The sequence below is a fragment of the Condylostylus longicornis genome, unplaced genomic scaffold (genome assembly GCF_029603195.1).
Source record: "Condylostylus longicornis isolate FDR11 unplaced genomic scaffold, ASM2960319v2 ptg000135l, whole genome shotgun sequence".
NCBI classification, from domain to species: Eukaryota; Metazoa; Arthropoda; class Insecta; order Diptera; family Dolichopodidae; genus Condylostylus; species Condylostylus longicornis.
In genome coordinates this window covers 15,477,544-15,603,844 of record NW_026578103.1, presented here as the reverse complement: position 1 = coordinate 15,603,844, position 126,301 = coordinate 15,477,544, and the positions used below count along the sequence as shown (strand labels likewise).

At 24.8% G+C, this 126,301-nt stretch overlaps 2 protein-coding genes across 2 annotated transcripts; one reads left to right on the top strand and one right to left on the bottom strand.

The window, feature by feature from the left end:
- Nucleotides 1–46,299: 46,299 nt before the first annotated feature.
- LOC129615216 (uncharacterized) lies at nucleotides 46,300–125,835 on the top strand. The gene is made up of 14 exons (XM_055530317.1): nucleotides 46,300–46,962; nucleotides 71,386–71,650; nucleotides 72,138–72,991; nucleotides 73,256–73,542; nucleotides 77,738–77,881; nucleotides 85,314–85,589; nucleotides 107,568–108,077; nucleotides 108,918–109,157; nucleotides 109,235–109,536; nucleotides 109,640–109,778; nucleotides 118,225–118,503; nucleotides 121,824–122,142; nucleotides 123,696–123,928; nucleotides 124,342–125,835. Exons 3-14 carry the CDS (start codon nucleotides 72,235–72,237, stop codon nucleotides 125,464–125,466), a joined length of 4,611 nt encoding a protein of 1,536 aa, XP_055386292.1. The 5' UTR covers nucleotides 46,300–46,962; nucleotides 71,386–71,650; nucleotides 72,138–72,234; the 3' UTR covers nucleotides 125,467–125,835.
- LOC129615079 (sodium-independent sulfate anion transporter-like) lies at nucleotides 86,835–99,160 on the bottom strand. Its single transcript, XM_055530141.1, has 8 exons — nucleotides 98,321–99,160; nucleotides 93,562–93,627; nucleotides 93,172–93,276; nucleotides 88,564–88,784; nucleotides 88,169–88,508; nucleotides 87,861–88,022; nucleotides 87,492–87,778; nucleotides 86,835–87,411 (listed from the first exon to the last, which is right to left on the bottom strand). The coding sequence occupies exons 1-8, from the start codon at nucleotides 98,625–98,627 to the stop codon at nucleotides 86,986–86,988; spliced, it is 1,914 nt and encodes a 637-aa protein (XP_055386116.1). The 5' UTR covers nucleotides 98,628–99,160; the 3' UTR covers nucleotides 86,835–86,985.
- Nucleotides 125,836–126,301: the final 466 nt, after the last annotated feature.

The window sequence follows — 126,301 nt, the reverse complement described above, 5'->3', positions numbered from 1 at the left end:
CAATAAAAAATATAATTATTTTTTTTAACTTGCTCAATTAATCCTCAAATTGGAGCATTGTGTGAATGCCTTTATAAATTTCTTGTTTTATTTCAAAAATTACATGTATGCAATTCTTGAAATACTTTCGTATGTGAATTAAAGTAATTTTAATAGTTTAGTAACATAAATTGTTTTTAATAGCAGTATTTTCATTTGTTGAGAGGAAAAGTGCTACATTAAAAATCATTGATTTGATCCAACTTTATATACATATATATTTAAAATTAAAAAATTAAAAAAAAAAAAACAAATTAAGTAATATTAAATTAAAAAAAAATAATATAACAAAATAACTAGATATGCATATATTTTGCACAGTGTAGTAGCATTTATCATTTTACTGTTTTTCTTCTTTATTGCACACTTTTAAGAAGTGTACTACTTCCACAAAGTCTAGCACTCCTCCGATATTTTCTATTACGATCAAAGCTTTTGAATTGCGTCTGTTTTTCCTTTACTAAATATTACATTTATTATAACTCAGATTTTACTGTCAGAACTGGGCTTCCCTAATCTAATGAAAGATATTTGTATTTTATTTTTTTTCTATTTTTAGTTCTATCAATTGTTGGCTGGCCAAAATCACATATGGTTTTTTGTAAAATTGGTTTGGTTTAAATATTCTTCTTATGATCGGAGATATTTGTTGGTGAATCCTTGCACCTCAGGTATACGTACGAAACTTAATTGCTGTATTTAGGATCATAGGTTCTCAGGTTATTAATAATTTTTGTTTTTCAGAAAGTATTGTTCTTAATAACTTCTATGGATATATATATTGGAATTTTTGACCACAATTAAATTTGGGATATGATGGATAATTTGGATAAATATTACAAAAATTAAATATTTTAATCGTAATTACGTAAGTAAGCGAAACTTTCCACTTATTTTATTTAACTGAAACGCATGAATTAAATTCTTTTAAATTTTATTTCATTTATTCATATTATATTTGTATACCTATAGAATATTTAATTAATAAATTCATTAAAAAATAAATCTAGAACATATGATCATATGTTTATGTCAATTTTATTATTCATTGATAATAATATGTACATATATATGTATATGGAATAGGTATAACCGGTATTTTAAATGATTGTTAAATTAAAGTAAATATTTATATTACTTTTCTTTGAAAATTTTATCTGCATACATATATCTATTATATACGTATATTAATTTTTAATGAGGGGGATTTCTTAATTTCAACTTGCATTAATAATGAGCTAAAATTTGTTGATAGATGACCTTCAAAAAATTATTTATATACACATATATATATTTATGCATATAGTATGTACATATACATATTTATATATTTATTTTGTTTTAACAAAAATTTAACTATAAAATTCTAATTAGTAAGAAAAGTTAAACAAGTTTTATGAATAGTTGAAAATTGAATGTGCGCTAATTATAAAACATGCTTTTTAGACATATTTGTTCTTTTACAATTTTAAATGCAAAACTGAAATTATAACAAAATTAAATTGTGATAATTGTAATATAAGAGTTTATAAATTCATTTATAAATTTATTAAATTCTTATTTATTTTAATACGCCATTAATTTAGATTTATTTTCATCTCATTTAGTCTTATTCTTTACTTCTATGTCTAAGTATATGTACATATTCTTTGCTTATCAAATAATTATTAGATTTTTATCGAGATTTTCGACTCAATCTAATTGGCAAAATCAATTAATTTTATACATCAATCGTATTGTTGGTTAACTGCTTATTCTTAATCATTTGTAAAACAAAGCCCTTTGAAAGCGACAAGAAATTGGTATCAGAATTCCTTACATAATAATATTTTTCTTCTTTGTATTCAATTTATTGTAATGATTTCAAATAATTTTCATATCATTCATGTTAAGCTATTAAATTTTTTGTAGGTATAAAAGTTATTTTTAAAATTGAATTTATTGTTTAATGTTTTATAAAACTTTTGTATTAATTTTATAAGTAGATTTCTTAACAATTCTTTTATTAAAATTGGAAATCATTAGTTTTAAATTTTGTACACAAATTTTGTACAAAGAAATATATTGAATTTTATAGATTAATTTTTTCGGAACGTATTGTTTTAGTGACGTGCTAAAAAAACATTCAATAAATTTAATATAAATTATCTGAATTAAGTACCTGGTAATTGGCAATAATAACTGTCAAGCAAAAAAGAATTATTTTTTTTTAAATAATTATTTGTTTTTAAGAATGCAAAGGTACTTTTACTAATTGTTGTGCAAACATGCATGACGAAATTTTTGGTATAATAATTTAAATGCATATGAGTATTACCAAACAGTAGAAAATATGCAAATAATATTTATTGTTATACAAGTAATTACAAAAAATTCAAAAATATTAAATACATATATGCATAAATATGTGTGTATATAAATATTGTTACAGGTTTTTTTTTCCCCAAAATTGACAACTTATTAAAAATATTGTGAACTTTGCACATACTCGTATTATGTACCTAAAAGAGAAAAAATCTACAGATAAAAAATAAATGTAGGAAATTACACGACATTTTAATTTTTAACCTTCATGTTATGTAATAGGCTTAATTTATTGTATACAAGGAAACTATAAGTTTTTAATTATTATTTTTATTATTTTTACTGTAATTGTTTTTAAGAAATTTCGCATTTACCTTGCAACCTCTTAAAATAATTGTATAAGTATTGACATTGTATCAATAATAATTATAATAATTTATTTATAGTATATTTTTACATAATTTTCTTTCTAAAAATATAAAATGATTTTATATTTTTGTTTTAATTTTTATTTTTCATATATTTCATTTCTATGATATTAACCATACATTTTGTGTTATTTGTAATGCTGCAATTAAATTTAACGTATAAAATGATTTTTTTAAAAAAAAATTGTTAAGTAATATAAAAAATTAGCAATAATGGAAATTTTAAGGCTAATTTCTAATGTTTTCAATAAAATAATTAAATTAAATAAAACACTTATTATTGAAACACGAAAAATTATTCAAAATAGTGGTTAGAAAATGACATTATACCAGTAATATTGTTAATCGTAAAACAATTTATTACTATCGGTAACTCTCATTTTTGTTTTATTTTCATTTATACTTTTCATTTGTAAAATTTTAAAAATAGTCAATTTTAATTTATATGTGCAATTTTTACTTTTTATTGGCATGTATTTTGAATTTTTTGAAATAATTGTGATCACATTTTAGCAACTTTACATTAATAATCGACATGATAATGAATCGATATAATAATAAATTACAACTGCACTTGGACCAATTCGAATGTGCAAAAGAGCCGATTCTCTTTGTTGTTTAACTTGTTGTTAACTGACATTAAATTTTTTTTAATGTCATTTAGGTGATATGTTGTCAAATGTAAATTCTTTGATTAATTATTTAGAGATTGTATTATTTATATGTAGGTAAAATACTTGGTTTTCTAATTATACAATTTTTTTTTGGTTTTGGTGAATTAGTTAAATTAATTACTATAAAAATTAAATATTTAATTTAAATAATTGTAGTATAAGTTCAAATAATATCAGCTATGAAATTTCAATATTATATAAAATTATTTTGCTCGTTTTCAATAAATAATCAAAGAAATATTCAAGAAGCGCCGATCTGATCAATATTTGCATTTATTTTAAGTATTCATTGTGATTTCATATATAAATATTTTACTGTAGTTGTATAAAGATGTATATATATATCACTACAGTATACAGTATTTATCAAAATTATTGTTATTGACAAAATAAAAAAAATTGAAACTACATCATTGTTAATCACTTACTGGAATTTTCGAAATCACAGTCACTTTTCATTTTCAAACAACAAGACCACAATTTCTTCAACATTTTGAACGCGTTAAATAAGAATAATTGATTTTTTTATATATTACATGAAAATTCAAAAAAATATTTTTAAAATTCTACGGTTTTCATTTATAAAAATAAAAAAAAACAGCAAGAAAAAAATTTTTTCGCGAAATAATGAATGACTTAAGGAACTTTTCGATGTATAATTGTAAAAAATTGACATATGGTTTTTATTGTGTAGTTCGAAAACTTTCATTTTGTGATTTAATAAAATTTATGTTTTTATTTCCAAGTTGACATTTTAATAAAACAACACGCAATAGAAAACATTTACATTATTTTTTAAAACGAAACAAATTTTTTTCTAAATGTCATTACAAAATTTTGCTATGATACATTAATAAATTGATACACGACTTTTTGCAATAACCAGTAGTGAAGATCCATACTTTATTGAAATTCACTGACAAATTTTCCTATTTAAAAACTCACTAAATCGAATCGATTTATTAATTACAGATTTAATCGTCTAAATAAACAACTATTTTCAATATTATATTATCATTAAAAAATAAAACAAAATTCTTTTTTTTTTTTGGCTCACTCATAAAACTCACTTAATATACTTCAAACAATTTTGGAATTTGGCTTGTTATATTGCTGTTTATTTTAGATTTTAAAACCATAATGTTAAAAATTTGACAATAATTTGCTAAAACAAAAAACAAAATTCAAATTACCGAAATTGTCGGCATATTATGTAACATGACTACATACACATTTATACATACATATATACATTATTTTGTTTTATTTATGGGATATATTAGAATGACGTGCATTTTATATATGTACATAATGACATTCTTATTTTATATATTTATAATTATAAATATTTTGTGTATGTACACATATGTATGTGATATTGTTTTAAATTGCAGTGAAGAGTTAATTAAAATGAAATTAATTTTTATTAGCAAATTATAAATTAAATGAAAAAATAAAATATAATTAATAAATAAATTTAAAGTATATAAATTTTTTTTCAATTTAAATTTCAACTATAATTAAAATGATTGTAGATAATTTAAAATTTTTTTTTTAATTATATAAAAAATATAAACAATTATACGTACTTTTATATTGTGATATTTCAAAAGAGTTTCATATCATCAGTAAAAGCAAATCACCAATAAAAGTAGTCAAATCACCAATAAAAGTAATCAAATTGCAACTTTAATTAAAAATTGATTTAATTCAAAAAATATATGCACTTGTTGTAAAAAAGGCACTTTGGATTCACCAATTTAATTTTATAAATTATTTTTAATTAATAATAAAACAAAATATATTTTTTCTTGACTTATGAAATTAATTAAGACGCCCGGCTTTTTCACAAATTAATTATTGAGAATATTACAATTTTTATTATTAATTTTTAAAATTTTTTTGCTGTTGTTTTAACACTTTTGACAAAAAATAAATCACTTATTATTATTTCTAATCGATTTTCTTTTTACAATTTTAAAATTTATTTCGCATTTAATATTTTTAATTTATAATTAATTTTATTTAAAAAATATTTAATTTTCTTTCTATTTTATTAATATGAGAACAGGCAAAAAAAAAAAAAAAATTTTTTTTTTTTTTTTTTACAAAAATACAAAAAAACAAAAAGAAACACAAGCAAAAAAAATTCTTCCAAATCGTAAAGCAATCCGTTCACTTAGCTTTCACATTTAACATTAAAGCTTCATTATTATTGTTTTTTTGGTTTTTCTATACTTTTTGGCGTGAATTGCTACATGTTGTTCTTAATATAACATTTGGATTTTATGTACGTATGTACATATATAAATAGGTAGGTAGGTATGTATAAGTATATTATTATAATTATTATATTATTTTATTTTTATTCTCATTTTTACTCTTTAATTTTTACTTTTTGCTGTTTTTTGTCTTTATATTTATTTAAAAACATATATAATATACAAGTTCATATAACATATACACAATAATAAATTGTATGTGAACGTTTACATTTTATATTTTATATGCAGAGGTGTATAAAGGGGATTTACCTTTACTTAATAAATAAAAATGTAAATTACTTGCAGTATGCTATTAAGAGATAAGAATAAAATATTTGTTTAGACTTGCCATAATAAAATTAAAAGCTCAACATGTGTTTTGTAATAAAAAGTTTAAAAAATAAATTTAATATGAATTAAATTCGATAAAAAGGGCTCAGTTATTAAAATTGTCTAATTGCATATTTTCGGGAGAAAAATTAATAAAATTACATATTAAGTTCTACATATTATAGCAATTGTTAATTTAGATGATTAATTAATTAAATTAAAATACGGCTTTTATAGAAAACACTAATCACTTCCCTATTGATTTTAAATAAAAATTTCATAATAGGTAAATTTTTTGGGAAAATAAATGGGCAGCCAATTATATTTTGTAATATTCAGCCATAACGTAGAATATAAAATAATTACATAAATAATGATTTGACCTCAGATTTTCGTTTCATAGACATTTTATTGCTGAGGTTTTCGTCACATAATGTTGTACCGAAATGAAAGTGAAAATAAACGTAAAAATATACAGGTAAACATAAGAATTTACGTAAGAAACCTTGTAGGTGCTGGCAATTGTGAGTAAATAATACTTAAATGAAAAGTTGTCGAATTTTTTCTTTAAGTTTAGTTTTGCACTTTTAATAAAAAGTCCTTGACAATAGTAGTAATTCACTGATAAAAGGGGAATTTTATGAGCTTTGAAATAAGTACTTCAAGTTGGTTTGCTTGTCATATTTCTCGAGTTATTTCAGCTTCCTCAATCAATTTTGAGACCTCACAACTTATGAAGAAAACGAAAAAGGTAAAATATTTCTATTTTTTGCTTAATTGTATTAATTCTATCACCCTGTTTCGGGAGAACCATCGAGTGTAGCTCATCTTGTTTGTAAATGTTTCCGTTATTTATTTATTTAATGTTGAACTTATAAATTACTGTTTAATCATTATTTTGTTTTATTTCGGAATTACCTCAATAAATTTCAATTTGAATTAAATATAGTTACAATATAATTTGTATTGAAAAATCGATATGCACGCAAACAAGGCCGGTGCTAGTTACTGTATTTCAGAATTAGCACGTACAAAATAATTTTTATGTACTAGAAATATCCAAACAAATTTGCAATTATAAATATTTTCTCTTTATGGATTATTGCTATTTTGTTACGACTAATTAATTATTTATTTAAATAAATTGTTTTTAAGGACACAAATTATTTACAAGTAGCTACAAAAGAGAATCAGAAATGATTTGCAAAAAACCTGCTTGAATTTTTTTTTTAATTCTATATTTATTCAATCTGAATTCAATTAAGCTTCAAGATTAATAATTAAAGTACGTAAAGTACACACTACTTGTAAATTAATAATTTAATAAAATTCAATTGTATTAAAATTAAAGTAACCAAACAAAATAAGCAAATTAAAAAGGCCTTACTTATTTATTATTGTTAATAAATTTTTTTTTATTATTTTAGTATAATTAAAATATTACTGTTTTAATATTTAATAATAATTAAAGTAAAATAAACGAAATTTTTACAATTAAATAAAAAGAAATGACAATGATTAATAAAATTTTAAAAGCAAACAAACTGGTTTTTTAAAATAATTTATTCAAATAAAAACTTTATTATTTTATGCCTAATTAAATTTCAGTGGTGTTATAACAATAAATGTATTGGTTACGGCTAAAACAAGTGCTATTTTAATATTGGATTTATAGTAATTAATGTAGACAAGTTTGTGAATAATTTTTCATATAAATTAATAGTTTCAATGCTTTTATAATGAAAAAATTAATTAATCACAGTTCATAAAATAAATAGACCTATTATTAATCGAATTAACGACTCTTCGTTTTAATATTATCTCTATGTTTTTTTCATATTTGTGTTACCTTTGATCTACGCATTTATTTACATTTGGACTTCATTTTATATTTTGTACAATCTCTTTTACTCGTAAATAAGCAATTTCCACACTCTTTTAATTTTCGAAAATGTTCAGCATCAAAATTTCTCTAGATTTTAGATTTCGAAATTTTGGCATATCATTCAACATTTTATTGTAAATCAAAGTATTACGTAAGGTTTATGAACCAATTAAATAAAAATATTTGCAAACTGATTTCTAAACAATGAATAATCTTAAAACTGCAATTAAGGTGTAAAATTTAATAAGTTACAACTTATATTTGATGTATTTTTTTATTATGATTATATTTAATTTGGCTTGTTATTATATTATTTGATTTGAGCAAACTGAATATCTACCTCGGAAGTGAATACTGTTTGTGAGTACAAGTTATATCAGCAGATGTGTTTTTAATTTATCTCATTGCTCTTTTTGATTTGAAATTTGTTCATTTTGATTGATGAGTTTTATGAGTAAAACAGAATTGTCAAATTAAATATATTCAAATTAAATAAAGTCATATGAAATAAAAATTAATTTTGTTAGAAGTTGTCATACGAAGAACGAACACAAAATAATATATTGAGCTTATTCAAGAATATCGATATTGTTAATACATACACACATTCAATAATATTTACAATATTCCGATCTTCTTATTAGTTTAACAATTATACAATATGCAAATTATATTTTTTTTCGCATAAAATCACCTAACCTAAGTATATTATACAAAAAGAAATATATAGATTATTAATATATACATATATAGTTGATTAACTGTCTTTTTAATTATTTTTTTTTTTAAATTAATTTTACTTATATTCATTTTGATTTTGAGATGACGATCCTGTTTCCAACATGGTCAAATCAACAAATTGAAATACTCAATAAAAGAAGACGCAAGAATATTATAATAAGAGAAATGAAACACAATTTTTTTTTGGCATATGAGCCTATATTGTGTGAATATTTTGTAATATTTTTTAAAAAAGAAAATTGAAGAGAGGAACGTAATGTAACATTTTTATATACATATGTGTTATGTATATAAAAATATATTTTTAATGTAGGAATATAGAGATTTTAAAATACCTATAATGTGCATATAATACTTATACACTTATGTATTATATGAATATACGTATGTGTGTAGTAGAGAAATGTGAATATTTTTGTTACAAAATATTTTCTATAACATAGTATATTATAGAATATAAACATTTGATGCATTCATTTAGATACTATTAAAAGTATGTACTAAGTGCATATAATGTACAGAATTTTTAATACACTTTATTGCAAATATTTGAAAATTCATACAAATATGTACATAATATATGTATATGTATAATTTAGAATTATTTCAACATTGACATATTCATACGGTGTTATAAAGTCTATCCACCCAGAATAATAGTAAAAGTAAAACAAAAAAAAAAAAATTGTATATTGAGGAATTATTAAAATTGTAAGTCTTCTATTTTTCGCATTTTATTTTCATTTTTTAACTTTTACAATTTTGTAGTGAAAAGAATAAGAAGGGAAAAGATAGTTAAGAAAATTGCTGTGAATACTTATATACCACATACGAGTACATTATGTATAATATAAATAAAAGGATTTCATTATAAATAAAATAAAGAATATTAAAAAAATTAAAAATAAAAATAAAAACAAAAAGATTATTTTATTGCGTCACTATTTTATTTTTTAATTGTGATATTTCAAATACATACATACGCAGTTATTAAATATTTTATTAGTAATTGAACATTTTTTTTTGTGATTAAAATGTATAAAATTTATTTACAACCCTTTAATATGTTATATACTTAATCCTAGTACATATACATATAATCAATAACAACAATATTTAAATAATTATTGATAATTTACATACATATATATTTTACAATATTCATAAGTATGTATATACTTATGTACATGTGCATGAAAATGTCTTCCATGTTCGGAATCACGGCATAAATCAAAAAAACGAAATTTTTGAATTAAATACGTCAATCGAATGGGAAATTTTTAATTCAACTACTCGCAAAATTATGCGATTCATTCAGTAAAAATGATGGTGCAAGAGACTTGTTAAGTTATGGTCTTATTCTAATATTTAGAATAATATTTAGAATTGTGCCCCAGGTTAAGTATTCGGTAGTAATAAGCTCATAGATATTGAAAATTTTTGTTAGAATTTCTCAAATAAAAGGGTTTTTGATATTATTTACGATGATCAAGCTTATTAAAAAATTTCTCGTATGATTTCGATGTAACATTGTATAATCTTCAAACATTGGAATAGGACTGCAATATTCTATAATCACATATTTTTTGGAGTAAATAAGTAAAATTTTTTCTTTAAAGTTACAAATTTAAAATTTCTGTTGTACATTTCCTTTACTCGTTACTTTTATACGTACAGTCTTTTTCAAACTAAATCGTGAGGCAAGATTGATAAAACTTGAAGCGAAATTATTTCAAAATCTAGTAATTCCGATTCTTGCAAATAAAATCAAGGTTTCTCTTTATTTACGTCGTTATTCTTCAATAAATAAATAATAATTTAAAAAAAAATTTCACTGTCAGCTACATGTGAAAAAAAACATTTGACGACTTCTTAAATTTAAGAATAAAAATAGTATCGTTTCACAAATTATATGTGAATGAATCCATAATTTTGATTGTATAATAAAATTCGATAATTTTGTTTTTAGAAATTAAAATCTTACGATTTAAACATTTTAAGGGCTTCAAATAATTTCATACTAATAATAATTCTTAATAATAATATTGTCAACTTATGCAATTTGTTTTTTCAATATTGCACAAATTTTTTTTCTTCAGTAAATTATATTTTTTTTAAATCTTAAATATAATGTTCACAAACGTGAATAATATTGTTTATATCACGTTTATTTAATTTAGAAGAACTTGTTATAAGTCAAGATATTTCACACTCTGTGAATCTATATGAATCTATCAATTTTAGAAATTCTTCTGGAGTCCAGTTCATATCGAATTTTTGATCAATAAAAATGTTTTGTCACTGCTTGTATGTTGGAAGGCTTTGTAAACCACGTGAAAAAATATCTTTAAATTTTAATTTTCATTGATATTTGAGAAATTCAGTAAAATCTAATATGTATTTCATGAAAGCCCTATTCAGTATGAAATATATAATTATAAAAATTAATGTAATTTTCAAAATTTGTCGAAACTTATAATATGTTATTAAGAAAATATTGAAATAAAAACTGACGATTCACACAAATTTTAATGATAGATTAACCCTTTCAGAATTTTTTAAGAAAAATTTTGAATATTTATTTATACATTGATTTTTCTTCCCTCAAATATGAAGCAGTCGAATAACTTTTTCAATAAAAAATTTGACATTTTCTTTTTTTATTTTATGCTTTTTTTTATCGTCCGCCAACATATATTGTTCATGTATGGTGTTGAAAAATTTACTAGGGGATTTCATTTTATACAATCTAATTGTAGAATGAATTTTGTAAGAAATAGAATGTAAAATCAACATTATACTCGTTCTGCTGAATGTTCGAACGCATTACTCTTCCACCCCTGCGTACGGTATTAAATGGCTGTATGAGATTTTAATAATCAATTACAACTTCTTTTATAGAATCCTTATGGTATTTTGAATGGAAAATAAAATTGACATTATGTTATTAATGAAAACTTGATTTAAACTATTTACGATCTCTACTTTGAAAATGTGCTAAACATTTTTAAAAAAAAATTTAAAACATTGCTTATTGGTTTCATTTTTCCCGTACGTCTGTCGTGGACCCTTTTATAAAACATCTATAACCTTTAAGAAAGATAGATAAAATCTCCTCCGTACCCCATCAAAGTTATTCTTCCTTCAAATTTCTGGAAATTCCATTTTTCGATTATTAAATTGAAGAAAAGCAGAAGCATTTTTGAAATTCTGCAAACGCAAAAACCTACTGTTGGGCTTATTAATTCAATATCAAAAATATACAATGGCTGCTCGAATTAACCGTTTCTAAAATCTGTCTTTTGCAAATTTTTAATATAGTTTTTTTTCTTTTAATATCGTTTATTTCGTTAGAAGAAAATTTTTCCCACCTCCACTCATGATATTGACTCACGAAATTTCTAAAATTTTAATTTTTCGCACCTTAAATATTTAAAACTGAAAATTAAAATTCTATAAATGCAGAAAGTCAAGGGTAAATTCCATGCCATCAAAAAATATAATTATTTTCTTTAGCTTACTCAGTTAACCCTTCAATTCAAGTATGTATTACGTTAAAGCCTCTTCAGATTTTTTTTTTGCCTCATCCTAAATTTAGCTGTTTCAACTGAATCAACTGTTTATTATTATAATTAATTGACTGTCAATGAGCATTTTTAATTAAATATATTTATAAACCAAATATTGCTAGGTATTGAAATTTTATATTATTGTTTTTATACAAAAATTTTTACAAAACAGAATGCTATAATCAACAAAAACCAAGATTTTAGTCTGTATTGCAGTTTTTATGTAAAAATGCAATATGGACTAAAAAAAAATTAATTATTGTCATACAAAAAGAAAAAATATATAGATTATGCATAAAAATATGCAAATAGCAAATAAAAAGAGAAGTATGTTTTTTATTACTTAATTAATAAAAAAAACTTAATTATCACGAGTAACACATAAACATGAAGAAGTTATTTTTATTCACCTCTTAGAGGGTTAACAAATTTATATATCAATTTTTTTTTTTTAAATACTATGTGTTAATTTTTTCTTAAAATAAATCGTTTTGAAATAGATAATAATAAAATATAGCGTGTCACCACAATTAAATTAGTAATTTTCTATTTTTACAAGAAAGCATAACCTATAATAAATATATATGTACGTACATACGTAAGAATAATTTGAACTTTAATATTTGACCATAAAGTAATTTATTCTAAAGGTTTGTATTTTTTGTATAGGTATTAAACTTTTTGATTTCAATTTATGTAATTTAAAATTTTCAAATAAATTTTTTTATTAGAATTAAGTGAGCTGTTTGTGGTACACTTTTGAATCTCAAAGAACACAACAATAAATTACAATTTTTACTTCTAACAGTCAATGTATGTGTGTATTTATAATATATTTATGTATTCATATATTACTCGTAAATTAAGAAACGGTAAGAGATGATTCATCAAATAGATAGGAAAAAAATTAAAATTTTCCATTCTTAAATTGTAAATTAGAACTTTAATGTTTTATTGAAAAAATGTTGCTTTCGTATAACAAGGGCTTAAGCCTATAAATATGCTTTAGTACTATATTTTAAGACCATATTCAAGCTATTTTCAAAGAAGGTATTCTTGCTTTATATATGCTTGCTTGTGTGCGTTCTATTATTATGGACAGAGGGGAGTGTTTTGTTGACTGGGAAAAATATTTTTATCAATAAAATTATTAATTATGCACATTTTCAAACCGTATATGCCACTCACATAATTTGCAAATATTTATCCTAATTGTTATTTTCTATAATATATTCACCTTATAATATTTTTTAAAATTTATGCGAATTTTAACTTTTTTACGTAAAAAATACAAAATTTTTATAAAAAGAAAAAGTAAAAATACTCATTTGTTTCAAATTTTCGAAAAGCTTAGGTAAAGAAGAAAATATTTTGTTTTTATTTTTTATTGTTGATTTATAGCATCGCAACATAATGTGAAAAAATGCTTGAAAAAAAATAAAAAAAACTTTTTGTATTTTATAAAGAGACAATCGAAAATTTCACACGAAAATTTTTTGTTCTGATTTCCACATTTTTCTATTTTTAAATAATTTATTTTGTTGTATTTTTTAATTAATTTTTTTTCTTTATTTCTTGAGTTTACGTCTACAAATTGAATGCTCAAAATTTCCATTTTAAATATGTTATAACTCAATATACTATCATATTGGAATTCAGATGGATTTTCCATGATAAGTGCGAGAAATATCGTCTTGAACATCTCAGATAGCTTCACAATGATTGCGTTTACTAAAGTTATTAAATGAGACTTCTTTTAGTTTATACGCTCGATTTTCTGTTCATTCGAGCCTGATTGCGAACTAGTATTTGTTAAACGACTTAAAATTGAGCCAAAATATGAAAAAAATTAGTAATAATTTTTTAAATGTTTTCCTAATAAGTGGCATTTTTGACATACAACAGCATAGCAGATGATGCTTCTAATATGTATTTTCTTTAAGTTTAATATATGCGTACATAAAATACACTAAGTGAATAAATCTATTTTCTCTTAAAAAGATATCAAATGAATTCAACAACGACAAATTTCCTCTGAATTTCATAAATACAAATTGAAAGTGTAAGTATTTAAAAATTATAGCACTCCTTTCTAATTATTTTGATCGAGTTATATACGCACACAATTATACACACGCGTAATAATATTTGATTACGTATATTTGGAATATAAAATGCACGTGTAAAAATTTAAATTTTTAAGGTCACCTTATAATTAAGCACAAAAAAAAATTTTTAATTTCAGCTTATAATTAATGGAATTCACGTCTACGTTGAAATATCTGTATTTACCTATGCATATATGAAGAAAAGGATCAAGAATATTTAGAAATAAAATAAAAGTAAAATGAAAATATTAAAATAAAAATCGATGTCATTAACATTAAAATGAAAATCTTTATATATGGTCTTTTTTAAAAAACTATATATGAAAATATTTAAGTAGACTGAGGCTATCTATATCACATATTACGGCCCCTTTTAATGAATCAAACATGAAAAATTTTTCTCATAAAAAACTGTATTATAGTTCCGGTATAATGAATGAATTAAATTTGTCAAGTAGGTACATAAATATAATATGTATGTATGTATATGCATATTATGTGAATAAAAAATTTATTCTGGGGTAATTTGCAATTATTATTATAAGTATGTGTGTAATGAGTATATTAAATATATGTAGGGGGAGATTTGTTTAGAATAATGTATTCATACAATATGAAAGTGATATTATTATTACAGTTATAATACAATATATTGGCAATGAAAAATAAAAGTAAAAACGAAAAAAAAAATCTGCCTAACGCACCAAACATATATGCTATATACATATACATATGTACATATATGATATACATAGTATTCACCCTCATTTAAAATAAATAAACGTAAATTGGGTGTTTGTTTTCATTTTCATTTGAACGGGATTTTAATTCGAAATTTAAAAATTTAAAGATTTTTTATTCTATTTTTCTTTTCTCTCATTTTTGTTTTTGTTTTTTTAAAGAATGGGGAATCAAATTGCACTGATTATTTTGTTGATATTTTTTTTCCCACTATATAGGCTATGTACTTTTTATAATTTTAATTTTATTTTTACATATACGAGACGAAAATAATCGTATAACATGCTTTATATACCTACTATCTAAATGTATATGTATACATAAGTTACAATTGTATGTACATATAATAATATATGAGTTCATAATAAAAAAGTTTGTATGAATATGTTGTAAATAGTAGCAATAATATAAGTAGCAGTGAAATTGTCCAATTTTGAATGTTTTCGTTTTGTTTGTTACTGTAGGTATATGTACATATATGCAAATTATTGTTTTATATACTAAAAATTCAATGCGAATCATTTAAACTATTAAAATCAAATAAATCACTAAAAATATTTTTGTTATTTTCTTTTTAAAATCATCAAAATCATCAAGATTTGTTTCATATGTTGGTATACATTTTGGTGTACATTTCTGTTCACAAGGGTTTACATAGGCAGTCTATTGTCTAAGAATAATGTATGCTCGCTTGTTATAACTTAAAAAATTTTATGAGGCAAGGTAAGATTTTAACAAGGTCTTATTATTAAGGTCTAGTTTTTTATATTTACTATAATTATTTTTTTATATTTTAAAATTATATTGTACTTCCCTTAAATTTAAATATATAAAATAATTTAAGCAAATAAATCATAACATTTTTATCTTGAATAAGATATTTAAATAGTTTTATTAAGTGTTTTATTAAACAATTTAAGGACAAATATTTTTAGTTTTTACACGTGCATAATATTTAAATTAACATAATTTTTATGAATTTTTCAAAATTTCCTACAATTATGTAATATAAAAAATGATATAAATTTTATGATATCTTACGCCTTGTCACCTTACGTTTGTAATACATATAGAATATTCGGTAATGCTACTTAATCGAAACGTTGAATAACGAAAATTAAACCGTAAGAATATTACTTAGTTCAAATAATGAGCAAAATCTTTATATGTATTTCCTGTTTGAATACAAATTAAAGTTGTTGCTGTTACAAATTTATGGGTAGGGAATTATCAGAGATTTCTGTGGCTTGTTAAATTAAGAGAATCTGTATAATCATTTATGATTGATTTGAAATTTAAATGTTTGATTTTTCATTTTTTTCCTACAATATTTTCACATATGAAAATCACGCGTGAGAAAAAAATTGCAATTAAATTAATTTAAAATTTAGGCATCCATTAACAAATTACTTGAAAAATTTTTTAAAATCAAAGAAATAAAGAAATTTTTATGATATATTCCTTACATGTGTACCTGTATTAGATGTCTAATAATTAAAATCAGTGCTCAAAAACTGTTTGACAAGCAAATATTTAAAGCCATTCTAATTAAACTATATATGACGTATTGTAAGAATTTGAATTTTATACTTTAAATACTAGAATACTACAATTTGATTTTATGCTTCGATTGATTGATATAATTCATAAAAAATACATACATATGTAAACACATTCACATATAACATGATGCATGTATCATGTTCAGGAAATATTGAATACCTAAATCAATTTTATAATACCTTACCAGTAAATTTCTTACAATGCAATATGTAAAATTTTCACATTTTTACTCTTAACAGCACAAAATATTGTATAATTTAGTACAATAATTTAAATTTTATAATTATTGTAAAAAATTTACTTGCTTCTCTACTCATACGGTTAATGATATAGAAAGAGTGTAAATATGACACAATTTAAGCTTTCTATGTTCATATGTGTTTGTATATATAGATTATGTAGAGGATGGCATTAACCTAAATTATTTAACTGAAAAATCACACTACAAATTCAAAAAAAATTTTGCATTCTAGACATGCGTTCAGTTTTTATTTAATGATTAAGGTTTGAATTGCAATTTTATACTATATTTTTTCGTAAATTTATAAAGTAAATAAAAAAGCCTAATAATCTAAACAAAAAATTTTTTCAAATAGTAAAAAAATAATCAGCAAATATAAAACTTTGCACCTGCCTATCTACATACACATAATATATGTATAATTTTAACATCAAAAAAAAAATTCCCCAACTGTCCTAATTTAATATTGTGCTTTTTTTTTTATTTTTTTTCAGATTTTCATAAATATAGCAAAACTCTACACAAAATCTACGTCTCCTCTGTTCGATTTTAAATTGCATATGCATATTATATATGTCATGTAAAAATAAACTCTCAGCTGAAATCCATGTGACTTTTTGCTTTTGTTTTCGATCTATCTCATTTTAAAAATCATTTGTTAAACTGAGATGGCAATATTATAAAAAAATAAAAAGTACCTAAAAAAATATAATTAAAAATACATGATAATTAAAAAAAAATAGCATTATGACGTCGTCGTAATCAATGAGTGAGAGAGCAACTTTTTTTTATTTTTATTATAATAGAATTTCATTAACTCTCCACTGGCTAGTTTTTTTCTCTTCTCTCTTCAACTTCTTTATTGTAATTATTAAATTTTATGTTGGTAATTAATTCTGTCCCTTTTTCTTTTGCGTTTATTATCGATTACATTTCATAATTATAATAGCAACAACTATCAGCTGTTGCTCTTTTTCATTAATCTGATTTGTTTGTTTATTTTTTATTATGTTTATATTTTATATTGTATTTCAAGTACTCATTTGTTAAATACATATTTCTTATCACACTCCTACACATTATGTTGTAAAATAAAAGTAAACATTGTATTGAAAGCTTTTTGATTTTTTGAAAGCTTTAATTGTTTACATTGTAAAGCTTTAAAATTTTTTTGGAGAAAAAATTGTGTTCTTACTTAAAAGAGAAAAAAAATAGCTTTGAAGTTTAAAAACTTTTGAATTTCGAAAAAAAAAATTTTTCGAATTTCGAAAACTTTTTTTTTTAAATTTTAAAATTAACTGAATTTTTCGATATTATAATTTGAAATTGTAATTTTTCGATATTATAATTTGAAATTAAGTAATTTCCATTTTGAAAACTATTGCATTATATATTTTTGAAGAGCAGCAAACATTGCTCAGAAGAATAATTTAATTTTTTTAATAAAACAAATAAAAATAACAATGAAATAACACCATTGAAATATTATTATTAAACTATTTTCAGCCCATAGATATGCAATTAAAAATATATTAAATATTATTTTAATTTTTTATAAGTTAATCTTCTTAATTTTAATAAATTAGTCAATATTCTTTCAATAACATATAACGAAGATTAATTAATTTTTAAAACTTAAATTTTCTATTATAAATTTTAAAAAATTTAATTACAGATGTCGTTGCGTCTTAAAGAATTTATCAGGTTGACATAGTGTTGATATTTTTGCCTCCTTTTAAGCTCAGGTTTTTAAAGAGAAATCGGACTCCTTATGATCACAAAATGTTACAACTTAAAAATTGGTATCGAAAATTAGTAATAATGACAATTAGTAATAATTAACAAGAAAATGCATCAGATGAATGAATCACCAAAATGTTGATCACTATAACGCATAATGGCTAAAATCTTTTGTATGTTGGTTTTAGAAACAAAGTATAATTGGTACAGCCAGTGTAATTAGGGATATCATAACTGAGTAAGTTTTTTTTATAAATAATTAATTTTACTAATAGATTTTCTAATAAAATATTTATTTTCAGTAAAAATCTGTTGAAAAAATCTGCGTTTGAATCACAATTGATTAATTAATCGCATGGAATTTGAAATCGTTAACTCATCCAATTAAGAGCAGCAAAAATTTTAAATAGGTGCCACTAAAAATTAAAATTAGATTAAGGACATTAAAAATTTAAAGCAAAAATAAAATTAATTTTTAATTACAAAATGTAAATTAAATTGATAATTAAATGTTATATACCTTATATAACAAATAACATAGTTAATTTTACAATTTCTAAAATGCTAACCATTTATTTTTACCCATACAGAAATTAAATTAGTTTCTTTGTTAATTTCCTGATCACATTACAAATTTTTTTGATTTAATTTTTTATTTGCATAAATTAATTTTTTTTTTTTTGGTTTCACCCTTCTATATAACTTTTGTTTTGTATTTGTTATACGCAATATAAAACCGTCATCTTATTTACGATTAGGTAAATAAAATAAAAAATTGCAACAACATTAATGAAAATCTATTATGTACGGGTTAGTTTCTGTGTTTTCATTATACTTTTAATATAAGCTTTGGTAAACCTTATTTAATATAAAAATGAAATTATTTTCACACCATTCAGGATATTTGTTTTTTTGTTTTTCTTAAATTGTCATAAAGTATCGTGAAATTTATTTTTCTATGGTTAAAATTAACAATTTGTATTCGAATCACGTTTTAACTCAAGAGAAATGAAGAACATATTTTCTTTTATGTTATACATATGTATGAAAATATATAAAAATATAATATATGTACACTCTTTTATAGTTCAAACCAAAATAATTGAGAGAAAAAAATAACAAAAACAAATCACAATTTTTAATAGGCAATTTATCCTTAGCTCAAGCTTAGGTCATTTATCTCTTATTTTTTCTATTTTATTACATATATATCTATATCTTATGCTCATATATACGTATTCATATATGTACATATTTAAATACTTGAAGTATATGTGTATATATACAAGAAGAAATTGTACCCCTTTTATATTATAAGAAATAATTAAATGTGAGAATTTTTTATTTCTACTTTTATTCTCTTTCTTCAATTTCATTAAAATTCCTTATTAGTAATGATTCTTCTCATCATCTAAAGTGTATATTTTGCCTTTATTATCCTTTTTACAATCAGATAAGATCAATATGTATAAAAGTAAGTAAGGTGTTTTAATTCTTAAAGAAGGAAATGAAATCATAAAAAAATTTTTCATATTTTCCTTAAAATAATTAAATTTAGTTTTGAAAAAATCTTTTCGTTTTTTTGGATGTTTCCCAAAAACAAAAAAAAAAATAGAAATTGAAGGAAAATGGTCTTACTATTTTCGTTCAATCCGTTTGCCCATCATTCTACTCTTTCGTTAGAAAACATTTGCGATACGAAGCTACAATTTTATAAATACAAAACAAAGCTAGTTTTTGATAGGTTATTGTGCTGTAAAGTTATTTAAGAAATTACGACAAGGTGGGAAGGCACAAAAATTTTGTTGAAACACAGAAATAATTTTTCATGTTTTTAAGTTATTTTTATTAACACATGAAATTTTATTTGAGAGAATTTTCATTGTAGAGATTTTAAGTTCTACATCTACGAAATTTGTTTCATCCACTTCTATCCAACAAAAACCATTCAGGTTGTCGCATGATTTTTTTTTCAAATAATCAATTTCTTAACATTTGTTCACAAATTTGATTTAATTGTCATTCTAGAATTATATGGACAACTTTATTAAAAATTTTTCTTTAATATTCCTCCCCAAATGAGGGGAAATATGATGCGTTTAAAGTTTTGCAAAAGACTTTTTTAAATATCTCCAAAAATATTTTCGCTACAGCGAATATATTTTTGGAGTTAATATATTGGCAGAATCTGTGGATTCCCAGTGATCACAAAAAACACTTAGAATCGCTCTATCTCTTCTAGTTTAGCCAGAAAACGCGTTTAAAATTTTGCAAACGATTTTCTTAAATATCTCCAAAAATATTTTTGCTACAGCCTATTATCATATATTGGCATATGGATTCCCAGTGATCACACAAAACACTTAGCATCGCTCCAGAAAACGCGTTTAAAGTTTTGCAAAGATTTTTTTAAATATCTCCAAAAATATTTTTGCTACAGCCTTTTATCACATATTGCCAGAATCTGTGGACTCCCAGTGATCACAAAAACACTTAGCATTGCTCTATCTCTTCTAGTTTAGCCAGAAAACGCGTTTAAAGTTTTGCAAAAGATTTTATTAAATATCTTTAAAAATAGTTTTGCTACAGCCTATTATCACATATTGCCAGAATCTGTGGACTCCGAGTGATCACAAAAAACACTTGTAATCGCTCTATCTCTTCTAGTTTAGCCAGAAATCGCGTTTAAAGTTTTGCAAAAGATTTTTTTAAAAATCTCCAAAAGTATTTTGGCTACAGCCTACTCTCATATATTGGCAGAATCTGTGGATTCCCATTGATCACAAAAAACACTTAGAATCGCTCTATCTCTTCTAGTTTAGCCAGAAAACGCGTTTAAAATTTTGCAAAAGATTTTTTTAAATATCTCCAAAAATATTTTTGCTACAGCCTATTATCACATATTGCCAGAATCTGTGGATTCCCAGTGATCACAAAAAACACTAAGAATCGTTCTATCTCTTCTAGTTTAGCCAGAAAACGCGTTTAAAGTTTTGCAAAAGATTTTTTTAAATATCTCCAAAAATATTTTTGCTACAGCCTATTATCACATATTGCCAGAATCTGTGGATTCCCAGTGATCACAAAAGACACTTATAATCGCTCTATATCTTCTAGTTTAGCCAGAAAACGCGCTTAAAGTTTTGCAAAAGATTTTTTTAAATATCTCCAAAAATATTTTTGCTACAGCCTATTATCACATATTGGCAGAATCCGTCGATTTCCAGTGATCACAAAAAAACACTTAGAATCGCTCTAGCTCTTCTAGTTTAGCCAGAAAACGCGTTTAAAATTTTGCAAAAGATTTTTTTAAATATCTCCAAAAATATTTTTGCTACAGCCTATTATCACATATTGCCAGAATCTGTGGATTCCCAGTGATCACAAAAAACACTTATAATCGTTCTATCTCTTCTAGTTTAGCCAGAAAACGCGTTTAAAGTTTTGCAAAAGATTTTTTTAAATATCTCCAAAAATATTTTTGCTATAGCCTATTATCACATATTGCCAGAATCTGTGGATTCCCAGTGATCACAAAAGACACTTATAATCGCTCCATCTCTTCTAGTTTAGCCAGAAAACGCGTTTAAAGTTTTGCAAAAGATTTTTTTAAATATCTCCAAAAATATTTTTGCTACAGCCTATTATCACATATTGCCAGAATCTGTCGATTCCCAGTGATCACAAAAAACACTTAGCATCGCTCCAGAAAGCGCGTTTAAAGTTTTGCAAAGATTTTTTTAAATATCTCCAAAAATATTTTTGCTACAGCCTTTTATCACATATTGCCAGAATCTGTGGACTCCCAGTGATCACAAAAAACACTTAGAATCGCTCTATCTCTTCTTGTTTAGCCAGAAAACGCGTTTAAAATTTTGCTAAAGATTTTTTTAAATATCTCCAAAAATATTTTTGCTACAGCCTATTATCACATATTGCCAGAATCTGTGGATTCTCAGTGATCACAAAAAACACTTAGAATCGTTCTATCTCTTCTAGTTAAGCCAGAAAACGCGTTTAAAGTTTTGCAAAAGATTTTTTTAAATATCTCCAAAAATATTTTTGCTACAGCCTATTATCACATATTGCCAGAATCTGTGGATTCCCAGTGATCACAAAAAACACTTATAATCGTTCTATCTCTTCTAGTTTAGCCAGAAAACGCGTTTAAAGTTTTGCAAAAGATTTTTTTAAATATCTCCAAAAATATTTTTGCTACAGCCTATTATCACATATTGCCAGAATCTGTGGATTCCCAGTGATCACGAAAGACACTTATAATCGCTCTATCTCTTCTAGTTTAGCCAGAAAACGCGTTTAAAGTTTTGCAAAAGATTTTTTTAAATATCTCCAAAAATATTTTTGCTACAGCCTATTATCACATATTGCCAGAATCTGTGGATTCCCAGTGATCACAAAAAACACTTATAATCGCTCTATCTCTTCTAGTTTAGCCAGAAATGCGTTTAAAGTTTTGCAATCGATTTTTTTAAATATCTTTAAAAATAGTTTTGCTACAGCCTATTATCACATATTGCCAGAATCTGTGGACTCCCAGTGATCACAAAAAACACTTAGAATCGCTCTATCTCTTCTAGTTTAGGCAGAAAACGCGTTTAAAATTTTGCAAAAGATTTTTTTAAATATCTTCAAAAATATTTTTGCTACAGCCTATTATCACATATTGCCAGAATCTGTGGATTCCCAGTGATCACAAAAAACACTTAGAATCGCTCTATCTCTTCTAGTTTAGCCAGAAAACGCGTTTAAAATTTTGCAAAAATTTTTTTTAAATATCTCCAAAAATATTTTTGCTACAGCCTATTATCACATATTGCCAGAATCTGTGGATTCCCAGTGATCACAAAAAACACTTATAATCGTTCTATCTCTTCTAGTTTAGCCAGAAAACGCGTTTAAAGTTTTGCAAAAGATTTTATTAAATATCTCCAAAAATATTTTTGCTACAGCCTATTATCACATATTGCCAGAATCTGTGGATTCCCAGTGATCACGAAAGACACTTATAATCGCTCTATCTCTTCTAGTTTAGCCAGAAAACGCGTTTAAAGTTTTGCAAAAGATTTTTTTAAATATCTCCAAAAATATTTTTGCTACAGCCTATTATCACATATTGCCAGAATCTGTGGATTTCCAGTGATCACAAAAAAACACTTAGAATCGCTCTATCTCTTCTAGTTTAGCCAGAAAACGCGTTTAAAATTTTGCAAAAGATTTTTTTAAATATCTCCAAAAATATTTTTGCTACAGCCTATTATCACATATTGCCAGAATCTGTGGATTCCCAGTGATCACAAAAAACACTTATAATCGTTCTATCTCTTCTAGTTTAGCCAGAAATGCGTTTAAAGTTTTGCAAACGATTTTTTTAAATATCTTTAAAAATAGTTTTGCTACAGCCTATTATCACATATTGCCAGAATCTGTGGACTCCCAGTGATCACAAAAAACACTTAGAATCGCTCTATCTCTTCTAGTTTAGGCAGAAAACGCGTTTAAAATTTTGCAAAAGATTTTTTTAAATATCTCCAAAAATATTTTTGCTACAGCCTATTATCACATATTGCCAGAATCTGTGGATTCCCAGTGATCACAAAAAACACTTAGAATCGCTCTATCTCTTCTAGTTTAGCCAGAAAACGCGTTTAAAATTTTGCAAAAATTTTTTTTAAATATCTCCAAAAATATTTTTGCTACAGCCTATTATCACATATTGCCAGAATCTGTGGACTCCCATTGATCACAAAAAACACTTAGAATCGCTCTATCTCTTCTGGTTTAGCCAGAAAACGCGTTTAAAATTTTGCAAAATATTTTTTTAAATATCTCCAAAAATATTTTTGCTACAGCCTACTCTCATATATTGCCAGAATTTGTGGATTCCCAGTGATCACAAAAAACACTTATAATCGCTCTATCGCTTCTAGTTTAGCCAGAAAACGCGTTTAAAATTTTGCAAAAGATTTTTTTTAATATCTCCAAAAATATTTTTGCTACAGCCTACTCTCATATATTGGCAGAATCTGTGGATTCCCAGTGATCACAAAAAACACTTAGAATCGCTCTATCTCTTCTAGTTTAGCCAGAAAACGCGTTTAAAGTTTTGCAAAAATTTTTTTATTATCTCCAAAAATATTTTTGTTATAGCCTATTACCATATAATGCCAGAATCTGTGGATTCCCAGTGATCACAAAAAACACTTATAATCGTTCTATCTCTTCTAGTTTAGCCAGAAAACGCGTTTAAAGTTTTGCAAAAGATTTTTTTAAATATCTCCAAAAATATTTTTGCTACAGCCTATTATCACATATTGCCAGAATCTGTGGATTCCCAGTGATCACAAAAAACACTTATAATCGTTCTATCTCTTCTAGTTTAGCCAGAAATGCGTTTAAAGTTTTGCAAACGATTTTTTTAAATATCTTTAAAAATAGTTTTGCTACAGCCTATTATCACATATTGCCAGAATCTGTGGATTCCCAGTGATCACAAAAAACACTTATAATCGTTCTATCTCTTCTAGTTTAGCCAGAAATGCGTTTAAAGTTTTGCAAACGATTTTTTTAAATATCTTTAAAAATAGTTTTGCTACAGCCTATTATCACATATTGCCAGAATCTGTGGACTCCCAGTGATCACAAAAAACACTTAGAATCGCTCTATCTCTTCTAGTTTAGGCAGAAAACGCGTTTAAAATTTTGCAAAAGATTTTTTTAAATATCTCCAAAAATATTTTTGCTACAGCCTATTATCACATATTGCCAGAATCTGTGGATTCCCAGTGATCACAAAAAACACTTAGAATCGCTCTATCTCTTCTAGTTTAGCCAGAAAACGCGTTTAAAATTTTGCAAAAATTTTTTTTAAATATCTCCAAAAATATTTTTGCTACAGCCTATTATCACATATTGCCAGAATCTGTGGACTCCCATTGATCACAAAAAACACTTAGAATCGCTCTATCTCTTCTGGTTTAGCCAGAAAACGCGTTTAAAATTTTGCAAAATATTTTTTTAAATATCTCCAAAAATATTTTCGCTACAGCCTACTCTCATATATTGCCAGAATTTGTGGATTCCCAGTGATCACAAAAAACACTTATAATCGCTCTATCGCTTCTAGTTTAGCCAGAAAACGCGTTTAAAATTTTGCAAAAGATTTTTTTTAATATCTCCAAAAATATTTTTGCTACAGCCTACTCTCATATATTGGCAGAATCTGTGGATTCCCAGTGATCACAAAAAACACTTAGAATCGCTCTATCTCTTCTAGTTTAGCCAGAAAACGCGTTTAAAGTTTTGCAAAAGATTTTTTTAAATATCTCCAAAAATATTTTTGCTACAGCCTATTATCACATATTGCCAGAATCTGTGGATTCCCAGTGATCACAAAAAACACTTATAATCGCTCTATCTCTTCTAGTTTAGCCAGAAATGCGTTTAAAGTTTTGCAATCGATTTTTTTAAATATCTTTAAAAATAGTTTTGCTACAGCCTATTATCACATATTGCCAGAATCTGTGGACTCCCAGTGATCACAAAAAACACTTAGAATCGCTCTATCTCTTCTAGTTTAGGCAGAAAACGCGTTTAAAATTTTGCAAAAGATTTTTTTAAATATCTTCAAAAATATTTTTGCTACAGCCTATTATCACATATTGCCAGAATCTGTGGATTCCCAGTGATCACAAAAAACACTTAGAATCGCTTTATCTCTTCTAGTTTAGCCAGAAAACGCGTTTAAAATTTTGCAAAAATTTTTTTTAAATATCTCCAAAAATATTTTTGCTACAGCCTATTATCACATATTGCCAGAATCTGTGGATTCCCAGTGATCACAAAAAACACTTATAATCGTTCTATCTCTTCTAGTTTAGCCAGAAAACGCGTTTAAAGTTTTGCAAAAGATTTTTTTAAATATCTCCAAAAATATTTTTGCTACAGCCTATTATCACATATTGCCAGAATCTGTGGATTCCCAGTGATCACGAAAGACACTTATAATCGCTCTATCTCTTCTAGTTTAGCCAGAAAACGCGTTTAAAGTTTTGCAAAAGATTTTTTTAAATATCTCCAAAAATATTTTTGCTACAGCCTATTATCACATATTGCCAGAATCTGTCGATTTCCAGTGATCACAAAAAAACACTTAGAATCGCTCTATCTCTTCTAGTTTAGCCAGAAAACGCGTTTAAAATTTTGCAAAAGATTTTTTTAAATATCTCCAAAAATATTTTTGCTACAGCCTATTATCACATATTGCCAGAATCTGTGGATTCCCAGTGATCACAAAAAAAACTTATAATCGTTCTATCTCTTCTAGTTTAGCCAGAAATGCGTTTAAAGTTTTGCAAACGATTTTTTTAAATATCTTTAAAAATAGTTTTGCTACAGCCTATTATCACATATTGCCAGAATCTGTGGACTCCCAGTGATCACAAAAAACACTTAGAATCGCTCTATCTCTTCTAGTTTAGGCAGAAAACGCGTTTAAAATTTTGCAAAAGATTTTTTTAAATATCTCCAAAAATATTTTTGCTACAGCCTATTATCACATATTGCCAGAATCTGTGGATTCCCAGTGATCACAAAAAACACTTAGAATCGCTCTATCTCTTCTAGTTTAGCCAGAAAACGCGTTTAAAATTTTGCAAAAATTTTTTTTAAATATCTCCAAAAATATTTTTGCTACAGCCTATTATCACATATTGCCAGAATCTGTGGACTCCCATTGATCACAAAAAACACTTAGAATCGCTCTATCTCTTCTGGTTTAGCCAGAAAACGCGTTTAAAATTTTGCAAAATATTTTTTTAAATATCTCCAAAAATATTTTTGCTACAGCCTACTCTCATATATTGCCAGAATTTGTGGATTCCCAGTGATCACAAAAAACACTTATAATCGCTCTATCGCTTCTAGTTTAGCCAGAAAACGCGTTTAAAATTTTGCAAAAGATTTTTTTTAATATCTCCAAAAATATTTTTGCTACAGCCTACTCTCATATATTGGCAGAAACTGTGGATTCCCAGTGATCACAAAAAACACTTAGAATCGCTCTATCTCTTCTAGTTTAGCCAGAAAACGCGTTTAAAGTTTTGCAAAAATTTTTTTATTATCTCCAAAAATATTTTTGTTATAGCCTATTACCATATAATGCCAGAATCTGTGGATTCCCAGTGATCACAAAAAACACTTATAATCGTTCTATCTCTTCTAGTTTAGCCAGAAAACGCGTTTAAAGTTTTGCAAAAGATTTTTTTAAATATCTCCAAAAATATTTTTGCTACAGCCTATTATCACATATTGCCAGAATCTGTGGATTCCCAGTGATCACAAAAAACACTTATAATCGTTCTATCTCTTCTAGTTTAGCCAGAAATGCGTTTAAAGTTTTGCAAACGATTTTTTTAAATATCTTTAAAAATAGTTTTGCTACAGCCTATTATCACATATTGCCAGAATCTGTGGATTCCCAGTGATCACAAAAAACACTTATAATCGTTCTATCTCTTCTAGTTTAGCCAGAAATGCGTTTAAAGTTTTGCAAACGATTTTTTTAAATATCTTTAAAAATAGTTTTGCTACAGCCTATTATCACATATTGCCAGAATCTGTGGACTCCCAGTGATCACAAAAAACACTTAGAATCGCTCTATCTCTTCTAGTTTAGGCAGAAAACGCGTTTAAAATTTTGCAAAAGATTTTTTTAAATATCTCCAAAAATATTTTTGCTACAGCCTATTATCACATATTGCCAGAATCTGTGGATTCCCAGTGATCACAAAAAACACTTAGAATCGCTCTATCTCTTCTAGTTTAGCCAGAAAACGCGTTTAAAATTTTGCAAAAATTTTTTTTAAATATCTCCAAAAATATTTTTGCTACAGCCTATTATCACATATTGCCAGAATCTGTGGACTCCCATTGATCACAAAAAACACTTAGAATCGCTCTATCTCTTCTGGTTTAGCCAGAAAACGCGTTTAAAATTTTGCAAAATATTTTTTTAAATATCTCCAAAAATATTTTTGCTACAGCCTACTCTCATATATTGCCAGAATTTGTGGATTCCCAGTGATCACAAAAAACACTTATAATCGCTCTATCGCTTCTAGTTTAGCCAGAAAACGCGTTTAAAATTTTGCAAAAGATTTTTTTTAATATCTCCAAAAATATTTTTGCTACAGCCTACTCTCATATATTGGCAGAATCTGTGGATTCCCAGTGATCACAAAAAACACTTAGAATCGCTCTATCTCTTCTAGTTTAGCCAGAAAACGCGTTTAAAGTTTTGCAAAAATTTTTTTATTATCTCCAAAAATATTTTTGTTATAGCCTATTACCATATAATGCCAGAATCTGTGGATTCCCAGTGATCACAAAAAACACTTATAATCGTTCTATCTCTTCTAGTTTAGCCAGAAAACGCGTTTAAAGTTTTGCAAAAGATTTTTTTAAATATCTCCAAAAATATTTTTGCTACAGCCTATTATCACATATTGCCAGAATCTGTGGATTCCCATTGATCACAAAAAACACTTAGAATCGCTCTATCTCTTCTGGTTTAGCCAGAAAACGCGTTTAAAATTTTGCAAAATATTTTTTTTAATATCTCCAAAAATATTTTTGCTACAGCCTACTCTCATATATTGGCAGAATCTGTGGATTCCCAGTGATCACAAAAAACACTTAGAATCGCTCTATCTCTTCTAGTTTAGCCAGAAAACGCGTTTAAAGTTTTGCAAAAATTTTTTTATTATCTCCAAAAATATTTTTGTTATAGCCTATTACCATATAATGCCAGAATCTGTGGATTCCCAGTGATCACAAAAAACACTTAGAATCGCTCTATCTCTTCTAGTTTAGCCAGAAAACGCGTTTAAAATTTTGCAAAAATTTTTTTTAAATATCTCCAAAAATATTTTTGCTACAGCCTATTATCACATATTGCCAGAATCTGTGGACTCCCATTGATCACAAAAAACTCTTAGAATCGCTCTATCTCTTCTGGTTTAGCCAGAAAACGCGTTTAAAATTTTGCAAAATATTTTTTTAAATATCTCCAAAAATATTTTATGCTACAGCCTACTCTCATATATTGCCAGAATTTGTGGATTCCCAGTGATCACAAAAAACACTTATAATCGCTCTATCGCTTCTAGTTTAGCCAGAAAACGCGTTTAAAATTTTGCAAAAGATTTTTTTTAATATCTCCAAAAATATTTTTGCTACAGCCTACTCTCATATATTGGCAGAATCTGTGGATTCCCAGTGATCACAAAAAACACTTAGAATCGCTCTATCTCTTCTAGTTTAGCCAGAAAACGCGTTTAAAGTTTTGCAAAAATTTTTTTATTATCTCTAAAAATATTTTTGTTATAGCCTATTATCATATAATGCCAGAATCTGTGGACTCCCAGTGATCACAAAAAACACTAAGAATCGCTCTATCTCTTCTAGTTTAGCCAGAAAACACGTTTAAAGTTTTGCAAAAGATTTTTTTAAATATATCCAAAAATATTTTTGCTACAGCCTATTATCACATATTGCCAGAATCTGTGGATTCCCAGTGATCACAAAAAACACTTATAATCGCTCTATCTCTTCTAGTTTAGCCAGAAATGCGTTTAAAGTTTTGCAAACGATTTTTTTAAATATCTTTAAAAATAGTTTTGCTACAGCCTATTATCACATATTGCCAGAATCTGTGGACTCCCAGTGATCACAAAAAACACTTAAAATCGCTCTATCTCTTCTAGTTTAGGCAGAAAACGCGTTTAAAATTTTGCAAAAGATTTTTTTAAATATCTTCAAAAATATTTTTGCTACAGCCTATTATCACATATTGCCAGAATCTGTGGATTCCCAGTAATCACAAAAAACACTTAGAATCGTTCTATCTCTTCTAGTTTAGCCAGAAAACGCGTTTAAAATTTTGCAAAAATTTTTTTTAAATATCTCCAAAAATATTTTTGCTACAGCCTATTATCACATATTGCCAGAATCTGTGGATTCCCAGTGATCACAAAAAACACTTATAATCGTTCTATCTCTTCTAGTTTAGCCAGAAAACGCGTTTAAAGTTTTGCAAAAGATTTTTTTAAATATCTCCAAAAATATTTTTGCTACAGCCTATTATCACATATTGCCAGAATCTGTGGATTCCCAGTGATCACGAAAGACACTTATAATCGCTCTATCTCTTCTAGTTTAGCCAGAAAACGCGTTTAAAGTTTTGCAAAAGATTTTTTTAAATATCTCCAAAAATATTTTTGCTACAGCCTATTATCACATATTGCCAGAATCTGTCGATTTCCAGTGATCACAAAAAAACACTTAGAATCGCTCTATCTCTTCTAGTTTAGCCAGAAAACGCGTTTAAAATTTTGCAAAAGATTTTTTTAAATATCTCCAAAAATATTTTTGCTACAGCCTATTATCACATATTGCCAGAATCTGTGGATTCCCAGTGATCACAAAAAACACTTAGAATCGTTCTATCTCTTCTAGTTTAGCCAGAAAACGCGTTTAAAGTTTTGCAAAAGATTTTTTTAAATATCTCCAAAAATATTTTTGCTACAGCCTATTATCACATATTGCCAGAATCTGTGGATTCCCAGTGATCACGAAAGACACTTATAATCGCTCTATCTCTTCTAGTTTAGCCAGAAATCGCGTTTAAAGTTTTGCAAAAGATTTTTTTAAATATCTCCAAAAATATTTTTGCTACAGCCTATTATCACATATTGCCAGAATCTGTGGACTCCCAGTGATCACAAAAAACACTTAGAATCGCTCTATCTCTTCTAGTTTAGGCAGAAAACGCGTTTAAAATTTTGCAAAAGATTTTTTTAAATATCTCCAAAAATATTTTTGCTACAGCCTATTATCACATATTGCCAGAATCTGTGGATTCCCAGTGATCACAAAAAACACTTAGAATCGCTCTATCTCTTCTAGTTTAGCCAGAAAACGCGTTTAAAATTTTGCAAAATTTTTTTTTAAATATCTCCAAAAATATTTTTGCTACAGCCTATTATCACATATTGCCAGAATCTGTGGACTCCCATTGATCACAAAAAACACTTAGAATCGCTCCATCTCTTCTAGTTTAGCCAGAAAACGCGTTTAAAATTTTGCAAAATATTTTTTTAAATATCTCCAAAAATATTTTTGCTACAGCCTATTATCACATATTGCCAGAATCTGTGGACTCCCAGTGATCACAAAAAACACTTAGAATCGCTCTATCTCTTCTAGTTTAGGCAGAAAACGCGTTTAAAATTTTGCAAAAGATTTTTTTAAATATCTCCAAAAATATTTTTGCTACAGCCTATTATCACATATTGCCAGAATCTGTGGATTCCCAGTGATCACAAAAAACACTTAGAATCGCTCTATCTCTTCTAGTTTAGCCAGAAAACGCGTTTAAAATTTTGCAAAATTTTTTTTTAAATATCTCCAAAAATATTTTTGCTACAGCCTATTATCACATATTGCCAGAATCTGTGGACTCCCATTGATCACAAAAAACACTTAGAATCGCTCCATCTCTTCTAGTTTAGCCAGAAAACGCGTTTAAAATTTTGCAAAATATTTTTTTAAATATCTCCAAAAATATTTTTGCTACAGCCTACTCTCATATATTGCCAGAATTTGTGGATTCCCAGTGATCACAAAAAACACTTATAATCGCTCTATCGCTTCTAGTTTAGCCAGAAAACGCGTTTAAAATTTTGCAAAAGATTTTTTTTAATATCTCCAAAAATATTTTTGCTACAGCCTACTCTCATATATTGGCAGAATCTGTGGATTCCCAGTGATCACAAAAAACACTTAGAATCGCTCTATCTCTTCTAGTTTAGCCAGAAAACGCGTTTAAAGTTTTGCAAAAATTTTTTTATTATCTCCAAAAATATTTTTGTTATAGCCTATTATCATATAATGCCAGAATCTGTGGACTCCCAGTGATCACAAAAAACACTAAGAATCGCTCTATCTCTTCTAGTTTAGCCAGAAAACGCGTTTAAAGTTTTGCAAAAGATTTTCTTAAATATCTCCAAAAATATTTTTGCTACAGCCTATTATCACATATTGCCAGAATCTGTGGACTCCCATTGATCACAAAAAAACACTTAGAATCGCTCTATCTCTTCTAGTTTAGCCAGAAAACGCGTTTACAATTTTGCAAAAGATTTTTTTAAATATATCCAAAAATATTTTTGCTACAGCCTATTATCACATATTGCCAGAATCTGTGGATTCCCAGTGATCACAAAAAACACTTAGAATCGTTCTATCTCTTCTAGTTTGGCCAGAAAACGCGTTTAAAGTTTTGCAAAAGATTTTCTTAAATATCTCCAAAAATATTTTTGCTACAGCCTATTATCACATATTGCCAGAATCTGTGGATTCCCAGTGATCACAAAAAACACTTAAAATCGCTCTATCTCTTCTAGTTTAGCCAGAAATCGCGTTTAAAGTTTTGCAAAGATTTTTTTAAATATCTCCAAAAATATTTTTGCTACAGCCTATTATCACATATTGCCAGAATATGTGGACTCCCAGTGATCACAAAAAACACTTAGAATCGTTCTATCTCTTCTAGTTTAGCCAGAAAACGCGTTTAAAGTTTTGCAAAAGATTTTTTTAAATATCTCCAAAAATATTTTTGCTACAGCCTACTCTCATATATTGGCAGAATCTGTGGATTCCCAGTGATCACAAAAAACACTTAGAATCGCTCTATCTCTTCTAGTTTAGCCAGAAAACGCGTTTAAAGTTTTGCAAAATATTTTTTTAAATATCTCCAAAAATATTTTTGCTACAGCCTACTCTCATATATTGCCAGAATTTGTGGATTCCCAGTGATCACAAAAAACACTTATAATTGCTCTATCGCTTCTAGTTTAGCCAGAAAACGCGTTTAAAATTTTGCAAAATATTTTTTTAAATATCTCCAAAAATATTTTTGCTACAGCCTACTCTCATATATTGCCAGAATTTGTGGATTCCCAGTGATCACAAAAAACACTTATAATTGCTCTATCGCTTCTAGTTTAGCCAGAAAACGCGTTTAAAATTTTGCAAAAGATTTTTTTTAATATCTCCAAAAATATTTTTGCTACAGCCTACTCTCATATATTGGCAGAATCTGTGGATTCCCAGTGATCACAAAAAACACTTAGAATCGTTCTATCTCTTCTAGTTTAGCCAGAAAACGCGTTTAAAGTTTTGCAAAAGATTTTTTTAAATATCTCCAAAAATATTTTTGCTACAGCCTACTCTCATATATTGGCAGAATCTGTGGATTCCCAGTGATCACAAAAAACACTTAGAATCGCTCTATCTCTTCTAGTTTAGCCAGAAAACGCGTTTAAAGTTTTGCAAAATATTTTTTTAAATATCTCCAAAAATATTTTTGCTACAGCCTACTCTCACATATTGCCAGAATCTGTGGACTCCCATTGATCACAAAAAACACTTAGAATCGCTCTATCTCTTCTGGTTTAGCCAGAAAACGCGTTTAAAATTTTGCAAAATATTTTTTTAAATATCTCCAAAAATATTTTTGCTACAGCCTACTCTCATATATTGCCAGAATTTGTGGATTCCCAGTGATCACAAAAAACACTTATAATTGCTCTATCGCTTCTAGTTTAGCCAGAAAACGCGTTTAAAATTTTGCAAAAGATTTTTTTTAATATCTCCAAAAATATTTTTGCTACAGCCTACTCTCATATATTGGCAGAATCTGTGGATTCCCAGTGATCACAAAAAACACTTAGAATCGCTCTATCTCTTCTAGTTTAGCCAGAAAACGCGTTTAAAGTTTTGCAAAAATTTTTTTATTATCTCCAAAAATATTTTTGTTATAGCCTATTATCATATAATGCCAGAATCTGTGGACTCCCAGTGATCACAAAAAACACTAAGAATCGCTCTATCTCTTCTAGTTTAGCCAGAAAACGCGTTTAAAGTTTTGCAAAAGATTTTTTTAAATATATCCAAAAATATTTTTGCTACAGCCTATTATCACATATTGCCAGAATCTGTGGATTCCCAGTGATCACAAAAAACACTTATAATCGCTCTATCTCTTCTAGTTTAGCCAGAAATGCGTTTAAAGTTTTGCAAACGATTTTTTTAAATATCTTTAAAAATAGTTTTGCTACAGCCTATTATCACATATTGCCAGAATCTGTGGACTCCCAGTGATCACAAAAAACACTTAGAATCGTTCTATCTCTTCTAGTTTAGCCAGAAAACGCGTTTAAAGTTTTGCAAAAGATTTTTTTAAATATCTCCAAAAATATTTTTGCTACAGCCTATTATCACATATTGCCAGAATCTGTGGATTCCCAGTGATCACAAAAAACACTTAAAATCGCTCTATCTCTTCTAGTTTAGCCAGAAAACGCGTTTAAAATTTTGCAAAAATTTTTTTTAAATATCTCCAAAAATATTTTTGCTACAGCCTATTATCACATATTGCCAGAATCTGTGGATTCCCAGTGATCACAAAAAACACTTATAATCGTTCTATCTCTTCTAGTTTAGCCAGAAAACGCGTTTAAAGTTTTGCAAAAGATTTTTTTAAATATCTCCAAAAATATTTTTGCTACAGCCTATTATCACATATTGCCAGAATCTGTGGATTCCCAGTGATCACGAAAGACACTTATAATCGCTCTATCTCTTCTAGTTTAGCCAGAAAACGCGTTTAAAGTTTTGCAAAAGATTTTTTTAAATATCTCCAAAAATATTTTTGCTACAGCCTATTATCACATATTGCCAGAATCTGTGGACTCCCAGTGATCACAAAAAACACTTAGAATCGCTCTATCTCTTCTAGTTTAGGCAGAAAACGCGTTTAAAATTTTGCAAAAGATTTTTTTAAATATCTTCAAAAATATTTTTGCTACAGCCTATTATCACATATTGCCAGAATCTGTGGATTCCCAGTGATCACAAAAAACACTTAGAATCGCTCTATCTCTTCTAGTTTAGCCAGAAAACGCGTTTAAAGTTTTGCAAACGATTTTTTTAAATATCTTTAAAAATAGTTTTGCTACAGCCTATTATCACATATTGCCAGAATCTGTGGACTCCCAGTGATCACAAAAAACACTTAGAATCGCTCTATCTCTTCTAGTTTAGGCAGAAAACGCGTTTAAAATTTTGCAAAAGATTTTTTTAAATATCTCCAAAAATATTTTTGCTACAGCCTATTATCACATATTGCCAGAATCTGTGGATTCCCAGTGATCACAAAAAACACTTAGAATCGCTCTATCTCTTCTAGTTTAGCCAGAAAACGCGTTTAAAATTTTGCAAAAATTTTTTTTAAATATCTCCAAAAATATTTTTGCTACAGCCTATTATCACATATTGCCAGAATCTGTGGACTCCCATTGATCACAAAAAACACTTAGAATCGCTCTATCTCTTCTGGTTTAGCCAGAAAACGCGTTTAAAATTTTGCAAAATATTTTTTTAAATATCTCCAAAAATATTTTTGCTACAGTCTACTCTCATATATTGGCAGAATCTGTGGATTCCCAGTGATCACAAAAAACACTTAGAATCGCTCTATCTCTTCTAGTTTAGCCAGAAAACGCGTTTAAAGTTTTGCAAAAATTTTTTTATTATCTCCAAAAATATTTTTGTTATAGCCTATTATCATATAATGCCAGAATCTGTGGACTCCCAGTGATCACAAAAAACACTAAGAATCGCTCTATCTCTTCTAGTTTAGCCAGAAAACGCGTTTAAAGTTTTGCAAAAGATTTTCTTAAATATCTCCAAAAATATTTTTGCTACAGCCTATTATCACATATTGCCAGAATCTGTGGACTCCCATTGATCACAAAAAAACACTTAGAATCGCTCTATCTCTTCTAGTTTAGCCAGAAAACGCGTTTACAATTTTGCAAAAGATTTTTTTAAATATATCCAAAAATATTTTTGCTACAGCCTATTATCACATATTGCCAGAATCTGTGGATTCCCAGTGATCACAAAAAACACTTAGAATCGTTCTATCTCTTCTAGTTTAGCCAGAAAACGCGTTTAAAGTTTTGCAAAAGATTTTTTTAAATATCTCCAAAAATATTTTTGCTACAGCCTATTATCACATATTGCCAGAATCTGTGGATTCCCAGTGATCACAAAAAACACTTAAAATCGCTCTATCTCTTCTAGTTTAGCCAGAAATCGCGTTTAAAGTTTTGCAAAGATTTTTTTAAATATCTCCAAAAATATTTTTGCTACAGCCTATTATCACATATTGCCAGAATATGTGGACTCCCAGTGATCACAAAAAAACACTTAGAATCGTTCTATCTCTTCTAGTTTAGCCAGAAAATGCGTTTAAAGTTTTGCAAAAGATTTTTTTAAATATCTCCAAAAATATTTTTGCTACAGCCTATTATCATATATTGCCAGAATCTGTGGATTCCCAGTGATCACAAAAAACACTTATAATCGCTCTATCTCTTCTAGTTTAGCCAGAAAACGCGTTTACAGTTTTGCAAACGATTTTTTTAAATATCTCCAAAAATATTTTTGCTACAGCCTATTATCACATATTGCCAGAATCTGTGATCACAAAAAACTCTATCTCTTCTAGTTTAGGCAGAAAACGCTCTATCTCGTCTAGTTTAGCCAGAAAACGCGTTTAAAGTTTTGCAAAAGATTTTTTTAAATATCTCCAAAAATATTTTTGCTACAGCCTATTATCACATATTGCCAGAATCTGTGGATTCCCAGTGATCACAAAAAACACTTAAAATCGCTCTATCTCTTCTAGTTTAGCCAGAAATCGCGTTTAAAGTTTTGCAAAGGTTTTTTTAAATATCTCCAAAAATATTTTTGCTACAGCCTATTATCACATATTGCCAGAATCTGTGGACTCCCAGTGATCACAAAAAAACACTTAGAATCGTTCTATCTCTTCTAGTTTAGCCAGAAAATGCGTTTAAAGTTTTGCAAAAGATTTTTTTAAATATCTCCAAAAATATTTTTGCTACAGCCTATTATCACATATTGCCAGAATCTGTGGATTCCCAGTGATCACAAAAAACACTTATAATCGCTCTATCTCTTCTAGTTTAGCCAGAAAACGCGTTTAAAGTTTTGCAAACGATTTTTTTAAATATCTTTAAAAATAGTTTTGCTACAGCCTATTATCACATAATGACAGAATCTGTGGACTCCCAGTGATCACTTAGAATCGCTCTATCTCTTCTAGTTTAGGCAGAAAACGCGTTTAAAGTTTTGCAAAAGATTTTTTTAAATATCTCCAAAAATATTTTTGCTACAACCTATTATCACATATTGCCAGAATCTGTGGATTCCCGGTGATCACAAAAAACACTTAGAACCGCTCTATCTCTTCTAGTTTAGCCAGAAAACGCGTTTAAAATTTTGCAAAAGATTTTTTTAAATATCTCCAAAAATATTTTTGCTACAGCCTATTATCACATATTGCCAGAATCTGTGGACTCCCAGTGATCACAAAAAACACTTAGAATCGCTCTATCTCTTCTAGTTTAGCCAGAAAACGCGTTTAAAGTTTTGCAAAAGATTTTTTTAAATATCTCCAAAAATATTTTTGCTACAGCCTATTATCACATATTGCCAGAATCTGTGATCACAAAAAACTCTATCTCTTCTAGTTTAGGCAGAAAACGCTCTATCTCTTCTAGTTTAGGCAGAAAACGCGTTTAAAGTTTTGCAAAAGATTTTTTTAAATATCTCCAAAAATATTTTTGCTACAGCCTATTTTCACATATTGCCAGAATCTGTGGATTCCCGGTGATCACAAAAAACACTTAGAATCGCTCTATCTCTTCTAGTTTAGCCAGAAAACGCGTTTAAAGTTTTGCAAAAGATTTTTTTAAATATTTCCAAAAATATTTTTGCTACAGCCTATTATCATATATTGGCAGAATCTGTGGATTCCCAGTGATCACAAAAAACACTTAGAATCGTTCTATCTCTTCTAGTTTAGCCAGAAAACGCGTTTAAAGTTTTGCAAAAGATTTTTTTAAATATCTCCAAAAATATTTTTGCTACAGCCTATTATCACATATTGCCAGAATCTGTGGATTCCCAGTGATCACAAAAAACACTTAAAATCGCTCTATCTCTTCTAGTTTAGCCAGAAATCGCGTTTAAAGTTTTGCAAAGGTTTTTTTAAATATCTCCAAAAATATTTTTGCTACAGCCTATTATCACATATTGCCAGAATCTGTGGACTCCCAGTGATCACAAAAAAACACTTAGAATCGTTCTATCTCTTCTAGTTTAGCCAGAAAATGCGTTTAAAGTTTTGCAAAAGATTTTTTTAAATATCTCCAAAAATATTTTTGCTACAGCCTATTATCACATATTGCCAGAATCTGTGGATTCCCAGTGATCACAAAAAACACTTATAATCGCTCTATCTCTTCTAGTTTAGCCAGAAAACGCGTTTAAAGTTTTGCAAACGATTTTTTTAAATATCTTTAAAAATAGTTTTGCTACAGCCTATTATCACATAATGCCAGAATCTGTGGACTCCCAGTGATCACAAAAAACACTTAGAACCGCTCTATCTCTTCTAGTTTAGCCAGAAATCGCGTTTAAAATTTTGCAAAAGATTTTTTTAAATATCTCCAAAAATATTTTTGCTACAGCCTATTATCACATATTGCCAGAATCTGTGGACTCCCATTGATCACAAAAAACACTTAGAATCGCTCTATCTCTTCTAGTTTAGCCAGAAAACGCGTTTAAAATTTTGCAAAAGATTCTTTTAAATATCTCCAAAAATATTTTTGCTACAGCCTATTATCATATATTGCCAGAATCTGTGGACTCCCAGTGATCACAAAAAACACTTTAAATCGCTCTATCTCTTCTAGTTTAGCCAGAAAACGCGTTTAAAGTTTTGCAAAAGATTTTTTTAAATATCTCCAAAAATATTTTTGCTACAGCTTATTATCATATATTGGCAGAATCTGTGGATTCCCAGTGATCACAAAAAACACTTAGAATCGCTCTATCTCTTCTAGTTTAGCCAGAAAATGCGTTTAAAGTTTTGCAAAAGATTTTTTTAAATATCTCCAAAAATATTTTTGCTACAGCCTATTATCACATATTGCCAGAATCTGTGGATTCCCAGTGATCACAAAAAACACTTATAATCGCTCTATCTCTTCTAGTTTAGCCAGAAAACGCGTTTAAAGTTTTGTAAACGATTTTTTTAAATATCTCCAAAAATATTTTTGCTACAGCCTATTATCACTTATTGCCAAAATCTGTGGATTCCCAGTGATCACAAAAAACACTTATAATCGCTCTATCTCTTCTAGTTTAGCCAGAAAACGCGTTTAAAGTTTTGCAAACGATTTTTTTAAATATCTTTAAAAATAGTTTTGCTACAGCCTATTATCACATAATGACAGAATCTGTTTACTCCCAGTGATCACAAAAAACACTTAGAATCGCTCTATCTCTTCTAGTTTAGGCAGAAAACGCGTTTAAAGTTTTGCAAAAGATTTTTTTAAATATCTCCAAAAATATTTTTGCTACAGCCTATTATCACATATTGCCAGAATCTGTCGATTTCCAGTGATCACAAAAAAACACTTAGAATCGCTCTATCTCTTCTAGTTTAGCCAGAAAACGCGTTTAAAATTTTGCAAAAGATTTTTTTAAATATCTCCAAAAATATTTTTGCTACAGCCTATTATCACATATTGCCAGAATCTGTGGACTCCCAGTGATCACAAAAAACACTTAGAATCGCTCTATCTCTTCTAGTTTAGCCAGAAAACGCGTTTAAAATTTTGCAAAAGATTCTTTTAAATATCTCCAAAAATATTTTTGCTACAGCCTATTATCATATATTGCCAGAATCTGTGGATTCCCAGTGATCACAAAAAACACTTAGAATCGCTCTATCTCTTCTAGTTTAGCCAGAAAACGCGTTTAAAATTTTGCAAAAGATTTTTTTAAATATCTCCAAAAATATTTTTGCTACAGCCTATTATCACATATTGGCAGAATCTGTCGATTTCCAGTGATCACAAAAAAACACTTAGAATCGCTCTAGCTCTTCTAGTTTAGCCAGAAAACGCGTTTAAAATTTTGCAAAAGATTTTTTTAATATCTCCAAAAATATTTATGTTATAGCCTATTATCATATAATGCCAGAATCTGTGGACTCCCAGTGATCACAAAAAACACTAAGAATCGCTCTATATCTTCTAGTTTAGCCAGAAAACGCGTTTAAAGTTTTGCAAAAGATTTTTTAATATCTCCAAAAATATTTTTGCTACAGCCTATTATCACATATTGCCAGAATCTGTGGATTCCCAGTGATCACGAAAGACACTTATAATCGCTCTATCTCTTCTAGTTTAGCCAGAAAACGCGTTTAAAGTTTTGCAAAAGATTTTTTTAAATATCTCCAAAAATATTTTTGCTACAGCCTATTATCACATATTGCCAGAATCTGTGGATTCCCAGTGATCACGAAAGACACTTATAATCGCTCTATCTCTTCTAGTTTAGCCAGAAAACGCGTTTAAAGTTTTGCAAAAGATTTTTTTAAATATCTCCAAAAATATTTTTGCTACAGCCTATTATCACATATTGCCAGAATCTGTCGATTTCCAGTGATCACAAAAAAACACTTAGAATCGCTCTATCTCTTCTAGTTTAGCCAGAAAACGCGTTTAAAATTTTGCAAAAGATTTTTTTAAATATCTCCAAAAATATTTTTGCTACAGCCTATTATCACATATTGCCAGAATCTGTGGATTCCCAGTGATCACAAAAAACACTTGTAATCGTTCTATCTCTTCTAGTTTAGCCAGAAATGCGTTTAAAGTTTTGCAAACGATTTTTTTAAATATCTTTAAAAATAGTTTTGCTACAGCCTATTATCACATATTGCCAGAATCTGTGGACTTCCAGTGATCACAAAAAACACTTAGAATCGCTCTATCTCTTCTAGTTTAGGCACAAAACGCGTTTAAAATTTTGCAAAAGATTTTTTTAAATATCTCCAAAAATATTTTTGCTACAGCCTATTATCACATATTGCCAGAATCTGTGGATTCCCAGTGATCACAAAAAACACTTAGAATCGCTCTATCTCTTCTAGTTTAGCCAGAAAACGCGTTTAAAATTTTGCAAAAATTTTTTTTAAATATCTCCAAAAATATTTTTGCTACAGCCTATTATCACATATTGCCAGAATCTGTGGACTCCCATTGATCACAAAAAACACTTAAAATCGCTCTATCTCTTCTGGTTTAGCCAGAAAACGCGTTTAAAATTTTGCAAAATATTTTTTTAAATATCTCCAAAAATATTTTTGCTACAGCCTACTCTCATATATTGCCAGAATCTGTGGACTCCCAGTGATCACTTAGAATCGCTCTATCTCTTCTAGTTTAGGCAGAAAACGCGTTTAAAGTTTTGCAAAAGATTTTTTTAAATATCTCCAAAAATATTTTTGCTACAACCTATTATCACATATTGCCAGAATCTGTGGATTCCCGGTGATCACAAAAAACACTTAGAATCGCTCTATCTCTTCTAGTTTAGCCAGAAAACGCGTTTAAAGGTTTGCAAAAGATTTTCTTAAATATCTCCAAAAATATTTTTGCTACAGCCTATTATCACATATTGCCAGAATCTGTGGATTCCCAGTGATCACAAAAAACACTTATAATCGCTCTATCTCTTCTAGTTTAGCCAGAAAACGCGTTTAAAGTTTTGCAAACGATTTTTTTAAATATCTTTAAAAATAGTTTTGCTACAGCCTACTATCATATATTGACAGAATCTGTGTATTCCCATTGATCACAAAAAACACTTAGAATCGCTCTATCTCTTCTAGTTTAGCCAGAAAACGCGTTTAAAGTTTTGCAAAAGATTTTTTTAAATATCTTTAAAAATATTTTTGCTACAGCCTATTATCATATATTGCCAGAATCTGTGGATTCCCAGTGATCACAAAAAACACTTAGAATCGCTCTATCTCTTCTAGTTTAGCCAGAAAACGCGTTTAAAGTTTTGCAAAAGATTTTCTTAAATATCTCCAAAAATATTTTTGCTACAGGCTACCCTTATATATTGGCAGAATCTGTGGATTCCCAGTGATCACAAAAACACTTAGAATCGTTCTATCTCTTATAGTTTAGCTAGAAAACGCGTCTAAAATTTTTCAAAAGATTCTCTTAAATATCTCCAAAAATATTTTTGCTACAGGCTACTCTTATATATTGGCAGAATCTGTGGATTCCCAGTGATCACAAAAAACACTCAGAATCGCTCTATTTCTTCTAGTTTAGCTAGAAAACGCGTTTAAAGTTTTTCAAAAGATTCTCTTAAAAATCTCCAAAAATATTTTTGCTACAGCCTATTATCATATATTGGTAGAATCTGTGGACTCCCAGTGATCACAAAAACACTTAGAATCGCTCTATCTCTTCTATTTTAGCTAGAAAACGCGTAAAAATTACCAAAAATATATTTGCTACAGCTATGCAATAATATTTGGTTCTAAATATGTGAAATTTTTATGTGAAAAGTATTATGAGAAACACCCAAAACATGCAGCGTCACTTATATTTTCTTCAAAACTTAAAATTGTATTGTGGGGGGATCAATCAAGTTTTAAATTAAACTTATTAAAATGAAAAGTGCTACTCTGCAATCTATTGCTTTTACAAATTATGTTTTTAAATATGAAATTAATTTACCGTAATAGGTGCTAAATGATTTCGATAACAAAATATGGTTTTGATTGTATATATATATGTATGTGTAACAGAAAAAGGATTCTTTTATATAATATTAAAAAATTATTTAAATTAACTTAAATAACTGTATACTTTTGTATTTATTATAGAATTTCGGAAATTTCTTTGATTTATTTTTTATTAATAATTTTTTATTAAAAATAAGATTCACATAAAATTTATTACCCATCATTACAAAAATTGTCATATCCTTTCCATTTTAATGTATATATGTATAGACTTGAAGATCCTTTAAAAGATTTTTATTTTATTTTCCAATACTATTATCTATTCGTATATATAAAGGGAAAAATATAAAGGGACTTATTTGCCTTAAGCCACATAATTAAAAGGATTTTTTTTATGATGACCTTAATTGAATTTTTACTTCTTATTCTATATTGTTATGATGTCTTTTTTTTTTGGGAAGAAATTTCGCTTAACTTTTAAGACCGGAAACAATAAAATGCTTTAGGAATATTATTAATATAAAACACTTTCAAAATATTTCTTTTTTATTATATAAATTAAATTATTTATTGGGAGAAAAAATATTATATAATAAAATAGGCAGAAATTTGGTTAAATATAAAATATTCCGTAGGTGAAATTTTAATGACAACCCTTTAAAAAATTTTATTAATAAAATTAAATTATATATGAATTGATTTATTGAAAAGGCGTCATTCTTAACCCTATACTGAAAACAGTACACAATACATTCTTTAATTTATAATAGGAGAAATGCTTTAATTTTTCGAAATTTTTCTATAATTTAATTCTTGTTTTAAATAGCATCTTTCTGTGGTATAATTAATAGCAAATAGATACACACAAGCATGCTTTTTATTTTTAAAAAATTAAAATTTATGAAAACTAAAGAAGATATCAGTGAATAAACCTAGTATGAAATTATACCAGTAAATAATTATTCAAATTATTTGCAAATTTTTTAAATTTTTACTTTGCTGTTTTTACTTTTACTTTGCTACAATTTTTTAGTATAAAAATTTTTTGTCATAAATATAATGTTTATTGATAGACATAACTCAGAATAAAAAAGCATTTACGATATTAGACCAAAATTCAATTTTTTTTCAGAGAAATTGAAAATCACTATAATTTTTATTTCCACTATATACAAAATGAATTTGTTATTTATCCGAACGACATAACTACCTCGAAATCATGATTTGGTTAAAAAGAAAGTTTTACAATAAAGGGTTAATAAATTTTATCATAAAATATTAAAAAAATAAAAATACATAAGATATTTAATTAAAACTTTTACTATATAATTTATCTCACTTATATTATGGAAATTGAATTATTGATATAATTTCATCCAATACATTGTTGACTATTTTAGAAAATTTTATGGGGGGAAAGTTTCTTCCAAACTATATTATAGAAATTATTATTTTACATAATTTTTTTGAATTAACAAAAAAAATCCCATGTTAAGATTTAAAAGTATTTGTCAAAATTTTTATTTATATTATAATGAGCCTCAATATATGCAATAATTAAACAAACGAAAATTGAAACTTTTAGTTACAGAGTATGTACTACAAAGTGCTTTTTCTTATAGTTCTAAAAGAAATTGAGAATGATTGCAAAAAAAATCTGATTTTTAATTATCTTAATTAGTTACACAATTTTAATTGGAAGTGGATCATAATATAACACTATGTCTCTTTTAGGACATTTCTCATTCTTTCAAAATTTATGCTAATGCATAAAAATCCATAATATCAAATTAAAAGTTTTTTTGATGTTTTTCTCATGGATTTTTGTTAGAAATTAAAAGGTCATTTACACAAGATTCGTTATGCAACTATACAATTAATTCTGTACTCTTCTTAATTGTTTCTTTAATACTCGTATATACTACTTAATTATTTCAGCCTCTTATACTTAAAAAAAGAAAACCATTTTTCTTTTATATTACAAAAATTCTCCAATTATTCAATAATTCTCTAATATTTATTTCTATCTCAATGTCATCATGTTTCAATTATTTTTGGTTCGATCATTAGTTTTATCTTGGATTAAAAAAACAAATATGAAAATTTTCCTTTCTTTTTTTTGTTTTTCATCCTTGACCATATATACTTAATTTTTTTTTTATTAAAAATGAAAATTTCTCTTTCATCTACAATTCACACAACAATATTTATCTAGTTTCAAAGTAGCATAGAAATATCTTATTATCAATATTAAGTGGTACTAAACAAAAAAAGAAGAAAATATAAAATAATAATAAAAAAATATTAATAAAAACAAAAAAAAAAATATTAAGGACTAAAACAATTTTTTCTATACCACGTGCTTTTCATATGTTTTTATTATAAATTGCGAACCATACCAAAACGGAGATGATAATGATGACGATGATGATGAAAAGATATTATGATGCTTTATTTTTTGAATTGAGATGAAAATTTAACAAAATATGGCGCATGACGCATAAATCTCTCTATGTATATATAGAACAGATTTCTCTTGCAATATTATATAAAGAAAATTATACATGTTCATCTTAATATTTAATGGTATTTTCCCTATGTATGTATGTATGTTAATATAATTTTGATAAAAAAAGAGTATAAAACAATTTGTACTAAAATATTTTAATTCAGTCTAATAGTCGCCGCCGTCAGTTTATTTTGGAATATTCCGATTTCGGATAACCCGACAAAGAAATTATAAATTTTTAATAAAAAAAAAAATTTGATTTTTACTTTTTCTTGTTTATTGTTTTAATATGCATACATTTAATAATTGTGTATATATGAGTATATGTATGGAATATATATATATATATATATATATATATATATATATATATATATATATATGAAAATAGCATCTAAATAAATTGAAATTATAAATTTAACAAAGAAGAAGAAAAAAGCAAATTCTTGTACATACAAAAAAAAAAATTGTGATTTTCTGGTAAATTAAAATTCCAATAAAGAGGATAAAGAGATAAAAGATTAAATAATGAATAATATGCTTAATATAATATAGAAAAGCAATTGTTAAACATAAAAAAATAAATGCAAAAAAGCGAAGAAAAAATATAAAAATGAAAATGAAGTAATTTGAAAAATTAAGCTGTTAAAAAATAAGGATATTGTCTTATGTACTCTCTCCGGTCCTGTGAATTTTTAAGTGATTTCATTTGCTTTAATAACCAAATTTTAATTTAATCTTTTACATTATTAAATGCAAAATGAATAAAAGTGCACTGTGAATTTTAATAAGTAAAACAAAATTATTTTATTTCGACGGAAAAAAAAAATCAGTAGAAAAAGTAGAAAATTAAAATTGAAAAAAAAAAATTATTTTTATTTTACTGCATTAATTTTAAAAGAAAAGTTATAAAATATAAAAATTTTAATTAAATTAATTTTTTAATATTAAAAATTTCTATTTGAAATTGCAATTTTAAAATGAATTTTAAATATGAGGAAAAAAACAAGAATTTCAACAATGTGTAAAGGTTTTGTTTAATTTTTCAATAATTGATAAATTATTGAAAAAAATTTCAGAAGTAGAAATTAGATAAAATTTTATTGTAATTATAAATGCAGAATAAAAAATTCCTATAAATTTTAACCCTTAAGTGTTGCAACTATTTTTTGAACATCAAAATGAATAAATTCAAATTTTTTAAGTCTATTTTACTATTTCTGTTTTCTCTTTATAATTTTATTCAATTTCAAATATAGTTGGACCTCTATAACTCAAAGTCGCACGGGAACGCTGAAATTTCTCAAATTATGGAGATTTCGAGTTGAAGAGAAATAATATACGTGTGCTATATTATAAGCATATGTACACATGTATGTATGCACATAATATAATATATGTACATGTATGTTTGTATGAAATATAATATATGTACATATGTACGTACTATTAACGAAAGTAAACTTTAACTGCATTAGTGCTTTCAGTTTGGATTAAAAATATGATATGTTTTGTGCAAAATTATTTGAAATTTTTCAAGTTCAAGAGAACTGAATTTTATTTCGAGTTAAGGAGAAATTCGAATTGAGAAAATACGTGTTATAGAATAATTTTTATAAATAAAGTTATGCCAATGTTCAAACTCATATGATTCAAGTTGCAGAGGTTTGAGTTGTGGAGGCTTCACTGTATTTAAATAAAAAAATTTTTAATTGAAAATTTTTAATATTTCTTTAATTTTTAATAGGAATCACATCCCGTACCCATAACTTTTTCAAAAAACACTTCATTTAAAGAAATACCCAATACACCTTACATTATTTGATTTTATTATTTTTGGAATATTAGATTGACTGGGATTTTTTAAGACTATATTGTATAATACATAAATAATTTAGCATTATTGTATACTCGTATAATGCATATACTCGTAACATACTCGCAATTATAATTAATTTATGAATAGAGAACAAATTTTCTTATAATCAAATATTTTACTTAAAATTTTAGTGAAAAATAACACTCTCGATTAAAATATTAATGTACAATAAATTGACATATTTCACATATTTAAATGTCATTAAATGATGAAAGGACAATGTATAATGCCAAAATTACTTTTAAATAAATATTAGAATAGCACCAAGTTATAGGATTATATTTAATATAAACGCCATTTCTATAAATGAACTAAAGAAGGGACTAGTTTAGCTATTACCATTACCGTTAATCAGCTGCATTCTAAATTAAGCTGCTCTTGAAACCAGAACTCGAACAATTTACCTTATTAAACTTTATGCACAAGACTTTGCCCTTAAATTATTTTGATGCAATTTTATTCTTGTTGTGTGGTTAAAAATTCGTTAAATTTGTTTTGGCAAAAATTTTGAGAGCAATACTTAGGTCATTTGCCTTTTGAAACCTTCAATTATTCTCCTATTTTCCGTTAATCAACAAACTTTTCGAAATATTATAAGAAATACCACAAATTTGTTATAAAAATAATTTTTAAAATTTAATTTAATTGAATTTTTTCCTGATTGTAATTTAAGTATTTTAATTGCAGTGGGATGCATTAAGAAATCCATGAGTGATTTTCAAAAATTAAAATTTTCCATGAATTGGTTAAATAAAAATTTTAATAAAAATTGCAAAAAAAAAAATCATCACCCTTTCATTTCTAAAAAACAAACAAAAATTTTATCAAATCAATTAGAAAACTTTTCTCTTTCATTAAAGTGTCAATTCCATCTAAAAAAAAAATCTCCAATTAAAATTTTATTAAATTATTTTTTGATGTTTTTTCTCTTTTTAATTCTCTGTTACTGCTTTATTCGAGAACAATTAAGTAGAAAAATTTTAAAAATTACAAAAAATAAAAAAATTTTTTAATTTTACAAATAGAATTTTCATGTTCCCACTTAATTATTTCTAAACCCACCATCAAAAATAATTTTTTCTTTCCTTATACATAAATCGTAAACAATTGTACACTTTTAATTTTTAACAATTTTTCATGTTTTTTTTCATATTTTCTTTTGTTTGTTACCACTTAGAGCATCGAAAGGATCTATGCTCTGTAATGTGTTTAACAACTCAGAGGTATACTAAATTTACTTGTATGCATATGTGTAGGTGTGTGTATACATGGTTAGTTGCCAACTACGAGTTCTATACATCTGTGCAGTTTTAATAAATATCGAGATAATATTAATACTTCAGTAGTTCGAATATTAGTTCTATAGAAACTGGAAAAAGAATAATTTCATTTTATTATAAGATACGTGAATTTAAAAATATGTGGGCGCAAATGATTGTTACACGTGTTCATATTAATATTTTCAGAAAATAAAGAGTTATACTTCAAAAATAAGAGAAAGAATATGAAAAGGACATATTAAGGATATTTGAAGAGCTTTTTTAAATATGAAACCGAAAAACTTTTTAATCAAATTCTAAAAATTTTAATTTAAAAAAATGTGGTGCAAATTTCATAAATAATAAAATAAATGAAAAACAATTCTTTTTCATCTGGTTATTCAGAATAATGGTGATTGAGGATTTTGTAATGTGTAAATTTTTATGCATTGTCACTTCAAATATATATTTTGCTTTTCTAAGCTCACAATGATTCCTAGTGCCATGTGATAACCAAAGCCCAGCACTAATACGCCTTGTATACATTAATGAGTACCCGCTTATATAATTACAAAGAAGGTACAGTAGAAGCTACATCAGGAATGGATTCACCATACCTAACTTTCTCATGAAGAGTTTAAAATAAATAAATGCTTCTGTGTTGCTTTACAACATTGTAACAAAATAAAATTATTAATTTAACAAAAAACCTCTAAGCTATTCTTGTTTTTAAAATAATATATTTACTTTTCAACCTTAGGTTTTGCTTTAATTACTAAATTAACATATTAAAATTTTTTCGGAACACCCAGCCAAATATAATTTAAGAAAATTTAAGAATTTTTGGCAAAACTGTTCAAAATTTTTTTATCATTTTTGCACGTGCCTTTAAAATAATTTATTCTTCAATATTTTTTAAGGAAAATAATAATAAAATTTGTTGATAAGCTTGATATTATGTTGGGAATTAATGATTTTATTAAAATTTTTTTCCGTGGGAAGTCATAAAGTTCAATAAAAATACTTTCTTGCAATTTAAAAGTTATTTTAAAAATTTAGTGCAAAATATTGCTTGTTTTATTCAGAATAATTTTAATTTAAAATTAAATTTTATGGTTTTCTAAGAAAAAATGTACTAAATTTGAGTTTAATTTACGCTTTTCTGTCATTTAATTCCAGGGAGGATTATGAGATTTATTTTCTAAGGAAATAAAATTCATTTTATTTGCACATCTTTTCTCATTATTTGTAATTATTATTTTCACCGCAAGGATCGTTGAATTAAAAAAATAAATTAAATTTTTTTGTGTAATAAATATTATTAATTTTGTTTAATACTAATAAGTTTAGATCAAAACAAAGATTTTTAAAATAGAACTTTTTTCTTGAACAAGTGAAAAAATTTTTGTTAAAAATATTGACTACGTATCCTAGCTACGTTGATTAGTTACAATGGTGAAGCCCAAAATCATAAAATTATTGCATATATTTAGGATGAGGAAAAAAATTGAAATTCCTCAGTTAACCGAATGAGCTAAGATATATAACAACATTGTTTGATGAGTATGACATTTGCAATAGCTTTAAGCTGTTAAAGCAATTAGGAAAAACTTATAGCTTCGAAAATAGAAGGCGCTGAAAACAAATTGCTTTTGGAAAAGTGTTAAAAATATAAAAAATTTTATTAACTTTTTTGATTCAGAATTACGCATTGTCGTAAAACTAAATAAATTAAATTTAATTTACAGGGAAAATAGTTATTTTAGTGAAATTGGAGCAAATTTATTATGTTATCTCAAATATGTATTTATGTATGCAAAAATTTTTATTTTTATCATATATATATGTATGTATTTAAAAATCTTTATTTTTAGTTCTTGTATTTAAAGAACAGTTCAGTGAAATAGATTTGAGAAATAATTTTTTTTGGATATTAAATTTTGATTCGAAAAAACATGAAGCTAAAAAGCTTTTGCAAACGAAAGCACAAATTAATGAAGGAACAGAGCAAACACAGTGTTTTTAAATTTGATTGGAAATGTGCTAATTGTAATATACATTCTTTTAGTATATAAATTTTTTGAATTTAATAAAATATTCTTTAATCGACAAAAATACTTAAAACTTTCCCGAAAAAGCAATTTCTGATTTTCAATTCTATTTAGTTATTATCCTGCATAAAGGGAATATTGAATTTGTGACCACTTGAAGGAGCCGCCTGCGGTAATCTGTCTTATCGCTGTCTCTTCTTGGTCAGTATAAACTTCTACGTTGATTTATGCAAGCCATAACACAAAAATGAATAAAACAAACATTACCAAACGGTTTCTATCAACAAATTGTTTGTTTTCTGCCAAGAACAGAACCTATTGTAATTGGACCAATTTGGATAATGATTTCGGGTACTTGTCATACAACTCAAAGAGATTATTTCAAATGTTTAAAAAATTAATAAAAATATTAATATGAAATTTTGTAAACTAGTGTCCGATTACATTTTATAAATGTTCGTAAAATTTTAATGGGATTGTTGCACTGGTTCAGATGTCTGTCATTCAACACGAAAACAACTTTAGATCTTTCAAAAACATAGTCAGATTTTAGAGTATAATTCAGTCGGTTAAGACCAATTGTATTTAAGCCTTACTTGCTTTGCTTTTTGAATTTTAATAAAATATATGTACCATACTGTAATGTGAAATCCAAAACACGTTGTGCACGTTGTTATGTATTTAATTTAACATGAAAATTAAAATTCTTATTGCAAGTATCACGGAACTATGGAAAAACCTTATAAAATTTCTCTCTAAATCAACGTTTTCTTTATTTAAAGAAAGTATTAAAAAAACAAAATTATTTTTCATTTAAATAATACCAATATTTATACAAGTAAATTCATAATCAAGAAATGAAAGGAAGTTACAAAAAATATTAAGAAAAAACTTCAACTATAACAACTTCCGGCTTTTAAGAAAAAAGTAAATTTTAAAAAAATTTTTAAAATTCAAAAACAATTTTGGACCATAATATTTTGTACTTAATAAAATCTATGGATTTAAATAAACACATGCATAGTTATAATGAATTTTTTGTTGTTTTCTTGAATTTTATATTAAGTTAAACAAGAATATATAATTTTCTAAGGAAATTTAATATTCTCTATGCAAAATAAATGCATAAATTAACACAATGATATATGCACATATTTCATATTTTAAAACAGTATGCTACACATATAATGTAATATTTTTTGAATACAAAATATGTAAATACCCTCATTTGTTATTATTACATGCATATAAGCATACAGAGTATACGTGCGTGTATTCTTAAGTGTGCATTTAGAAAAATATGATCAAGAATAAACACCATACAACACACAATATTCAAATTTCCTTACATACATATAAGCAGGAATATTAAATGTAAAAATACTTATGGCATGTAAATCTAAATAAATGTTTATTTTATATAAAAAAATTGCAATAATTTTCAATTTTCTTAAATTTTCTTACAATTGCATACTCACTTGACAAACAAAATATTTACGAGTATAATAAACTTGAATCAAATTAATGGTTTGCAAAGTAGCACATTTCTCTTAAAATATTGTTTTTGTGATATTTTATTAATAATATTTCTTCCAAATTTTAATAATATTAAAATAAAATGGCATAAATTGGGGAATGAATTTCAAATAAAATTGCATAAGTTGGGGGATGAATTTGGATAAATTTTTGGAAGCTATCACTTGAAAATTGAAGGTGATAGGAAAAAATTATGCTCAAAAAAATTTCTGAACCTTTAATTTCAAAAAACTGTTCTATTTTTTGATTTCTACAACCTACAATCCAAAACATTAAAATTTGGAAAAAATTAATTCAAAATATTATTTTCCCGCGAAAAAGCATTTTCCCGCGGCCAGGGCATGCCATTTTTTATTTATGTTTGTATACAACGATGAAGATAAAATTCAATTATGTATAAAATTTCATTTTACTTGTCTTCTAAAAGTTTTGTAAACAAACGTAAGGGCCGATGAATGGTTTCACGGCGAAATTATTACGTGAATTCTTTTCCAATTTTATTTGAAATTTCCTATAATAAAGCGCGCACATTCTATTCATATACATTTTTGCTTTATATAAAAGTGAGGTACATACAATTAGCAAAAAAAATTTGTGAGCATAAAAGTAATTAGGCAACAAAAAAAATTTATTAAGTATTTTTATTTATATGCCCCTTTATTTACATTTACACATGCATACAGTTATTTATATACATCTATTTAGTTATATTATTTATAATATACGTATATAGAAAACAGTTTACACACAACATTTTAATACGGTCCAAATCCAAACACATTAAGGAAAAAAAAATTCCTGTACTTGTACACAATGCACAATTATATGCTTTTTTTCTCAAGTTTATTATTGCATATGTGCATTATTTGCATATGCTTAAAGTGTTATATACTTTACATAAATACATAGATAGGTACATACATTTCTACATAATGCATATCCTATAGTAGAGAGTGTGCTATTAACATAAAAACAACATTTTTCTTGACTTCATTTTTTATCTAAGTTTTGGGTATCTAGTTCTAGTGAATAAAAAATAAACAGATTGTTGAATTTTAATTGCATTCTTTTGTTTTTTAATATTATGGTGTGAAAAATTTTTTTTTATACATAAAATGTTATGTATATAACATTTTACAAATTCACACTGTACTCTTTTGGTGGTATATATAAAAAATTAATTCTAAACAATTAAACGAGAGAGTGCAAAGCTACTTTAAAACTATTTAAATAAAGAAGAATTTTTTAAATACACAAACAATTATAATAATAGTTTTGTCCTTTAGAATTAAATGATTTGTACGATGATAATTATTAAAAAAAAAAGAGACAAAATTTATAAATAGAGAATTTTCGATAAGTTGAATGAAATTTTTTGTGTAACTTGTTGTGAAGTAATTTTGTGAATTTATTAAAATATTTTCATTCTAAATCATTTACTCTTACACAATTTTCATTTATAAATCAATGATTTATTTGTTGATTTCGAACATTAGTCGAAAAAATTGATATTAAATGCAGAATCACAAATATCGCAAAAAATTATAAAAAATTAGGGAAATTATTATTGTGATCATTCTACATTATTATTTCTAAAGCAAGCAGTTGAAAAGTTGCACCGTACGTTTTCTTTGAGCAAAACATTTGTTAATAATTTAATACCCATTATGGATAAATATTCAATTACAATAATTCACATCGTCAGTTAGCTATTGAGGTATTAAAAATTCAATGCGACATTGTCGACACCACTTATGTTTTAAGAAATTTTTAAGCTCCTGAGGTTCGTTTATCATACCAAGTTTTAAGTTCATTTTCATATAGAAATATATTAAATTTATTTAGTTGTGTACTTGACAATAATTTTAAGTAAAAATTTATCACAAAGAATATTACAGTTAAGTTTTAAAAACCAATTCATTAAAAAAATATTCCAGAGCAATTTCTTGCAAGTAAATCTATAAGCTATTTGAAATCAAACAAATTTTAGTAGGTATTATAGAATATATGATATAAAATTTCTTTCAGGAATTATTGAAGTTGTGTATGGAATTATTAAATAAAAATAATTTTAAAACTACAGAGTAACATTTATGTGTCATTTTTTGTGTATGTGTCAGAATAGAAACAAGTATTACAGTTTTCATTCCACCAGAAAGAAAATCTATACAATTACTTCAAAACTAGCTGGTTTTAATTTTTAAATTATAATATTTTAATATATCAAATCGCAAATTACAAGTTTTTCGCCAAAATTTATGCAATTTTTTTCTAATTTATTAAGTTGACAATAAATTTCATATGAAAGTGAAACCATTAGAAATTTTTAAAATTTAAAAAAAAAAATTCTTTCAATTTCAAAATTTCCCCCAATTTTATTAATTAAAAGAAACCTCTTAATTAAAGATGTTGTATAGATTAGAAAATTTTTATTTAGTTTAACAATATTTCAGCTTTACATAAAAGAATAAATTTTTTTCTTATTTTGATATTATTTAAAAAATCTTATATATTATAAAGAAAAGATAAAAGAAAGCCGCAATAAAGAATATAAAAAAATAAATTAATACTACGCTTATATAATTTATATGAGAAGAAAAAATAAAGCAACTTAACCATCATTATTTTATAAATTGAAGCCTCATTTCACTAGAAAGGATTTCCGAATTTCCTATATATAATGAATTTCTTTTATTCTCTCTATTTTTAGTACTTTTCCATAAAAAAAAATTGGAATAAAAGTGCTTATTAATTTCATTTCGACCATCCATCCGCCTGTTTGTTCATAAAATTCTACACCCCCTAAGGTAAAAATATAAAATTCTGTAGAAATTCAAATAGATCAATTACAAGACCATCAATTTTGTAGAAGAAAATTTTTACGTATTCCTCCAGTCCCTCCTTCAATTCCCTAAAAAATATAATCTATTAAAAATTTACAAATACTTCTTTTTAACTATTTTTTTCCACCTCCCTCCCCTCCCAAGTTATTTGAAATCTCGGAATTAATTAAGTTTAAATTTTCGATATCTTGTATTTGTTGTAACTTTTCCAAATTTCTATAATTACAAAAGGCTAATCCTTAGTCGCCAAGAAATTTTATTTTTTATCCTAACTAACTTGATGAACCGTCATTGCTCGACCATTATGATAACGCTGCTTAGTTTTTTTTTCGATCCGAAATATATGCAAACATTTTATATATTTTGGTTTGTTATTGAAAGCAATTTGAACAGCTAAATAATAAATATTTTAACAAAACATTTGTTTAAAAAAAAATCGCTACTTTACAAACCATTGGTTTGATCCAAATTTTTTTTTTCTTTTAAACTACACAAAATATGGCCTTTTATTCTAATTACAAAATTTTTCTCATTTCTTTTTTTCCTCCTTTTTTTTGTTATTTTCTTGTACTAAAAAAATTCAAGCTACCTCTGAATTCTGAGAAATAAAGTGTACTATTATATCCTAAATTATTTAATATAATGAATACCTAAAGGGACACTAAAAGACCCTAATACAATATTAAACTTTTAATACGTTAGAAACAAGTAGAAAAATATATTTACATATACATTTACGAAATTCAAGCTCTATATGTAAAAATTAAGGAATTGTGTTAAAAAAAAAATATTTTATTTCTTCAAAAGAACTAAAAAGGAATTAGAAAAGGAAAGAAACAGAATTGCAAAATAATTATTGAGAACTCTGAAGATTCAATGTTCATTCAAGTGATATTGGATAATGTTAATTTTACATACGTATATATTTTAAATGCACATATAAAATTACACATGTATGTATGTATGTCACCATGTTATAATAAACAATTAATTATATATTCCGAATTCTTGGAGTTGTTTTTTAAGAATTGAGTCCTTCTTCTTAGCATTATTCATATTAAAATTAATAAATTCTGCATAAAGATCAGTGTTGTCATCATTATGAAAATATTCTCTAAATTGTAAGATAAAATATACGCAAAAAAAAAAAATTGACATTTTAATTGACGGCTTTTTGACAGTGACGAATTTAACGATTTATACTCCAGTATTGAATTGGCGATTGGTTTGTTTCTACGAAATTTTCGAAGAACTTTAAACGGAAATCTATGTGAGTGACTATAGTACATAATTCTCTATTGAAAATTTATTTAAAAACAAAATAATTAATTTTTATTTGTTTTGACATTTATTTTCTATTGTAGTTTGCTTTTTTGCTGTCATTTATCTGAATTATTAAATTTTAATAATAAAATTTAATATTTTTTAATAGTGACATTTGGCTAATATACATAAGAAAAAAATATTAAAACTTTTGACAGAAAACGTTCGTGTACTTATTTTTCTTTAAATGAGAGAGTTACTTCAACATTATTTTTTTCTCTCCAACTATCAAATTTTGTATACATTTTCGTACAAAATTTTAATGAAACGGCCTACATACATGGTTACTATAATATAATGGTTAATATGTATAATTATCACATAAAATTAATATTAAACAGCTTTTAGTTAATATTTATTAATTTGTCACATCTGTCACATATGTCACATCTGTTACATATGTGACATCTGTCACATTTGTTAATATATTTTATATTCACTGCTTACGTGATATTAATTTTGCTAATGAAACATAGAACTGGCAACGTCACATGATCCAGGTTGTAAACCAAAAACTTTCGACAATATCATAAGGTCCAAATTATAAGATTTACGATTTGTATATGTAAAAAAATGTTCATACTCAAATAAATTTTGGTGTTTGCTCAATTCTTCTCTTAAATAGCTATTCTATGTATTAAAATAGATGTTACCATAATTAAATATAAATTATTTAAAAATTTTAAAGAATAGAACTGTGAAAAACAAATAATGTGACAATCGTTTATCATGTCTAATAAAAGCTGAAAATTATGATCCCAAATGCAAATTGTAGGCAATGCAATATTTTTACAAAGCAACAAGACTGTTTTACAAGCACTACTTATAGATTCTTTATTTGTGCAAACTTAGCATTTACCACTGCAAAATGGATGCCAGGGTTCATGTACATTTCTAACAATCACTAAAGCCTAACTAATTATCGGTGTTTTAAAATTGGATTAACAAATTTTCATCTCTTTCACTTTGATTGAATATTTTTTGAGTAAGATCTCAAATTTTTCTTATTTACTGAAGCAATTATAAATACATAATGTATATCTTATGTATATGTACGTCAAATATTTTATTCGAATAAAATATGTTTCAAATACCGTAATAAAATTTTGTTTTATTATTTATACAGACATAAAGGAAAAATTGTAATACTTGTAAAAAATTTAAAATGAACATAAAATTTACTTTTGCTTTAGGTGAAATAGAACATCCCTATTTTTAAATTAAAAATTTTATACCGTTATTTACTTGTAAAGCTTAATTTTTCCTATTTATCATTGAAAATCGCTCTGTTGTTTTTCATTTCGTTTTTTCTTTATAATTCATCAAATATTGGAGCAGCAGCCACAAATAATGATATTGAAGTCTATGAATGTTTGTACCACATACATGTACATATACAAATATATATGTATAAATTTTTCTCTTTAATAATAATTTCTTCTTTTCCTTTTTAAGATAATTACGTTTTGCTCAAAGTAAAAACGGTTTTTCTAATAATATACTTCTACATTTACCGTTATTTTATACATATACTGGCATAACATACTCGTATAAAATTTATAATAAAAATCGTTCAAGTACAAAGGTGAAAATAAAATTTTCCGATACTTGAACGCATCTAAAATACACATACAAATAATTACATGCATATGTACATACATATTATGCTAAATTAATACACATACATACATATAGCCTACTATGACATGAAGTTATTCGGATGCTTCACAGCAATTCCAGATGTACAAATAAAATGCATATGTATTAAGGAATATGTGCCACATAAAAGAAATCTCTTTGTAAAATTTACTTTATCTTATAAAAAGAATGTGACGTGAATACTTTGTGAAGAAAGAAGTGTGATTTAAAAACATAAAAATAAAATAAAATTGCGTGAATGGCTTTTCAATGCACGGTTTTCTATTGACTTAACAATTTCAAAATTTTTAATTTAAATGTCGATTTCATGCATATTTTGAGTTTTAATTGAAAATCTTAATATATTTTTTTCGTAAAAATGGTTTCCTTGTGACACAGAAAGAGTTCTAGTTGCATGAATTGAATATTTTTCTTCAATTTGAGCACGTTCCTATTTTACTCAATTAAGCGAAATGGTTTTGAAAAATTGAATTTTCTTATTTAATCTGCATTTGGTTAGTTCATATAGTTCTATATATAAATATCTAGTTATAGTGTTTTCGGAATGGAGTGCAAATCTCTATGTACTAAAAATTCATTCAATTTGGCTTGTATGTATTTGCGAATCGTAGGAGTGCATTTCTTATGTTTGTTATTTCTTTTTTTAAATAGCATTGATTTTCTTTAGAATCCAATTTATTTTTTGGTATATTTGTAGTTGTTTTCCTTGAAGTTTAATGTATTTAAGTGTAATGAAAAATTTTTTATTTAGTTAACCGGTTGGAAAAAATTTTTTTAAAATCTTATCAATGCTTTAATATAATTTTACTTTAATTTTAAAAAATTTCATTAAGTCTTAATTTTTCGAATTGAAATTTGAGAACTTCTTGTGACCGATGATAAATACAAATTAGTTTTGCGTAACATTTATTCTATAACAACCGATTATCAGATAATAAACTTGCAGTTGGGCAGCGTCTACTTATTAAAAAGAAATTTTAAGGAAGTAGTCCTTAAAATGTACCAAAATATTAAAATAATATTAAAAATATTTATATATTGCAATCCTTGCATATTACAATGAAATGTAGGAATTAAAGTTAACTTTAACCTCTTTAAAGGCACAAGAAATTTAGTATTCAATTGTATTAATTTATACATGTTGGGCGTAAATATTTTTTGAAACTACTTACTTGTATTTTCTGTAATGTTATTAATAGCAATTAACATGCTTCCAAACCTTTGTAATGATTTTCCATACCATTTGAATCTCCTCGCTTATTTTGTTAAGCCAACGATTTGAACGTTGTGCCATAAAAGGTCAAATAGCAACAAAATTCCTGAGTAGAAATTGTAGAATTCAGCAAGGTCAATATATTGATATGCAATAGGAATCCTCTTGCAAAATAAATAGATAGAAAAATGATTTGGAAATTTGCGTCTCATACATAATCATTAGTTTTAAATTCCTAAGATAAATGTATGTACAGCCACGTTGGATTTTCGACATTAGATTTTTGTGGAATTACCATCATAAACACACATTTCAACTCATCCATTTTAATTTCATTAAATTTGCATTCTTAATTTTTTAAGGCAAATAATAAGTATTACTATTGCTATATTGAAATTCTTGAGATCTTCGTACAAATACAACGTATTACATCACTAAAGCGAATTGAATAAACTTTTAAAAATAAAAAATAAAATTCTGATGGATTCAATAATTATAAATTTTAATTTTAAATTGAAATCAAAAACAAAAATTGGTTATAATCGGAGTTCTTTGATTAAAAAAAAAAAATTAAAAATTTGCTTAATAAAAAATATTTTCCAATTTCATAAATGTTTTCCTTTTAAATCCATAAAATTTTAGTTCAATTTAAATTTTTGGCATATTCACAACAAATGTAGAAATAAAATTGTGTTAAAAAGGTTTATACTTCCCTTGGGTTTGTTCACATATTCCTATACATTTACCCATGAATGGAAACCTAAAATTATACAGGAAACGAAATCCTAATAGAAAAAACTATATTTGTAAAACCAAAAATAGGCCCAACCTTCTCTTCTTCAAGCAAGCTCCTTATAGTTGTTAAAAAAAACCTACTGCGTTAAGAGAACTCGTTTAGGGGACCATAGTCCAATTTTTATAGTCTATAAATTTTAAAATTAATTACAATAATCTTTTTCCAGTTTCTTTCAAATTTTTTTGGTATTTCTTTTCTTATACACAACAACCCCCTTTAACTCTACTTTACGCAGAAGTGAATTAACTTTTCTATCATTAGTTTTATTCATTTCTTCAAGACTGCATTCCTAATTCCGGTTAACGTAAAAAAGTATTAATAAATGCGTTCTAATCAAAAGGATACCTTTACAATTGGACTCATTTAATTGGTAATTTAATTTAACCATTATAAAACTAATACAAAAACTCCTAAATATATGCAAGTGAATGTAGTATTATAATTTTATTTTTTATAGAATTGCGATTGAAATTTTAATTTTGTTTTTATTTTTATTCCTCAAACAAAATATAACAAATTTTTATATTTTGGCCTCTTATATCGTAAAAATTGACATAGCTTAAAATTTTAAATTGAAAAACGCTCCTAACCAAAATTTTGTGGTCTATTTATAGAACATACATTTTTTGTTTTGCTAATTAAACATTTTTTTCTTCCAAACATAGCTATCCTTTTCTATTTTCCATATTTTTCGAGAACTGAATTTTCAGCAACTTAATCAATATTATAACAAATTATAATCAACTAAATCAAGTATAATAATATTGTTCTAGAATTGTACACACTCATACAGATCTTCGAATTTTAATTCGAAATTTTCCAATACAAATTTATGAAAAAATTTTAATAATTAAGCTTTTTTATTTCTACTTGACTATTAAGGTTATTATCTGAAATTTCGATTATAAAACCATTTTGATATAGAATCGATTAAAAAATTTGATTTAATTCTTAAAATAGAAAAATAATGGGTTCCCTGTTTCTCAATTTTTCCTGCAATATTCTTTATTTCTCTCCCATTTTTTTCCTTATTAATTTTATAATTCATATATTTATGTATTTGTCTCATTTTTATAATCCTTAAACTATAATAATAATTTCAACAAAAAAAAAAAAATAGAGAAAAAATAAAAAAAATGATCCTATTTAATAGATTTGATGTGCATTTTAGATTTCAAAATCAATAATAATATTAACGAGATTCTTTTTCTATTTTTATTTTTCTCTTATTCAATTTTATTTAGCTACACATACGTTCATATGGCATACCATAAGTTTTTCAGACTTCATATATAAATACAGTGTTATAAAAAATGAAAATGATTTATTATTCCCTTAAGAGGATCTCTTTAAAATATACAACCGTTTGCAAAATGATTTTCAATTGGGTTTTTTTCTTCTTCTTCAACAAAAATGAAGAAGAAAAAGCAAAAAATAGAGAACAAAACTCCCCAATTTTTATATTATTTTTTCTTTAAGTATTAAAGATACGATACCAATCTGAATTCACATACATACATACATGTTTATATATGCAAAAGAAATTGTATAAATACCAATGATGGCTCTTTGATTTACCTTTAAGATAAAATAATGTGCTATATTTCATTTTGATTTACTTATATACACTTACGAGCATATACAATGTATATGGGCGCCCATAAGTATGTAATTTAAATAAAAAATATTATTTAACTGTGTATATGCATTCTATGTATACATATATAACCATCTCCCGTATAGACAGTATATATAAGAGCATAAAAGTATTAGATCCTTTCTGCTGATAATATGTGTGTATATTTACACATACATTTATACATATATTATATGATACGATTAGGATTATGGTTTATATCCTTGGAAATAAAATAAAAATAAAAATGAAAAAAAAAACATGTTCTTTTTCGGGTTTTTTTTTTTGTTTTTATTAAGATGCTATAATTTTAATGGTAGGTTAAATTTAACATTGGAAATGGTATATAAGAGCTTTGACATAAAAGATCCTTGTTAATCGGTTTTAATTTAATGAGAATGTGAGATATGTGTGCAAATAATAAATATGTGCGTATATATGTGAGTATATATATAATTTTATTAAATATAGTATAGAGAACAAAATATTCATTTATTATGTACGAAGTACATTGTTTTATATATGCTATTCTACTTTTTTAATATATGGAAATAAAATATGAATATCTAGGTATGTGTTAATGTATCTAGGTAATTAAATGTATATGTATGTAAGAAAAATTTTCACCCGTGTCACGTGTTCATTATAATTTTAACGAAATTTTATTTTCTTTTCGTTTTTATTTCGCTCATAAATTAAAGTTTATTACAAAAAATTTGAAAGATGTTTGGTAACAATTTTTTAAAGAAGAATCCTACATTTCTCTCAAATTTAATGTTATCTTAAAAGTTGTATTTTAATTTAAATATCTTTTGTGTTTTATGTTAATTAAGTATTAATAAAATTTTCTAGCGGCATGATACAATTATTATTATAATTTTTTTTTTCTTTTTGGATTCTTAAGCTTCATAAGAATTAAATATTAATTTAAGTAATGTTTAATTATATATGAAAATATTTAAGAAACAATTTAAGAGCAGTTAAACATTTAAGCACAATTAAAATGGGTTTTCTATTGAATTTATGCTAGTGCAATGCACATAGGAATTTCAATCCCTTTTAGCACTTTTCCAAAATTTTTTGAATAAAAGTGCTTGTTAGTTTCACTCTGTCCGTCCGTTCGTCTAGCCGACCGCCCGTCCATTGACATGTTTACAAAACTTTTACACCCTTGAATATAGAAAGCCGAAATTTTATAGGTGCATATATCTGTACTAGAAACTTGTTTTTGTAGAACAAAATTTTTACCTATCTCCCTCCTCTAGTTATAGCCCCCTAAAACCCTAACAATGACATTTTTTAACTATTTATTGCAGTGAAACCATAAGCACTTTTTAAATTATGTAAATGCAGAAAGGCAATGGCATTCTTCTATCGCGGAATACTCTACCTAAACTGTAAAAAAACAAAATAGATTTGATGTCGTTTTTCTTCTAGACCCCAGGTTGTAGGTACCTGACATTTTACAAGCTTTTAAACACAAGCAAATAGTTCATTTCGTTGGAAAAAATTTTTTCTCCATCTCCACCCCCTCTCAACTTATTGCCTCTTGAAAGTTGTAAAATTTGAATTTTTAACGCCTTATATTTCCGGAACCGCAAGCTTTTTCAAATTTCTATAAACGCAGAAAACTAATGGTGAATTCCATGACATTAAAAATATATTTTTTTTAACTTACGCAATTAACCCTTAAAATTATGTGAACCCTTCTTTAAATTTACTTTTTCTTTATTCCAAAGACTGTATAAATCACTCATCCTTAATATATGCAATGTTCTATAAACTATTATAGATTATTCATATAGAATCAGAATATTGATAAAAATATTTTTGTTGGTGCATTACTTTAAAATTATGGTTAATTTATTTAATAAAACAGAATAAATAATCTAATTTCGAAGTTAATGAAAAAAATGTGACACGACAGTTTGTAAACATTTCAAAATATTCCAAAAGATTTTTTGCATTTTTATCTATAAAGGAGCACTATGAACACAGACGACTTTCATGTTAAGCGCGTAAAAAATTCAATTTCCAAGTTCTTTTTCTAAATTTTTAGTGTTTCCATTGGATTTGACTATATATATGTATATGTATGTATAAAATATTTTAAATTTCTTTTTAACATTTATTGAAATAGAAACAAATCCTTTGAGATTGAATTACAATCTGAAATACATACAAAGAAATAAAATAAAAGAAAACCTGGAATTTTCATTTTAAATTTCATTTTAGTTGCATTTATATACAATTTCTTTATTTTTTTTTTTCGGGAATTTCATTGTATTTACGTTTGTGCACCGAATACAAGAAAAAACACCAGAATGAATATTAAATTAAAAATGAATTCAAAATCTCACTTTATTCCTTATTTCCTACCATTAAAGTGACATGATTTTGCATATTTTTTTTATACTTCAGTTGAAATACAAATTATTTTCAATTCATATGTGTGTGTATTGTAAATTTTAAAATTCGTTCAAAATTTTAAAATATTATGTAGAAGCAAGCGAAAATATTTGGAGAAATAAATTTAGAATATGACAGATTAACTATGCCGCCAATAGGGAATTATTGAAAGATGGTCCAAGAATAAATGGAACAATGGAATGGTATAGTGATAAATTATGGATCATGTACTACCCTTAATTTAGTATCACCAATTTCATCATGAGTACTTTTTACATCAGAATTTAAATTTAAATTCTATTTAAATAATTAAGTAATAAATTAGAAATTAATTGTAGTAATTTTGTGCTAGGAAATTTGTTAAATTTCTTCATATTTCAATATTCCGAGTCACATATGTAACACATAGGGCAGGAATAAATCACCTTCATTTTATCCTCGTTTTTTAATGCAATTGTAGAACGAATCTTTTATTTTTTAATTTTTATCTTCATCTTTTCCTGTTCTATTTCGTTAAGCCTTTAAGATATTTTAAAATTTTTTAAATTAATTTTTTTTTTTTCAAAAATAGAATGAAAATGTAGTAGGATACACTTTTTGACTTTAAAGAAAAATATGGGAACGTTAAAAATAAAACAAAAAAAAAATTTCCATTGTTAATGGGGAAAAAAAGATTTTTGTTGTCACATTTCTGAAATATTATTTGTGAATCATAATGACACAAAAAACGAAACTGCACTGATTTTAAAGACAACAATTTTTATTTCGCCTACAGACGACAATATGTGATTTTTTGTATATGAAAGCATAATGATCACATAAAATTATATGAAATGTTTCAGCACTCATTTACTTTTAATTATTTGTGATACTTAAATGTTGAATTGTGTTTGTTACCTAAAAGTGAAGTAATTAAAAATTTTCATCTGAATCAGTGATTTGACATAATTAATTCATTTCAATCACAAGCAAGTTGTTCCGTTGAAAACTATAATATTGTTGAATTTACAAAACTATTTTGAAAAATTGTCATGTATACGCTAGGAAATTCTTTTCCTGCTTTGTATATAAAATAGCAGATCACATTGCCCTCAAAAATAGGGGACATTAACTTATTTTTTAAAAAATTTGCTGAATTGCTTTTATGCCGAAAAATGTCTTAATGCCGAATTGTATATTTCAAAATTTTTTAAATTAAGGTATCACATCCCATAAACATAGTGGCAAATTGACAAATCTAAAAAGTAAAAGTAATTAGAAGAATTTCAAGGTGCTGTTCCAATGTCAGTTTCTTCATGGTGAATTAAGATTTTTGTTGAAGAAATTATATTATTGGTGAATTTTTATTATATGTGATTAAAGTTAAAATTTTATACAGTTTTGCTTTTCTAACTGCTTCTTTGAGCAAGCAGGAAACATATCTTAAATTTAATGTTTAGCCCAATTGATGGGCTTCATTTAATACCATAATTTTTAATAATTGGAACATATAAAAAAAAAAATAGTTTAATTCTTATATTCTAATTTACCATATAAGAAATTTTAAAATACCAATTAAAACTGCCATCTCCAAACACAAGTGACCAAATTTTGAATACATTCATTAATATTTTCAGAAAAACAAAATAAATAACACATAATATTTTTTCTAACTTAGACCATAAGGCCACGACATTTTTTCCTATTTGATTAAAATGCTATAGAAACTTAAGGTCCCATTTGCATCAAGAGAATATTTTGTTTGTACACTAATATCAAAATATAATTTGCTCATTCATTTTCTCTCGCCCATTAAAAAGGCAAGATTTAGAATGACATACGAAATTTTTATGTTTTACAAACAATTCGGTGGTACTCGATTAAACTATGTTGAATAGTGAAAAAATATTTCATTGTTGAATATTCTAAAATGTGTGACAGTACATAAAAGAGATTAAATTTAAAGTAGTGTTCCTGCATCCCGTAAAGTTTATTGCAATTCTTTATACCTTATCATTTAAATAAAAAATTCACTTTTTCTATGTGGTATTTTTTATTTTCAAAAACACCCTCAACTTTTATGTTATATTCAGCGTGCGATTTAAGTATAATGTAAATACCAAATAAAAACAATGCTCTATATAGCTCTTCCCTTAACTTCTTCTTAAAATAAGAAGAAGAAAAAAAATTAAAACAAAAACCAAATTGTATTTTGTATTTTTTCTCAAGGATGTTGAGGGTGGTTTGAAGTTTTTCAAGTTCTTAGATTTTTTTTTATTATTACTGTTTTTTTGTTTACAAAACTCTTTTTATATAACACTTATGCAAAACCTGAACGATTTGGTTTTGAGGCTAAATTTTTTTTCCAATTTTTTACTTGTTTTTTATAGTTTTTTTTTTTGTTATTTCTGCAAAATCTAATTGCAAAAAAGTTTAAATAAGTAGAAAACATTTTCACGTGAAATTTTTTTTACTTAATTATTTGAAGATTAAATAATTCATAAAATTTTATATGAAACAGTTAAAAGTTTCTTAAGGGTCTTTTTTTTTAAATTCAGTTTTGTTTTCTTGCTCCATAGCGATCCTACGCCTTCTTTTTATCTCTACTTTTTTTATGTTTTTCATTCTGCATGTAATTTTTTAATGAAATATTTTAAACCGATGTGTGTTTAATTAAAACAGAGCAGATTAAAGAGAAGTTTTTCTAATTGCAAAAATTATGATAAAACAAAACCAAAAATCTTGAAGAGTTTGTTTTATGTAAAATTATGAAATATAATGTTAAAGTGATATTCTAAAATCTAGATTAGATTAAAATATAAATGATTTAATATAGATATATCGTAATACCTATCATTATAGTAAATATGCGTGCCCTCAGGCGGCATTATAATGATAATTAAAATAATAATTATTATTAAATTTAATTGTGTAATTTATTAGAATTTAATAAAAGAAATTATTTTTGAGTTATTGGCAAATATTAAGCAACATAATTAAAGAAATTTGAATAAAAGACTCTAGGTGATTTTTTATAAAAAATTCAAAATTTTTCTTTATTTAGGTCTCAAAATAATATTCCACATTTTGGAATTGAGTTTTGCAAGAAAATATACTGAAATACGCCATTTACAATTATTTTAAATCCCAAATGCAATGAGTAATTATGCTAAGAAAATCTTAAAATAATTATTTACAATAACTGTGTTATAACTGTTAAAATAAAATAATAATCTTTTGTGGCATAAAATAATTTTAAATAAAATTTATGACTTCCTCCTCCCTAAAAGTAGGCTATTAACAAAAAATTACTAAATTATATCCTCTAAAGGAACCCGAAATCACTTTATTTAGAGAAAGAATAATAATAAAAAAAAAAATAAAAGAAAACCATTTTTTTTTTTATTCAACCGAAAAAAATTAAAATTATTTTGAGAAAATCCTTGTCAACAACTCTTTTTTTTTTCATTTTGTTTTGCTCTAAACATAATTGAGCCCATTTTTTTTTTTCATTTTGCATATACTTTATTCCCATTTGCGTTTCTCCTTTCTCTTTTTTTGTTCTCTTTTTTTGTTTTATAAAAGTAAAGAAAACAAAATGGTTATATTATATTTTTAAAAGGATACTTGACAAAAAAAAAAATTAAAGAAGAAAAAAATTTAACAGGTGCAAACACTTTAGAGAATAACAATAGACGCGCGCTACCTTCAAAATTTTCCTTTATTATGAATAAATTTCATTCAACTGTAAAATATAAAGTCTACCCATATATACATTTTTTTTTCTTAAACACAACAAAATAAAAAGTTGTGTTTAGGGACTAAGGATGTGAAATGTGTTTATTCGATTATTAACTAAATTAATATAAAATTTTAGAAAAGAAATAACCCTTTTCAAATTTTGTTAATCAATTCTAGAAAACACTTGTTATATTCTATTGTTGTATAATCTCAGATACCTAACCAGTTTGGGTAATGAATATTTGATTAATAATTAAAATATTAAATTCCCTATTGAATTTTTTTTGTTGGTCATTAAAATATTGATCATAGAATAGATTATTTTTAAAATTTAAAAAAATTACATTAAGTGCTACACAAAAATGGGACATTGAATGAAAAATTCCATACAGCTGATGTGAGAACTAAAAAATTATTGTATAATTCATTGTTATACAAATCCCAGTGATAAATTTAATACAAGAGGGGCAGAATTGAATTTATAAATATATTTCTGACAGTTTTAATAATTGAATGTAGATTTATTAAAATTTTTATCAGGTGCATGAAACGTCAAAAGTAAGTTCGAAAATTTAAGAATTCTGTTGCTGTTTTATTAAAAATAACAGCTAAAAACTGCAATTATTAAGAAATAAACCCAACTTCTTTTTCAAAGCTTTTCAATTGTTTGAAGGTGCATTTTTGCTGTTAAAATAATTTAAATTAGAAATTCAATAGTAGAAAATGTATCAAATTTGATAGCAAATTTCAATTGTATACTAAATTTATGATTTTATACAATTAGATTGACGAAAACTTTTTTAGAGCTCTTCAAACAATGTAGGCTATTATTATTCATAGTAATTAGAGCATGCAAATTATTTTCTTGTTTCTGTAACTGTTTAGATAGTGTTCAAAGAAAAAGGGATAACTAATATAAAATAATATATTTTTAACTACTAAAATGCTATAAATAAGTATGTGTGTATATATTATATATAAAAAGAACTATATATACGGATATTACACACTTATATTTTATATACAAAGAAAAACCAAAATGGAAATGCAAATTAGAGATATTTTTTTTCTCTCTCTCTCTCTCTCTCTCTTTTTCACTTTTATTCATCTTGAATTTATGAAAATTTTTTGGTGATAAAAATTTTTAAATATTTTTTTTTCACAATGTTTCAGAAAAAAATATAGATAGATAACATGGTAGAAGAACATTGAAAAAAAAAAATAAGATTCAATAAAATTTAAATTTTTATTTTTCCGATAGCTTCAATAAAATTTTATTGCAATCAAAATTAATTTTTTGTCAGGATATTGGAATTTTTCCTTAATATTTTTTTTTTATATTATTAAACAAACAATTTTTTATTAATTATTCTCAAATCTCTTTATTGTTTATTTTTCAAACACAAATAGATTTTCTTGTTGATTGAAAAAAAATTGAGATTAACATCGGTTTTAATGAAAATTTGATAAGGATTAAAATTTGTCTCAAAAACAGAATAAATAAATTTAAATTAAATTATTAAAAAGAACTTTCCAGAAATGCAATTCAATTAAAATTTAAGACTAAGTTTTTTCAATATTATTTTGAAACCATATTGAATTGGAACAATTTAAATTTTTTATTAAAATCAGTTTTGAGGTAACAGTCCTTCTGTTTGTTAGTCTTCTTTACATACACAGAAAGAACTTTTATCTGAAACGTATTTTTTTGAATACAAACTTTCCCTGTATTCCTCCTGTATTAAAAAAACTCTTTCCTATCTCCTTCCATGCTTCAATTATCATGACATTTCTTTATTAAACCGTTGAATTTTATGAAAGTTTCCTAGCCTATTTACTTCTCTTAATTAAATTATTGAATTAATACAGTGTGTTTTTGATGTACCCCTATGGATATGCAATTTTTGTACTACATTCAAAATCAATTACAAAGACGTAAGGAATTTTTACCAAAAAGTTAAATTTAATCAAATCTTTAACAGGAAATGTTCTACTTTACAAAACCTTATAGTATTTTCCAAATTTAATATTTTTCAATCAATTTCCAGTTTATTAAAATGGCATATCATAAATATTTAAAAACGTTTTACAAACATTAAAAATAATATAAAAAAAAAATTATTGTTCCTATAAAATTTATCTCAATTTTTTTGTTAACTAGAACCTATCGATTCACAATCAAAAAAAAAAACGTTAGAACAACGAAAGAAAAAAAAAGAAAGAGTTTTTATTATTATTTTCAAAGCTGGAACATTATTTAACAAGGTAATAAAACTTCAATACTCTCTCTATACCTAAGTATCCTTTTTCTATATTTTTCTATTAAAATAAAAAATAAAAGAACGACCCGAAACTCTAGATCTCGAAATTATCTTAAATTTCCTTATTTTTTCTTATATGTAAAATTTCAATTGTCCCCCGCCCCCTTCATTTACTTTACTAACTATTTGTATGTGTACATATAGTTTGCGACTACAGCAAAAAAACCAAAATCAAAATAAACAACAAAAAAAAAATATTATCAAAAGCAACAAGCAAAAACGGAAAATATATTTTTTTTCTTCTTCCAACAATGAACTCATGAACCCATCAACCTTTACAAAAGGACGTAAATTGAACTGCAAAAATTTCAAAGTTCAATTTACTGTAAAAAAAAAAAAAACGGAAAAAAAATAAAATAAAACAACAAACAATAATAAGAAACAAAACAAAAAAAATAAAAATAAACTGAAGTGACTTTCATTTATGTATTTTTACTTTAGAATCCTTGAAAAATCCTTAAAAAACATCAGTATTATTATTGTATACACAATACTTACATATAAAATAACGCAATACAACATACTTTTACATAATATATTTTATGTATTTAGAGATCTTGTGTAAATTTCTCACTAAAAAAAATTTTTTTGTTTTGATTTTTTTACTTTATTTTTTTTTTACCTACATTATACCTTTCGCAATGAACCTATCCATACCTTTTTGCCTATAATATATTATATAACATTTCCTTTTTTAATTTAAAGCAATCCGCATGTAATAATAATAAAGGAGAAAAATCAAATTCTAGTATATATATATATGCATATATATACCAGAATTTCTACATATATATGTTTTGTTTTCTAGGCTAGAACGAACAGAAATGAAATATATGTATATATAAAAATGAAATTCATATAAATTTTAGAGAAATTAAAAAAAAAAGAAATTCAACACAATATGGAAACACGAAATGGCATCAAAACAAGACAATCAAATTTAGATTTTTCCCACCAACACCATAAAAAGGTCAACTCTGTTAAAATATACCATCAACCAGAAAATGTAATCGAAACAAAAATAACTATTCTATTATACTAACATAAAAATGGCCAATTAAAGGATATATAGAGTATATATATATGTTATATATATATATATATATATATATATATATATATACATAAATATATTGAGACATTTTAGAAAATATTTTAACTGCATATATTTTCTATTTTTTGTATTGAGTTTAATATTTTTTTTCTAATTTTGGTGTTTTACTTTTCATTATTTGTTTGTATTCATGTATGGTGTAAAAGGAACCACACACATATATTATATTGTTGTGAATCTGTCATTAAAAATTTCTGAAGCATAAAAATAAAAATAAAAAAAATTTTTTTGTACTTCCTTGGAATGTGTTATAAATTTTGTGGTTAAAATCAAAAATCGAAAATGACAAATTTCAAAATAAATTTCAAACATCAGAAATCAAACAAAATCTTTTATTTTCAAGGATCACATCAAATCAAATATTATTTTATTTTAGATTTATTTTATACTTTAAATTCGTCTTTAATATTTTATTATGTTATAAAATCATTAGAAAAATTCTATAGAATAGCAATAATAGCAACAACAACAGTAATACGAAATTATATAATAAATTTTTTATTATTAACATCAACAAATAATATAAAATATCGATTTGGACGAATGTCATCATCATCATCTGGGAATTTTTCAATATTTTCAATATCATTGATTAAATTATTTTTAATTAAATTAATCATGACTATTGCCACTGGATCGTGTTCATCAATATTAGAAAGCTCTATTTTAAATAATAATAATACAATTATTGAAACAAATAAGACTTTAATATCATCACAAAAAGCAATATACAATAATAATGGTAATAATAATAAGAGACCTGATAACAACAGTAACAGTAATAATATATTATTTTTAACTGTAACATCTACAATATCAACAAGAATAGTAGCAGTAACAGCAACAACAACAACAACAACAACACCATCTTCAATAATACCAAATTTAAATAATGAAAATAATTATTATAATAAAAATTTTACAATAGTTAATGATAAAATTATTAATAAAAATAATACAATTATTAAAAAACCAATTGATATATTAAAATATAATATTAGTATTTATGATGATGATAATGATAATGATGATGAAAATGATGAAATTTTAAATGAATTACAATCAAATTATAGTGTTAATGAAATTTTCCGTCCTCTACTAAATATTAATGATATGATCAATTTTCGATACTCTTCAGAAAATTACAGTGAATATTTTTATGAAACATCCAAAGAAATAATAAGCTCCTCTTCTAATTATAATTTAAATTTTAATAGTAATAATATTAATAACGATAATAGAGCTGATGAAAATTCTCTAAATAACAAATCAATTAGTGAAAATCAAATTAATAATGAAAGTAAAATATATTTAAAAAAAAATAATGATGAATTTAGTTTAGAAATTTCAATGTTAGAAAATAATAATAAAAGTAAAAGTTCAATATACAAATTAAAAGAAAATGTAAAATTAAATTTTACATTAAATGGAAATATTTTAAGTGAAAATAATAGCAATATTAATATTAGTAATAATAATTATAATAATAATGATAACAAAACTTATGATAATGATTTTAATTTAAATTTAAATTCTAGTAATAAAATAATTATTGTAAAAAATAATTCTATTAAATCAATAATTAGTGATCATTATAAAGTGAATGAAGTTTTTGAAAATGAAAAAAAATTAAATTTTAAATCAAAAAATAATTTTAATGATAATAATAGTAATAATAAAAGAAGAAATGGTAAAATAGTGATTTTAGGACTTTTTGAATTAAGTACAAAATATGGTAAAAGACCAGAAGGTTTAAGTGAATTGGGTGCTGCAAAAATGGCTGTTGAACATATTAATAAAAAAAATTTATTACCAGGTTATACAATAGAATTATTAACAAATGATACACAGGTATATTTATTATTATTATATTAGAAATTAAATACTATGACCTCATATTACAATATAAGAAAGGGAGTGCCAACTCCCATATAAATAATTTAGCCGAAAATTTTGGACTGCATTTGAAAAACTAAAATAAATAAATTGTTTCAAAAAAAAAATTTATTAAACCCACTAGATTTTTAATCTTAAATTTGACTAGTTTACTGAAAACATTTTATATGGTTACACACTTACATTGTATTTGTTAAAAGGTCGTATCAAATTAAATTGGCAATTGAAAAAACAGAAAAACGTTAATGTTACTTAAATAAAGTGTAATTATTTTAAAAATTTCGGAATGTTCTAACAAAATATACCCAAAATATACTCAAAAGTAGAGAGAATAAGTAAAACTTTTATTATACAAAATCAGTAATCCAAAAACGTGTTAGAATATTCTTATTTATTGCATTCAAGACCGTGTCCATTACTTTATATTATACAATTTGAGATTCATGTGTACTTTGTTATGCTTTGATAACAATACACTCACAATTATATCTTAGTTATCACTTAAAGTTCATGTCCATATATACATACACACATACATGAATATAAATTAAAGATAATAAATTATAATGAAGTTTTTTCAAGTAAGACAAATGATTTCATTTTTTTTTTTTGGAATGAAATATTTTGGGTTAGAAATGAATTTACTAACGAAAATCACTCAATATAATATTTAATGAGCCCACGATATCAAAGATAAATAGTTTCTTTTTCCTTATTTTTAATTTTCATTATTTAAAATTTAACTCGCATAATATCAAATCAGTCATACAAAATCTTGTTGTTCGAAAATTTTCAAAAATTTAGTTGTTAAAAGGTAAAGGTAAATCTTGTTTATATTATTTATTCCTGGTTTATTTACTGCCATGTGATTCAAAAATTCATATATTATATAGATTTTGCAGATTGTAGATTTGTAAAACGAGGACAACAGTGCACCGTGACCACGTACGAGTATATGAATTAATTGCGCGCTTCATCCGAATGCGGGGCATGTCCTGAAACACACGCTCGAGACCCATCTTCCTGATGAGCTCAAGCTACAGGAAGACCACAACTCCCCCGCCGTGAGAGAAAAGCCCCCCAGCACTTTCCTCCTCTTATAAGCAAGAACATCACACTCCCCCAGAATCTGCAAGTGTTCTCACTTTCCAGAAATGTCCCCTAAGTCTGCAGTGACCCAACGAGACCCCAGTGAGAATTTTCACCTGATTCTTGCCCATCTCCATAATTTTCTTAAATCGCTTGTGGTCATAATCTCCCAGGAGCTCCTCCAGCGCTCTGACCGCTTATTACTTTATCTACTTTACGATATGTATGAATTTATAAATTTTCTCAATTAACTAATAGATCACTTTCTTTCTTCTTCTTTTAATAGATTTCAAATCGGTTTTGGTATATAATAATCACATTTAGTGCGAATAAAATCTTAATCAATAATTCTTAAAGTTTATTTATTAATAAATTAATCCAAATTTAGGGAATTAATTAAGTCAAATTAAATAATTTTAAAACTAATACACTTTAATGTTTAATCAATCTTTTAATATATTTTGGGCATAATTTAAAAAATTGTTAAAATTTTCATCATAATTTATTGCTAGTCTATATATAATTTTATTCCATTTATTAATATACAGAGGACTATTAATTTATTTCATACTTACGCTCGCTCATTTAATACATAACATATTTAAAAGGTTCGCGACATCTGTACTTTACGGAAAATTAAAGAAAAGCAGAGTAAAACTAAGAGAGCGACAAACAAAATAAATAATATTAAATATTTAAATATAAAACATAATATACAAATATATACTTATATTAAATTTATTTATGTATACATATTACATACATTACCATAATATACTTCAACGCCGCCGTCTTTTGCCAAATAAATTAAACGAACAACATTAAAATTTAATATCTTGTTTGTATACGATGCTACACACATTTCCTTTTTTGCTTTAGTAAAATGGACTTACCATAATTACAAAATGTTTATATAGCGTACTGTTAAGTTCAGAAATTTGAACTTAGATAAAATATATACTTTTATACTGTTGTATTACAATCACGGCTATGTTAATTTCCCTGTTGTTTATTAACTATTTTAACCAATTTCTATTAAGTTTGCCATATAGATATTCGATATTTTTAAATTTATTTGTGTGTAACTAATTGAAAATTCTTAATAACTACTAGCTACTTGACTTTTTTATTAGTAATATGAGCATTAAATTATTGAATTACTTTTACATTATTCCTCAAAAATTCAAATTTCACAAATTTGTAGTGGCGATTACTTGAGAGGAGGGACTTGTAATTATTTTCGAAAATTCCCAAAAATTTTACTAGTTACTAAATATGTAAGTTTTAAAATGCATTATTTTAAATATAGTCAGACCTTTCCAAATTTCAAAATAAAAAAAGTCAACTTCAGATTCCTTAAAATTTTGACCACAAGCGAATTTATTTTGTCATAAATATTCTAATATTTTTGCTTTCATCTGCGCACCTTCATTCATTTTTACAAGCCTGTTACAAAAATTTAGTAAAATTTTAAAAATAGATTAACTTCAACTTAATAGACATTCATGGTGCAAACCAGTAAATAATTTTTCCTAATATAAAAAAGTTGACTATAATCATGGTTGTCTCCTCGTCTTTTTTTCATAATACATAAATCTTGCAAAATAATTGATCAAGTATCAAACTTTAATAAGAAAAATAACTAATTTAATGAAATTGTTCTTCTAGAATATTGCTTTTTTTCTGCATCTTGATTTCGATTTGAAGTCGTAATAAAATTATCAAAATTATATTTAAAATTTATCAATTTTTTATACACTCATAAAATACTTCTAAGAAACTATAAAAATTCATGTGAAAATTTTATTTCATTCTTTGAATGTTTCTTATTTCATTTGAATTAGAACGAAATTAAGACTTTAATGTTTCTATAGAAGAAAGCAAAAACTATTTACGTAATTACTACATATTTCATTTTGTTTTTAATTTAAAATCGTTATTACATTCACGTCTATATGTAGGGTAAGTTACCCTACTCGGGGATAAAAACAAAATTAAATTTAACGTCTACTAACTCTATTGAGTGATTCTGACTCAAACTAATTTGGAGTTTTTAGTATTATGCTCTATTAGATAATTTAACTTCCTTCACAATATGGTTCAGAAATACAAAATTATAAAATCAAAAACTTATTGAGTAACTAAGTAAAAGAGTGTGAAAGTCTAATTTTTGCACATAGGTTTCACTACATCTATGTCTAAGGATGCAATATATTGTATTTAATGACATGCCTTTTCCTATTAATTATATTCTCGCAAGTAATATTTAATTATAATTTATGTTTAATCTTATATTGATAAAGCAAAGGTAACGCAAGTAACATGTATGTAGGAAAGAATCACATGATTTACCAACATGATTAGTAACCATGATGATCACATGATTATGTGTTGCTAATTAATTATTAGTAATATGTATTATATAATATAATGTAATACATACGCCCTTAGGCGCGAAACACATTGTGCCCATTTAAGGTAAAACTTGTGGCAATAATATATTCTTGATTAAAAATTAAGAAAATTAGTTAAACTTCAAAATGTTATTGGTCTAGTCACGGAAAACTTCAAAATATATTAAAAAAAAATTAATTTTTTAACATGGAAAACATTTTTAAAGAAACAAGTAATGCATTAGAGCAGATTAGCGTATTCGGAAATGAAAAATACTTTCTGTAACTGTTTAACTTTTAATGATAATTTACATTATTTCTGAGATATTCCTCCTGTCCAGAGATGCAAAGTCATCCATAACAATAGGAAATCACCCTACGATATATATACTACTCGAAATATACGTAAATATGTGCGTGTATACATGATTGTAGTAAATTAACTACAATTTTTAAAAGGAAAATAACTCACTTTATCAATCACAATTTTTCATATTTTTTTTTAATATAATTTTGATTTTTCTTTATTTTTATTATGATTAAAACAATAAAAGCAAAATAACGAAAAAAAATAAAATAATAAAAAGAACAAAATTATATAAGATAAAAAACAAAAATGAAAAAAAAAAAAAGGAAAATGGTTATTTTATTTTCTTTTCTGTTTATAGTGTGATCCAGGTGTTGGAGTCGATCGATTCTTTCATGCTTTATACACTCAACATTCGACAAGGATGGTTATGCTATTGGGATCTGCGTGTTCTGAGGTAACAGAAAGTTTAGCTAAAGTTGTACCATATTGGAATATTGTACAGGTAAAATATATAAGATTATTATTATTATTTTTTCTTTCATTCCTTCTTTAAGCACATATCCACATATATTTGCATGTTTTTTATTTTATACAAAAAGCGACATCTGTATAAAAATATATAAAAAAGATTACTGTATTGTATATAAATAATTCATAAAAACATACTACCAAACTCGTATACTGTCTATACATTTATGAATTCTATATATTGTTATACTAATAATATCTAAAGTATAATCAAAAAACATAATCGTTGTTATCATTACTGTCATTGAAATGATGTTACAATTTAATATTAAGGATTCACACAGAAGTGTAAGTATAATGTATAATTGTGTATATACTTACATATAGGCAAAATTTCAAATGCTCTCTCATAAAATGTTTTCTTTTCATTTTTTTAGTTTTCATGAATAAGCGAGTAGTTTTCTATAAAATTTTCTATGTTTATGGAAAATATATAATTATGGAAAAAAAGGGAAAATTAAATAAATATTATAACATTATATACTTGTTATATATTCATATTTACACATACAGATGGTATATACATTTTGTACATGTATATGAGTTTGTCGTGGTTATAACATTAGTATAACATTATATTGAATGTTTTATGAATATATTTCACGGTGTTGCGGTTTCTATTTTGTAGGTTTTAATTTAAAATTATTTATTTTTGGAATTTTATTTTTATTTTATTAAATTGTAATTAATGCTAATGATGTTATAAGTAATGAGACGTGTATATATTAAATAAGTTCATTTTCATATACATATATTTTTTTTTGTTTTTACGTATATCAATTTCTGTAATACACAATAAATTGAATTTTACTATTCAATTTAATAGAATAATTTATAACTTTTATCTGCAGTTGAAGGTTTCAATTTTCTTTTATATGGAAATATAAGTGTCTATTTAATATATATGTGAATGTAATATAAAAGTTGATAATAATTTAATTTTTTTCTTTATATAGACATACAAGTAGTTTTGCCTAAAGAAAGTATATCATTTGAGAATTCATAAATTTAATAATAGTTACTGATTGAAATAAAAGTAAAATTAATATTAATTTAATTATACCATGTCAATTAGATGGGAGAAGGAGGAAGGGGCTTTTCACACGAATTTATTTTCATAAAGCAGAGTGTTATATACTTTGCAAATCTGGATTTTTAATTGAGTAATCTGGAGTAATTGTATTGCCATTTATATTTAAAGTATGTCAATAGGTTAATTAAAAATTTATACTTTATACTTTGTCAGCAATTGAACTTATTTACAAGCTTTTATTTATAAAGTCAATCCTATTTTAAAATAATATAGGGAATTTAGTAAACATTTATACAAAATTAACAAATATGGAGGGAGAAATATTTTTAATAAAATTCTATAAACATATATTTTAAATTTTAATTTAAGAATTCCACAATTGTTATACCTACAATTAATTAAAGTATTCATAAGATTTTATTGTTTAAATTTAAAAAAAAAGTGGAAAATGAATATTTACGAGTATACTTATTTTGAACTTTTTAAAAAACCACAATTACTATTTACATACGTTACATTAAAAATATCAAAAGTTTGTTTTTAAAAATTTACATACATATATACTTCCTAAACAAAAGCGTTGATATATAACGTATAACAGTTAATATAGTAGTAATATAAATTTGGCTTTAAATTCGCAGTAAAGTGAATATTCTAATTTAACAGCAACACTATAGAGAAGTAGCACATTAAACAGCTCAAGATGTGTAAAAATATTTTTTACAAAAATAAAGTTTTTTTATTTGAAGCACTTTCTGTTGCATACTTTTAGGATAAGGAAAAGAGAAATTACTAGAATAATTAATTTATCAATAGAATTATGCGGCTACTCAAGGCTACTCTCGTACATTTTATAGAAATTTGTAAGAGCTATATAAGATTTAAATAATGAATTGGAAATTTTGCTAGTTTTTTAAGACTCTGGCGACGAAACTGATAAATTTCATATTTTTACAACTTTCGGAAATTTTAAATTTTAAAAAAAGGGAAAAATAACAATTATAACTTAGTACAAATGGTTTATGTTACGGTAAAATAGGCATCGTTTGAAGAACAATTGCCGAATTTAAAAAATTTTTGTGGTTTCAGTAGAATTACTATTCAAAAAATATCACCCCAGAACTTTAAAGAGACTACAAATTACAATTAAAGGAAAGAAGAAAACGCAACTACATTTTTTCATTAATGTAGATACTTTTCTTTATAAAATATCACCTTATTAATTTGAAGCATGTAGAAGTGTGATAAACAGATGTACCGAAGTACAGGTGAACGGGCAGAGAGAAACTAATAAAATTATATTTCGTAAAAATTATGCTAAAAATTATTCAATTTGTATTTTTAAGGAAAATTAATATCAAATTGATCAAATACCGTAACGTATGACAATGTAAATAATTTTCTTAATCATTGATTTGTCAATGATAAATGACCAAAATTTAAATAGTAATTATTATTAAATGAATTAATTATTAATTACCATGCCTCACCAAATAAATGTAAATAACATTGCCAGTGAATATACAATTAATAAGCTTAAAGAAAATTTCACGACCTTTTCTTTATAAATTTAATAAAATTCATAGAAAAGTAATTTAATGTTTAAATTGTTTTAGATTAACTAGGCATTGTTGCTCTTAAAAGTAGAACGAAAAAAAAAAACGAGTGGAAAATATGGAAAAAATATGTTTTTTTAAGATTATTCGTTCAATTTAGTTTCTCCAAGTTATTTATATTCGCTTTTCTTGATTTCTATGCGAATCTTGATAGTTTTGTTTATAAAAACGCAATTACTTTTTTATTATTTCCAGATTTCGATTACTATTAATCTTGATTTATTTGCGAAATTAAATTTTGCTATATACCAAAAATTCGTAATAACAAAACGTTCCTCGGTATTACCCCCTATATCGGAAAATCAATTTAAATTTTATGAAAATTTAGCTAGTAATGCACCACAATTAAATTTGATTCGAAAATTTTGGATTTTAAAGAAATGTAATGTTCAAAAGCCTTAATCTCTTAAAATGTTAAAATTTTTAATGTCCACCATAATTGTCAAATAAAGGATGTGTGTCGTCCTTGTCTGTAGCGTCATCATCAACATCGTGCTTTAGATGTTCTTCAAATACATTAAAATTTAATTTATTTTAATTTTTTGTTCCAATTTTCATTCTGCACCCTACTGTAATTTCGATTATGTTGATAGTATGAAATTCTTATGAAAATTATTTTATTGTTAACCTAATTCTCTTTTAATAAGAAATCTGTGCGTTCTGGTAGTTTTTGATTTTTTTCATCTAATTTAATCGGATAATCAAAATAATAATTTTTCCTTCAATACACAATTTTTTATTAAGCATTTGAAATTTGATAGCAACTTTTACCAAATAAGATTTCTTCTCTTATATTTCAAAACTCATAAGATTGTTGAGGTCAATATATTGGTATATAGCCCGTCGCCAAAAAACTTTTAAACAAACCATTTGTGTAAAAACTTTTTTTTTATACTTATATAAAAAATTTTTAGTAGAAATTTTAATGACATTCATTTTATAAAAAAAAAAAGTTTTCATATTATTTTGTCAATTGAATAGACAAGGAATTTTCCAATATAATCGATTAAAGTTCATCCACATAAACTTAAAATTTTCTCTAAAAATTTTCAAAATTTTCTCATCTCAGAATTTTCTCAAGATCTAATAACATAAATAATCCTTTTCTGCCTACAACTAAAAAATATTAATGTTGTGTACCACAAAATATTGTGTCACTCTTATGACAAGTATGCATTCCCTTGACAGTAGAAAAACAGAGAAAAAAGAAAAATTTAATATTTAAAATCAATTTTCTTGCAAATTCCAAAAATGAAAATCCGACGCGGCAGTTAATACTCAAATTTACTAAACTTACCCATTTTTTTTGAACATTTGGTTTTTTCTTTTAGAAATTTTTCATTTATGTTTGTTTTCCTCTTTAAAAATTTATTCCTTAAATTATGAACTTTTTTTTTATTTTGTTGTACATTCCATATAAAATGAATAAAATATTTTAGGAGGTTTTTGTTTTGTCACAAAAAAGTTCTTCCACAAGCGCCTCAAAAGTCATGAATCATAATAAAATTTCAACTTTTCTATTTGCGAAAATTCTCACATCAATTTTTGCGATCCCAAAGAACAATAAAACAAACAAAAAGAAGAAGAAACTGTTTTTTTCATTTCATTTTCTATTTTCATTTTGTGACATAAACAAAAGTAGAGAAAAAAGAGAAAAAATAATTTTTGAAATTTTGTAAAAATTAAAATTATATTATTAAATTCCTTGTTAAGTTTATAATGTCTATTTTCTTTTATAAGAAGGTTTAATGGTGTACAATAAAAGATAATTTATTATATGATCTGGCCATCATATATTCTTGGTAAGATTCGAGCGACCACCTTCATGCAATCTTTCAAAAAGGTTACAGCAAAAGTCGCAAGAAAATTAACAAAATGCAGTATTATTGCATTTTAGTCTTACGAGGTTGAAAACCGATACTCAGAAGAACTTTAAAAAATTTCTAGCTGAATTTATAGTCATGATGAGTGTGAAAAATGCAATAAAAAAAAATATTTATCAATCAAAACCAACATTAGTAGGCAAGTTCACTATTTTAACCAACAAGCAATAAAAAAATATTTGTGACAAGGACTTTGACAGCAGATCGAAAATGTTATTTGCAGTTAATATATGAAGTTTACAGTTCATTAAAAGCTCACATTGGAACAAAACTGGCAAACTATTAACAACTTATTTTATGATTTCTTCAGTCATGTATTACTTATACATTAGCATTTTGAAACTGGGGAATAAGTTAAATATGGCGATTACGACTAACAAAATAATTTCTTTAGGACAGTACATGTGAAATCAAAAATTTACTAGGCTCGATATAAATATCAACAAATGCTTTTACGAACGCTAACTCTTGAGCCTGATCATATTTTTAATTACTACATAATTTAGAATTTTCTCTCTTAATTTCGTTAACCGAGCAAATGTTATAATCAAAGATGTTCGAAAATAATATTTGTATAACAAATTATTTAATACAGAAATGTTATGCTACTCTATATGCTCGTTTGAATTGTAAAGCTGAAATTAAATCTAATTGTTATGTACATGGTTACACTTTTAATTCAAACATAATAATTTTCAACCATATTTGAATCTTAAAGCTTATAGTGTTACTTTTGTTCTATGACCAAATATTGTAATATAACTAGAACTAATTTTAACCCTGAATAAAATTTAAAAGAAATTTTTACCCATTAATACTTACAAACACAATAATATATGTATGTGTATGTGCATATATATACATCAAATATAATTCTATTCGGTTATACAAATCTTAAATTTTTTTTTTAGAAAACTGAAAAACAAAACAACAACGACAGTAAATAAAATAAATAAATTGATTAATAAAGACATTTAAAAGGCGAATTTGTTGTTGCGCTTCATGAAATTCTACAGTCACATAAAAAAAAGAAAAAAAAAACTAAATTTGATTAAGATGATGGAACCTCCCGCTAAATTAATTTAGATCAGTTTCTATCTTTGTATATAAAATTTAAAAAAAAAATTTTTTGCCTATTTTGATTTTCTTACGCTAGTAATGAACATTAAATTAAATTTTATCGCTTTATTAGATTTATAAATGAAGTTAATTTGAATAATATGAAAGTTAAAATTGGTTTGAAGGAAAAAAAAAATAGAAAGCAAGAAATAGAAAGTGAATCATCAATCAAACTTTGGCCTCCTCGTATACATAAATACATAGATAGTGTTAGTTAACTATATACTCGTATATGTAAGGCTTTTGTTTTTTATGATGTTTTTCGAAATTAAATTAAATCTTATACGAGTGTATAATTTCGAATAGAATTTTTAGTTTATGCATTAGTAGCTAGTTTTGTAATAAATTCAAATTGATTTTTTAATTTGCTAGAAAATGTTGATTTTATATATTAGTTTATAAATAGTTTAGTGCCTATCTTAATTCGAAGGAGCTACTTTTTAGCACTTTTCCAAAAAAATTTTTGAAAAAAGTGCTTATTAGTTTCACTCTGTCCGTCCCGTCCGTCCGTGGACACTTTTTTTGTTTACAAAACTTCTACACCCTTGAAGATAGATAGCTGAAATTTTATATGTACATAGATCTTTACTAGAAACTTACTTCCGTAGAACAAAATTTTTACCTATCTCCCCCCCTCTAGAAGTTATACCCCCCCAAAACCTTAAAAATGGCCTTTTTTAACTATTTGTTGCAATGAAACCATAAGCATTTTTGAAATTTTGCAAACGCAGAAAGGCAACGGCTTGCTTTCCCTAGCGCGGTATACTACAGTTAAACTTTAGAAAAACAAAATGGCCGTTCAAATTTACCGTTATCTAAAGTCCTTTTTTTCCAAATTTTTGATGTCGTTTTTCTTCTAGACCCCAGCTTGTAGAAGTTTGAAATTTTAGGGACTTTTAGACATTAGCAAATAGTTCATTTCGTTAGAAGAAAATTTTTTTCCATCTCCACCCCCTCTCAAGTAATCGCCCCTTGAAATTTGTAAAATTTGAATTTTTGACACCTTATATTTCCGAAATCGCACGTTTTTTCAAATTTCTATAAACGCAAAAAGCTAACGGTAAATTCCATGACATTAAAAAATATAATTATTTTCCTTAACTCACACAATTAACCCTTAAAATCGAGCATTATGTTAACCCCTTTTTATATTAATTTTTGCTTTATTTCAAAGACTGCATGTATGCATCATCTTAAAAATATGCAATCCTAGAAAGAGTTTTGTATATGAATGAAAACAATTTTAATAATGTGATAGGTACGAGTATACATAGACTGTATTTAAAAGCAGAATTTTCACTTGTTGAAGGGAAAAGTGCTACAATACAAACCATTGGTTTGACCCAACTTTATTATTTTCACAATCATTGCCTTAGTTATATAAATTTTGATAGAATCATCTATTGAAAACAACAATAGCTTTTAATTTTCAACTTAATTTTTCGGAATTATGGCAAATTTATTTAAATGTGTTAGAGAAAAAACGCTCTCAAGCGCTCTCTCATGAATATTTCAAAAAGTAGGACCAAAATTTAATTACAAAATTTATTGGGAAATTATGGGTTTCGTAATACCATTATCATCACTGCAATACACAACTTTACCCTTTCACTTTTTATATACTCTAAATTGTGGTTTAATGTCAATTGATTTCATTTTTCCTTATAAATTTCATATTATAAAGATTATCTTATTCTTTTCCCACTTTAATAATAAATCACACAAAATTTTTTAATTATTTTACAATAATTTTAGGTATCATTTGGATCAACATCACCAGCATTAAGTGATCGTCATGAATTTCCATTTTTCTATAGAACTGTAGCACCAGATTCATCACATAATCCTGCTCGTATTGCTTTTATACGAAAATTTGGTTGGGATACAGTTACGACATTTTCACAAAATGAAGAAGTACATTCATTGGCAGTAAATGATTTGGTCACCGAACTGGAATCATCGAATATATCATGTGCTGCAACAATAACATTTGCTGAAACAGATTTTAAAGAACAACTTTTATTACTAAGGGTGAGAATTATTTCCATAATAAGGTTTTGAAATGTTTTTTTCATTCTTTTCGAATATAAAATTTAATTTAAAAAAGATTATTAAATTTTGTAACTTTTTTTTTTTGTTTTTGGGTTTTTTTTATGATTCTTCTTTTTAAAGTGAATGCTTCAATACTTTTGAATAATAATATCCTTTGATCTAACACGTTTTTTTGTTATATTTTATTTTAAAATGTCCTCGGGAAAAGTATCAGAGAAATAAATAAAGTGATTTTTAAATAAAAAAAAAATAAAAAATTTAAATAAAATTTTAGTTGAGTACTCGTAAAACATGCCATAACCGATTCATTTAAAAAATAATTTTTAAATATTAGCCGCTAAATTTTTCCTGGTATCCTTTATGAACATTGGAAATTTGATTAAGTTAAATAATGTATGGAAAAAATTAGTCAATGAAACTCTTGGTTTGAAAAATGGTAATAGCAGCCACACTAGTAATTTCCTGTTACATATCAAGTCTAGAATTGGAACTTTAATTTTTAGAATGGTTGGAAATCTTATATAATTTCTGTTGAATTTGCTTATTACCTTTAAAATTTTTAATATATTTATAGGATAAACCTCAAAGTGATGATTTCACAACAGCTACTGGCCTGAAGAAAAATTTTTGGTTGATGATTAATTAAGTTTGAAGTTTGACGGCATACTTTTTAGATAGATTTGTTTTTAGAATTTAATTGAAGTTCTTAGTATCGAAGGAATAGGGAACGAAATGTTAAGATTTTGAAAATTTTAAAAAATTTTAAACTCGGAAGGGAAAGGAGGCAATTATAAAAAAATTTTGATGTAATAAATTTTTTTTAAAATGGTAACATTTAAAACCAATTCAAATGGTAGACGTGTTTAACAAACAAATTATAGAAAATTAACAAGAAAACAAATTTAATTACAGTTAATTTGAAAGTTCAATTCTGTAAACTGACATTTGCTTATAGTTTTCTGTGATAGAAGAAATAAGTTTTCCTTTTTCCCCGACTAAAAATTTTATTTGAACTCAGATTTTCGAAAGCTATAACTTAGAGGAAAATAGGGATTTGTTGTTGTCTTTTGTTGTTGAGAAATAATATATTCCCTAAGATTATTTTTTCTATCTTCTTCTATTTCCACATAATATGTTGGAGTTTTTTTTAAAAAGCCAGAGTGAAACTAACATGCGTGTATTTCTAAAAGTTTTTAAGAAATTTCTTAATATAAAATCAGTTACTTAAATACAAGCAAAATTTTGTTTATTTAACAAAATTTTCAATAAATAAAAATTATAATTATAACAAATTTTTTGGATAGGTATAATGTGTTAATGTATAAACAATTAAAAATATAACAATAATAATACTACACATATATATATATATAAATTATTCATCTGTGATCTCTTCTAATGTATTTAGTTTATAACCTAAATCAATAGATGCTCTAACATGATCCTTTAGTGATATAAAACCATTTCGAAGACTTTCTTGTGTTAAAATTTCCTTTAATTTTTCTTCAGTCTCACAGAATACTAAATTATTGAGATTATCAATTAATTTTTGAAATTTTACATTTAATTTGAATAAAACTAATGCTTGTGATCGATTTTCATCTTCTAATTCAACAGCTAATTTTGATATACCCTGAGCTGCTGTATAATCTAAACCTGTTATATTATGACAATCTATAACAACTGGAATACGAAATTTCGCTTCTATACAAGCTTTCAATGTTCTTTCCCTTAAATGATCAATTCCTGGGAAATACATTCCATGATTTGGAGTTACATGAACATATTGCATGCCATTAATCTGAAATATGTATAAAAGTACGAAATATTTGTATATAAGGCACATAGAAAATAAGTGTAAAATTTTTTAATACGCAATACCTCTCCAATTTTAACTCTTATTTTAGGTCTAGCCCATAAATATAAAAGATATGCTGCTGTAACTGCAATTCCAAAAAATAGACCAACTTCAACTCCAAATACTACACATGCTGAAAAACATAATAGCCATGTAAAAAAATCTCGTTTACTTTCACGCCATAATCTTATCGGTATTTTAAAATCAATTAATGTAACAATAGCAACCATTAAAATAGCAGCTAATGTACTCTCTGGGATATATGTAAAATATGGTGTTAAAAGACTCATGGCAAAAATTACAACGAAACCTAAAATTTAAAATAGGAGAGCAAATTATTTGCACTTTTATATTTCCAAAAATTTTTATTTATAAAATAAAAATTCTCTTACTTGAATAAATTCCAGCTATTGAAGTTTTAATACCACTCGTTTGACTTATGGCTGCTCTTGAAAATGCACCACATGTTGGCATCGACTGAACTCCTGATCCCATTATATTGCATAATCCCAATGTAAATAATTCTTGACTAGCGTTAACTAAACCCTTTGGTGCTTTTGAAAAAAAAAATAAAGAATTGATAAGATTATTTCATTATTAATATTATGGAATCATTCATAATATTATTAAATTAATTAATTATTACAATTTTTATAAATATAAATAACTTTTCAAATAATAACAAGAATTATATACTTACTTAGAGCTTTTGCAATTGAAATGTTTGTTAATAATGAAACAAATGGTATCACAAATATTCCCATTCCAAGTTCACTACAAATATCCAAAAATGTATAAGTTCTATTATTGGCTTCTACAGTAAATGATGGAAATGAGAAATTTGGCATTCCTGGAACAACATCTGTACTCAATCTAAATGGCGGTTCTTCATTTTCAGGTGAATTTGAAACCCATATATATGAGGCAACAGCACAAATAATAACAAGAAAACCATTTTTCGATAAACTTATATAATTAACAATTACATTTAAATAACGACCAGATGGTTTCATTTCATCAAAATGTATTCGATCAAGTTGCTATAAAATTTAAATTTTAGATTAACTGAACAGTGAATTTGTATAAATTTTAAACCTTTAACAATATTAAAAAAACTAGAGAACATGTTCCCATTACAGCATCACCAGCTCTTGCTTCTTCAAGTTTATAAATTAAATTTTGTATAGAATTTACAAATCCTGGAACTAAATATTTGATTCCGAGAATAACCTTAATTTGCGATTCAATAACTAAAACTGCTGTTGCTGTTGAAAATGCTTTAATAACTGGCATTGAAATGAACTCAAAAATGAAACCTAAATATGAAAAATTATTGAAAATATATTTATAAAAATTAAAATTCAGACATTTTGCAAATTTGATTGAAGTTCATTTAAATAAATAATGGAATTATGTTTTAATTGTTGGAAAAGTTGATGTAAAAATGTAAAAATTCAATAAATTTTGCATTTCAGAGCCTTGACAAACTGATTGATTTCAAATGTAAAATTAGTTAAAAACAAATTAAGAAATTTTGATGATTAAGCTTCGGACTCTTCTAAAGTTATAAAAACGTCTGAAAATAATCCGTTGGGAAATTAATATACAATAAAATTCGGTATTTTCGATTCTTAAGGATAACTTTGATTACATTTCATTTTGAATTTGAAGTTCCAGAACTTTGCAATTACTCAGTAATAAAACTAATTGACTACTATCCCGACTTTTTCCGAATAAGTAAGAAACAATATACTTAAGTTATCCATATACCATTAAGTATTAATAAGATTTTTATAGATTTTCCTACAATGGAAAGAACTAATTTTTTCCAAATTTATGGCATAGAATTCTAAAATTTTGAAAAGCATTTGTATCAATTACAACAAAATGTTATTTGTATCAATTACAACAAAATGTTTGTATCGAAATTTTATGATGTTAGATTAAGTCTCATGTTAGAAATAATTTGGCCACCTGTCATCTAATTTTTCAGTTCAATATTTAAAAGCATATTTTCATGACACTACTTTTAATAATATAAGTCAATTCCATTTGAGCATCATTTAAACAAAATTAAGTGTTAGATGCAATAGCACAACGCTTTTTAAAAGAATTTTAATAAGCGTTAAAAAAGTTGCTATACAACTAGTCCGTCATGCATTAATTGACTAGTTTTTTTGTTTTTTGCTACTTTAAATTCGCACAAATTCACAAAGCTTGTGCGAATGACGAAAATACTCGTATAAATTACACGATCAATTATAATTGTTTTGTTTTTAATTTTTATTTAATTTCGTTTTAAACTCTTATTTTAACAAACACTGATTACTAATTAATTAATTAAGAGTATAAAGAGAATATTAAAGCGTAGGTTGAAAACAATATTGCCAGATTAAAAATTTTTCGTTTTATTTTATGGAAAAATATTTTATGAAATGAATATGTGCATGTACGATGAATGTATAATAAATATCAATATATATACATATATATAAAATATTTTAATATAATATTCATTATACATCAAATTACGTCATTACCAACCAGAAATTTTAGACATTTTAATTTGAATAAAAAAAACTTTCCTATTATGTTACTGATAAATGAATGGAAATGATGAAAATCTAAAAAAAAATTAATGCGGTTTTGTGGTTATGAAAATTTAAGTGACTTAAAAATAATATAAATTTTTGGTTTTCGTTTCAATTTCCAAATTACTTAGAAGGTATTTTATGTTTAAAAATGCAATAATTATTTTAAATTAATGTCTAAGAAAATTTCGGAACACAGGTTTTATTTTATTTTTTAATAAAACTGTAATTAAAAATAATTAAGTGCATTACAGTCTTCAATCTTACAAATACAGCAATTAATCATAACTTATTTTGTGAAATTGGTTCATGCTTAAATTATATATTTAGGATTAACAAAACCAAAAAACTGAAAGAAGCGTTCTTCTAACAAAATAAACTATTTGTTAGTATCTGTAAGTTGAGAAAATTTCAGCTTTCCACAAGTTGTAGTCTAGAAGAAAAACGATATAGAAAATTAAAAAAAAAATGTTTTAGATAACAGTTAATTTTAACGGCCATTTTGTCTCTTCAAAGCTAGAGTCACGCACGGTAGAAGAAGCAATAACCTTTCTTCGTCTCCGGAATACAAAAAATTAAAATGAATTCGTTTCAACAAATAATTAAAATACGCCATTTTCAGAACTTTAGGGGCTATAACTTCTAGAGCCGAGAATATAGGTAAAAATTTTCTTCCTCAAAAATAAGTTGTAACTCAAGAGACGTTTCTGTATAAAATTCAGCTTTCTAGCTCAAAGTACTTCTACACACTTGTGTCCGTGCTTGTGCCTTGTAAACAGACAAAAGAACGGGCGAAAGGAGAAGTGAAAAAAAAAGAATTTTCTCTTTGATTGCAAACTTTGTTTAAATTGTGTTTTATACATATTATGAAGAAAAATTGCCTATTAGCTCTACATATCACAACACATACTCTTAAATTAGAGAATCAATGAGTTTGCAATAAAAACTACTAGAACTTAAAATATATTTCTTCTTAAACTAATTTAAGAAATCAAAAAATAATAATTTCGCATCAGAATCGCATTATAGTATGTAAATTAAAATGTCTGGCAACATCATTGTTATAGCGTTTTTTCTTTTTACTAAAAAATTTCTGCAACAATTTCACTTATTTTTCTCCATTCATTCATTTATTTCGTAGAATCATTTTAATTTCATTCATCGCGTTTCTCTGTTTGTTGCTTTTTTTTCTTGTTTTTTTTTTCTTTTATATTGAGTAATAAAAATATTATCAGCGATTATTATTATTATTATGTTATTATTGTTGTTATCGTTAGTTATACAATTTACTACAATGCTGATATTGAAATCACATATTTTTAAACGTCGTTAAATGATAGGTGCGGAACGCGGCACGCGTAAGGTAAATTAAAAAAAGAATTTTAATGATAAAAATTTCCATTTTTTTTTTAAATTATTCAATTTGTAATAATAATATAATAAAAGAAGAACAACATGAAAACAAAACAAGAAAAAACCAAGCTACTTCAGATTTTTTTTACAATTTTTTTTTAATAAATGACTTCTGGTTTCCGTTCTTCAGCAAAATGAAATGAAAAAAAAAATAAGATAAATTTTATGAGGAAAACGACATAAAAATTTGTTATCATTTTTGAAAACAAACAAGAAAATTACATATCTTTTAACGTTTTCAATTCAAATATTGTCAATTTTTTTGATTTTTGATTATCAAATTCCGGGTAGGTCTATATACAAAGTCGTTGTGTATAACGATATTTTAAAATATCTGAAAATGATTAGACAATGAATAGAAAATTAATTTGTAATTTGCCTTTAAATTTATTGTAAATCGAAATATTAAGAGAAAATTTTTATAGCATTTTTGAATTTATAATATTGCTGAGAAGCATGTTTTCTTGTAAGAAGTTGGAACCCTGTTGTTATAATATTAAAATGTAGAATCCGAATCAAGCAAATTGTCGAAAATTGTAATACCAGAGCTTGTGTAAATAAACTGCAGTTGATTTACGTACTACAAAGGCCTGTATAGAAGTATTATAGCAAACTTTAAATGAAAATTGTTTAAAACTTTTCAAGCACTACATTTTCTAAATAGTTGATTAATTTGTTTGGTACAATATGGGTTTGTAAAACAATACCGAAAATGGTCAATTATAAAGTATGAGGTAAATAGAAGTCATATGATTTAAATTTAAATTTAATAAATGATCCCATTCGAATTTTTTGTTTTAAGTAAAAAACAAAGGATGTAAACAAAATAATTTTTAAAATTCATAAATTGTAACAATAAAATGTAACCATTTCAAAATTATTTTGCAATTCAGAGACAGAAAATTTTTCACATTAATTTTGAATAATTTATAAATTTTAGGAATTTTAAATTAGAAGGAAAATTATATTATAATTAAATAGAAATAAATTCACGTGATATTAAAATTAATTAATTTCTACAAATATTTTTTTTTTAATTTCAAAACTATTTTTACATTTATATTTCAATAGTAAAAATAATTACAGTTTTTTAAAACCTGATTGTAAATTGTAAATTTCAAATTCATTTAAAGATACTGTCAAATAAATGGTAATAAGGGAACTCTTTTTAATAATTTTTCCAAAACAAAATGACATGGAAATTAGAAATTCAATATTTGATTGACGTTGAAATTAAAAATACCATTAAATTACTTTTATGGTAAAAAATCGATTGTTTATAATTTGTTCTTAACAGAACACCATTTCATATAAGTATATGGTCGTTTGTTTAAGAGTAAATTGCCTAATAAGAGCACGTTTCTTCTACATATTAAAATTTTTATCTATTTTAACATTAAAAGAAAAAAACATCTTTATTTTCTGGTGAGGTTTTCCTCAAAGAGTTTTTCCTTCTTTTTTTTTTTTTCATTTTCACGAAAATTAATTTTTATTTCTTGAAAGCATAAATTTCATTTCTTAAAAGTAAATTTTTTTTTTTTCTCCCTCATAATATTTTATACGTACGTATTTTTTTTTTTCTCAGAAAGGAAAAAAATATCTTTATATTTTGTTGGTTTTTTTTCAGCAATTTTTATATTTTATTTTTATTTTTTTTTTTTATAACAAAAAATTTCCTTTAAAAATTTCTTTAACTCACCTAGTCGTAATAAGCCCATAAGCAATTCAACAACACCAGCCAAAAATGTTAAAATAAAAGCAAATTGTATTGGTTTTCCCATAGTGAATTGTACGGTTACGAGTGCTATATAAAATTACACAGAAAAAAAAAAGAAAAAATAAAATATCACACAGAAAATAAAATTAGAGTAAAATAAGCTCAAAATATTTCATAAGAGTTGAAAGTCATAATAAAAATTATATACATACATGCATGTAAATACCATATATATACTGAAAATATATGCGTATATATATGTATATGTACGTCATAATTATACAAAATTATTATGATATATTTTTATACAAATAAATATTTAAACTCTAAATATACTTGTATATATACGACATAATATAAGAATTTACTTACCAACAAGACTAGTAGGACCAATTAGGACTTTAGCTACTGTTCCAAATATTAAATATACAAAAGAACCTGTAAACAAAATTAATATACAAATAAATAAAAGGGAGATTTACTAAAAAAAAAATCAAAATAAAACGTAAAAAAAAATCATATAAATAAAAACATTATTAAAATTTATTATTCAATTAATATTAAATTAAAAAGCATTTCATTTGAAATTCAAAAGAAAAAGTAAGTGTATATATATATATATATATATAAACAATTAATTAACAATGACGAAATAAAGGTGAAATAGGTATATAGGTGGTAGTATAGGTGTATAAATTATCATAAAGAATAAAACCAAAAACAAAAAACACAATTTTTCCCTTTCGTTATTCAACTTTATTATTACTTTATATTTTACAAAAGTATATATATATATATATATATATATACTCTCGCACGTTTCCATATAACAAAAAAAAATTTCAATTAAATATTTTTTAAATAATATACAAAATACCTGAAATACCTTTAAAAACCAGTTCTCAGCTATTTGAAATATTAAAATAAAAAAAAAAATTTTAAAAGAACAAAATAGAAAATATTTTCTTTGTTTTTTGGTAATTAAACATTTTGGGAAATTGTCATGGTTCATGCACATACGATTTACACAAATAAAATAAAATAAATAAAAATTTATATACATAAAAATGTGCACATAAATATTTTATTTTGGGGTACTCCTTAAATATATGAAAGGAACACAATTTAAAATCTCTTTTTATACTATAAATTGAATAACATTCATAAAATTTTTTTAATTAAAAAACTCTATAGAAATTCAAAATTTTTCTAAACAAAAACGAAACATACTCTTTTTCTAAACATACTCTCTATTCTGTATCTAAATTGTTTTAGAAACCGACTGAGTCGGGAAAGATAAAATATTGAATTAGAGGAATTTTTATTTTTCTTTGTACTTTCTCAATTAGATTTTTCATTTACTCAATTAGATTTCTCATTTTTAAACCTTTTCCAAACATTCCAATTTGCAAAAAAAGTGTTCATTAGTCTTACTCTGTCCGTCCATAGTCAGAGCTGAAATTTTATGTATGCATAAGCCTGCACTGGAAACTTATTTCCGCAGAAATAAGTTCTAGTTCCGTAGAATTACCCTCTAAAAGTTGTACCCGCTCAAAATCTCAAAAATGCCATTTTTTGATTATTCATTGAAACGAAACCACAAAAATTTTCAAATTCTCCAAAGTTCTTCTAAACTGTAAGTTGTAAGGGCTTAAAATTTTAACAGCCTTTAGATATTTAGAAATAGTTTATTTTATTAGAAGAAGATTTATTTCTACCTCCATTCTTTCTCAAGTTATCGCCGCTCGAAATTCGTGCAGTTTGAATTTTCTGGACTTTGTATTTGCGAAACTGCAAACTTTTCCAAATATCTATAAATTTAGAAAGCTGATGGTAAATGACGTGTCATGAAAAGATACATATAATTGTTTTTCATAATTTATGCTTAATTTAATTCAAACCCTTCAACTCCACCCTTATGCCAATAACTTTTTCAATTTTTTTTTCTCATCCCTAAATATATGCAATAAATAAATATATTTTGTTATATGAACAAAAGTAATTGGAATAATATAATAGACTGTCATTAGAAGGAATATTCTCACTTGTTGAAAGGAAAAGTGATACTTTATATTTCATTGGTTTTTACCTTACTTTATTTAAATAAGATATCTGATTTTGTCAATTAAGTTTCTCTCATTCTTTTTCAATATAATGAAATCATACAAATATTACTGTTCATGTAAATACATGACAAAATCTAAGATATAATCTGAATCTTATTAAAGTCGTATATTGTAACCCTTGTTTGAAATCAAATTTTATCAGATGTTATAAAAGCAAAATGGCGACAATTATTATATTTCAAATTATTTTGAGTAGTCATCAACTGATTTTTATTTTACTTATAATTTTCGTATCAAATTATTAAATTTTATCGTAGATTTAATACTAAATTTTAAAGATTTAATCCTAAACAGTACCTAAAATATTTTAAGATTTATAAGGAAAAAATGTTGTTAAGGTGGAGCCATTGGTTCGTTGCTTTTAAACTAAGAATATTTTTTTATTACACTTTCAAAATCAAAATATTAAATACCAATAGAATCAAAATAAACAATAGAAAGAAAAAATAAATTTTGGGAATTACATACAAGAACTATATCACATAAGACAGCATACAATGATTTTAATAATGGTCAAAAATTTTATATTTTAACAAGAACCGATTAGAGTGATAAGAAATTTAAAAGTCATTAAAAGATTGACCTGACTAAAAATATTTTTATATTTTGCTTACCCAGAAAAAAGCAAAAAAACCTTGAATTCCTTGAAAATTTCAAATGTTTTAAAGTTTTGTTTTATAATATAAGAATTTCATTATTATTAATTTTAAATGTTAACAATTGTACTAAAAATGAGATATATTATTTAAAATTTCATTTCATACTACTTAAGATGTTAGAATTTGCAATTAATTAGCTAAAATTTCGTTCTATATATCTAAGAATAGAAAGAACACGTCATTTTTCTCATTCTTTTCTTTAAACGTTAAAACGCAAGTGAAATACGATTAAAAACCTTCATTGACTCTCATTGGGAAAAAAGAGTAAATTCATCAAAAAATAAATAATTTTTTTAACCGTAAAATGTTCTGATAACACTATAATAAAATTTTAAGTATATGTATTAGAATTAATAATTTAATAACTCATATATAGTTAATTAATTAGTTTATAAGAATTATTTTCGAGAGCATTACCCTACTACATACACTTCAATCATTTATTTATATTATTATCAATCATATAGACAATTTATAACTTGATAACAATAATTATTTACTTTATTGATTACTATTTCCCGTATTTCTGGAAAACCTCAAAACTATATAAAAGCATGAAAATTCCGATTATATGAGACTCTATAGTAATAATGAAATTAAAACACGTGCATATAGAAATATTTAAAGTTTATTTTTAAATTCTTTAGTTTCCCAAATTACTTTTAAATATAAAATAGTTAGGGATTCCAATTTTCAAAATAAATTTCATAAAGTAATTATAATATGATAACGAGTTAATTAAAATATAATAATTGGTATTAGTAAACTTTATATTTCTCAAATTTCAATATTTTATTGGTAATTAATTAGTAATATTTATTAACTGAAATATATTGTAGGGACACCAATTCACATTAAAAGATATAATAGTATAATTACGAGGTAATATAATATAAATTTTTGTATATATAACTTTAAAATTTTAATCTTAATTAATAAATTTTTATTATATTAAAATGTCAGGTATTATTTGGGTTGAAAATATTTTGAAAGTAAAAATAAGAAAAAATAAAATTTTATTTTAGAATATTTTTATTATATAGGAAATTTATTTGAATTGAAAATAGAATTTTATATCTTTATTAGACTAATTACTTCTAGTTAATTAAATTCAATTAGAATTAAATCCAAATTAGATTTATCCAGTTAAAATTGCGGCTATTTTTAGGGTATAATTAAGCATAATTAGAAATATATGACACAATTTAAGTAATCAATTGATAATTTCAAAACGTGTATTGGTTGTATATATTAGTCACAATGATTTTAAAAAATGATATTATTCTTTTATTAATAATTTAATACATAGCAACAATGGGGTATCATGAATAATATTCTAAATTTTTTTTGTTTCATTCCCGAAAACTAAAGTCTTTTTTGGAAATTTTGACGTCAATTTTAATATAAATGTACAATCTTGCAGAATTTAAATACTTTTCATATTTTTTAAATTTTAATTTGCCTCAATTGTCGAATTCAGCTTAAATATAAATTTACATTATGGAAAATTTCAGAAATAAAATTTTTGGACATAAAAACATCGAGTTTAATGAAATATATCAAAGCTATAATGGAAATTTTAAACTCTTAACTAAAATTTTTTTAAAAATAAAAAATATTTTTTTATAAAATAAAAATTTAAATATTTAAATTTCATTCTTCCTTGCAAATTAACCTTAAAATATTTCATATTATTAATGTCATCGTAAAAAATGCACATATTTACAATAATTATATTATTTAAGTATATCTTAGAAATTTCATCTATCTTTAAATATAATAAAATTACACAAAAGAAAATATAATATAGAAACGCGCTTTTAAAAATGAATTTATTAAGTAGAATGCTCATATCGTTTTACTAATTTCATACTTAATTCAATAGTAATGCAGCTTAGGGTGAGCTTTTCATTGGTTGATTTTTCATGTTTTAATTTTCTGAACACTTCTCGCATTGCAAACTGAAATCGACCCAGTTTAATTTACTGTTTTATAAAAATTGGTTAAGAATGCGTTCGATGAGCAATTATTTTTGACAATGAATTTTTTGATCTTTTAATAACGTGCCGTCAAATTAATTTGTTTTAAGAAAATACATGGAATCTCTTGTTTTAAGACAATTATATTGAAAATGTGCTTCGAAGGGATGATTGTAGAAAAGTTTTTCATAACTGAATCTTTCGAAAAGGCCAACAAAAACATATAGTCATATAACTAAAATAGGGATTGATTAATCAATTAAAATAAAAATTACATGGAAATTTTTAATTTTTCTTTTTCTATTTTTTTCAGTTTTAAAGCAAAATTATGTTGAAAAATCTAATATTTTTTATTTGTATATGATACCTATAAATGATGAGTATAATCCATGATGTGATGGTAAACCAGCTAATCTTGCACATGCAATACTTTCTGGTATTATTGTTAAGCCTAATGTTAATCCGGCAATTAAATCATTAAATGCAAAATGTAAATTATAATCTTCTATCCAATTTAATATATGAAATCTATTTTTAATCCATCTTTTAGCTTTTGCTTTACGAGATTTTCTTACATTATGTATAACAATCATATTATTATGTATTTTTTTCGTTTCATTATTAATTGAATTTAAGCACTGTGTTTCTAATTCAACAATATTTGGTGATCCCATATTTTTTTTTTTTCGTTTCTTTCAATTAAATTATATAATTTTAATATTAATTTTTCTTATACTTTTCTTTTTTCTATTAAATTTTCTTTATTATTCATATATAAAATACAATTTATACTAATTTATTTTTATAATTAAATAAAATAAATGGATCACATTTTAAATTATTATTTTATTACATTCATACACACATGTATAATATTTAAATTAAAATTTTTGAAAAGAACAAATGAAAAAATTTAAACTGTTATTATTTCGAATGGTGTTTTCCGTGTAAATACTGTTATAATTTTCGATAATAAAACATTTCCTTTAATTTCTTCTTAAATAATAATAAACACATACGTATATATTATATTAATTAGTAAGAACCGACACTATCATAGAATATAAAAAAAATAATTTCGAGTATAATATAAAGAATTCCAAAAACACAAGAAAAATAATTATGAAAACAATACACAATACAAATAGTACGAATAATAATCTACAAAATTTCTTTTATACACTATAATCAAATTTCTTAATAATGTGCTGCCTCTATAAAGGTAAATTTGCAACTGAAAATTATTTTATTTACTATATACATAATACTTTTCAATAACAATGAATGGGTGATAATTCAATAAAGTTATACAAATTGACCAAGAATAATGATACGATCACTTTACTCTATACATATTTATACACATAAACACATAATTATAAATTTTTTTTAAATACACGCTCAATACTCTATATTTTATATATAGCTACTCGCGTATTATATTAAATTATAGAATAATATACTATTTTACTTGAGTTAAATAAGTTTATATTTTATATTTACGATATGATAAGAGAGCTCATATAATACTAGTCATATCATTTCTTTTGAGCTAATATTGTAGCCTCAATATTGTACTATTTAGTTTATAATTAGTATATTGTACTATGATATTCTATTTCATGTCACTTTTTTTCGTGGACTAGGGTATCCATTTGAATGGTATGTATATACAAATAAATATGTATACAACTAGACTAAGGTTCCATTTAAATACATATAACAATCTAGCAGTTGGGAATAGTTTTATGAATGGAACTATGTTTTGTATATGAATCCCAGTTTTAAAACTAACCTATAAATTTAAGTTTGAGGGTTTGACTCAAGAGTCTATTTTTATGTATCTACTACTTAATAAAGCGATCTACTGCAACAAACTTTTCTCAATTACAGTATTTTTCTATATAGGCTAATGTAATGTATCTCAAGTTTAATAGAGAATTCGCATTCATTTAAAATGTTATACATTTGCAGCTCTTACTATTAGAGTGTTATAGATAATTGAAGCTTTACCTTGCTTTTATTGTTGTACGCTTAAAGGGCTAGGCAACTAAAATGCTGCGCGTTTAAAGTTTATTTGTATTTTACGAATCTGAAGTATTAAATTTGTTTTGTATACCAATAAACTAATAACACTTATAAAATGTCTTATTCTCGTGAAGTGTTATACATGTAAAGTTTCATGTGCTTGTGGTGTTATTCCTCGTGGAGTTTATGAGTCTTCAACCGCTATAAACCTTGTACATTTCTAGCCAAGGAAGACTGTTATATATATCTGAAGTGTTATATACTGAGAATGTTATAATCATGTATTATTAGTTGTTATACATACTCCTAAATGGAACGCAAAAAGTATAAGATAATACAAAAACTATAATAATAACAATAGTAATCAGAAGAATAAGAAGAAAAATCTAAATAAAATGAAAAAATTAAAAAATAAAAAAAGCTCTTAAAGTACGAAAAAAAAAAAAGAAATAAAGTAAGAAAATGGAAAAAAAAATTATATACTTATAATCTTTATAATAAGTAAAATACATATTGATGGGGATATTTATGTAGAACAACAATACACGTAGTGTGACGTTATTATTTGATATCTTAACTAACTATAACTTGTAAATTTCAATATTAAATATTAAGAAAACAAAATAAAGAGCAGCAAAGTTTGTTTTTCTTATACAAACCTGCATACATTTACATATGTACGTATTAATATATGATATACGTACAACAAGAATATAACATAATAGCTACAAACTTTTTTGAATACACAGCGTTTCTCAATAAAGATTTTCAAGCGTACATATGTATATAAATGAAGAGCATTCTGTAAGACCTTAAAATTAATTGTATATACTTACATATATAAGATAGATCACAGATGTTAAATAATGTATAATATAGATAGTAAAATATGTTGTGTGGTATGCTTAATATTAATTTATAAGTAAATTTATTTACACTATGCAATGTTATGAAGATGAAATAAAGATGAATGTACATAACGTATATAACTTTAAGGTTACATTATATATCAAATGTAGTTTGCCATAACGTCTTTATAGTATGCTTTATTGCTCATATAAAATTCTATCCAAAAGATTTCGATATACATAATTATGTACATACATTTTGTATGATATTCGTATGGATATAAATATATGTCATTGTTAGAAATTTAGTTAAAAATCATGAATCCTTTACTACAAGAAAGTATGAGAATTTGTCAAAAAAATCTTCCCTGGATAGTATATCACACTGTGGTAGCTCTATAAAAATGAAAAAATCTAATACGATTACAAAAGAGCACATTATTCAAAATTAAATTAAAATTTATTAGATCGATAACAGAGAAAATTTAACATTCTGACATCAATTACATTCTGTCAAGAAACTATGTTATTAATCATAATGACATTTTGAGTTGAAAGCGTTTCATTAGCTGTATTATTTAAATTATTTGTATTCTGATCTTATTAAAAATACCTAATTAGGTGACAATATGATAATTAAAAAATTACTCAGAGAGTAAATTTCATTGAAAACGTAAAAATTTCCCTTTACCGTATTTTTAATGAATGTATTTACAGAGATATTCCGATGATATGGAATAAATTTTAAAAATAAACTATTTTTTATAATATGATATTGTTGGAAAAATTTTCAAATTTAAAATTGATTGCTTATTATTTTTTTGAATTAAAATTATTTATTTAGTAATTGAATGAAATTTATTATTTATCAATATTGTAATTTCTTCAAAGGATTAATTGAAATATTTAAATTATATTTAATGGCTAGATACTTTATTAATTATTATTTTAGTATAATGAATTAATAAAATTATATTTCCGGTTATATATTCCAGGAAATAGAGGAAATTAATGCGTTTTCTTCATCACAACTTTGTGTTTTAATATTCTAAAACTTACACATAGTACTCTTGATATTTATAAATTTTTTAAAATACAAAATTTTGTAATGAATGTAACTATAACATTGTTAAGCAGTGTGTTATTTAATAGCAATCTAAGGAAAATCCCAATTGAATTGAAACTTTGTGGTGTTCAAATAGTACATACCCAAATAGATAAATTATATTATATTATAAACCTATAATTTTAAATTCCACAAAGTTTGTAACTGGACAGTATAAATAAGAATTAATTTTAAAGAACTGCATTTTTCTTTTTTTTAGTTTTATATTAAATCTAATAAAAATTAAATGTAAAATTTTCACGAATTCATAAAAATTTTGATTACTTTCGCTTTATTGTAAATATACATATAGTTCAACTTGAAATTTTTATATATAATATGCATATACAAACATAATTATATTTCTAAAAATTATATACCAAACTAATTAAATATTCACAAAATTATATATGAGTTCATATAAATTCTTATAAATATAACAATAAAAATATCATTATCATGTAAATTTCAACAATGCACTTTCATACATAAATATTTGTGTGTGTTATGCAGTTTTACATTTATTTTATACAAAAAATGGTACATACACACACATATTTTTATTATTCTTATACCATCTAGATGGGTAAATAATGTCATTATCACACTATGATGCACAAATAAAAACTAAAATAATTGTTGGAAAATTTATTTAATATTTTTTTGTACTATTTATGTACATAATATGCATTTATATAGAAATAATATTTCTATAAAATTAATTAAAGTACTAAAATTTTTAAATACATATGTAGATAATTTTGTATTTTATAGTTAAGAAAAATAATTAAATTTATTGCATTAAATTTAAATGAGTTTTTAATTATTTTTTTTTTCTATATTGTTATAATATTTAATAATGTATTATATATATATATATAAATATTATACAGTTTTTACAATCTGCTTAAAATTTATTCAAAATTTCTTATAAAAAATTATGCGCATTTTAGAATGAGTTTAGGTTTTTTTTGAACAGGCGAATTTCTTTATTAAATGCAATTTCAATTCGCATTAAGTACTCGTATGATATACGTAAACTGCAAGTATCACAAATATGCAACTTCAGCATAAATAAAAAATTAATTGCCCTATATAGAAAGTGAAATAGCTTCCAGCAAATCAAATATTTAACTACCTCTATTGAGTAAAATAACTGAAATATAAAATACTAGGAAAATTTATTAATTAAATTTTTATTTTCTAAGAAAAGTTCAAAAATCTAAAATTGAAAAATTTTTCTATTTTTTTTTCGATTGTCAGCTGAAATATATTATATAAACATATTTAAATTTTTAATATTCTTAAATTTTTAAAATATTTAATGTTTTTAAAAATAATCAAAAATATCGAATAGGACTGACATACACGAAAAGTTTATCAATTAGCCTCATCAACATGGAAACATCAGAAGTTGATAGATTCACCATGTGACATATCGTATATAGGCGTGGCAAAAATGTCAAATTTCATTTTTATCGTAATATTTGAAATGAGTTTATCGAGAAGGCTACTCTTTAAAAATTTTGCTTGAAAATCCTGCAAATATTAAATTTGTAAGATTTTATCGGATTTGAAAACAAATTAAATAAAATTAATATAGATTTTTCACAATAAGACGTTAAAAATATTCTTAAAACCCCTTTTACCTAAATATGTCTTTCATTCTAAAAAGGCTTAAAAGACCAGTTTCGGTAATAAATGTAAAACATTACTTAACTCCATTTCTTATTGATCAATTTCCTATTAAAAATTATTCTCGGAAGGTTTCAATTTTCTAAGTCAAATTTTTTATAAGAGAAAAAAATAAAAAACAAGTCAACTAAAACTAAATTATATTAGTTCAAATATCAATTGTCAATAATGTCAATAAAATTAAATCTAAAATTAAATCTTATTTGAGAAATTTGATAACTTTTGCAAACATAAGATTAAATGTGATTCATAAATTCTTTGTTTCCATTTATAATTTACGAGTATTGTTTATTTTACTTATTTTATTGTGCTCAACATCTTTATTATCGCATTATTTTTCATAGTTATGGAAAATTTTTTCTATTTGTTTCATTATGCCAAGTTCCAACTAATCTTGGACTATAAAGAGCATTAATAAAAAAAAAGTTTAAAAATCTCTGAATATTTCTTTTTAAATCCAAAAACTAAAAATAAAATTCATATGACTCTAAAAATTAGTAATTTTTACTTATTTTGTTTGTTAAAAAATTAAGAGCGTTGTCCGTGAAGAAGAAAAAAATAAAATTTGAAATTTTTTCATATCTTCATTTTGATTCTTATGGTTAACAATTTGTTGTTTGTTTTTTTTTCTTATTATATTTTTTTTTAAATTATAGCCATTTAGCACTTATTATTTTCTTTATTCAATAATTCTATAATTAGTTTTGTAATTTCTTTATCAATTTCATTTTTATTCTACAATTTTGGATGAAGAATATTTTTTGACAAATTAATTTTATAATATAGATACGAGTAATATTAAACATTCGTGGTGATGAAAATGAAAAAATAAAAAAAAAAATATTTATTTAATAAATCAAATTAATCTGTTAAGTGATGAAAATATTGAAAATAAATTAATTTTGTTTATAATTTTTTTTTCTATTCAGTCAGTCGATCAATTAAATTAATTTTGATTTTTATTTCTGGAAAATTATTTAATAAAGTTGGGTCAAACCAATGGTTTGTATTGTAGCACTTTTCCCTTCAACAAGTGAAAATTCTGTAACAGTCTACGAGTATGTATACCTATCACACTATTAAAATTATTTTCATTCATATACAAAACTATTTCTAGGATTGCATATATTTAGGATGATGCATACATGCAGTCTTTGAAATAAAGCAAAAATTAATATAAAGTGGGGTTAACATAATGCTCGATTTTAAGGATTAATTGTGTGAGTTAAGAAAAATAATTATATTTTTTAATGTTATGGAATTTACCGTTAGCTTTTCGTGTTTATAGAAATTTGAAAACGTTTGCGGTTTCGGAAATATAAGGCGCCAAAAATTCAAATTTTACAAATTTCAAGAGGCGATAACTTGAGAGGGGGTGGAGATGGAAAAAAATTTTCTTCTAACGAAATAAACTATTTGTTAATTTCTATAAGCCACTAAAATTTCAAGCTTCTACAGGCTGGGGTCTAGAAGAAAAATGACATCAAAAATTTGGAAAAAAAGGGCTTTAGATAACGGTAAATTTGAACGGCCATTTTGTTTTTCTAAATTTTGACTATAGCATACCGCGCTAGGGGAAGTAAGCCACTGCCTTTCTGCGTTTGCAAAATTTCAAAAATGCTTATGGTTTCATTGCAACAAATAGTTAAAATAGGCCATTTTTGTGGTTTTGGGGGGGTATAACTTCTAAAGGGGGGGAGATAGGTAAAAATTTTGTTCTACAAAAATAAGTTTCTAGTAAAAATCTATGTACGTACAAAATTTCAGCTTTCTATCTTCAAGGGTGTAGAAGTTTTGTAAACAGACACACGGACGGACGGACGGACGGACGGACGGACGGACGGACGGACGGACGGACGGACGGACGGACGGTCGGACGGACGGACGGACGGACGGACGGACGGACAGAGTGAAACTAATAAGCACTTTTTTTCAAAATTTTTTTGGAAAAGTGCTAAAAACGAGGAAAAATAGAGACCTTGTCAACTCTGTGATACGAGTACCAATTTTTTGTCCTATGGGCGAGCATATATGTCATAGCTGACTATAAGACAGACTATGATTTTAGGTTGCCATTATTACCATATTAATTAAAGCAAAAATTTTTGCACTATGTTTTCAATATTTTCTAAGATAAAGCCAAACTAAAATTGAAGTTCTATGGTAGCTACCATATGGAGTCAAAAAATTTCAACGATTTTTATCACACACATTGGTCCTACTAATATATTCGCTTGTGCGAAATTTCAATACGAGGGCTTTTATAATTTATGAGATATAGCTAAATAAATTTGAAAGTTGTATGGCAGGAATACCCGAACCAGTACCGCGATCATAAACAATTTACATATGGTTCTGGCATTTACTATAAAAAATCATTTGTTAAAATTTTGTGAACTTAGCTCAATTAGTTTTTGAGTTATCGTTGACAGACAAAGTTAAGTCGACTAAGATTTTGACGCAGATTAAAGACATATACTTATCTCGCACCTTTATTTTTCAGCATTACAAATGGTAAGGTAAATTTAGTATACTCTTCGAACATACGTTCGTACAAGTATAATTAATGTAGAAAATTTAACCAATTTATTGTTAAATTCTTTGTTTTTCTATTATAGGGCAATTAAATTTTAAGTCTTCTAATAACTTTGAGATTTATACACAAGATATTTAATAAGAAACTAAATTTGAGTATATGATTAAAGCATTAATATTACATACTCTTATTATTGAATTTGGATCAAACCAAAGATTTGTAACGTAGCATATTTCCAAGTGAAATTACATACTTTTGTTTTAAACCCATGTTCTGTAATTATAATGTTGTTACATTTTTCTAATTTTATAAAATTCGTGCATTAATACGTGATAATTATTGCATATCATTTAGGATGAGAACAAAATATGAGCTGCTAAAATTTAAAATCTTGATCACTTTCAGAGTCGGCAACTCTAGAGAGAAGAGGGGGGATTTAGAAAGACATTTTCTTCAAATGAAATTATTAAAAATTTATTAATGCCTGAAACTAAAAAAAAAAATTTTTAAATTTTTCTTGCGAAATTTCAAACAATTTTGTATTCTCGTTATAGTGAATATTGTTAAAGAATTGCATATTTGAGCCACCCTGATTGGCTTAAACGAAAATAGGCTTCATAGCGATAACAATGTGCATATAAAAAATTTTCAAGAATTTAGGAATTTGAAAACAAGGGTGGACCGACAGAATCAAATTATATTAAATTTTTTTGGAAATGTGGTAAAAAGTGTGAAACTTTTGTCTATTATTAAAAGAAAAATTGTTTGTATGAAATCCTAAATCTTTTAAAAATATTATACTTAATGTCCATGATTAAATTTCTTTAATAATATCCTTGTTTATATTCATTATTCTCCTTTAAGAACTAATATACTCGCAATACTTGCTCGTATAATAGTTGTTTACGAGGGAAATATTTAAAATAATTGAAATTGTATTTTAGAACATAACTAACTCGTTATGTTATATACTTTATTAATATAAAAATAAAACAGAAATTCGAAAACTTCAAACAATTTAATTTGAAAAAGTTCCTTAAGAAGTATAAACTGTCATTACAAGCTCTATAATTTTCTTGATATTATGATCATCAAAAGTTTAACATACATGAACATATAATTACATACTATTTATTCATTATGTAGGTATATATAGCTATATAAAAGCGTTTATTTATTTTTCTTTTGAATAATTCAATTTTTTGAATCAAAAACTTTTAAAAACTTTTTCTTTCTTTTTAAAAGAAAAATAAAAAATAATAATAATAAAGAGAAAAGCTAAACATTTTATCCTTTTTTATTTATAATTCTTAACTTTTCTTTCTTAAATGGAATGAACCAACCAAAAACCACAACCAAATCAAAAAATAACAAACACAACAAAAAAACAAAACTAAAAAAGGATCTTGATACACGTATTATTATTGGAAGTTTCTCAAAGGAACTTGCACCAAAAATATTCTGTGAAGCCTATAAACTTGGTATGTTTGGTGCTGATTATGCATGGATATTACATGAAAGTATGAGTCCACCATGGTTAGATAAAAAATCAATATTATCATCATTAACATCATTTATTGAATCATCATCATCATCATCAACTTCTTCTGGGTCAAATGAAAAATTTCCGGTAAAAACTAGTTCATCTACAATAATAAAAACAGGAACAGCAACTACAGCTACAATAAGAACTGCTACAGCAACAACAACACCGACTGCAACGGCAACAACTACAACAACAAAAACATCATCATCATCATCATCAACCTCATCATCGACCGGATATATTTCATCTGGATTGCCTTATAATGCAGATTGTTTTCATAATCAATTGATGGAAGCTGTTGAAAATCTTATTATTGTTTCCAGTCATAATAGTATTGTTGGCAATCAGATTGGTCTCAGCGGATTGGTAACATAAAATTTTTGTTTTTCTTTTTTATTTTTTATGTATTTTGCGTGTAAAATCTCACGCAAAATCTTTATAAATATATAATGAAATTTCTTATTTTATTGGAATTTAAGTAGGCATGTATGAATATAAATTACATGTACATACATGAATTTATTCCATATTTAGAAAATTTATAAATAGAAATTTTTGTATTCAATGTGCATATAAGTATGTATATCGCACCTGTAAAATAACACTGCAACAATACAAAATATTATAAAAATGAAATAATGATAGCACTATTCTGTACCCACTTCCATTTACTTTACATTGAGGGTTTTGCAATATTTTTGGTAAAAATGTGAGCAATTTTTTGTTGTAAAAAAATATGTCGCCGACTAGTTCTAAATTGAAATCCATTACAATAGCTTCACTACAATTTAAGTCAAGTGCTCTAATGCATGCCAAATTATCCCCTTAAATGCCAAATAATTGTCAATGTGAAAATAAAAACAAAACTTATAAACTTTAAGCACTCTGAGAAAAAAGTCGTTCAGCGATAAATCAATTTGATAATATGTGATTCAAAAGTGTTTAGCTTAACTGAATGCACATTTTATGTTATGGCTAGGAAATCTTTCCTTGAGGTACTTTTATTTAAAAAATGTAGTAAATTAATATTCTTAAAAATATTCTTAAAAACTGAAGCTATTTTCTAATATCATAAATATCTAATAATTTTATTCTGCAGGTGCGACATTACGTGCTGTATTACATTTCAAATCTTATTGAATCAAATGCCATTCAATATTCCCTTAATAACAAATATGTTTTTTTTTTTTATTTTTATATTTATAGAACAATGAAATGTTTTTGAATGAATTAAATTTAATGAAAGTACCAAAACCAATGTCAAAATATGCACCGCAAACTTATGATGCTGTATGGGCAATAGCACTTGCATTACGTGGAGCTGAAGATCATTGGAAAAGTCAAACAAAAAATCAATCAAAATTAGATAATTTTGATTATACTAGATATGATATGGCATTAGAATTTTTACAACAAATAGGAAAACTTAATTTTCTTGGTGTTTCCGTATGTATACCCATTAAATTTAATTACTTTTTCTTAAAAAATAGTAAAGAAGAAAAGAAAAATTATTAATTTCTTAGGGACCAGTATCATTTAGTGGACCTGATCGAATTGGTACAACAGCATTTTATCAAATACAAAAAGGTACTTTAGAACCTGTTGCATTATATTATCCAGCTGAAAGAAATTTAGATTTTCACTGTCCAAATTGTAAAACAATAAAATGGCATAGTGGTCAAATACCGATAGCAAAAAGAATTTTCAAATTGAGAGTAGTAACAATTGCACCATTAGCATTTTATACAATTGCAACGATTTCATCATTTGGAATAGCATTGTCTATAGCTTTTTTAGCATTTAATTTACATTTCCGAAAACTTAAGTAGGTTTGAATTACACACATTTTTTTTTTTATTATGTTGACTTTGCAAAATGAATTAAAAAATACATTAAAAATTTTTTTCCAATTTACAATTTTAATATAGAGCTATTAAACTTTCAAGCCCCAAATTAAGTAATATCACAGCATTTGGATGTATTTTAGTCTATATGGCAGTTATACTTTTAGGATTAGATTTTGCAACACTTCCACATTCTGAAAATGCTTTTGCAACAGTGTGCACGGTGAGTATATTATGTGTATAGTATATATGTATGTGTGTATGTACATATATTGAAATTAATTTTAATTAGTATGCTTTTTCTGCAATATATTTAAAGACAGCCTATAACCAACATATAATAGATAAAAATGCGTCAAATTTTAAAAAAAATATATAGAAAATATTTAAGAGAATTTAACATGGCTACCGGTTCCCATACATTATGAAAATATTTTTTTGATATTAGTTCTTCTTTACCCATTTATTATTATTTTATTATTGTATGTACATATATACGAGTGCATATCTAGTCCGAGCTTCCTATATTATACAAATTAAAGATTTGTATTGAAAAATTCAAGTAGAAAAAAAAGTTACGGGCTGAATACATGATTTCTAATGTTTTTAAAAAATTATTTGAAAAATTATTTGAGTGTCAACAATAAAACTAGCATAAAATATTTCTTAATTCAAAAAATTTCTACTTCTCCTTCACTCGATCGTAAACATATTAATTTGTTAAAGCATTAAGGTACCCATCAATAATATAAGTTCAATAGTTAACCTTAAAATCCACAGTATACTTGTGACGACACAAACATTTTGAAAGCATACTCGTAATTATGTTCAGAAAAGAAAATTTCTACAAAGGAACTAATTAACAAATCTCAAATTTATGTAAGCATTTGTTTCACTTTTCCAGTCATCACCATTCATTTAAAAAATATAAAATTTTTTATATTCAATCTGATTTTTCATCACGATCATTTTGTTGGCCATAATATTATTAAATTAATTCGGTACCATTACACAAGCTCACACAATTTAATTAAATCAGATGAGATTTTTTTAAGTGCAAAACTAATCTATACTATTTTTACCGACCGTATTGTGTATACAATAGGTAGGTTATTTATTTATATATGAATCATTAACGGTGACTTAAGCTTGAAAAGTAATTTAATAAATTAAAAATATTTCTCTTCGTCTCTCTTCGTTCATCTACTGCCTGAAAAGTTGCAAAAATTTCAGATTTTTGTCACGTTTATTGTGCTGAAACCTTCAGACATATGTGAGTTAACCAAACGCAGAAAGTTTATGATGTATACATTTTTCTATATCAATAAGTTACAGGAAAATTTACCGTTATATTAAAGCTCGAATCGAAAAATATATTACTAAATTTATTTTTTAGATTAACTTAAGCAAGTTTATTTCTTTTTTTTTAATTTCTTTCGCAATTACGAGTATATTAATAACAAAACTTATTAATAAATAATTTAATTAGAATTTCATTTTCGAACTTCAAACTCTAAAAGCTCTTTTCCTCCCTCACATTATCATATAAATGTGCTACTTTACAAACCAGTTTATTCGGTGTATACCTACAATTATCGTTGGTTTATGTTTGGCATTATACAAACAATGCACACAAATTTTATAGAGGACTTTTATGATTTCAATTATTATTTATTTTCGTTTACGATGATTTACATAATTTGTGAATAAAAAGAGGAACAAAAATTTTATAATTGGTTTTTTTCTGTTAGTCTTACACTTTTACCCTGAATCTTAATTAGTTGAATGACTATACACAATATAATATATAAGAATCGTATATGAAAATGTCAAATGTAATTGTAAGGATATAAATGTTCATAGAACGTCCTGGGTATTCAAATATTCACGAATGAAAATTTTAGTTGTAATTCAGGCAGTTAATGTGCATTTTCGATGCAATTTCTGTATAACGGTAAATATAATGTAAAAATTATAGCAAGGAAAACTTCATAAGAACAAAAATCAAAAAAAAAAATTGATTTTTCATTTTTGTTTATGGCATTTTCTGTTTGCAATCGTTTGTCACCAGATCGTCCATGTTAAAGGTATTTGACATAATAGCATAAGAGGAAAATTGTTTTGCTCTTTAATTTTATTTTTCTATCATTTTATATGGAAATAAATTGGCATAAAAAATAAAAAATTTAAGGGTTAAAAGCAAATTTATTGCTAAAAATTAAAATTTAATTAAGTGTTATTTTACTTTTTCACCTTTTTTTATTACAATTATTTATAAAATGTAAAAGTTCATCAACATAAATTTAATTAACGTGAGATTTTTATGTGTTTAAAATGTAAAAACTGTTCAATTCGAAATAATTGAACTTTTAAATTGTATTAAACAAAAAAATATTAAACTTGTATAAAATTTTGAAATTGTTGTGTTAATTGAACATTTTATCATGGACTTTTAAATTTTACCATTAAATTTTGAAATTTAAGTTTCTCAAACTTGTTTTCAATGTACAAATGAATTTAGTAATAAATTTGATTTATATAACGAATTTGAGAAACTAAAATTATCAAAATAAAAAGTCATAGTGTCATGCCAACAATACTAGAATTTTGAAAATGAAATAAATGAAAAAAACAAGGCATTACTCACATAAAGAAGCTCTTTTCCCTTGTACAAGTGATGAACTGCTTTTAAAAATATTTCAGAAATTACTTTTATTTATATATTGCAATATAAAAATATATAAATTTATTGCATACTTTTAGGATTAATGATTTAGTGATTTAAAAAAAATGATTATTCATTTTAATCGTATGGCATGTACCATTACCTTTTCGATTATGCAAAAATTTTCAAAACTTTTGCGGACATTTTATACATCTAAAACTTAACTGTGAGGGTATAATAAAGAAAGCATCTTGTGGTAGCTTTCTGCTTTTGCGGAATTAAAAAAAATGTTTGTATTTTTGTTACAATTAATGGTGAAAAAATTGCATATATAGATCCTTGAGAGGCTATAACTTTTAAACGGGGAAGTGCATTATCCAATAATTCTAAATATTTAAAACAACTGAATTAAAATCTTTCTGAACATAAGTCTTTAGTTTAAGTCTTTCTGAACATAATATCTGATATATAATAACAAAGGCTCATTTGAATAAAATGCTGGTAATTGCTAGTAAACCGAATTTAAAAACATTTTTTCTAAAATTATATTTCAGCATATTATAATTATTAGTAAAGACTACAATTCTTATTAATACTAATAAGAATACATTTGATAGGATTGCGGCAATAATTTTTACTTAAAGTTAAATCATCTTGTCAATACATAATATTAGATAAACATGTATACATACCTATAAATTATAATAAACACCTACTCGTATATATTAACATACAACATTTACGACCATATCAACGATATGACAATGTGGTGAATGAATTAACAAAAAAAAATCCTTTTTATAACCACATAATTTCTCACTTGCGAGAAAACCACTATACCTACCACATATTATACACATAAAAGTTACTTTGACTTAAAAGTTATTCAAAAACTAAAATGTATGTTTTTATTTGATACCAACATTTTCTTTTTATGACCCAAATATTTTTTAAGGTCTTTTTCACAGCATTTATAAGAAAATTTAAATTTTAAATTTATGTCTTTTTATGTTTTGTTTTAAGAAAATGTAGGTACAATACAAACTTACTTGAATAACAGATTTTTCCCCATATACTTTAATATTAATACAAAGTCTATGGGTGAGTGGTCCGTAAATGTTCGTATCAATTAATAATTATGTTTATTAAAAATCTTATTTGTAGTAAATCACTTTCAATTTATGATTTATGGAAACGTTTTACAACTAAATATTAAATTCAGCGCCAATCGAGGGCGCACTAAATGTCTCTTTACCAATATTACTTTATTATTCCAAACAAATTTGTTCAGTCTCTTCCTATATGCTATAAATACAATTTAGTTTGCATTTTGATTATAAAGGTTTAGACTATTTACAAATTTATTTCAAAGATTTCTTGGTGTAATATTTTATTTATACATAGATCGTATCAATGAAATAACTTTAAATTATTTAAAATCTAATTATCGGACACAATAATTTTAATTAAATTTTAATTTTAATTAAATTAAAATTCTGCTTCTATAATAATTTTAATAAAATAATTATGAAAGTTATTGAATATTATTATAATTATTGTTCAATATAGCAAAAGAGATTTGAAGAGAGAAAAAATTAATTTGACATTTTCAACTTACGTTGTCATTATTTCAAACATTGATATTGAAAATACTGAGATGATCAATCTGTCATTCTAATATACATTTTTATTATATTAACTACTAATAACCAATAAACTTTAGACTAAGTCTAAATATAATTTAAAGTACATTAAACAATCATTCCTTAAAAAATAAATTCGAAATCGAGCTTTTCGCCAATCAAGTAGCGGACAAAGAGTCTTGTATAAATAATTCATTTGAAATTAAAATATTGGAAGGACGGAAAATATTTTGTGTCATAATTTTCAATTTCATCTCAATTTCAAACCACGATTTACAGCTTTGAAAGAAGACCTATTCAGTTTAAATCAGATATTTTTATATTAGACAATAATAACGTTCATATTAACAAGTAATTAATTGTTAATAATGTACTTTGAACTCCAATCGAAAATATGCAAATAGTGTTTGAAAAGATTTCTCAGGAAACTAAAAACACTAGAGATTTTAAGAATATTAACAAATTTTTTCGTGTCATGTCCGATATATCATATATGCGAGTTGCGACGTATAGAGTACTTAACGCAAGACAATCCGAAGTTTGAATCGTATTCATATAATATGATCGGAAATTTTTAATGCTAGCTGTATTTAAGATTCTAAAACTTGATAAAAGTTTGTATAATAAAAGTAAGCTTGACAACATTTCAATAAATACTTTAATTAAATACACGAGAGATGGATGATGAATGACCAAATTATTAAATTAACACAAATCAAAAATGAAAAATGAAACGTGATGTAAAATTTAAAGCTCTTCATCTACTATTTACGATATTTATGCTCGTAATTCAAAATTTTAGATCTTGTGTCAATACACAAAATTTAAAAGGGAAATGAAATATTTTCCTTTCCATTTAAAAAATCATTTTCAGTAAATATAAAATAAAAAAAAATTGGAAAAAAAAAATCATTTTTCTGTTTTCCCTCATCCTTTTTTTGTCTTTTAAAAAGTTTAACTTTTTTACATGTTCATCCTTCACCTTCAATATTATTATTATATACGTTTTATGTTTTTATTTAATTTTTTTATTTTTTTTATTATAATTTCTGTTTTTGTCTTCTTTCTTTCATATTTTTTGTTTGTATATTTACATACACTTGTCTTCATTCGCTAAATAAACGAGGTGAACATTTTTTTTTTTTTAATATTAACTGATGTAGAAAGAGTACACTATATAAAAACGCGTATACAGTATAAAATATGAAAATTATGTGTAATGCGTAGGTGAAGAGGGGGAAAATTTGGAAAAATGAGAAAATTATATATGCATAATATAAAAAATGAAGGATTCTCTCAACAAAAATGTTATAAATATGGCAATAAAACCTTTAAAGCAGATTGTAAACATGACGTTTTATTTTTTTATTTGTTTGTTTGTTTTGATTTTGTGATTTGCGAATATGATGCGAGCATTTTCTCTCTATATATTTTTATATTATGATAATTCGTTAAATTCTTTTGAAAATTTGTTATACACAATGTATAGCAGTGTTAAATAAAAAAAAAAAAACAAAACAAGCATCAAAAGCAAAATAGAATTTTTTTTTTTCTTATATTCACCATTTAAAGAGTTATTACAGAAAAGGGAATCAGCATAAACTTATGCATAAATTAGATTTTATATAATATAAAGCAACCAAAAAATTGGCATTCAAAAATTTATTTTAAAATATTTTACCAGTCATATTGCGTCAACCCAGAATGAGTAGAAACAAACAAACAAACAAATAAAAATATATTTTATGTTATGTATATACCTGTAGATATAAATTGGGTATATTATGACAAAGAGTTCTGTTCATGGTGAAAATAAAGTGTTAAGATTTTAGTGTTTGACGTCAGAATACTTTTTCTTAGAAAATCTATATAAGAAAATTGTCCAATTTAAAGAAAAGAAATTTAAATTAGAATTTGAAATCCAAGAACAAGATCATTAATATTCAAACCTTTAAGATTTACTCATACTTTTTTTTTGTGTTTTGAGTATATTTGAGCAACAGATGTCTATAGTCTAGACTATGAAAAAAGTCCGAAATATTTTGATTAATTAAAAGAATTCCTTTGTTTTTTCTTTTTCTCCAAAATTTTATAAGTTAGAATATATTTCTTTTTTTTTCTTGGTTAATAATGTGTAATTAAAATTTAATGCTTTGTATTAAGAAGCAATATAATAGCCTTAAATGTTCAATTTTTGTTAACAAAAGATATTGAAAGAGAAAGGTAATAAAATTTTATAATAATTTTAGTCTAAAAGAAGTATTTTAAATAAAATTACATTCAAAATTGTACAACAGCTTATTTGTATAAAAATATTTTTCCCTATAGTCTATACAATTTTTATGAGAAATTTTAAGAAAAATGAGCGCAATTTAGTTTTAGTTTGCGATTACAAAGAAAATTAGCTGAAAAGGTAAACTTTTATTACTTTGTTATTTTGACGAACATGCATTTGTTAAGATACTTTCTTCCTTTATACTATTCACAAAGAGTGTACTCTTGAATACAATTAGATAATTTTTTTTGAAAAACTTATTTCCCTTGAAGAAACTTCTCAATCATCACCCTACACTTTTGAAAGTTATGACATGTTAAAGTCCTAAAAATTACATAATTTGAAAAGTTTTTATGTCGAAAAATTCTTTCCAAACTATAAAAGAAAAATTTTTTCTATATTCTCTTCAAATGTCTTTGACTTTTTAACTTGTTAGACATTTAAATTTTTATTATGTAGATATGCCAACTTTAAGTGTATGTACAATAAAAATACAGCATAATTGAATTTATTTGCAAAATTCAAGTTTTAACAGTTAATTGCCTAAATAATATTATACAAAAAGAAATATAATTAAATTAATATGCTTTTACATGATTTTCGAAACATTTAAATTTCAAAGAGATATCTATAATTATTTACTCTTTTAGAAAATTATATAAAAGAAAGAGAAATTGTACTTAAAACAGAATACGCACAGATCGTATATGTATATAGATTGTCGAAAATTGTTAAGTGCTTTTAATGCTTAAATGTCAATTATAGTTATACTACATAACACAAACATTACCATTGTGCGTCATTTATTAATGTCTGATACTATATACATACATGCAATAGTAAACATATTAAATTCATTAATGTTAAAAGATATTTTAAAAGGCATGTTATAGAGGTACCCTTTACAATTTTTTATACAAATATAATATTGCAAAATATAACAATAAATAATAGTGAGTAAATATAATTATAATTCCTTAACATAATATGAAATTTTTTTTCAATGAACACGCAAAATAAAATTATTTATGTTATAGTATTTTTAAATCACCCCCTTATGATTGCCCCGTAATATATGCAATTTTTTTTTAAATCAGAAAAAATAAATTAAATAGAAATATGATCTATTCTACTTAAATGTAACATTACAATTTATATTTACAAAATAATTACATAAATAAATAAACACTTCCTATTATATACACAAATATATTAAAAATAATTATTTTTTTAATTTCTTATTTTTAACAAAAATTTTTAACTTTGTAAGTATGTAATGAAACAGAATTATTCACTGATTGCCCGAAGCATTTAAAGACCAAAAACTTTAAATGAAAAAAATATTACAATAATAAAAATAAAGTAGAGAAAAAATAAAATACATAAAAATATTCATAACATGAAATTCGAAACAAAATTATTTTTATCCATGTTGTTAAATTCTCACAAATCCTTCAGTACATTTATTCTTACATATATACTCTATAAATCCTTTAAAATAAAATGTTTTTAATAGTTATTCTGAAATGTTCACAAATTTAAATGAGTTTAATATTGTAAAAATTAAAAATAAAGAGCAAACAAAAATGAGAAAATTTACACTATTTAAAACCTTGAAATTTTTCTTTTCTCTACAAAAATTTCTGTAAAATTAATAACAGTACTACACTACAACTCATTTCATTAGTTTCTTTTCTCTATTCTCCCCCGCCCGACTTTTTAAACTGTCCGTTATATCAAACATTTACATACATGAGTACACAATGTCATTTATTTGCTCACTTCATGTGATCGGGACCATGTTATTGTTTTCATATTTCTCTTTTTTTTTCCTATTTAACTTTTTTCCATTTTAATTTCTCTTTTTGTTTTTTATATTTTCTCCCCTATTATATTTTTGTATATTTTATTGTTATAATATTATTTTACATTTTATTTAAAATATGAAAAAGAAAATAAGAAAACAAGTCGAGAAAAAAAAAATTCAAAAATTCTATAATTTAAAAAAAAACATAATGAAATAAGAGAGAAAAGGAAAGAAAAAAAAAAACAGAAAACTTATATTTAATTTTTTTTTTACTTAAAGGCACGAGTATATCTGCTATCGGCAGGATTTTCTTTAGCATTCGGTTCAATGTTTGCTAAAACATATCGTGTACATCGTATATTTACACGTTCAGGAAGTGGTGTTTGTAAGGATAAAATGTTACAGGATACACAATTGATATCACTTGTATGTGCTCTACTGATTTTAGATGGTCTTGTTGTAACATTATGGATTGTTATGGATCCAATTGAACGACATTTGAATAATTTAACATTAGAAATCAGTTCAACTGACAGAAGTGTTGTTTATCAGCCACAGGTATATAAATATCTATATAAATATCTATATATATATATATATATGTATATGTATCTAATTTCTATGTACAATATAATAATGCATAAGAATATATTTTTATTTTTTTCAAAATATTGATTAATAAATAATTTTATTTGAATACAAAATTTTTTACAAATATTATGCCATACATACTTATAATGCTTGTATTATATTTACATTAAAAAATTATTATAATAGTATTGATTACATTTTCAATATTTTATGGTATTATTTATATATGGGCGTGTGTGTCTGTATGTATAGCAATTGTTGCTTGAAGGAGAATATATGTACATATGTATATGAATGTTTGTTTTGTAACAATTTTCGGAAGCTTAAAAAAATGACAATGTCTATTTTTATTTTTCTTATTTTATATTCAATCAGATTTTCTTCTTCTTGAAAAAAGGATAAAGGTTATTTAAATGTTAAATTCTATATTGAATATAAGTAGATGAATGTTATACATTCATATACAATATTCACTTGTACAACACATACATATACATATATTAAAATAAATTTTATATGAATTTTTAATATTCAAACAAACTTGTTTCGTGTAAGAAGTTGGAAATGTATTCATTTGTAACGCTTATAAATATAATCCCTTGGTGATTATATATGTATACTTCGTCTTTTTAAAATCAATACGATCTAATTATAGGCTGAATAAGCTGCCATATAATATTAAAATTAATATGAACCCACAATTCAGGAACTATATTAAGGCTGCAGCTCCAAAATCTCAAGCAAAAAGTTTTAGTAGCAAAAAGTACTACTATAAAAATTAATTTGCAATTGTGTACAACTATCGCATCTCGTTGCAAGTTCCAGAAATAATGTCATTTAAGTAAATCATCAACGAAATTACTCTGAGTCCCTACATAAATAAGAAATTTATTCAAAATTCTGTAATATGAGTACATGTCAGTGAATACCATACAAATTCATTACAGAAGATCTTTACTATTACAGAAAATCTTCTGTAGCGAAAAGTTGCAAATGGAATCCTACTATTTAAAAAGCCTTATTATAGTTGAAGAAATATGCACTTTATGAGTTATGAAGATATTGCAATTCTCATTCAACCCTGACAGTCATTTATTTCGTAAAGCTATTAAAGAGTTGACAGGAACAACTCTCTACCAATTTTCGTTATTTTTATATTCTCTTACATAATACATACTTTATTATTCAAAAAAGGAAAAAAAAAATAAATTTCAATATCTTGAAATAAATTTTGATTTATTTCTTTTGAATTGACAGAATTCCTGAAATATACGGCTAGACAGCATATAAAATTTTCTTTTCAAAAAAAAATGATAATATAATTTTAATTCAATACAGGTATTTCAGTTTCGAAATCTAATCAAATGTAACAGATTAAAATGTATTTTTCTTATTTATGTTATTTTTTATTTTTATCAAAATGAATTTCTTATTGCAATCAAATTTTATACAATTGTATAACATTTGAACGGATATACGCAAATTTTATTTGTACATGTTTTTGTGATGTTTTCTTTAAGAATTTAAGAATTGATTTACGTTAGTATAAATATAAAACATTTGTCTACTTTAAAATTATATAAAATATAAAAAATTTGAATATTTAGAGGACTTAATATTTTAGATTTCAAATAAAATTAAAAGTTTTAATTACATTCTTCTTCTATTTTAATTAATTGTGTCAAAAATGTATGACCCTTTATGAAAAATGATCGCATGTAAACAATACAAAGTAATGATGTCGATTACTGTAACAATAAATGTGGAGAACAATTTACCAATAACTTCTTCATATTTTTGTACTACGGCTACTGAAGCGTCCGCCTTGAAAATAATAAATCATTGGTTCATATCCAATTTGATAAAAATTTTTTTAATTTTCTTTGACTCATTCCATTTCTTCTGCGGTTTTATGAAGAAATTTTCATTTTATATTTTCTTCAGCCAGAATTAATAAATTCTTCATCTCAACTACTTTTTATATAGCACAATATTGTAACTGTTATCAATGCAAAAGGAATGTTAACATTTGTAATATTATATTAACGAAACGCAAATATCGCTACTTATTTCGACAATTAAGATATCCAAAATTTACCAAGAAATTATAGGGTGGAGCGTGTGAAAACTTTTCATATACAAATTATAAAACAAATTCGTATACGCTTATTCAACAGATTACAGAACGATGTATTACTTATAGGAATTTTGTTAGCTGAGACCTTTATATTTATTTATTTGTTTATTTACTTCAAAAAAAAATGTTGGCAGTGTTTAAATTTTTCAATTTTTTCTGGTCAATTTACGTATAATTTAGAGTTTTTTACAAAATTTTTATTTACATTATTACTTAAATGTTTAGAAGAAACTTGTGATTAAAAAACATCTTCCTATAAAAAATAAATTTATAAAAATTAATTTTTCAAATTAAAGTTTAAATATTTTAAAAAATGCAAATTACTTCTATACGTGATTAAATTATATTTAGGAAATTACAACCGTTGTACATTAAACTTACCCATATAGAACTTTGATGCAAGCTATTGAGCTCTAGAATTATTCTACAATTAATACGTTGTTGAAAATTATAACAATTTTTTTTTGTAATTCCAAATAAACTTAAATAAAATAATTGCATTTTATTCAATTTAAATAAACTTTTAATTTTATGAAAAAAAAAACCTCTTACTCTTTATAGAATTTAAGTGCTCAATAAGAAAAAACCATTAAAAATAAAAACAAATTACTAAAAAAATATTTTTTTTTTTTAAATTAAGACATTCTTCAAGAGTTAAACTTTCTATATACTAATCGCATATAAAACCACAAAAATTCAAAAAAAATTTTCATATACAAATATTTTGTTTTGGTTATTTTAAAACTGACCTGAATTTAAAGAGAAAAACAAACCACAAATTCATTTATAAAATTACAGTTAACTCCACTTTCAATTATGTTAACTTTTACTTTTTCGACTTTACATTAAAAATAAAATCAACTTACAAAAAGGATAAAAATTTTAGTATTTTCTTTATATTTTATTTTATTTTTTGGCTTGTTTTTCTTATTTCGGTTTTGATCCTTACAAAATAATACAAGAAATGAAAAAAAATCATAAACAAAAGAAGAAAAAATAAAAAATGGTATGAAAGAGAAAAAAAAAACAAAGTTTTATTTTATTATTTTTTTTTTGTTTTTTTTTTTACATTATACTTGTTTTCATATCATATAATTTTATTTATTTTATATATTTATATATATAGTATATAATAAATTTTTATATACAGGTTGAAGTTTGTCGTTCACAGCATACACAAGGTTGGTTAGGATTCTTATATGCTTATAAAGGACTTTTATTAATTGTTGGCGTTTATATGGCATGGGAAACAAGACATGTTAAAATTCCAGCATTAAATGATTCACAATATATTGGTGTTTCAGTTTATAGTGTTGTAATAACAAGTGCTATTGTTGTTGTATTAGCAAATTTAATATCAGGACGTGTAACATTAGCATTTATAACAATAACAACATTAATATTAACATCAACAACAGCAACATTATGTTTATTATTTATACCAAAATTACATGATATACTTGCAAGAAGTAAGTAAATAAATATGTATATTGTAAATATTATTTGTATAGTACAATCGATATTTGCAGTTATTTAAATAAAATCATCAAATTAATTTCTTTTCAATCATTTTATTCTTAAGTAGCGTATATTTTAATTTTAAAATTGATTTGATTGTTATTTTTCAATATTTTATAATTTATTCAAACAAGTTAGTTAAATTTAAAAAAATCTATACAAATATTTAAATTAATCAATTTAAATAAAAAAGAAAGAAAGAAACAGAATTACTTTTTGGAATTACTCTTCTTTCTTTTCTATACTCTTGAATTCTAAAATCTCTTCTTATTTTTTCTCTTATATTCTTAAATAAATTTAACCTCAAAAAAATTTACTTTTTTACAAAAAAAAAAATAAGAGAGAACCTTAAATAATTATTCAAAATCTCTTTATAACAAGAATAAATACTAAAATCTATTATTCCTGCTTAATCCTACCTAAACCAAAAATATCTACAAAAAAAAAAAGAAGAAATGAAAAATAAAAAATTTTCCTTGTCTAGAAAGGTATACAAAATCGAAGTACTCGTATTTATACCTGTTCAAATGTTTTCATCATATTACAATAAGAATTTATTATTCACACTAAATATTATTCTCTTTTAATTCTCTCATCCCTTCATTGCTCTTCTCTTAACAATTTACATTCCTTTAACATTACATAACAAGTTAAAGACAACTTAATTACACTTCTGAGATTGTGTTACCTTATTTTAAGAGTGGTTATAAAATTTTTTAAGTATTATACAAGTATAGCATAATATGAAAAAGAGGTTATGTCAACGGTATATACCGTTTAGTAAATCACTTCTTTTAACAGATTGACATTAAAATTAATTATACTAAACAATTTTCATTATTAAATCATTATAATACGATGATAAAATTTATACATATATTTATATATATACATATATATATATTTGATAACACACATATATTATACAGCTTCTGCTATAGCAGGTTTATAGTAAGTATATAAAATTAAATGATGTAAAAGAGGAAAAGGAACAAACAAAAAATGCCAATAACAAAACGATTACAAAAAAAAAACAAAAATGAAAATAAAAAATTGAGAAAACAGATGAGGCGTACTTAAGGATTAACACCTTTTATTGTTGTGGAAATTGTATAAGTACAAAATCACCATAATGGCATGTAAATTTTATTTTTCTGTTATTAAAAAGTCTTTAATAAAAAAGACGAAATAATGAGAAGTAAAAAAAAGAAACGAGAAAAGAAAAACAGACACACCTTTGCCTTTTTGTAATTTATATAAAAACCATAGAATGTATATAGTGTGTCACACACACACACACACATACATAATAAGGAAGGATATTATAGATTCTTTTAACTTAATTTACATTTTTCATTCTTTTGTCATTGTCAGTATTGTTTTTCTTATTTTTTTTTTTTTTGTGTGTGTGTTTTCATTTTCCATTAAGGGTTTTTCTTTTTCATTTTGTTTCCTTTTACATTGGCATATTAAAATATACTTAATATTTACATATTCAATTTAGATGATGTTGTTGATCCTGTTATTCATAGTATGGGCTTAAAAATGGAATGTAATACAAGACGTTTTGTAATCGATGATAAACGTGAACTTCAATATAGAGTAGAAGTACAAAATCGTGTTTATAAAAGAGAAATTTTAGCATTGGATGCTGAAATCCATAGATTAGAAAAACTTTTAGATACAAATTCATCAGCAAGTACATCTTCGAATGCATCATTATTTCCACAAAATAAGGTACATACATACATTAATTAAATTTTATAAATAAGGTGCCAAGGGCCAGTTACACTTCAGAGTAAATTTACGATTTAATATAAAATCTGATGGGCATTTACACATCAAATTTGTTTTACAGCTTTATGGGAAATTTTTTATTTTAATCAAACATAAGACCAACTGATTGAGGAAGCTTTTTAAAAAATAGAGTTTTCACCATATAGTTTTTAAAAATCTAGCTTTTAAAAAAATAGCTAGTTTTCCATTTTTCCATCAGATTTGATCTATTTGTCAGACTTCGATTACACATCATAATTTTTCATCAGATTCATATTTAATTTGAAATTTAATCTGATATGCAACAAGCAAAAAAAATTAATTTAATTTTTATATTTTCATTTTCTATTCTTTAAATGCAAAAAAAAAATTAGCCTGAAATTAATATAACTGCTGAAACAGCTGGTTCAATATGTTTTGGTGCACCAACAACAGCACCAAAATCAAGAACACCAAGTATAACTGGTGGTTTACCATATCTTTTATTATCAGTTTTACCACCAGTTATACCAAGAGCAAGTTGGCCATCAGCTGAATATATGCAAGTTCCAATGCGTAGATCAGTAACATTTTCATCACATCCACATTTAGAAGATAAAAGATCTGTAGCAGAAGTATGTTTACCAGCTGCTGATTTACTCAATCTTCGTTTAGCACATCAACAGGCAACATCCGAAAATAAAGGTGGTATTATTAATCGTATACGTGGAATTTTTTCACGTCATTCATCAAGTAATCGTGGTTCATCAATTAGTTTATCAAATAATCAAATTGGTTTAAAAGCTGCATTTAAAAGTCATATGGGTATGTTTAGTCGTTTAATACCAGGATCTGAAACAACAGCCTCTTGTAATGCACTCTATAACACAAATAAAAATTTAAATGAACCAAATGTTAGTAGTTTAGTTAAAAGTAGTACTGATATTGATCGTACAACAATTGATCCCACATTTTTATGTGATAATCAAAATACATCATCAAAAGAAAATTTTAAAACAACTCACTTATATATTAAACCACATGAAACAAAAGTTAATTTTCAATTACCAGCTGGCAGAAGATCATCAATAGCAATGCAAAATAGCAATCAAATAACACTACGTGAACGTATCAAAGGTTCACCGCGTTTTCCACATCGAATATTACCAACATGTAGTTTAAGTGCACTAGAAGAACAAGATACACCAAAAGTCAAAACGAAATTAAATGCAACTTCTGGTAATTGGAAATCAATGGATGTACCAAGTGTATCATCAATAATATCAAGTGAAAAGAAGATATTAAATCAAACTATAAAAACAACTAAAATCGAAAGTGATATTAAAACTATAGCAACTATAGAAAATATTTCAACAACACCATCAAAAATTTCAACAACAACTACAAAATCAATACCAAAAGTTGTTATTACACCACAAACTAGTATTGAAAAACAAAAATTAGAAAATGAATCCATTGGATTAGATCATATAATTGTAATAACAGAAAGTGAAACATAACGTAACATTAATGTAACATTACATAACAAGAATCAAATATAATTTAACATTGTAGAAAAAGAAAATTTGTAATATTAGTGGGACACAATTATTTTTAATGAAACAAAAAGAGCAAAGATTTATAAAAATAAGTACATAAAATGTAATTAGAAAAAAATATCAATTAGAAGCAATCGAATTATCAATCAATTTATTATTATATATATATATGTATATATATTGTACATTTATAAATATAGACACAAACTATGTATGTACATACATAGCATACTCGTATATAATAAAAAATGCAAACTAAATCTACTTGTTCTCATATCTAAATTTAAATATTTATTTATATATTCATAATATTTATATATACATATATTTTGTTGGTCATATTTAGAGCAAACAAACCTACATATAAATATTTATATTTATAAGATAGAAAATTTTAAGCAAACTCCTTATAGAACCTATCATAATTTATTTTTCCACTGTATATTTATTGTATACTACAAATTAAGTTAAATATGAAATCTTGTTAATATTTTCCAAAAAATTTATTGTTTTATAATTTTAACAAAATGGTGAAATAAAAAATGAACAATTGTTGTCTTCTATATATACGAAAAATGTTTTAATTTGACAATTTAACTGGTATGACTGCAGCAGCTTTAATTATAATCACCACGCAAAATAAAGCAAGACAAGATCTCATACCTGGATTGAAAACAAAAAATCAATGTGACATTTCTGATGGTTGAATTTACTGCTATGACGTAATGCAGTAAAATATTAATTAAGGTCTGAGTTTTAAGACGAATTGAGGCTAGACGAATTCATATCAAAATAT

Coding starts and splice junctions, on each gene's coding strand:
- LOC129615216 (XM_055530317.1), top strand. CDS start 72,235: ATGTCATCATCATCATCTGGGAATTTTTCAATATTTTCAATATCATTG. Junction 108,078..108,917: donor AGATTGGTCTCAGCGGATTG/GTAACATAAAAT, acceptor TTATATTTATAG/AACAATGAAATGTTTTTGAA. Junction 123,929..124,341: donor CATTATTTCCACAAAATAAG/GTACATACATAC, acceptor AAAAAAAATTAG/CCTGAAATTAATATAACTGC.
- LOC129615079 (XM_055530141.1), bottom strand. CDS start 98,627: ATGGGATCACCAAATATTGTTGAATTAGAAACACAGTGCTTAAATTCA. Junction 88,023..88,168: donor TTCAATTGCAAAAGCTCTAA/GTAAGTATATAA, acceptor TTTTTTCAAAAG/CACCAAAGGGTTTAGTTAAC. Junction 87,779..87,860: donor AATAGCTGGAATTTATTCAA/GTAAGAGAATTT, acceptor TTTAAATTTTAG/GTTTCGTTGTAATTTTTGCC.